This window comes from Cuculus canorus, chromosome 3 (assembly GCF_017976375.1).
Source record: "Cuculus canorus isolate bCucCan1 chromosome 3, bCucCan1.pri, whole genome shotgun sequence".
Taxonomy (NCBI): Eukaryota; Metazoa; Chordata; class Aves; order Cuculiformes; family Cuculidae; genus Cuculus; species Cuculus canorus.
The window spans coordinates 111,425,291-111,569,469 of record NC_071403.1 but is presented as its reverse complement, the minus strand read 5'-3'; the positions used below and the strand labels follow the sequence as shown (position 1 = coordinate 111,569,469).

The window sequence follows — 144,179 nt, the reverse complement described above, 5'->3', positions numbered from 1 at the left end:
TTCAGCTCAGCCAGCTGTGGTGTCTTGGCTTTGGGCTTTGGCCATCGAAGTCGATTTGTGCAACATGAGAGAGGTGCTCTCTCCTGCTGCACAGGTCCTCCAAGAGCACGGAGGGCCAGCATGCCCTAACTGACCCTCCACATCACCTTTTGCTGAGGACAGTGTGCTCTGGTCCCTTTGGAGGGGATGTGCAGAGCAGAGGGCTTCTGTTTCCACTCTGGGTACCACAACTCAGGCAGCCTGGCCGTGTCCAAGGAACATCAACAGCTGAGAATGATTTTTAAGGTTGGGCTCCTGTGAATCTGCTGGGAAAAAGACTCTAAAATGAGCTGTTTAACCTTTCCACACACTCCTTTGTAGTCTTACATCTGTGGAAATAAATTCTGGGGACACAAGTATGATACACAAACAGCCTCTGAGCTCCAGTAAGTCTATTCTTCTGCTGCAGTGCAGCACTGTGAAGTCAGAATACATTTCTTATCCTCAAAGCAGTGCCTTTAGTGCTGAAGCACCTTCTACTTCCCAGCAGTTTCTCCTCTTTCTTTGCTTTTGTTTTTAATTGACTGTATTTGGACAGTCAGAAACAAACTGAAGCCATTTAAGTTAAAAAAATAAAACACCCTTAACTCCCACCCCCTGCTTAATCTGAGGTGAGATACATGCCACCTACAAAGAGCGCTTTCTGTTTTTCCTGAGACTTTGATATAAAACACAGTCTGAAGTTGTCGTCTAGATATTTTAGATATTTTTTTAGCTTAAAATGTCTTGAGGAGATTAACCAGAAGAATATCTGAAAATGAAAAATCCAGTGTCAGTCACAGATAGAAAAATATGATTTGTCTCCTATTAATCCCCTTAATCCTTGGCAGGTTCATTCCCGCAGGTAAGTTTTTCTCATTTCCATTTAGAATGCTGAAACAGAAGCTGATATTATCTTAGCATGTAAAACCTAAAGCCTGAATCTTTCTGTATCTCCGTCATAGTGCACCTTTAATCTAAAAATATGAAAAAGTGCAGGACAATGAATGAAAGGGGGCAAACTGGTATCCGTGGAAGTCAGTGGAGAGGTTCCTAGTGATGGTTTTGGGCAGGACTACAGTGCTCTGTGGCTCATCCTTGTTCCCCAGCTGAGAGTGTGGCTGTGCCAGGCTGTGTAGGGGGAGTCAGAGCGATGTGAGCATGGCTGTGGGTACAAGGGGGTGAAAGGGGCTGCAGCCACCAATTTTCCCCCCAAAGGTTGGCAACCGGTACCTGCTCTGAATTCAGAAAGGGGGCAGCTTGAAAAGGAATTTAATTCATTCCCTTTTCTAGGTAATGATGGTGTTTCATTTTCTCTTCTTATCTTCTCTTTTTGAAATCACGTTCATCTTTTTCTGTTTTCTCTTTCACTACCTTTTTCCTACCTGGTTGTGGTTTTCCAACTATTCTTACATTCTCCTTTTCATTTTACTCCCTCCTAACCATCTCAAGATTCCCTCTAACTCCTTCTGTACTTCCTACATCAATCTTTCCATATTCCCTCCTCTACTTTCCTTGCTATTCTCTTGCCCAAGCTCTCTTCCCTCTGTATCCTGATCTCTGCCTCCTTACTGAAGGCTGAGTATGGTGCTCCTTGCATGCATGATTGCTACGACAGCATTGAGCAGCCTCCGCCTCCTTTTCTTTCTCCTCAGTTCTTCCTGTTAGTGACAGTTTGGACAGATGAAGGACTATATAGTCTATCACACAGGTTACCTTTTTAAACCAACCTTAGCCTCTATAAGGCGAGAAAAGAAGAAATAAATTGAGCTGCACAATAGAAGCTGCAGAACTTCCCTGAATTAAATGCTCATTTCTCTGACAGTGCCCTAAAGCAGACCTGTAGGGACAAAAAAAGGTATAGAACAAGCACGTTTTATATTTCCTCTGAGAATTTCCAGCCTCAATCCTGCATTGTCAGAAACTTTTTGAGCCCCTATTGCCTTTATGTATTTCTCTTCAATGTGTAGTATATGCCAAGGTCTGTAAGGCTGAGGAGGAAATGTTATCTCTTAAATGAATCCCTGCGCAGCTTAGCTCAGGCATTATTTCCTCTTCTATCTTTCTACAGCAGCTCATGGAGAGCAGCAAGGGCAGCGATCAACCCTCCCAGCCATTTCCCAAGTGAGGAGAGAGAGTATGATTCAAGTCATTTGCACAATGCTTCTGTTTCTGTAAAGTTAATGTAAGCCTTTCAGTGCCAACTGTGGAAGGTAAATTGTTGCTACCTCTAATCTCTGATATTGCTTGAGTTGCCATTGTGAGAATCGGATGACCTTTTCTTTTAACAACACAGTTGTGAATGCTTAGCCAGTCTTCACAGCCCCTAATGCATCCGATTTCCTCTTTGGCATCAATTTAACTTCAGCCTTTGTTGACGTTTTACCAGTGGTAGCAGAAAAGTGTTACAGTCTAGGTTTTAAGTGATTTCTTTTAAACTCCATGTGTTTTTTTTTCACTGAACTTTTCATTTGCTAAGAGGAAATAGAGATTTGTTCACCTCCAGACTGTGCATGGATTTAATGAATTGTTTTGCTTGGAAAAAAAATTTTTAGCAATGACATTGAACCCTTGTGTTTCTTACTTTGGTTCTACCCATGTGTTTTCCCCTGTAGTCACTAGAGATGGAATGACTAGTGTCACCTAAAATATACCAGATGTGGACCTCTTTTCTTTGCCTCAGAGGATGCCTTCCTAGAGAGTGGCAAGCATTGGCTCTGTCTCAAAGACTGTTTCTGATACAGTCAGTGAATCAGAGATATTGGTTCATAGGTGACGGGGTATATCCCTGGATCCCTACCTCTTCCTAGATGAAGCATTTAGATCACCTGCATGGCCCCACACTCCAAAGCCTGGATATATTAGTTAGACCAGTTTGCTTCTTGGGCACTTCGTCCTCTGCAGTTGTTGGTGCAGCAAACAGACCACCGTTCAACCTACTGTCTGTGATGACTTTGTCCTTGATAAGCCTAAGGGATCTTTTCTTTCCAGAATCTAGCTCTTCCGATGGTGGCAAAGTCTCCTAACAGTCACACTGCATACACGATCTATATGTGCTCAGCCTCTGCACCTGTATGTGCACCTATTTTCTATTAGGTCTTCTCTATTAATCCTCCAGCTATGCTTATGCAGTATCTTGTTCCAGCTTGGCTAAACAAGCCAAAATGTGAAGTTTCATATATTAAAAAAGCTCCTCTTTATTCATCTCCAAAACAACCCTCTTCATTCCTATTCATCTCAATTATTCTTTGTTCACCTCTTTGAATACCCATGACTGGAATACTACATGGCCTTCAAGGTAAGGTTCCATCATTGAATGAATCATTTCGCATTGTTTGACCCCAAACAAAAAAACTTTGCTTTTAATTCACTTAGAAAAACTTCTGCTGTTGTTTGTGGTGTTTTTATTTTTGCATTTGTTTTTGGTTTTATTTTTTTTAATTGGTCCTTTCCAGAAACTGCTTCTGAATGTTTTGTTTTGGCACCTGAAATGATAAACTTCGCATCCTGCCAGGTGGTTTCTGGTGCTGTTTGCTTGGTCAGTGCATTTACAAGTATTTTAAAAACCTTTAGTCACATCTAGCCTTCCTAGGGTGCTTTTATGCCAAATAGGCTAGAATCCATCTCTTACCAGTCTAGATGGCAGAGACATCTCAATGCCTATTGACATTAAGGCCCTCATCATGATGACAGTTTTTTAGACTCCTTGGAGTGTGTCTAAATGCAGCCAGCCCCGAAACTTTTCTTACATTGTGCTGGCAGATACCATTTCAATTCTGTCCTCAAACCATTCTGCTGCAGCTTTTAAAGACAGCAGTGGTGAGGAAGAGCTCTGTCTTGCTGCACACTGGATTCAAAAGCTCTCTGGCTTTCACGTGCCAGCAGCTGCTGCAGCTGTCAAAGCCACAGATCCGAGAGCTATCATCATCACCTCTGTAGATGTAATTGGGGATAATGCAGCTAAGCAGGAAACACCATTAGGAAAGAGAGTATTCAAACACGTTCTTTTAAAACTCTAGAATTCATTAAGCTTTTGGTCACAGTATTTCTGACATTGATTGTGCTTGCAGATTTGTACACAGGAATTCTCCCTCTTTCACCCTCCTCTCTCTCTCTGCGAGCGCCAGTAATGTGAATGCAAACAATCATTTTCATGGACACTGAAAAACAAGCAATTATGGAATAAAAGCCCTTCTGCTGGCAACGGATGGAGTGACAGGAACCTTAATTATGCTCGAATTCACAGTAATATAATATTCAGGAAGTGAGAAAAATCATCAGGGCATGAAAAAAATGGGCTTTTTTGCTACTTTATGATATTGTGAATTTGTTCTGGGCAGAGGCCAAATCCACTTCTCAGTGATGCTGATGCAAATTAACAGGAACTATGTTTACTTGCAGAGGAACCTTAGCCGGCATGAGTGTAACAGGAAGCTGAGTTTGCCACACATCCCAATGGGAAGGTAATTTTGACCAGCTGTCTAATTGCATGTAAAGCAATCGGACAAATTGTCCTCTGTATCTTTGAAATTTGAATTCAGGGTCAGAGCTGAACCGTGTTCTTAACTTACTGCGAAGAGGCTGCACGATGCCATAGAGGGATGCAGGCCCTGAATATCTTTGAATCGCAGGGGCTGAAGTCCATAATCAAATATCGTGACTTGAATCTCTTTTGACGGGAGAGAGAGGGAACTCTGCAATCCAACTAGAAAAACAGCATGAAACTAAAATACAGCCAAGTGGCCAATAACTATATCAAAGAGAGTTAGAGAGATGCTGATCAGAGAGCTCTATTTAAAAAAGCATACTTCAAACAGCTACTCATTTTGTCTGATCTACATACCTCCAGTCACTTTCTAAATCATCATGGTTTATAAAAAAAGATTGGACACTTCTTTTTGAAGCGTGAATTGAAATGTACAGGGTGACATTTACACCACTGAGTGATCTGCAAAGCTTGCAATTGTATCTGTCACCGTGTTTTTTACCGGGTGGCTTTTAAAAGTGCAGATAATTGACCTCTGAATTGAAAAGGGGAAATGAAATAAAGCAAAAATGAGATGTGGTGGAATAGTCGTAGCCTGGGTTGGTTCCTTGACGACATGAGCAAGTCACTTCAGTCTGGTGCAAGAGCTGGAGTTTTTGTGGGTGGTAAGCGCATGACATCAGTTAGCTAGAAATTATATATTATTACATAATATTATGTTATATACTATGGTTATAAAAGTTTTTAAGTGAAATAGCCTATAGAAAGCTAATCTATATAAAATGTTCCTTACAATATTATTTAATTAGAGCTTTACATTGAATTCCTGAACTTGTCACCTGAATGTGTCACTGAAACATTTTGGAATTACTAAATAACCAGTTGTTTCAGCAATCAACCGATGCTGGAAAAATATAGATTTTCAGTGCTGGTTTTTAATAGTCAACATTTTAATCAGAACTGATTTCCTACGTCACAAACTGGGATCCCGAAGCCAGCTGGAGAAATATAAGTTATTGCTGAAAGAAAAAGACCAGACTTTTAAAATAAATTGTGAAAAATCTCGTCTCATGAATTTCAAGCAATATTTTTCTACTCCATTTTGTCTTGGTCTTATCTTTTTTTTTTTTTTTTTCCTTTGGTATTATAATTGGACTGAAAATGAAAGTAATTGGAACTGTTTGTGCAAGACGCTAGGAGTGCCTAGCTGACTGATCCACCCACTTATTTATAAATGAAAACAAAAGGAACACGAGATATTTATTATTTAAAAGGGTTAGCAGTCTTTAAATATTAAATGTTTTCTCTATACAATGAGATTTCTTCGGTTTTCGAGCACTTTTCTGGAAAAGCCCGTTTAAAATCTCTGTATTCTATGAGACCACAATAATGCAAGCCTTTAGTAACAGGGCTGTTGATTCTGGCTGGGCAAAACAACGCTTTAAAAAGGTTTGTAAAAATGGTTTTATCAAATGACCTTTGGAGAAGAGACAAAGATAAACAAAATGATATAAACAATGAAAAGGGATAGTTGAAGATGACAAAGGAAGCCAAAAAATCACTTGCTTGTCACAGTGTCTTTCCTGACATGTTTAAGTGATCTGTTAATAATAGAAAACATTTTTTTATTTTTTCCCCCAAGATGTACATTTAAGTAAAATAATGCAGAAATACTGAATGGTATAGAGCTGAGCCTGTACTTGGGTACCAGTCAAGATGAAAAGACCTGAATATGCTTTCTGATTGCCTTTTTTTTTACATTATTTATTATGCGGAATAACCGCTTAAAACCTTGAATGAGGCAATGTTTCAATCACACACAAGCTTGTCTATCAAAAGGTCAGTCTCTCTAAATGTCAGTCCACTCTTCCTTTTGAATTTATATTGAATTCTGTGATTTATCCGGTGTGTCTCCCGGCACATCTGTCGTTAGACAGTCGAGTTTAAAAAAAGGCAGTGAGCTGAGGAGAAGCTTAGCAAACAATAGATGTGGGTAGAAGACAATTTGGGAAAACAGTGGAATTTTCTCAGCACTAGCAGGTTGAAATTATGTATTTTAGGTACTTGATTACTGCAGTCTCTGGTTACCTCAGGTCACTAAGTCCCAAGAGAGCTATGTCAAATAGGGAGATGCTGCTTCCTCCAACTAATATATGGTTGATGAGTCATAGGCAGAGACCACCAAACCCACCAAAATCAGAAAAGTCTTAAGGTGGGAGTTGTTCCCTTGAGATGAATCTGCCTTTAGAAGACATCTCCATCTGAGATTGTCACCTGTGGCTCCCTTTGCAGTCAGAGAGAGGAAGCAGGCACTTTTGGGGCATGAGTCCTTATGTCTGCATAAATGTCTACCTTAAGATGAGAGGAACTGGGTCTCGGAAGCATCCTGTTCTTCTAAAAACAACAATAAAAGGAAGGTAGGTCACTTACTGAGGTGTAGAAGTTTACATTGGAGACCTCAGGAGGATGCGCATCATGTCAGAAGTGACAGGTCTGGACTCAGGAAGGACCTGACACCCTGGGTTCTCAAGTCCTGACTCACGCTCTGCTTGAAGGACTGTCCTTCCTTTCCTATCTGACAAAAAAAAACCAACCCAAAAAGCCCCCAGAACAGGTGGGGCACTTAGGGGTCAAGGTAGCACTACAATTTTGGAACACAACTGCAATCCTGAGTATCCAGCATACAGAGATCTGGTGATGGTCAAATGCTCAGCAATGCTGAAGATACAGTGAGAACTGAGCTGCAAAACTTTATTATCCATACCAGGGATACGACTAAGGATTGGGTTTTTTTAGAAATACCAGGATCACGTGAAGTATTGAGTCATGGTAAAAAAATAAGTGCATGAATTAACATGGTGTTCATTTAGGTAAATGAATTATGATCAGTTCTTGGCATCTCATGGAGCGTCCTTCCAAAAGTGGGTGTCAAAACTGACTTTGTAACTAAAATGGAAAAGTGTCTTTGAGGACCTGCAAAGGGAAATCCAATCTGCTGGTATCTAAAGGTATCTAAATTAGATGTCTAGTTACCAACCTGTGTAAGTAGCTGCTATATCTCTTCAGTGTAGTAATATATCAAGCAGATTGTAAAGGGCAAAGACATCGGATCAATTCAGTTGTCTCCACATATACATACAGTTCAACTATACTATAGACACTGTAGGGTGTCCTATCTGGTCTTCAGTTGCTGGTAGAGAAAAGCATGGGTCTCCCAAAATCTTACTACACTATCAGATTGGATATCTCCAGTACCATCTCCAATGGCACTGCATATCTCTGTGCGGGTAATTGAGTCACGCCCTAAGAATCATTTGTCTTGACTAAACTGAGCTTTCTCCACTGTACAGGTCTGCATCAGCACTAGTTATGCTCATCTGTCTTTAAAGACTCTGAGAGAAACTGCACTTTGAGAGTGCAATTCTTCAACCTAGTTCAGAGGTCTATGCAGGAGTACAATAAATGGAACTCTATGAGCATCCTTTCTGTCCACTGAATATAAAAGGAGTATAAAGTTATCAGATGAAATGTATGTAATTTGAGTAAATTAATCCTATGCTAAGTTACTGATGGAAAAGTAAATCAGTAATATAAAAAAACCTCCTGAATTTCTTATCATTAATATGCTGGGTTAATCTGTCTGGATATTTTTCTCTTTAATTTTATATTAAAAATGCAACAAAATATGAGTGTGCTTTAAATAATCTCATGCCATTCTGGAGTCAATTTGCCCTGCTTTGTGATAAAAAAATAGTTACAAATATATTTCCATACTCCTACTTATTCCTTTTATGTGCAATTGAAGTTTATTATTCTATTTTTTTCTCCCTTTTATCTCTCAGCATATATTTTCTTCATAAGTATTAGAAATTCTAGGGTGGTGGGAGGGAATGAATTTAAATGGCTGATCTGCAAGTTTAACCAGTTTCTCTTTGTTGTTCCAAATACTTTTTTTGTTTGTTTGGTTTTAATAATTTCTATTAAATGATTTTAAATCTCTTTTGATTTTAGTTTTGAGAAGTGTCTTGTTGAATACTTATTTTACCTCATCAAATACATGATTACAGAACAGTTTTGTTCCCAGTCCTAACCAAGTCATCCCATAAGTCATTAAGATAAAGTCTGAAGGATGTTGTAATTAGGTTTAAACTGAGAAAGAATTAGTAGTTTGGAGGTAAGTTTAACGTCACAGCTACGTATTTGGTCAAAGGAGAATGCCTGTTTGACTCCTGCAACATAGCACACAAGGGTACTTGTGTGCAGTCCTTCACTGTCAGAATTTACAGGCTGCAGTCAACTATTTCAGCGAATTAAAGATTGCTCTGCATCTGTATGGCTCTTGTGTTGCCACTAATTCTTTAACAGGTTTATTCATTCAGCTCAGAAAACACAGTTTAGCTACACATAAATTTTCCTTGAAATAAGATGAGAAGGTTTGACACACACTCAGTTCAACCTCAAAACAGTTTTCTTCCCCTCTCCCCCTCCCCACTATCCCCATGGGACGATTGTTCCACTGTCTTACTGCTTTAGGGAGTAGGAAGTCTCTTCTGATATCCACCTTCAGTTTACTAAAAGACAATTGAACCCGGGCATTGGATGCTTTAATACCTGCTGAATGAAATTAGTGCCCTGTCAGTTATGGTTTTATCCATTTTACTTGTGCTAATCTCAGTCAGCAGCTGTGGCTGTCCCAAGATTTTTTCCCGTCTGATACTTTATATCAGTGCTTCTTCAAATTAAAACAAAAAAACCCCCTCAATTTGTAAGAATTCTCTTTTGTAAATGCATTTGTTGCATACGTAATGAAATTTCAAAACATTGTGGTTTCTTAAGGAAAGATTAATGTTCAATCTATTGTTCCCACAAACTATCTGTCCTCCTCCTCCACTACAAAAAAAATCGGAACCTAATTCCTTAGTTTTGTTTAAATATTTCTTTAACTTAAATGGATTTTAAGTTTATTGCTAAACTTAAACAAAGAAGACCTTAATGAAAACCTGGATTGGGAGAGAAATGTAATTATTCCCTGTATACTGTTAATAAATGGATGATAGTTATCTGAGGGTTTTAACAGTTTTAGAACCCAAATGTCTGTGTTTCTTCTGCAAAACAGTGAAGCTATTGTTTATATCCATCCTGACAGAGAGTCCAGAAGAAAGGGAGTGAGAAAATCCCAAGGTACGAGATCTGCCATTCACAAGAAGATGCTTCTCTTATTTAGGAAAGAAATATGTTTTTAAAAGACATGTTTTCTGTGCCGTGCTTCACAAGCTGTCTCAAAAAGCCTATCTAATTTTCTCACCTGGGAAATGCTCTGTGCAAGCCTCAAAGTCCACAAAATGCAGGAGCTAATCCATCTTCTGGCTGGCATCTGTCTGTATGCTCCCTCCTCAGCCAAGCTCCTCCGCCACCAAAATGCCCTCCACCTTTCTTGTAAGTTTAATGACATTCTTTCCAGCTTCCAAAAATATTTTAATGGCTATGTACATGGTTGTCAATAGCCCAGCTCTGTACTTTTTGTCTCCATGCTAGATCATAAAGCTGTTCATCCTTAGTTCTTTCTGCAACAATCACACCCTTAACTCTTTCTCCATTACCTATTGCACACAAGAAAACACCAGACCAGGTTTTTCCCCTTAATGAAGCTGTCTTCTGTGTCCTGGTGAAGGTAAATTAGGATAATGCTGACTGAGATCAGCACTGATAGATCAGTGAAACCAGTACTGTGAAGACAAATTCAAAGGAGAGAAAAACAATGGGAATTTAACCAAAACAGACTTTGAACATTGCTGAGTGCTCAATACCAGTGTTTCATAAATGTCTCCTTTTTGTAAAAGGCTGGATTGTAGGGCTGGGGAAAGCGGGGCTGGAAGGAAAATTTGCTAATGAGGCATACAACACTGTGCTAATAAGACAGACAAGGAGCCTGTTCTCCTGCAATGAGAAACAGTGGCACGAAACTCACCTCCGTAAAAATAAACTCCCTCCTGTCTCAAATATGACCTCATCTAAACTGCCTAAAGGGATATTTATGTCTCATATTATCCAGAAGTGGGATCTAGGAGTGGATCAATGGACAACATGGGCAGTCTTTTAAATGTGCAGATTCTTAGACCCTTGTTCGGACGCTCTTTAGTATACAAGCCCAGCTACAACATCATAAAGCCCTCCAGCCAACCCCCTGCCCCTGGACTGGATCAGCTCTAGCGCCTAAGATATTCCTGAAACACTGCTGTTTAACCTTTTCTTTAAAAGAAGCTTATGTTGAAAACTGTACTCCTGGTCTAGCTAACCAAGTCTAATGCTCCAGACACACATCCATGGAATTTTTTTCTTAGAGTTCTACCTAAGCCACTGACTCCCTCAGTTTGTGCTTGTTATTACTCATCCTGTCCACTGAAAGTGCAGATCCAAATATAGACAATTTGCAGCACATATATGTCATGATTCTGGCCTATCACTTGCTTACATTTAAGTGTGGGAATATGATGAAGTAATTCAAATGCCATCATGAACACACATCCTCTTACATGCCAAAGGAAATGAGCAAGTACTATGCCATCTAATAAATGTCATCATTTAAATGTATGATCATTTAAACAAATATCACTTAAACAATTCATCATAAGATAAATAAACTGTGAATGAAAACTCTCCACAGTTTCACGTAGAAAAAATGATCCAGCGCTAGAGTGCAGGAATGGTCTTTACTTCTGTGCAGCTCAAATGAAACTAGGAATGTTTCTTTTTGTGACTTTGCTCATTTATAAAGTGCCTGTTGCTATAGCAGTTAAATGCTAGCAACAAACACGGATAAACAGAAATTCTTGTTATCAAAAGTGTGTTGTAAGTTAATAGTTGATTTCATTTGTATTTTCCAACTAAATACGTGTGCCATGATCTGACACATATGAAACCATTGGCCGCTGGGATTGCAAAGGCCATATATAGGGACATTTTCATTTTATTCCTGTCATTCGCCTGAATTAATATATATAATCCTGTGGAAGCTTCCACTGACATTTAGCACTTTAATAGAATAAGTATCTGTAAGAATGTTTTGGAAATTTGTTATCTGGATGTATAAAACACACAGCTCCTGGGATGAAGAACTACATACACAATCGGTACCGAAAGACTACAGTCACGGCCTAATTTAGAAGTGGCACGTTAAGGAATATAAAAGCATACGCAAATGATCTAGAAGGTCTTCAGGCCAGCATGAGCTTAGGCAAGCAAAACTCCCCAGAAATATGTCCCCTATCAAGAGTCCTCAGGATGTCAGTCTTCTGAAACTGTACCAGAATTCACAGTGGGCAGAAGCCATCGCAGGGAGGGTGTCCTTTGCCTTCTGTCCTTGCAGTGGGCCACCCTCTGAACTCCTTCCTTTCTGCCAGACCCCGACCTGCCCTGCTGCAGTGGTGGGAGCACAACCCTGCACTGAAATGTCTTTCCAGATGAGTAGATCATCAGTACAGACAATTCTAGAAAGAGAAGCAAACAACTTTTGGCAACAAGAAATGGTAAGAGCAATGTCATTAAGACATTGAGGTTGCTGTATACCTGACTGACCTCTTTTTTGATCTTGTTTTTCAACAAAATGTTATTTAGGACACGTTTGTCCAGAGCAAAGGCCTTGTGAATCTTCTATAGCAGCTTTTTCAAGGAGCCAATATAACCTTCTGACAAAATCAATGTGGAAAAATATTCCATCTGTTCAGATACCAGTTGAATAGCTGGAATTAAGCACAGAGCAGAAAGGTGATGCACAGAAAGAGAGGATTGCAGCAAGGCAGCAGAGCCCAGACACTCAGCTGAGTGTCTGATGGCACTTTCTCTGTGAAATAGGTGGTAAAAAGATTTCTGTCTTTTTCCAGCTGTAATGGAAATGTAACACTCAGGGCAGCCTGGTTTGGCCAGGTTTCTTGCACAGCTGAGGAACAGCAGTTCATGACAGTTCTTACACAAGGCTTACCTTAGTCCTATAGCATGACATGGTACTCACATGGGTACCTGTGGACACAAACTGAAGCAAAACCTAAACTCCAAGCCTGTACTCTCAGCTGTGCCTCACAACCAAGGAGAAGAGCACCCTGCAAGGTGCTCTGCTGCTGGGGTTAAGAGCCCATCTGTGGGTGGCAAAGGGCTTACAGCTGGACACGGAATTGGCCTGTGGTGACAACACCTAGATTTGCTTATCAGTGGGATTACAAGGCAACTGGAGTGTCTCCTGCTGAGCCTGATGGCACAGCTGTGCCTAAGAGGGATTCAGCTGTTCAGCAGTGTAGCTGCAACCTTGCTGGGGGACTCCGCCAAGGAAATGCTCCTGGTATGGCAAGAAGTCTCCCACTAGCCCTGACACCACTGTTCTGGCTGCCACTTCCCACGTCACAAATTTGCTTAAGCCACCTCAAATGGGATAGTCAGCGTGTGTTGATTTTTACATTATTATGCATTATTTCACATTATGAGGTTCCAGGGAGGCTGCACCACAAGGACATGCAACCTTCTCCTGAAAGTGCTCTGAGAAGCCACTAAAGAACGTAACTGGGTATGGTAGATCCTGGATTAGCATATATATCCTTACAGACTATGGCTGGTCGACCCCAGCTGTCAGCTAAGTGCTCATCCACCTGCTCACTTACTTCTTCCTGTTGGGATGAGGGAAAGAACTGGAAGAGTAAAAGCTGAAAACTTGAGGATTGAGATACCAGGTGAGAGTTTTTAGTTTAATAGGTAAAATAAATCTGCATGCAGAAGTAAAGCAAAGTGTAAAGCGCTTTTAAGTGTAAGCACTGCTCAGCTATAACTAAATACCTCTGTATTATCAACAGTTTTAGTCACAAATCCAGAACACAGCACCATAGGGGCTGCTGTGGAGAAAATTCACTGCCACCCAGCCAGAACCAGTACATATCCTCGTATATCTTGCTAACAGAAGAGCGTAAGTTCTTTTTCTTAGTCCCTCTCACTGCTTCTTAGGGATTTATTTATTTATTTTTTAACACAGTGGTGGTGTTAGTAATGTTGCTGATGATAGGTTGCTAATTCAGCACTTAATATAGAATGGCTAATGCTTTTTCATCAAAAATGCAGAGCTTTTTTCTTACAGAGAGCTAACCCACAGGAGGCTGTCATTCTTTCCAATATCCCAGCTGAAGGCTTATCCACTTATGGCATTTTCATTTAGCAGCTGGAATTACATCCTATAGAAACATGTGTGTAGGAATGGTTTTGGTTAGGAAGGGCAACATCTGCAATAGCATCACGTATCAGCTCGGAGAATTGGAGTAAGGCGCACATTGTAACAATTAGAGAATCACCACCTAATTTGTCCAGGTGCACATTGTTTATTTCAAATGGAAGCACAAATGAATTAGGTTTGACTCTCATCACTCTGATGGTTGTTTAGCAGAGGAATGTTTGCTGATTCAAGAAAAAACAACAACGTCATTCAGTCTGAATGATTCCCAGGTATCAGTAACGTCTTTCAAGAATAAGAAGTTTATAACAACTAAATGCAGGAACCAGTCTTGGAAGCAGACAGGAATGGGTAAATCTGATAGGTACATAGTCTTTGTATATATAAAAAGGAGAACTTAATTTATTCTTTTGCTGTCTCAGTAGTGATCCCAAATTCTTTTAACAGGACTTTGGCACATACACAGTTGCATTTCAAGAAGTGAAATGCCTGCTGATGAGGAATGCTAACTCATGAAGTGCTGAAGAAGAATGGTGGTGACAACAGTGCCAAACTTCTCTGCTGCAAGAGGGGAAAAAACAGTGAAAGGAACAAACATTACTCAAAGACCACATTACACAGGAGACATTTTATTTGCTAGTTTTGTAGTCATAGCAAAGTTTCCTTTATGGGAAAATATCCAAGCATTTTGTGGACCTTGGGAAGATGTTATCAGTGGCATTTGCTGGGATAATCAAATGCATTTCATTGTGATAAGTTTAGTTCCTCAGCTGGAGGCTACATCTGTTTATAAAGCAGGATCCCAGCACAGACCTGATCTCCCAAAGTGGCTCACCACAGGGATCAGCCCTGCTGCGTGGTTTGGATGGCTGCTCTGTTGAGAAGACATTGGTCAGCCAGTGTATGTCAGCTGGCCAAAGGGCCAAAGCATTTTGTTTCCAAGTCAAGCGATAGCCAGAGAGAAGAACCCAGAATGGAGCTTCCCTACTCTGCTATGGAGTTCATCTCCCTTCTCCACTGGTGACTGCCTGACCAAGACTCCTCTGTACCCAAGCTGGTAAACCTCAGGAGTTACCAAATTAGTCTGGATGTCAAAATGGGAGAGCAGAGGAAGGAGCTCAAGGAGTAGATTGTGATCTGTGGAGTTTTACCCAGGAGTTTTACAAGGCCACAGGTTGTGACTCTTAAGACTGAGCCCAGAAGGGGCGGTTTAGCCTGTAATTCATAGATGCTGCTTCTGTGTCAGTATGTTTAAAATGTCTGAGAAAATACACAACATATTCAGAGAGGAGTTCATTTCATAGCCCACAGGGGGGTGGGGAAAGAACTGTTCAAACCCACAACAGGTAAGATTAAAGTGGCAGTTTCTGGAGAGGAAAGAAAAACACTATGAGCGAACAATGCTAGAAAAAAGGATGCAACACACCATTTGAAAATTCGCAGTGCTGAAAAACCTCTTCTTTCCAGTAATTAATTAGAGGTACAGCTTCAATCTTTTCTTTTAGTTGGATGCTTGCCCTTTTTTTTTTTTTTTTTTGCCTCACATGAACACCTACAAAGAGGTCTGAAGGGCTTTGAATAAGTCACATTTGTCTTCTTTTCTCCTTTCTTTGCATTTGTGCACATCCCCTTTATTTCTTTTAGGTACCAGAAATACAAACCCTAGCTGTTCCTGGGGCTGCTCATGGTAGTCTGAAATAGTTATTGCAAATTTCACACTTTGGGGAGCTAAGGATGCTGAATTCGTAGCACAGGATTCTTTTGCTCTTCATTAATTACTAACAACCAAGTAGGCAAAACCAAATATTTCAGTTGATCAGGACCCTACTTTCCCTCTTACTTTCAATGATTTTTCATGTGCCAGTTACTAAAATGTTTCACTTCTGATATGAAAAGCAAGTTTTTAAATATGAAGTCAGGGTTGAGTTGGCCAAACCTGTTTGCCATTGGCAGCTTGGAAATACAGAACTATATTGGTGCTCCAAGAACATAACTTGCACATGCAAGAATTTTATATAATTTTGTAATTCAAGTAGAATACAGATTTGTGGGAACTGTTTTTTTATTTTTGGGAATTCGTATAATTTCTTCCTGTTCTACATTTTTCATCCTACTGAAAGAATCCAAGTTACTACATCTTGTGAATTTCATTATTAGAAGCCTGGTAATAATTTATTTGTTCTTTGCTAATGTAGTTATGTGAAACTACCTCGATTTCCTTATGGGGTCATTTTCCATACTTTCTTGTTGCTGATGTAGTGCCTACCACATGCACTGGCACACTGTCCCTGAGTCCTTGTAAGTAAAGCTATACAACAAATAAAGTGGTAAAGCTTTTTCAACACCCTGTCCTTCCATGTGGCTGGCAGGTTGGAACACTTCGAAGGAGTAGTTCCCAGTTACACTCAGAACAAGCAGATGTTTGCACTGTTAAATCCCGTTGTATTGTTTAATTACAATGTCCAGCATTTCCTATGACTAGTGAAGGTGTGAGACTTTTCATTGTGCATCTACAAGCTGGCAGAAGGGAAGATGTTCACTGCACATGAGAAGTACTAGAAACAGTCCATAATGAAGAAAAATGGAAAACTTATTTTGATAGCAGAGCACCACATAAAGATGAGCGAAGACAAGACTGTGCTGGTAATCCATACACCGCACTTGCAGCAAAGCCAGCTTGGCCTCTTGGTTTGGGTTATTTGCCCGAGTGCTTCCTCCAGTTCTGATCCTTTTCGGTCTCGTTACTTCTGATGTAGATATAGCCAGATCAATCTAATGACATGAGATCAAATAATTTTAATTACTATCTGAACAGAATGAAGTTCCCTATGCACACATAGAGTAACTATGCATACGCCTACTGTACGTTTTAAGAATATATTTAAGTACTCTGAATTGCTTTTCATAGAATCATAGAATGCTTTGGGTTGGAAGGGACCTTAAAGATCACCTGATTCCCTTCCTGCCCCTCCCCACATTCCACTGGATCAGATTGCTCATAACCTCATCCAACCAGGTCTTGAACACCTCCAGATACGGGGCATCCACGACTTCTCTGGGAAACCTGTTCCAGGGCTTCACCACTATTACAGTATTTCTTCCTAATATAAATCTCCCTCTCTCAGCTTAAAGTCATTACCCCTTGTTTTATCCCTGCACTCCTGGATGAAGAGTCCCTCCTCAGCTTTCCTATAGGTCTCCTTTAAGTACTGGAAGGCTCTTATAAGGTCTTGTTTATGAGGTTTTGTTAGAGTAAACTGTGATGGTATTTAGGAGTCTCACCTGCTCCCTGGATAGCTCTGGTGCTGTCAGGTGTTGGTCAGTGAGCTGCAGATGGGGGGGATCCACCTGCCCAGGGCAGATTTACATATTCTGCTTCAAAAGGAGTCATTGCTGTCAGCTTGAGACATCGCTGCAGAGCCATCACTATTGCCATAGAAGGTGTCTAGCTGATCTGGGACAAATGAAAGCTCCCAGACTGCTTCAGGGTATGAGTACAATACAGGATAACAGAAACCTCACCTTACCTGGACATGTTTGAATTACACCACAAAACCTTCTAAGCCTCCTTGCAGGGTACTTAGCGCACTGCAGACTCAGCCAAGACAAGGAAAGGCAGTATTGCATTTATCTTCTTGTCAGGTATCAAATGCCGGCCAGTCACCTCAGGAAAGAAAATTTCCACTTTATCCTTTCCTTTGGCTGCAGCAATCAGAGCCCAAACAAAAAGGATATTTGTTCATTTACAGACTGTCACAGACAACAGGTTTGATAATAAAGCTCATTGATAACTTGTCAGGGAAGTACTTTGCAGCTGCTGTCCTGCTACATTTCAGCGCAAGTATTGACAAGGCTGCTGAAGCAAGAAAACAACAAAATTACTCCTCCCGATAGGGCTTTCCCAGTCAATTTCTGGTCCACCTTGTTTAAGTGAGTCACCTCAGATGTGATTTTCCTTATTCAAGCTGAAGACATTGTAACCTGCCACCGTGCCCCATGGGTCCCAGGCAGCTGGATGTCTCCGTAAGACTGACTCTCCCAGAGCCAGTTAGGGCTGACGGTTGTTGCATTTCTTGCGGATTTAGGTAACTCTTCCTATGATTACTTCTTTCTTTTACTTCTGGCTGGATGACAAACTCCAGTCTACCCTTGAGAGTAAGATAAGCAGTTGCTTCTTTGCTTGGATAATACGTCTTAGCTGGATGGCAGCGAAAACAGAATCAAGCACGAAGCGTGCGGCGCCTTGGCACCTCAGGCAGAAATTGGTATTTGTGAGTGCCTACACTCGTGTTTTTGCAGAGCTTCAAAAGAGAGTGGAAAGGTGCTTTAACAAGTTTTAAATCCCAATAAATAGTCCTGAGCTATAACAGATTATAAAATGCTCTCAGCTGCCTTGGAATACTGAGCTGGAAGGGCTTCAGCGAGCTTTAAAGAGAGAGGCTGTCACAGCCTGTGATCCTCACCAGGGACGACTGACAGAGAAGATGGATACTCTTTTATTGTCTGGCTGTTTTCTTACACTGGTGCCTACTCATGTATCATGTGAATAAATATTTTTTTCAATTTAAATGCATTACTTATAAAAGAAAACTTCATCAAGTATGCCTGGAGGAGAAAGATACCAGATTTCCCCTTGCTGCTTCTAACATTCTTCAGGAGAGGATCAAAAGTTCCTCACAGAAGATGTCTCTGAGCAGCCAACCAACAGACTGGTCTGTTAACCCCAACAGACTGTCTTAGGTCACCCCAAGTTTGCTCCTGAGGGATGCTGAGCACCTCTTGATTTCTAAAAGAAAAAAACTCTTGTAACCTCTGAAGTAATTTGTTCCATAGTCAGTCAGAGTCTCACAGTGCAGAAATAAGGAATGTCAAGGGCACAGCTGTATCTTTACGTGACTGAAAATATGATGCCTTTCCCGCATGATGCTGACATTGCTGATTCACTCTCTGCATCCTCCCTCATACCACCCACCAGACCCTTACCCTGGCCTGCTGTGTCCACTGAAGATAAATATCATCCTTGATGGTTTTCAGCAGCCAGAGATTCAAAATAACCAGTGGGTTAAAAAAGCAGAGTGTATCCAGCCAGATAGTTAATGCTAGATGAATTAACAGTGCAAAATCTGCTGCTGCTATGAGATGTAGACTTATCTGGTGTGGAATATGTTCCCCCACAAACTGTCAATGTGTGTCTTGGGGAAACCTCAAGGAAACAGCTACTCAGGAATCAGTGGTCATCTGTTCTGCAAAGTAAAACAAAGAAGTGCAGAGAACTCTGAATAAAAAGCATAGAGTTAACAGTGCTTTTGTTTAGGTCTCTTTGTTTGTTTGGTTTTAACCTTAAAAACATCAGTGTGAAAGCAAACAAATTGTGCAAAGCCTCTTCCTGGCTGATTCACCAGTGAGGGTGTTTATAACAGTACAGTTGCATGTAAATCCAAGAACAACTAGAAAGGCAGCCAGGCCCCAAGCTGAGAGCTGGTTTATAGGCACTTTTGGTGTTTAATGACTGTTGTTATTGCAGCATTTAAACCATTTATGAGATAAATGGTGGAGATAAAATCCAGATATCTCTGTTTCTTGGAGCTGTGGGGATACTTACATGCTTAGACAGTGACTTCTTAGAGATAGCTCGGTGAGGATGTTTGCTTTTGCTAACTCACTTAGGGTATCAGATCCTCCATCTCTGATCCCATTCACCCAACAAGAGGCAACCTGAATAACATCCTACGCCTAATTCACACCTTCTCTTTCATGAAAGAGCTGGGTTTTAGGGTACCATGGAGAATACAATCAACCTTTTCCTTCCACCATACCCCCCCCAGTAAAGATGCAGCAATGGAAACTTTTAATGATGTTTCTTTGGAAGAAATGGTACAACGCTATAAAAGCAGGATTTGCCTCTTGCAGTCTCTGTCTAAGATCAGTGCTATCTTTGAAGATTGGCTTGGAGAGATGCCACAGCATTGAAAGAGGCAGCTGCTGTCGTGCTGTTTGCTTTCAACTTGATGAGATACAAACAGGGGAAAAAATCCTGTATGACTTTTATCAATGAATTTTATCAATGGCTTTTCTACAGGAGAAAAAACAAGTTCAGGGTCTATGAATCTCATAGGATTTTACCTGATGGCATTTGCTCAGGGATGATATGCGAGATGTGAAGGACTATAACTGGGGCTAAGGGCTGATATGTGCTGCTTAATTAAACTACACTTTGCCATCTAACTCCCTCCCAAAAATTTCCCAGTCGTTATCTCCGAAATAAAAAATATTTCCCATGTACTAGGCAAATGGAGAGGATGACAAGACTTGGGCTATGAGCCCGTGTAAATTATTGTTCAGCTTTTTGCCTGGTGCTGAGGGGGAGGCCGGACTGAGGGTTCATCTTCTTCACAGGAAACTGTTTATCAAAAAGTTGTTAATGTCTGTCATGTTTGGTTTTTTTCAGGTTTCTGCTTCTAGCTGTCCAGCTGGGTATCACAGGAAAGATTAAAATGGTTTCTAAGGAACAATTTAAGAGGGATAGCTCTGTTTAAGGAAAATGCAATGACAGCAAAGGGTACTTCTGAGAATAAGTCTGATGCAGGGCTAGTTAGTGAGGCAGACGTAGGCTGAAAGAGAAGGTGCAGAGCAGCCATGAAAAATATGCTTTAAAATCCCAGGGGTACTCTTCTCCTAAGTGTATGGCAGCAGAGCATGGTTATATTGCAGAGTGATGGCAATTTCTGCACAATGGCCAGGGTGTTCGTAGCAATAATGTGCACTTAATGGGGAAATATCTTCCATCAACCTAAAAGATGGATAGGTGGTTTTAAGAAAGAAAGAAAGAAAGAGATTCATGGTGATATAGCGAAGCTATAAAAGGTTATTGAGCGGTACAAGTTACAGGCTTTGGTCTGTGTCACTGAAAACTGCTCTCTAGAGAGTTTTCTCAAACAACGTACAGCAACATGAATGCTGATGACAGCAGCTGAGGGCAGAGAACAGTGCTTTCAAAAGTAGCTGTCTTACTTCAATGAGACACATGCCTGTAAGTGGCTTGGACACTTCTGGAAATAGTATCCACTTAAATGCAGGCAGGCTAACACACAGTATTCGCTAACACACAGTATTCGGGATGAGCTAATAGCCTGCAGTGTTTAAAATGTGATGCAGCTGGGGCTGTGCCGCTTTGTTCCTTGAAAGGTAATCTTCTTCCCTAAGGTACTCTTGGAGTGTGCCCAGGAGCTCAGCAACTTGGGATGAGTTTGGACTGGTGGTGGTAGAACTAATTTTTTAATTAATACTATTTTTTCCAGCTTCTTTCAAAATACCTTGCTAGAAGCCCCATCTAGCTATGACAAAATGTGTGGAGTTTCTCCAGTAGCTGCAGCTGTAACAGGATTACCTCTCCTAGGCTGTACTGTACTGAAGAGCTGTTAGTTAAAAATGGAAACAGTTCATGTTCTCTGGATCTGAAGTTGCATTTGATAAGGATCAAGAGGCTGTGGCGATGAAACTAAATAGGCCAGTTATTTAGAGGCAACTTTCCTGAAATAAACTGTGCAAACACTTTCATGTACAACCGGTGCATTTCAAATGCTGCTTGTACAAGGGAGGAGTATTAGTGTCAGACCCAAATTCTTGTCAGGAGGATGACGAGGATGGGACTCTTCAAAGACTGCTGGTGCCCTGGAACGAGTGGAGTTTAAAATTCTTACAAACTCTTTTCTTACATTCCTTACCTTTGAGTAAGTTTTCCTTCAGATCATAGGCAAACAATAAGAATTTTTATAAGCAGCTTCTGGCTACAATAAATGATCTGTTTCTGGGGGGGTTACGAGTGCTGCAAATTACCTATGGAAAATTCAGACTGGAAGGAAAATTAGTGAGCATGCAATAACTGTTTATGAAGTTGTTTCAAATAACCATCACTCCTGTGTAGTATCTTTCAACCAAGGTTTTAAAGCATGTTGTAGACATTAATTACATCCACCTACTATGTGGCAGGACAAGAAGACAGATGAGGAAGCAAAGAAAGTACGAACAGTACGAGACAGTCTGCATGACTGTTAGAAGATATCCTGGCCACACCGAGATCTGTCCTTCATGCTTTGTGGCCTCCAATGAAATGATGCCAACTTCCAATTATTTTCAACCTGATTCCTCAAATGATATAGTGTCTTCAATGGCACTATATACGTGAATGAGACAAGTACAGGATTTAGGGAGTTCAGAAGAAATGTAATTAATAGTAGTTCTTTTCTCTTGGAAAATATATGAATTCTAGGTCCACTTACAGCCAGTTATTTAGCAAATGTTAATGTGCTTTGACTATATGAGAACTGTAGGTCTGAGTAGCCCCAATTACACTGTCATTGCCTCTGCTGCTGGGTATATAATTACCCTTTAAGTGTCATTTATCTACTAGAGTGTCTTCTCACTTTTAAAAGACCCATGTATTAATGAGTGAAGGCAGAGAAGGGACTATCCCCCTTTACAAAGTAACCGTGGCCAGAGTTCCAGTACCAAAGGTCTGCAAGCCAAAATGATGTCAAATAAGGCTGTCAACTGTAGGAGAAGCTACTTTATTTTCCTGCACAGAGGCAGGGTAATGCCATGTGCCAAGAGCATTGTCCTTACCCAGTTAACCTCCAGTAACAGGTACTGCAGAGGTCCCCCTGTGCAGTCTGCTCCCATCCTACTCTAATTTCTCACTCCAGAAAGTACTTTTTTAAGTAGATAAAAACCATTAAAATATTTTTTTCTACACTGAGCACAGAGGATAACTTATTCCCTCATGTATGGGATATTGATATCTCTCCCCTCAGGCTGCAAAGCAACAGTAGGTTTCCTTTGGTAGCTAAGATGGCTAAGAGCATTTCTGCTCTCCTTGCTGTAGAGTAGTCCCCTCTTCCTTTGCTCGTGCCAGTCTTTTTCTGTCTGAGGCTTTGCTGGGAGTTCAGCATAGTGACTATGAGCTTCTCTGCTTCTCTTACTGGGAGTTATTTAAACATAACTTCAGACCTGGAACACACCACAGCCCTTGAATTATTGAGGTCAAACCACCGTGGACAGGGCACTTCCAGAGGGTTTACACCTGGAGAAAACACCACACTGATCATACTCTTTCTTATTGAGCTTTAACAGCCCAGATACTGACTCCTTGCTACTGCATATTCCTTGAAGCACAGACCCCAAAGTATACAGTTCGTCAGCCCCTGTAACTCCTCACTGGAGTGGAGATTTTTTCCACGTGTATTAAAACATAGCACACCTCTTCGTATATCCTAGCATGTACCTAGATATATCTTTGTCTTCTATAAAAGTGGCATAGGCCGATTCACATTCATCTTGTGACCTGGTGTGTTTAAAAATATGTATCTTGACTATGTCATGTTCCTTGAGCATACAAAGCATAGTTGTTTTTCTCATGTCTTCTGTACAATGGATTTATTTCCGCTTGAAATGAAACCTGTATACAATATCCCATTATAGGGAAAGAAATGTCCTGAAGAAAGCCTGTTTGAAAATGCCCTGCTGGAAACTGAATCGTTGTGGGATTTTTATTTTTTTTTCAATATTTGTGACTTTTTTTTTAGTATTGGGCAGAGTTTGACTTGGCTCGTTGGGTTGCTTAATTATCGGGCACATAATCTTTCAACTTCACTCTGTGAAGTAAGGGCAATCCTGTAGACCCCACTCTTGGAGCAGTGTCAAGCTACATGGAGACAAGCTTGAAGCCTCTGGCACAGATATTCCCTTCCTCTGTCCCCCTGGGTGAGCACAAGCAATGATGTGGTTGTCAATGGCAGGTGGTGCTGCTGCCCTGGAGTGGGCAGTGCTGTACAAAACCTGTCCCTCCGAAACCCTGCTGGCCTGTGGCTTACTGAGATCTTGTGAAATAGCAAAGCTTGAGAAGGGATGCTAGTGTGCTTGAAGAAAAGGAATGCAGCTGCTGCACTAATGTCACTCTTACAGTTTGGGGATGTGGTATTAAAGAGTAAAAAAATAATCAAAAGCTCTTCTTGCCGATCTATCAGCCTGTGTTTCTTTTTCCTAGCAAGAGTTTTAGGAGATCTAAGAGCTTCCTGTGATATTGATGGTGACTTTATGCCCCCCTCCCCCCTAAAAAAAAATATTTGGCAGCAGCAGAACAATGATAAATACCACTTTTTACAGAAATTGAAAGACACTACTCTATTTCTTGTAACAGACCTACTTGGTGCTTGTCAAGACAAAAATACTCCTAGGAATCATGAGTTCCCTATCAGGCAAAACACAAGGCATGGAAGTACCTCTGATAATCTGCCTTATAAAATAAAGTAGAATCTCAAAACGGGGCTTGCTCATATTCTTTGCTGTTGCCAATGCTCAAATCACTTCAAACAAAATTAAGACGTACTTCACTTGGGCTTATATTGTTAGCAAAGTGTTTGTGTGTGCAGACGGGAATATGGGCAAACTTGAGCTTTTGATTCAGCCCTTGCTTTAAATAACAGATATATAAAACCCACTTGCTATGACGTACCTGGAATCTGATACTTCTTTCCCTTGCCTTACGCGTGTATGAAGGTAAATAAAAGCCATCTTTTCAGTGGAAAGGATGCTTTGCTTGTAAGCCTAGGTCTCACTTCAAATGGTCTGTATGCTTAGTGGTCTCTTGTACTGTTGTTTTATGCAAAGGAATAAAGTCTTAAATAGTTTTGAAATAGCTTAATATTCTCCCTAAGTCACTTAAAAGACTGTGACAAAGATATTTATAAACATTTAAATTATTTTCCTTCTGAAACTTATGATCTTAGAGTCTTCATAAGATACTTTGAAACTCTAAGGTACTGGTACCGTACCCTGGCCATGAAGACCTAATTCTTTGCAACAGTAGCGAAGGTATGTGCTCCTCCATATGTATTTATATCTGTATCACACTGCAGGTTTGATGTTTTAAGGGCTGGAGTGAGAAGCTTTTATTTAAATGTACTGGCTCACATAAAGCTTGTGTGGATTCCAGTATATCAACATTATTAAAGAAGGGCTGAACCGCAATTTTTTAAGCAAGTCAAGCGTGCATATTTGGACCTGGAGATCTAGTTTATTGTTTTAATTTTAATAACATAGATATGAATATAACAATTCATGCGGCCTGTTCAATTCACACTATAAAATTGGCCAAGTATTTAACTAGGTCTACTGTCCTTCATAATCTTGTGTATAGAACCGTCTTCAATTCTTGGAAGACTAGCAATGAAACAAAGGACCTAATTTCACAGCTGGATACAGCAGTGTTCTCTCTCTGAGCTCATTCAGTAATTTCTAATCTTTCACAGCTGACCTACAACAGTTTTCCCTTTGTAAGTCCATTAAACAATTTCTGATATACATTGTCATGAGACCAGAACTGAGCTGGGCATATTCAGCATTCTGTCAAAGAGCTGAGAGCAGACAAGGCTCCAACAGAAAATATGGTGTCATTCATTTATGGGAAACAATCTGAATGAGCCTGACATCTTAAATCATTATAATTGTGTACTTCTTCAGTGAGACACCTCAGATTTTGAAGGCTAGTAACATCAAAATAGAGGCCCATAAAGAATTGTTGTGACAAACATCAAAGTGCGTGTGAAACAAAGCAGAGGAAATGTATGTTTTCCCCTTTGAGGAATAGCAATCTGATGGAAGATGCTGGCATAAACAATGTTTTGTCTTCAGTATAGAATATTTTATATAGTATAAACCAGAATATTTAATTATATTCATTCAGGAAAGGTCTCAAATATGTCACTTAGTATACTACTTTATAACCACCTCAAGTTAAAAAACATGGAGAAAGTAATAGATCACATTTGATACCCATTCAAAGGCATAAACCAATGAAGAAATGACGGGACCTGTGGGAAGGATCAGTGCTTAGAATAATAAGCACTACTTACTAATAACAGGGTGAAGTCATGCGCTCTTGACTTGGGGTAAGATAAAAAGTTGTGAGGTCCTCATCAGTTACAGCTTGGCAAAATCTCCTTGGATCAGTAGAAGAAGGTGAGTGCAGCCACCACTGGCTGTTCAGCAGTTTACGTCTTTCCCCACCCGCACCTTCCCTTGCCCAACAAAAGTAATTCTGGGAGATAAAATATCCTGGATTTCCCAGCATCATGTGTAGTTGACATTGGTTATATATTTAGACTAGGTCAGTTGTTGAAAAAGTTGCCTTGATAGCGGAGAATGGCAAAATGCAGGTTTACACCTACACTCTTGCCCTCACCCATCCTTTCTAAAAGATCTTTCTCCAGGAAATCCTAGTTAGTTTGAGAGTAGTTCTTCCATTTCTTTTTTTTCCTAAGCTCCATCAATAAAAGCAACAAAACTAAAAGGTTTGTATGAGTAAAAGCTGAGAGATTCATCGAGGCTTCCCTGGTCACTAATATCACGGGTAGCAATTAGGAAGGCCAATGACTGAGTTCGAGTCTGTGCTTTGAATTAGGTATAGGATCCAGGAGTAATTCCTGTGCTGACAGCCCAGCTATTCAGCACCCCTCATGACCAGCCGTGCCTGCTCTAAGCGTTAGCTTTCTTTGGGAAGAAAAGATCATCTTGAGCCTCACCGAAGCAGGAGAGCAAAAGCCATGTCTGGTGTGAGATTTGCAGCATTGTAGTATTGGAGGGCTGAGATTCTCCAATGTGCTGCATCCCTCAACTATTCTTACAGCGGTGCTGTGTGTGCCAAGTTCCTGTTTCCCCTGCTGAGCGGTCAAGTGGGTTTTTTAATGAGACTGATGTTTAAAATACCCTCAAGTCCTATGGATGTTACAAGAAATGGGCTGAGAAGGAAACCTGCTTCTCCCTTTTGAAAAGAGGTGGAGTGTTGTTTACATCTGAGTGGGGTCAGGAATGGCAGGTGCTTAGTATGTGGAACAATTCAGCCCATTAGTGAAATCTGACTCCAATAAGGGGGCAAAAAAAAATTGTTTGAGATTTGGTCAAAGTGGCTGAATGTGCAGTGCAAGCCCTTAACATCCTATCTCATCTCCTGTATTTTTCTTACATTTCTCAGGCAGCTTTGAATAATGCTTGATGTGGAAGTACAGTTGATTTTTGGAGACCAAGCAGAAAATTCCCAGGTATTTACAAGACTGAAGTTGAATTCTGAACTGTAGTACTTGGTATTCTTCTCTGGATCTACTCAATTTCTATGAAACAGCCATATCAAAAGTTTTTAGACCAGAAAGTAATAAATGTATACAGAATATTTTTACAGCATATACAGAATTGCTATAAAAAAACAGGGAAATTCCTATTTTTCTGCAGAAATCTACCCTTTCAAATTACTTTTCTTTTTTTTTTTTTTTGAGAAAAATACTGATAGGGTTTCTCAGATCTGTTTAGTCAGGATCTTTAATTTACTTTTTTTTATTTAAACTTTGTCCTACTACACTCATACCTGGGTGCCCTCAAAGCTTCCATGTGCTCCATACAACGTACCAATAGACTGGAAAGGTAAACAGAGTCTGAGTTTTCTGTGTGTTGTGGTAAATGAGAAGGGATCATAACATTTTCCTTTAGGAACAGGGATAATTTCCTCATTTAATGGATAATTTGCATTTGTGTTGTTTTATGTGGGTTGCTTGTTTAGTGCAATGGTATGGCGAAATGTGATTGTATTTACTGAAATTACAGTGCTGGCCTCCAGCTCTATCTGTAAACCCTGGTGCAAGGAGACTTCCAATTACTGTTTCTTGCCAAGAAGTAATGAAATTAGTTCATAATGTGATGCTCTAAAGCAATTGGCTCCACAAAGCTATCTGGCAAATCGCTCTAATACAATAAAAAAAGAAAGCTTTTCTGTATTTAAAAGTGAATTTGGAAAGCTGTACCCCTTGAGGTAATTGCCCCATGATTAGAGGTGGGCTGAAGCAGAGAACCGGGGGACAGGACGTTCCTGAGCCATGAGAGGACTTTCCCTGCACCCTAAAGGGCAAAGAGGTTTCAATAGCATTTAAAGGTCAGCGTAATATCCAGCCCTACTCCCAGCTTCATTGTGAAGGGCACAGCTCAGACTGGAGGAACACATCGAGTGACTGATGAGATGAAAGTTGAAAAGGTTAATTTTCTACAGTCTTTATTTCATAAGTGAGAGCACAGTACCTGGTGAAAGTTTGCCTCTTAAAACCCACAGCTTAAAGTCCACGGCCAATACACGAGTTTACCTGTAGCCCACAGACTGAGAGACTGAGTAGTTCAAACATCCCTGTGGATGACTTCTCTTCCTTGTTTTCACCTCGTGCTCTCCTCATTTGTATGGTTGTATTTCCTGCAGTGTTATGGACTGCTGCATGGACCTTCTGCCCAGGCAAGAGTTTCTATGGGTAGTACATAATGTCTAGGAAAGACTAGAGGTTGGAAAGGACCTAATCACAGTTCAGAAGAACTGGAATCCTCCCTTAACAGTGTATGCAAATAAAAGGCAAATCAATTTGGACTCTGAGAACCTCGCTGTCCTTTTGTTATCTCCAAAATTTGGATACCCCTGAAAGGGCTGCCCCTTCCTTCTAGGCTTGTCTAATTTCTGTGCAGTTAGCACCTCTGCAATTAAATTAAATCAGTTTCTCAGGAGTGCAAAGGCTGATCAAGAGTCCAACACAAAACTCAACTCCAGAAGCAGGGGCTTGAGACATGAGTACATGCTCTTTCTGTAAATATTGCATGGAATGGCTGAAAATGAAATTACTGACTTGCTGATCCCACATTAATCCACTAGAGAGAGAACTTTCTCGGAGATGAGGAAAAAGTATATTAGATCATTATTCCTGCCATCATTGGAAGACTGAACTATGCCCTGAGTTACTGCTTAAAGGAGGTATCCGCCAACAACTTTCACTTTATTGAAAGGGTTTGCATAATTCATTTTTATGTTTTCTTTGAAGCAGTGGTCTTTACATGCCTCATGTTAGGAATAAGACAGAATTTAGGACAAGATAATTGTCTCTGCATCCTGTCATAGCTGCTTGTTGAGACTGCCTATTGCTTAAATGCTGCATAAGCAATTACCTTGTACTAAACATGATATCCAAGGTTGACTCACATATGGCAACATCTCATTATCAGTTGTTTCATGGCATTCAAACTCCAGGTAGAGACAATGCTTGACTCCTTGATAGAACTATCATTAGGCCAGTGCCCAAATGGTTATATGAAACCCAGCCATCAGAAAAGCCAGTAGCTATTCTCCTCCAAATACCTTGGTCATCTTTTTCTGCTGAGCCATGCTTTGTTCTTGCCTTTTCTTCTGCAAATGCAGAAGCAAATGGCTCTCTAACTGTAGCAACTTTCAAGAAGAATATGCATTCCGTATGTGTAACTCCTTTGAAGTTCATGTTCACAGGAGACCATGACTCTGCAAGTCATTTTAGGCTCTTAGTTACTCCAAGGATGCTTTTGAAATGAGCTAGAAGTTGCCTGAGACAATGGATAGAGCTCATATGACCTGGATTAGTAATTAGGGGTTTATTGGGTAGACCCCTATCAGTTCTGATGGGAGATGAGATCTAGTTTAAGTCTCCTAAATACAAGCAACTACATATATAATGTCTAAGCTCCCATTACCGTTAATGAAGATCTAGTAAAGGCAATCAATGAACGACTCAGCTGACTAGCCACTAGATCCTTACTTTATGTTGAGCTGAATTGCTCTTCAAGCTCCAGTGACTGTAATGGGAGCTTAGAAACCTAATGTACCCCAAAGTACCTACATTTAAGATTTTGTATCAAACTAATTCCTGTACCCAACGTTCCCTAGTCAATGAAGAGCAACAGGTAATTTTAGAGGGTACTTTGTTTGATCCGTTTATAGAAGCCTGTCTTAGGGAATACATTAATTTCCTCTCATCTACCAGGAAAGTAAGGCTACACATTTAAGATAGATATAATGCTAAGCAATATTAAAACTCTCCAGGTAGTTCAATCCCCATACTGTTATCATCAGAACATAAACTAAGATATAATTCCTGACCTATGTCACTTATTTCTTAAAAAAAGACCCAGGGACCACCCCCAAATATATGTATGTATACCTTCAGGCTCAGTCAAAGGCAGAAAAAGCTATTGGTTTTTCTCCTATATCATTGTTTAAAATGGATTTTTTTCATAAAATACATAATCAATGTTGTGTTTATTCCTGTAAATTGTTGTCCAAGCTAAAAGTTTAGTAGAACACAAATGGTCGGGTTTCCATGTGTCCTGTACATGTAGAGTTGAAAGTATATGTCTTGTTTCTGTATTATTAATTGGAACTGCCATGTTTAGTTGTAATATCTGTTTCATTCCTTGTAAGAAGGCAAGTCATTGCGTAGATTAAAGATGTGAGACTTGCATAGTACTCTGAATGGCAGTTGCTAGAAGATGAAGGACTAACAAGTTCTGTGGCTCTCGCCCAATAAGACTTGAGAAACAAGAATTGAGAAATCTCTTACATATGGACATGGAACATTCTCCATTTTCTGTAGAAATTAATTTAGCATCCCTTTCGTTATTGTTTTTGGTACAAGTAGTCTCCAAGATACTATACAGTGGCAGAATACTGGCCTCTCTTCTAACTCCAAACCAATCTTCAATGATTCTGAAATTATGAATGCTTGAGCAAAAAGTGTGTGATCAATAAGACTCCTGCAAGACAGACTTTTTCAAGAGAAATAGTTTTGCATTTAACAGAAAACCTCGGTCTATGTTAAATGATGCAATGGAAATCAAATATCTTACAGAAGTAAAAACTCTTCACAGTGCATCTCTGGTGTTCACTTACAGGGCTTCAGTCACTAATGAAATGATGCTGAAGAATCCATTTAAGCTGTAATTATTGACATTCACTTGACATTAATTCCTCCTTATTATCTAGTAGATGCACGATTGATTTTACTCTTAAGCATTTGCTTGTCCTTAGAGTTAACTGTTGCTTCTGGAATGTACATCAAAAAGAATCCGCCGGTGCTGGAAAACACACTAATGAGCTTTACTTGAGCCTAGATTTAGAGAAGCCTAAGTTGGATCCTCTGGTAACTGTTTCCCAGTGAGAGTGCAGAGTAAAATAGATAACTTGGACAGAGTAAAATAGATAACCGAGCTAGAGGTGCTCAATTCTTTCTTTAAAGAAAGTTCAGTGACCTGGCAGAGATCCCAAAACTGATCAGCTGCAGAAACACTGCTGTCCAATCTCTGCTGAAGACTGCCAAGGAAACAACCAAGCTGTATTCAAGAAGTTACGTTCAAAAAACATTGAGTTTTACTTTATGTTCTTTTGTATAGCAACTTGTGATTCATGACATGATGTGGACATGTAACACTTGAAGGTTTCAAGCACTCACCAAGAGCTGTAGTGGTACCACTTGTTCTATTTTAATCTATCTTCTTCATTTTCATCTCCATCTCCGCTAACACCCTCCTGAATATAAATGCTGAAATTTTAAAATGACACTCTATCTCAGTCCTGACTTACACATCTTTTAGGATCTCTTAAAAAAAAATTATTTGGACTTCACTCCAGGAAAGGCACACTGTTCTTAGATAAATACCTCAACAATTCCAACTATCCCTTTTTATCCTAATAAAAAGAAAGTGTTGGCAAGAGAGCATAGTTACAGTGCTTGGGATTTTTTCTCTGTTAATTCAGTTTATCAAGACTTGCATATTTGTATGTTATGCACGCACACATGCACACACGCATATGCACACAGAAATCTATTTTGGTATCAAAACAAGCACCTGGTAAATACTTTAAAATGCTTGTTTTTAGTTAAGATTCTTTTTATACCATAATGAAAATGTGAAGATAAGCCTCAAAGACAAAACGAGACTTCCATCAGAATAATTAAGTTGCTTGGAACAGCAGGCAAACAACTGAGTAAGAGATTGTAAAAGGATTGTAAAATATAGGCCTGCAAAATAAAGCAAAATACTCTTCTCCTGGCTAAACTGACGACGCAACACATTCCAGTTCCACTTGTAATTTGAGTGACTCATCGGGGCTTTGCAGCAACACTATGTATTTGTCTACAATTACTGTATAGCCCTTCAATTATGCAGAACCTCTTGGGTTGCAAAACCTGCTTTAGGAGGGATGTGACTGCAGGATACTATAGACCTGGGTCTGCAGTGAGCAGTCTGAGTAATCAGATGGAGACCTTCTGAGTGCCTGTGCTTTTCAGGTGGGCGATGTCACCAGCGCTGAGCTGCACCGTAGCACATTTTCAGAAGAGAATGATCCTACCACACAAGATTCATATGATTTGGGATTGGCAAAGTATGGGGAGTTCTGTGAGCATGTGTGTGTGCTTAATTTGGTTGAAAAAATTCAGAATTGGTAAATATGTAAAGAATAAGTCTTTGTCTGCGTTTAGCCATGATAACACTTCGTGATGGTGTTGTACACATAAGTTAACTCCATTGCTCATAGCGATTTTTCATTTGAGGCTAAGACTGGAAAACAGGATGAAAGAACTCAGTTCTGTGCTTTGGTATCATTGCTTGTACATTTCTGTCAGTGATTACACAGATAATTGCTCAAGTGCAGCAAAATATTTTGGAATAACTCTGCTCTAATTGTTAATAATGATATTTTGTTTCAGCAAATATGCCAAAGATCAGTGCCAAGATTTTAAATGTTAGCTTACAGTCAGTGAACAAGCACTAATTAAAGAAATCTTTTTATGTACTTCGTAAAAAGAATGCATGGATTTTTACAATGTAGAAAGGCTAATATTTTTATTTCACTAATTGTAATCTTACACCTACCCTAACTTCTGGTTTAAAGGCTGGATTTAACAAATCAGCTTTTGCTCATGAATAAAATTCGCTTCTCACCAAAGGCCAGCTGCCCCAGAATGGGACGCGATGCCTGGTCTCCTTCACACAGCATCTTAACAGTCACACATGAAGCAGGAGAACTGATGGCTGTGTTCCTTTATGTCTGACAGGAGAAGTGAGTTTGCTTGGTGTCACAGTGCTTCGGATACAGAGTGGTTGGAAGGAATTCTTATTAATGAAACTGCCAAGAGCTCTGCAGCCAAACCTTGCCGTGAGCATTATATCAACAACTTCATTTCAGGAATAAAAGGGCATTTCCTTTGCAGAATGACCTTTTTCTTGCTGCAGGGAGCTGTATGTCTAGTAATTATTCAGTCTTTTCATTTCTGAGGTGTCCTACTACGTGCACACGAACCCCTGTGCATTGAAGCCTAAGCTGAATTCAGTTTTGCATATGTATAACTTGGAGAAAGCAGCGTGGAGAAAACCGTCTGCAAATCCTAGTCACACCAATAATTGAATTTAATTAAAAACCACCTGCCTGCTAAGCTCAGGGAGAACAGGAACCTAAATACCAGCCAGCTGTAACTTTACTTGGCTACTGCTCTTTCTGGGTTATTTCCCAGGGGCCCTGGACAGAGCAGAGCAGATGTCCCCATGTGCCACCTCCAAGGGTATGTGGCTGTGCCTTGAGATAAGGTGGGAGATGGCCTGTCCCCCTGGCACAGTATCCCATTTCAGCACCCTGCTTCGGTTTGGCATCCAGTGCTAAACTTTTGCCAGTTCAAGGCACCGAGGGAAGCTGGGCAGAAAGGGCCTGGGGAGATGGGGGTCACCAGCTGCTTTAGGGATGGCAGCAGTTCATGTTGGCTTAAAGCAAGTTTCTGAACATCAGCCCGAGGCCATGCCTCCGAGAACAGTATTTTCCCCTCTCTGGCTCTGTGGAGGCCACAATGCAAACAGGGGTAGCAAGCAGGGGGGGCATGAGGTGTGTTTACATGTCTGCAGGGATCTAGAGCGCAACTTGGCCTACACAACTTGTGCATCACCTGGGGATGGGAACAGATGGGACAACAGCTCCGTGTGCTGATGCTGCTGCAGGAAAAAATGAAACGTGGGGATAAACCCGAAGATTTGGAAATGCATACTCAAGGTCTGTGTCCCTGGCTGAGCGGGAGCTGCCGTAGGCAAGGATAAATCATAACTGTTGGCAACTTCTGCTCCATTCTGTGGGTTGTGCAGAGACGACAGGCTCAGGGAAGTAGCACCATGGTGACCCCTGCCTGAGAGACAGCACCCAAGGAGCAGCACCTTGACTGTGAACTTCAGGTTTCTACCAAGTTTTCCCTGCTTTGCAGGATAGCTGTGCATCCAAAGCACTGGAACTACTTTCTGACTTTGATTTTGGGACCTGCCAGCAGAGTATGGTGAAGAGGTGCGTATGTGAGAACTGGTAGAGCTGTCCTCTGTCTTTGATGGGGTTTTTCTCCTTCTTCCTCAGACCATACTCAGTCACAAACATGTCACTGCACCGGGCCATTGGTGCTGGCGTTGCCTACAGTCCAGAGGATGAGGTGGTGTGGAGCTGCTGCAGGCAGCACATACTTTGATAGATGACATCCTCTTGCCATAGGGCAGAGGCAAGAGCCAATGAATTATAGTGAGCAGGACATCACCGCAGCTTGTTTGGGATGGATCCAAAGCCCATTAAAGGCAATGGAAACACTCCTTTTTTTTCCACTGTCTTTTAGAAACTATTATCCTTTATATCCATCAGGAGTCTTGTTTCACAGTAGAAGACACACACTGTCACAAATCATTCAGAAGAAGCAGAAAAAACTTACTTAATATAAGGTACCTAAAGGTGAGTATTAAAATATGTCTTATCTGGCCAAAGCACATGGTCTATAAAGGCTATTTCTGGACAAAGTTTTCTGCAGAGTACTGCTCTGTGTTTCTCTCAACAGTTTACAGCCTTTCCTTCTGAAGTCAAAATCTTGGACTTAGGGCTTACCAATACTCCAAAATATGTGTGTTATGAGACATATATCTTCTAACAAAGTAATGACCAGTGTGCTAGAAAATAACTTTCTTTTAAAGGTATTTCAAGCAAGTCACAAGTTAATCAAACAAGTTGTAACTCTCAAGTGTGTGAGTTATTGCTGTTAGTTACCTCTCAGCTAAGGAACAGCTCAGCTGTGTGGGTTTTTAAGTTGAATAAAGCTGCCTGCTGCAATATGTCTAATCCTCAAAGAGGAGGATGAGCTCATACTAACCAACTCCCTTTCAGCTGCCCATTAAAATGGTCTCTACTTATAAAGGTGCTAGTACTAACCATAATGGTGCTTGTCCTATCGTGTCTCTCAAGTCACATTGTACAGGTAATAAAAAACTCCAGTTACCTTAAGTATCAATTATTTTGGAACGGAATGCTAGTACTGATCAGTAACCCAACAGATGCTACTTTTACCTAGGAGAGAGTATATAAAGCACGACCGATAGGATATGAAGCTATCCCCACTGCACTGAGCTGTGTGGTATCCAGGGGGCCATTTTGCCATGTGAGCAGAGGCAATGCCCTTGTATATTGGTGTAAATCCCCCAAGTTTTCTATTTGCCCAGTCCTCCATCTGAGTGTTAATATTCCCTCTGGCCAATTGCTCCCTTGAAAGTCAACAAGAGAGGCCTGTTCTTCAAGAGGGCAGTGCCACTGGCACTTAATCAGGGTTCTATTTCTTTCTAAGATTCTGTTACTGATCTTCTCAGAGAAAACAACTTTGTTAACTGATAATCCTGCTGGCTTTGTTAGAAGAGAAGGAAGGACAGCTCTTCTCCACAAGACTTCACTTTACTTCCAGTCAGGATGAAGATTAGTCCAGAGGGACAGCTGAGTATTCTCTGCCAATAGCAGAGTTAAAAATGTACCTGCTATTTCAGCCAGTGAGACCAGTTTCTGGACTGGGATCCCTTCAAGACCAAAATTAACTTGCTCTCTGGGCTTCAAGTGCTGGCATCAGCTGCTAGGTACCAACCTCCTCTCTGGAGATGCAGTCTTTTCTCACTTCTGATGAGGGAAAAAATATTGACACAAAATTAGGTAAAGGAAAGGAGAATAAGAAAACAGAAAAGTTTTGAGGGAAAGAAGGACCACCTGGGGTTGGCCAAAATCTTGCAAAGCTAGTGCCCTTCCTGCTGTTCTTTGACAGTGGGCATGAAAGAGACGTAAAGACCCAACTTGCTTCTTAGGTCCATGCTATGTCCTTTGTATAAAGGAAGATGCTGTTGCTCAAGTGAAAGAGTATGTCAGACTGCAGGATCAGACCTGAGACTGACATGGAGTGTTGGTCACCCAGGCCCAATAAAGTGAATGAAGTCTTTTGAGCATCTTTCTCTAAGCCTGTAACATGCTCGTGGGGTGTTCCTCCCCGTTGAACGCAGGGGAGACACAAAGCCTTACATTACAAACTCATGTAATATAGAAAGAAAGTTCTGAATAACTTATTTTTCTGCCTTAGACTAACAATTTAATTTTTGGATTGCCACAATACCATTCCTTTCTTATAAGCAGATGCTGAGTGACCTTGGTCTGTTTAGCTTGAGAAAGAGAAGACAAAGGGGATCTTATCAATGCTTATAAATATCTGAAAGATGGGTGTCAAGAGGATGAGTCCCCAGCAGCAGGTCAAGGGGTAGCAGGCACAAACTGGAACACCGGAAGTTCTGCATGAACACAAGGAAAATCTTCTTTACTGTGAGGGAGGTGGAACATTGGAACAGGCTGCCCAGGAAGGCTGTGGACTCTCCTTCTCTGGAGACACTCAAAATCAGCCTGGATTTGTTCCTGTGAGACATGCTGTAGATGAACCTGCTTTAGTGGGAGAATTGGACCAGATGATTTCCAGAGGTCCCTTCAAACCTTTACCATTCTGTTTTTCTTGAATCTGTGAAATGCAGAGAAGAGAGAAGATCTTTGTAACAATGGTTGTAATAAATACAAGTTTTACACTTCCCTCATTAAACAATACATTTTGAGCTTCAGTTTTCTTCACAGTCCCTCTGGCTTTCTTGCATGCACTAAGAATCCCTCCTCCTTCCCATTCAGACATGAAACCAGAAGGTCTGCATAAGGTCAAGTAGATTAGCAGAATAAATCAAGTTAGGGAATGAAGAATCATCACTCTTCAAAGCAGTCTCATGACAGAAGAAAAGCATTTTTCTTTATTATTTGATTGCTATAACTAAATTTACTCAAAAAGCCAACCTTGAAAAAGCATCAATCACCTAGAAGTCAAGCTAAGTTTCTGCTGCTATTTTGTTAAATGTACTTGCAATGGCAGGATACACGTGGCTTGAGTCTTTATTTAACTGTATCAGGTGCAGTAGTGGTTAGAGGCTGTAGAGACTCACTGTGATGCTCAGCAGGTCTCCAGAGGACGGAAAGCTGACACAGGTACTTTTGATACCTTCTGAAAGTGTGATGCACTGGCACAAAGTTCTCTGCTTGAACGGGAAGCTGTGTCCACATATCTCCATTCCTTCGAAGCACTTAGCTGATACCTTTCACAATCCCTGGACGTGAAACATAAATAAGTGATCGCCTCTGGGATTCAGGCTGTTTCCTATGCAGAAGTGAGGGAAGAGGCAGTAGCTCCAGCCATTCTGATGGAGGACCATGTGATTTACCCAGTTTGGCTATTGTTTTTCTGTTTAACAGACAACTGTCTTGACCCAAATATTTACAGTTTTAAATTGACAAAGCAAGATTGTCAGGAAACAGATTACAAAATGTTAGAAAATTCATTTTCATTCATACCCTGGGCAAAGGTTTGCTTTCACCCATCTCAGATGTGTGACTGGTTATAGAACTTTAATTATTTGATAAGTCAGAGACACTTCTTGCAATAAGAAGCTTACAATTTAAATTGACAGAACAGAAAATAATTAGAAACTAAGGCCCAGAGAGATTCACTGGTAAAGACCAACAGGTCTTTATTTAGCTGAAACGTGATGACAAGAAGTTCTGTTCACTGCCTTAAACTCAGCTTCTGTGTGCAGAATGGAGCTCTGAGGAGGCTACTGGTGTAAAGAACTGGACTTCTGCTTGCACAGATGTTCTATGTGCAGACATTTTGCAAATATGAGTAAAATGCCTCTGCTGTTGGATTATATGTCATTTCCTCATCTGCTAAAACCTTTAGGGATGGAAACTAATAGTCTTACTGTTTGGCAATGTGGGAGCTTGTGTGCTTTATCATCATGCTACCAGAGCACAAACCTGCTTCTGTGCCGAGAAACCCAGCAAGCCTTAAGGTTAGTATTTTTGCATTTTGTATTTTTCACATTTACAAAATGTGATGGGTAAAATTCTCTGCTGGAAGGTCACTGAAATGCAAGCGTTTTCCTCATTTAAGTGATGAATTTTTTTCATGCTTTCCATACATGACATGAAGATAATAGAAGAATTGACTAAGTCTAGTTCTGCACTTTCACTGTGAGCTGAGGTGGGACAAGTAACCCAAAAGTTCCTACTTATTTCTTTCACTGCAGCATGTGCAGTGACAAAGTGACAGACCACAATGAGCTAGTAAAAATCCATGAGATTAAATCTCCTGTTTGGTAAGTAGATTGTTATATGATACTTGGGTAGATGGCCTCAAACTGCCATCCACAATCTGGAATAAGAGTGATTTCCTTCCACCCACCCTCCCCTCAAAGCATCAACACTTTGGAAACATTAAGTGTAATTCCCAGTGACTTCAGGTTCAGGACAATATACACAGAAGGCATTTCATCCAAATATCCTCTTCCTTGGCACTGACGGCCTCTAATTTATAACCTCAAGGAAACTTTCCTACCTCTTAGAAGTAGACAAGAGTTTCTGTGCCATTGATTAAAACTTCTTGCTCCTGTGGCCATTGGTAAGCAGTTCACAGTGGTTTCTAAAGAGCAGAAATGTAATTTGGTGGTACAGCCGATTCTGTTTGACATGCTAATAGGTATTATTTAGACAAGTGTTGTTAAATATTCTTCGTTGTGCCAATTGTATTAGCAGTAATTATACCATCTGTCCTTGTAGTCCTCACAGTTTCCTTCGGATATATTGCTAAATTATGGGAGTTGGGGCATTTAATACAGATTTGGCACTTTGTTGTTATCAAATCAATGATCTGTTCAAGTTCAATTGTACAACTTTTTAATATGCGAGTCCACTTCTTAAACCAAGCAAGCAAGGTGGAGACCATGAGCCCTCCTTGGTTCCATCACTACTATGGCATATTATCTTTTTCCAGGACACCACCCTTTTGGAGGAATGTGCATTTCACCTGGGGGCTCCAACATGAGGTTCACCAGCACATCAGGAACTCACCTAAAAGGGTAATTTTTTTTAATATTAGGAATTAATTTGGCAGTTGGACTAGATGATGGTTGTATGTACCTTCCAACTGAACTATTTTCTATCCTACAATTCAAAATTTTCCCTAGGCTGGATTGAAGTCAAAGTTTTTCATGAGTTTTATTGGTTTACTGCTAAAAGTTGATCCTGGGCCTCTGATTTCATCTTCTTTATTCTCATTTTATTCTGAGTAATTGAATTTCAGGTAAAAGTTTTCCCTTTCTCAAGTCCTCTGTGCCAACTCTCATAGGTGATTTGGTGCCAGTAGTATGAAGCTGCCAAATCACACAGAAAAGCTGTATCCTCTGAGCACTCTCAAGCAGTGAAGCTTTGGTCTCAGTGATGACAAGTGACATATTGCTTATTAAAGATAATATCTTGCCAGCTTCCATCCTTCATTCCTCTTTTGTTTCTGCAGTTGCAGAGCTAATAAAACTAAGCTGGTCTGTCAGCTAGTTAGCCTTCCCTTCTTTTGAACCTGCTTAGCTGCACATCGGAAAGTCTCAGCACGCAGTTACTGTGCATTAGGGGAGAAGAACAGTCAGTCCTGTAGGCTGTGGCCATTCTGGTGAAAACTGTACAAAGACACGGATGCAGACGCTAGACCACAAATGCCCTTGTGGTTAAACTGCTGGAGCCATGCTTGGCACTTGGGACTGTTCCCAAAAGGCAGTTTGGATGCAGCCATCCTACTTTGAAGGCTACGTATGTTTGGTTGAGGTAGCCAGACCACGGCACCTGACCACAGGAAAGTGTAGAACTAATGTCTGAGTAGGCAGTGATGATCAATCTCTTACTTAGCTTTTGGTAGCTCCTTAGGGCTGGGCACAAGGTTATTCCAGCGTGTGGGACCCTCTCAGAGGTGAGGACTGCAGCTGAAAGTAAGTCATTCAATATAGAGGCTGCCCAGCAATAACACCTGCTTTCTCATAACTGGCATCAGGAAGTTGAGGACCTAGGTTTAGTTTTTACCTTTTCCTGAACAGGAGAAGATCCATATCCCCTTCCACACCTCCAGCTGAGTGCCCTGTGCACCAGGCATGTACACCAGCAGACACCTTGGTTGCTTTTGAAGCCAAGTGCCTATGCAGAGATCACAGCAGGAGAACCTGATGAGATGGAGGAGAAACCGCACCACAGTGCTTCAGAGCAGTAGGTTGATGGTGTGCAGAGCAGGGAGAGCTGAAACCTGCTCCCCAGGCCTTCCTTCTAGGAATGAAAACACCCATAAAAGGCTGTGTTTTATTTGGGCTGAAGCTCAGGGTGTCAGCAAGCAGTCTCTGCGGGTCAGGCAAAGTTTAGCAAATCTGCATTATTCCCAGACCACAACTATTTCCTGATGAGAGCTGACTTCTGGCTCCTTAAGTCATATGTGCTGGGATGCAAATACTGACGTTTAAGCTAGGTGGTCACTTCATTTTCCACATTACACTGAGAATTGCACCCAAGTTCTGTCTTCTAGCATTGAAATGGATAGAAGTGCCCAGAGGTAGAAGGGAATTGTATGTGACTTGCTCAAAAAAACCTCCAAACCCCCCCAAACTGTCAGAATCACCGCGCACAGAGAAGACCAAATAAGATATTAGGACATTAGATGCCAGCAAAGTAAAAAGTCCTGGAACTCACCAAACTTTGTTCTTATCCATGCAGGTCTCTCCTACTTATAACATGAATATATTTGCAGTGAAATGTTGGGTTGCTGTTATGATATGTTTTCTTTTTTTTTTTAAACTTAGCTTTGGGAGAGATTTATTGGCAGCTACTTCTACTTCATGTTATTGACATTTTGAAATACTGGAATGTAGTATTAATTTGGGTCATTTTTATTAGTTAAGCAGCTTACTTATGGAAAACACTACTGAGACTATAAAACTGAGCTGCTCAAAAGCCATTTGGGAATTGTGTTAGTACACTAAAATAGATTTTAACAAAACAAATTGAATAATACTGAAATATTTGTCATAGCAAAAAGTTAAGCCTAGATATTGCATGCTGCCAAAACTACTGTATATGTTTATGCAGTTGATTCATTGAGAATTACGGGGGAAGGATTGAAAAGACAATCACAAATAAATCTTGAAGGTTTTTCCCCAAATCATCAAAACTCAAAGAGGTGGAATATGTAGGATTTAAGTCAGATGGTTATTAATTTTCCGTTAATATACGGACCTGAGTCACGATAAACACTCAGAGACTTGATTATCAGATGAAAATCTTTTGATGACAATCTCCAGTGAAACACAACAGCTCTTTTTTCCCTGTATGCCTCCTGACCTAGGTGGGAGTGCACCAGCACAATGTACAGTTCCTTGTCAAAGACTTCAGGGTACTTAACCACTGTTTCAGTGTCAGGAAAATGACATTTGGGGGCTGTGGTATCAAAACACTGTGGACAAAGGCAGTGATAAACACATGATTTGTTACTGAAGCTACTTATAACATACAAATCACTGAACATATCAAATGCTTTGTTTAACAACTCAACGTCTTTTGCAACTTTTAAAATATTACTTTTTCTTCGTTTTTACAGCAGAGGATATCTGACCTCATGTTTGTAACATTTTAACCAAGATAACCAAGGGACTCTGTATCAGAGAACGCAGTGATAGGATGAAGGGTAATGGTTTGAAGCTCCAAAAGGCTGAGTTTAGATTAGACATTCGGAAGAAATGTTTTACTGTGAGGGTGGTGAGACACTGGCAAAGGTTGCCCAATGAAGTCGTGGCTGCCCCGCCACTGGAAGTGTTCAAGGCCAGGTTGGATGAGGCTTTGAGCAACCTGACCTTGTGGAAGGTCTCCCCGCCCATGGCAGGGGTGTTAGAACGAGATGATCTTTCAGTTCCTTCCAAACCAAGCCATGCTGTGTTTCTATGATTCTATAAACAAACCATTCATTACCAAAAGGAAGAGCTAGTGAGGGTTGGAGAAGGAGAGCTGGCACTGTGGCAAGGATGATACCATATGTCAGCTCTGCACTGCCCACTCCTGGGGGTCTTGGGGACATTTAAGAGCTCCTTGGGCTCTTTAGTCCAGGAAGTTGCTCCAAGGTGCAATAGACACACCAGGATTTGTGTGTGGCCGTTTTTCTTCTTCCCACACCTTTCTTAAGACAAGCTTGGATGGCTTTTTAAAAGGCTGATAATTAAGAAAAATAGCTTCATGCTTGTACTCTGGAGACTGGGAAAACAAACAACTGAGATGTTAAGTGCCCTCCTTCCTAACGACTTTGTCAGCATGAAGGTGGTTCTGTAGATGGTTTGCAGGTGAGGAAGCTGGGATGTCTTTTGTCTTTTCTACTGTGTGATCATTCCTCCATTTGCAAGGCCATTCACTGCTATGACTCTACAGAGTTAAATTCAGTTATAATCATACTTTTTTTACCAAGATGGGACCATTGCTCACATAAGGAAACAGAGAGACTTCCAAGGACTCCAGTGGGTGTTAGACTGGTCTTGTCACTGATTACAGTATGAAAAATTTCCTTTAACCGGTTTGAACGGAAGTGAAAATACAACTCAAAGCCAACTATAGTCTTAACTAACTGTTGGCAAAGTTTACTGGATATTGGCAATGACATTTTCATTATTTCAGTGAACACATTGTTTACCTCACATCACTTGCAATGATAATTACAAAATTACAAGGTAAATGTAAAAATAATTTCAACTAATTGAGTTTTCATATGGCTAATGGGTCAACCGGGAAACAAGGAAAAATAGATCATTGCCTCATGGGAAAAGGAAGGAACTCTACCACATGCTAAGTAGAGGAAATAATAAAACAGAGAAAAGGGCATTTGCAGGCTAGCAGGATTAGCAGCAAACCCTTGAGGTTGTTGTAGAGGATTGCTGGTTCACATCTAGCTAGGATGGTCCCTAAGATGTGATCTGAGGTCTTTCTGTGGGCTGAAGGAGTAAGAAGGTAATGGCTTTGTGGCTGTCCTACTGAACAAGTTGCAACAACAAGGGGTTGTGTTGGAAAGTAAGACCTGTGCTACCTTGGGCTCTGTAGGAAGTTCAGAACTAGCCATTTGCTGATGATGCACCATTTTACGGCCACCTTGAAACCTCACTGTGCTATGTGCACACATTGTGGGCTGGTGCTTGCCCCTGTGCAATTATTGGCCCTTGTATTGTTTTCATTTAAGATACTTATGTCCTGGAAAAAGGGGGGCAGTTTGCAATACCAAATCGCAGAATCATAGAATAGTTTGGGTTGAAAGGGACCTTAAAGCCCATCCAGTTCCAACCCCTCTGCCATTCACAGGGACGTCTCCATCTAGATCAGGCTGCCCAAGGCCCCATCCAACCTGGCCTTGAACACCTCCAGGGATGGGGCAACACCTGCAGGGGTGGGGCAGTAAGGGAACACTGAAATCCTCTTGAGAACAGAGCAATAAGGCAGGAGCTGGCATCTTCACTGCAAGAAGTGCATCCAGAACAAAACTTGTGAAATCTGCTCTGTTTTCCACTCTGATATAGTGATCCATTACAGTCACAGTCCACAGAAACTCAAGCCAAGATTGTCTGTTTGTGTCTGTAGTGCTAGGATGTGGCCACTAATGGTGTGATGATGCTAGGATGTGGGTGGTAGTTAAACTAAATTGAAAAGATAGGGGAATAACGAAAAGGAAACAAAATTATTATTGACTGAAGACTGAGTTGTGGTTCTGTAGTGTGAAGCAGATGGATCAGGGTTATGGGAAAATGAAGACAACCTGATGAGAAACTGCAGCAATGGAAAGTGATGGTTTGTGTAGGATGACATTAGAGTAGGGAAAGTTTTGAGGAATATTCCCCAGAAGAGTAGATGAGAATCTCATTATCTGTCAGAAAAACTAGAGTCAACAAAGGGCTTCAAAATATTTCTGAGGGAAAAAAGCTGTCCAGATGGAAAGGAGTACCTGGAGACATGACATTTTTCTTCTGTTTCTAGATATGGCAACTATAATCTTCACAGCTGCAGAGACACATATGGCACATCAAGTTCTTGCCTTTTGGAAATGAAATAATGTAAGTTATAATGAAAGGATATCAGGATAGTTTCGACAATTACATATTTAGGGCTTGATTAAATAACTGTTGTACAAAACCTGGTGAAAGCTGGTTAGAAAGGAGCTTGTAATCATGCAAAAGGTTAAAAAAAGTTTATTCACATGTTTTTTATATGTGAATGTGAAAAGTAAATCATAACATGATTCACTTGTGCAATCCGCATGTGCTAATTTACTGCAAACATAACCGTAGGTGTGATTAGGACTGGTGGCCTACAAGGTATTTTTTCAGACTGGTAAAGCAATTGATTACAACTGAATTGAAAGAAAACTTTGAACAAAGCTGTGGAAGATGCTGCTTGGGTAGTACATGTAGGGGTATTTAAGCTGCACAGACAGAGGTACTGCACTGTCAACTCCTCTGGTCTGAATAAATTTAATATTACGAAAGACAATAGAGAATTAGGAATTGCAACATGATATACTACCCATTATTAATGTCAAAGATCCCTGAAAGAAGATTAAGTGGCCATAAATGATTGTATATGTAGGATCAAGGCCAGCAAGTCATGCCTTTCTAATGTAGCGTACTTGAGACACCCACGTGAGCTTCACAGGTATGATGACAGAAAATGTAAGGAGCTTGTGGGAAATCACCTGAATCATAACCTGGATCTATATTGACTCTAGTGGAAATTTGGAAGCACATACAAGCACCTACACACTGCCTCCTCAGTTTAGGTGTCTCAAACTGTAACCTGTTCATCACATTTCTCTATCCCTTTTCAAAAGGCAAGAATATTCACTGTTATGCACTTATATGAACCATCCACTACGCTGCTTCTCCTGTGCCTGTCACTATGATATTGACCTCCTTGCATGGACATTTTCCTTTGAGTGATACCCCAAAGCTCTGAGACAGTGTGGAGCACACATCCATTTTGGTCCGGAACATTAAATACCTTTTGATGGGTGAGCCCACAAGGCGTAACCTGCCAGAAAATCTCCTTCTTCAGAGGGAGAGAAAGAATTGCACAGGGAAGAAGCAAATATTTGAAATGTTGAGGTTTGAGCTGGTTCCAAGTCTCGATAAAGGTTTGGACCATTTCCCAGCATGGCCAGCCTGGTTTACACAGTACTTGCTACCTGCCTCAGGGAAGCTGATAGAAGTTCCCTGCTAACAGAGGACGTCTTAAATTTAATTCAGCTTCATTATTAACTAGTAGCAGCATAAGTGATATTTATCTAAGATAACAGAGAAGCTGGAAGATATGAGTACAGAGGCCAATTTATGTCTTAGCTATCATATTACTGTAGAATTTTAAAAGGCAAAAATTAATAATGATTCTAACGCACTTTCCCTGACAAAAAGAGATGAAAAATCAGTTTATCTAAAGAAGTATACAGGACAGACAAGAAAATACATTCAGGGCAAGTCCCAGGAGATATTTAATTACTCCTTTTATTAAAACCGGGTATTGCAGGCTGCCTGGCAAATTACTGAGACAGTTACTGTGTGATGAGGTGTCCCAAAAGTGCTTTCTTAATTATGCCGGAAAAACGTGTTTAAATCATCAGCATATTAACATGTCTGGTGGATATTGGGAGCACTTATTTGACTTTCTCTGGCAAACGCATACAGCCAATCCATCTGTTATCCCTAAAGACTCTCATACCCAAATTCAGCCCTGCTCCATTTGAAGGGATGTCTCTGGTACTCCGTTCCATTTATGTGGTGCTCCAGGAAGAGTACAGAGCCAAACATTACATTTAAAAAGCTCTGCAAAGTCAGGGATTTTAGTGTTTATTGTCATCAGTCCTCATTCACTTGAAATAGGGTTGTAGAAGCACTGGGCAAAGGAAATAATTTGTGTGGGATGAAGTCAAAAGATAAAATTAACCAAGGTGATACTTTGTTTCCTTGGCTTCCTAAGTTCTAAAATTTGTAAGGCACTTGGAAAACAATAGGATATGCAATGTGGAAAAAAACCTCTCATCATTCTGATAGTAAAAAGAGGCTTCTCCTTTCACAAGGGATTTGAATAGTTTGTTTTCTCGCTCACTTAGCTTTTTTATGGTTTGCTTAGCAAAAATGTTGAAAGAACTGAGCATCTTTCTGTGTTTTGCATTTACACAAGCAAAATACCCTGGAGAAACAAAGACAAATTGTCAAAATCGTATTAGAAAAGAGTGCAAGCTGACTGAAGACAGGATTTTGGATAATGGTTAGGAGATCTTTTTGAGCAGTTGTATTCACTCCTTTGTAACTGATTTTAACTTATTGATTTTAAGTGCAAATCTTTCAAAAATAGAACTGCAGGTGATATGATATCTTTTCCTTTGATGAAAGTAGGAAAACTGCTCAAATCTTTTGCTGTGGAGGTGGTATAGATTAGTCAGGGCCCTGTATCATGTTCAGCATCATGCTCTGACTGAGCTTTCCCCAAGGCACATTCTTATTTCCTAAAACTTGAATTTAGAGAATGAGTTCTTTCTAAGGAGCTTAGGAGAGTGTCTCCTCACTGAATTTCATTGTGCAGTCAAGCATCTGTGTGTGTCAGTGTGCTCCAAGTGCAGAACTAGTGCACATCATCATGTGTTTTGTTTTTATTTCCTTGTGCAATATTACAGTCTCTTATGTAAATTCGAAGGCTGTCTCAGACTGCTCTTGTTTTTTTTTCTTTTTTACAAATCCAGTGGAAGAAATCAAAACCAGACAGACTTCCCTTGCGCTGATGGCTGATCAGTTACTATTTTGGTCCAATGCATAGCTAATACCAGCCCTGCCGGAGCCCAAAACCTACTGACTTCACACTCGTGTGGATTAGGGAGCACTCAGGAACTCAGGTTCTGCAGTTCCAAGATCGTCTCACTGCTTTGAGGATGGTCACTCACTGAATTGTTACAGCTCAAAGAAATTTAACTTCACCTCAAAACTTGCTAGGCAGGGAAAAAAAACTTGAGTTACATGAAGAAAAATAGGTGTTTTGTAGAATCTATGGCACTGAAAACCTGAAAGCTGTGTTAAATTACAGTTCACTATCAGTCTGGTGTAGTGGAGAGCATTGCTTCTTGTAGGAGATGAACTTTCTCAAACAATTCTTTTTCTCTCTGCTCTTCAAATGCCCAACTTGGCAGCATCCAAACAAATCACTTTGTCAGGCAAACTGCTAAAAGTGCTTCTGGCATGGGGTTCATGAACACAAGACCCCAGCTGGATTAGGAGAGACTTTGCTGTTCAGGCTGGAATTAAGCATCCTGCTAGTGTGTAAGCAGTGTCCTCACGTGAGCTGCCCAGGGCTGCTGCTGTGTGGGGATAAACAGGATGATGTGTCTGCCCTCGCACTCTGACAGGGAGAAGGAGGGAGAGTGTCAGAGAACAAGAGAAATGGTTCACGATGGTGCTACCACCTCAGGTTGCTCACCACCAAGATTAGTGCATGCGTTGAGAAAAACATCGTTCTTCAATTTAGGATAACTGTATCATTTGACAATAAGCAGGTTCAGTGAAGGATTTCCCTGCAGATTTTGATAACACTGTTTTCCAGTGGATGATGGGCAATTTGGGATTTTCCAGTTCACCCTTCTGTAGAGCAGAACCAGGCCTGAGGGAGAGGCCAGCCTTGTTAAACTGCATTGGTTTCCACAGACATGGAAGGATTGCTATAGGATATTTAAAGATAAAAGGGAAAGTCAATGGAAAAACTTACAAGACAGTAGTGTTTTGTCTTTATGGTATTCTTCTCAGTTGCAAAAAGAGAAGCCCACAAGAAACCATTAAAAATCTCCTCCAGCATCAAAGCCAGCTTGTGTGAAAGGATAATTGACTTTTCTATCTAATTTGCTTCAAACTGGAGATCTTTTAGAGTTGTGTATTATCTGGTTTGTTTGCAAAGATTCCTGAAGCAACCTGTCCTGTTTCCACCCGATAATGGAATAACGCAGCTTGCTCTCATTCCTTTTTTTAACAGGTTTCATTCTTTTGTTTGTGCATGAATCTATCACCTGGTCCAACGACTCTCCTCCTTGCTGTAAATCTATTGGATAATATTTCTGTCCCACACCATAATTAAAACATCTAGCTTCAGGCAACTTGTTTTTTTTTTCAGCCACCTGAAAGCACAGTTGTGTGACTTTTAGACACAGTGCATTGAGAAAAATTGTAGTAATGGATTATATAATGTCATTTGCCCTGAAGATTGAAATAAATTGCAAATAACTTTAAAAACATAATATAACGAAGGTGGCAAAGAGCTGGAAACCCCATCTACCTTGTTGAACTTAGAACCTGATGGCGGATCATAGCCCGTTCTACCTGGGAAAAAAGAAGATGGTCTGAAAATTGTGTATCAGCAAAAAAACTCCTTGGGCAGTGCAGTTAAAATGTGTAAACCATCATGAAAGCGTATATAGAGACACAGTTTAATGTTTGGAAAAGGTGAATAATATTTTTTTTATTATTTTGTGTGCTATCAGAGAAAACCTGGTTTGTCCTCTACTCTATAGAGCAGGTCATACATCCAACCCATATATGCAACAGATATCCTGAACTCACATTGATATACTAAACACAATAAAGCCAGTAAGTATATTTTTTACTTCCCTGCCCCCCTATTTGGCCATTCCGTAGTATAATGGCAAAGAGCCTCAGCTGAGCAGCTCATGGGACAGGTCGTTAACCTTGTCTTGTTGGTAACATTTGCTCATGTCGTCTCACTGTCACCTTCTGGCTTTAATTTACTCTTTAATGTGAAAATGTTTCTGAGAGAGAGAAAGTGAGATGCTAAGGTCTGCCAAAACTAATAGCTCAATTAGGCTGCTATCAATTGGCACTTGGTACCCTTATGCTGAAAGTGTCTCATCTGCCTCTCCGGTCACACCATCTCTCTGATGATGCTGTTTCTCCCCAAAAGGCTGGACTGAGGCGCTGGGAAAGCAAAGCAGCAATGAGGACATTGTCCAAAGGACAAATCACAGCATTTTGTGTTCTAGTTAAATAATGGTAGACAAATTCATTTGAAAGGCTTATGTCATTTTGTCTGAGCGGTTGTGGGATTTCTTCTCTCTTTCTAAAGATTCTCCACTGAGATTTTCACATCTGAGATTGCAGGACAAAGTTATTTTTTCAGCATGAACCTTTGGTACAAAAGCATGAGTTAGGGATTTGCAGGAGCTGATTTGCAGTCGGAGGATGTGAAAATTATTGTAAGCTAAGTGGAAAGAGCTGGACATAGAAAAGAAAGCAGCTGAATGATTTCTGATCAGATAAAGGCTGCTAAAGTAGTGGACAGTGTGGATGACGTGGATGCACAGGAGATCCTGATTCCTGAATCAATGTAGACATAGAAAGAAATCCCGTTGTCTATAATAGAAAACTATGGAATTATGACAAAAGTGTTTGGCAAAGAGAAAAGACCGAAATAGCTTGATTTGTCATGGAGAAAGTTAACCTGGATTTGCAGATGTGGATGCAAAATGTCAGCAACTCTTAAAAAATAATTTTGGTTATGGTTTTAGGAAAATTCAAAAAGAGGAATTATTTACAATCTCTTGAACTCTGCAGGATCATTTTTCACTTTTTCCACCTTTGCCAGGTCCTGCTTTGCTCAACATGGTGGAATATTTTGGAAATGGGTTTTTGATTTGAAGAAGAGACAGCAGTAAAAATACTAGGGAAAGGCAAAGTCAGATAAAATGAGTTTCTATTTTTTACTCTGCTGTTGACATTGAAACTTTTGACAGTTCTTTAATCTGTCTTTTCTGTGTCACTTATAGGTAGTACTGGAAAAGTAGAGCTTTTCTCAGGAATACTTTCCATCTGAAAATATATTTTTTTTTCTTAAGCAAAGGATGAATGCATGAAAAAAAGGCTCTTTCTTTTCCCACACTCACAAACTTTCACTTTCTTCCAGCTTTTGTAGAGCTGAGAAATAATAAGACTGTGAAGAAGAGCAGGAGAAAAATGTATTTCATTTTTAAAAGTAACACCTTCCCTCTTAAACGCCTGACAATTATTTCCAAAGACAACACTTCCTCTTGAAAAGTAGCACTTCTAATCCTTTCCTATCATTTCACAGATGGTAAGGCGGCAGGTGAAACCCGCGTGGAAAGTGCACACACTTCTCAGCTCTGCAACAGAAAACTTTGGCAGACATCTTTCTGACACTTTTCAATGTTTTTTTTTCCCCCGTTTTTATAAGCTATACCTCTGTCTGACAAATACTTCTGCTTTAAAACAGGGTTTCGGTCCAGTTATACTTGCAGATGAAAAGTATGTCAGAAAAATGCTGGCTGTGTCTCATTGTGGTTGTGATAATGTTCTCTGATAGCTCCTATAAAAGGCTTACTGCTTATAAACAATTCCTTTACATCACAGGAGAAAAATTAACCTCAGAGGCCAAATAGAGACAGGAACAGAGAGTCAAACTATTGAACCAATAGAAAGCACTGAACAGCAAAAGCTAAAACCATTCGACCATGATACATTCGCTTCAATGAGGAAACTTAAATTAGATACACTTATTATTACCATGGATCAGCCCCATGGATTTGTGCACTTTCAGGTTCCTTAAGTGGTTGTAAATCACAGAAAAATACCTATACAGATAATGCAAAGTTGGAAAGTTAATATCATTCTTCTAGACTGGGTTTTACATAATCATTTGACTACTCAGTTTTAATATGCCCATGTATCTATGGATGATTCTTGATTGTTCTCAAGCGAAATATTGTGAATCAAATCATGATGACAGAATCTTGACTGTATAATTAATGTGTTAGCATGTATCTAATGCTTGATTCCTACAAACGGCAAAATTAACAACTTCATTTCACTCTGTTGTTCTCAGTGGAAAAGAGCACACTTAAATGCTCCATGGTGCTATTTACACCTGCTTAATTACTTGTATTTACAAATTGCCTAAATTACTTTGCCATAGAGGACGATGGGGACCACAGTCCATGAATAAAATTAGGATTTCAGACTTCAAACACCAATTTGCTATGCTGCCTTTCTCAGAGGTGATTTGGAGTCTGCTGGGAGGAGGAATAATCTATAGGTATTTATACATCTTCCTGTCTTGGACCCACATAAACCTCAATTTGGATCAAATCTATCATTTTATGTCGATAGAGAAAATGGCAGTGCCATTATTTATTGTGGGAGTGAGCTAGAGGCATTGGAATTGTGGGATCTTCATCATCTCTGGACTTGGCATAGTCCCATGGTAAAATCATTCATGCCCATACAATTCCAAAACCAATGCTGGACTTGTAACCCATTCTACTTGTCAGGGCACGTGGTCTTATTTAGATAAGAGCTTAATCTGTATATATTTTGGACCTGGATTTTAAGTTCCTGAGTCACTCTGGCACATTTAATGGGCCAAAACAAACTGTAGCTCTATACTATTGAACATCACGCTAAGATCCAAACCTCACAGCTGGGTTTGTGACCTGGTAGCTCTGCAGGGTACTGTTGATCCCCTTTATGCACCAAGGACCAGAGCAAGGTCCTATTTATTGCCTATGACAGTGAGGACTTAAAGACTCATGGCCTTTTAAAGCCAGTAAGTTTCTTTTTGTTTCAGAGAGGGTAGCAGTTTTAAATGAGGTGTTTTGCATAATTCATATTTGAAGTTCATAGACAGTTTTATAAAAGGCTGAATTCTCCAAGGACAGTAAGAAGGAGAAATAGCACCTGGAAAATAATTTCAGTGGGAAAAATGAAAAGTATATGTCAATAATGAATGGATATTTTAATGTGATATACTGGTTTTGTTATTGGGCTAGATGAATGTAAGAGATTGACAGAATACAATTCAGGCTAAAAATAAAACTTTGACACATAGAAAGTAAAAATATACTAAAAAAATTCTAGACAATCTGTTAATTGTCCCATTAAGCACCACAAATCATTCCTTTCTTCTTGTTTCTTTTGGTAATTCTCAGCTGTTTCTTCACAGCCTCTTTATAAAAGAGCAGAGAACGTTGAACAAACACGGTTCGGTTGTCTTGATGGCAACCAGAGAAGATATTTCATAGGATCATATTTAAAATCAGAAGTAGAATATCTGCTCCTCTATGCCTTCTCATTAGAAATTATGTAGTGAAAAGTACAGCTCTTCTTCATGGTTCATTAAGAGCAAGTATCTTCTGTAAGTGTACTCCAAGATAAAATTGAAGATCAAATATATATTAAAAATTTTAAAATCATAGAAGAGTTAGGGTTGGGATGGGTCTTAAAGATCATTTAGTTCCAATCCCTCCTGCCATGGGCAGGGACACCTGCCACTGGATCAGGCTGCCCAAGGATCCATCCAACCTGGCCTTGGACGCCTCCAGGGATGGGGCAGCCACAACTTCCCTGGGCAACCTGTGCCAGTGTCTCACCACTCTCACCATGAAGAAATTCCTCCTTATTTCTAGTCTAAATCTGCCCTTCTCCAGTTTATACGCATTGCCCCCTGTCCTGTCACTACAAGCCTTTGTGAAATGTCCCTCTCAAGCTTTCCTGTAACCCCTTCAGGTACTGGAATACCTGAATTTTATTGAGCCCTAGATTACAATACTATTTTGTTGATTGAAATCCTCACAAACATAGAAATCATCATTAGTCTGATTTAAAACACAAATTATATTCTAAAAATATTTTCTATTTATCGAAACAGAACGCATATAAATGTAATGAAATCACATATAGAATGAAATTTGGAAGCTGCAATAAAAACCTTGGGCTTTATTATATATTTTTTCTAGAAGTACACAGATATGTTTGGTATAGGCTTCACAGTGTTCTCTTTACTTCCACTCCCCTGAACAGTCACAACTCTAGCGTTTTCTGTAAAAATGGAAAAGTAGAATAAACAATTCTGAAATGAATAAGTGAAATATCTTCAGATGAAACAAATATGAAAAGAACAAATTTATTCTCTGAGAATAGGTAATCAACAGATGATAAGTTTATAAAATAGTGAAGATGATTAAAACTGGTGTGTTAGCCTGCAATCTCCACTGCTGGAGGAGGCTCCTCCTCTGCTGTACTCCTCCATCCAGGACTGTTATTTGCAAGAGGCAGAAAATTCCTTGCTCAGTGTAAGCTTCTGGGTGCGTGTTATAGAGATAATAACAGCATTAGCAATTCTTGGAGCTCATGTAAGATGATGAAGCATTTAGAGCCTTTCTGTCTCTTCATTCATCTTTGCCTCATCCCTTGCAGGAGTCAGGAAAGTGCTACTATCCTTATTTTTTCAGCCATGAAAATGAATAACTGGGGTATTGAGGTGTAAGTGTAGGCAGCCCTGAGGGAGGTAGGAGGTGCCAGCCTGGTGCCCGGTGGTCCCTCTGAGCAATCTTTGCACCCAGCGTGAAGCTGCCCTGCAAACACTTAGCACTCAGTCAGTTTTGGCAGCTGGTGTTAGGCAGGCAAAGCCAAATTTCCATGAATATCTCTATCAATTCTTCCTCCTTTCTTATCTAGATCCTAAGTAGAACTTCCCTATGTGAAATGTTATTTAGGATTTATTTTTTAGGCTGAGTATCAAGTGTAAAAATTAGTAATAAACCTCTCTAAGGTAAGAGAGTCTGTTTTATGTGTATAATTTCAGTGTTTTTATTCCACATTTCTTCCTTGTACAAACAAGGTTGTAGATGCTTGTGAAAAGAATGTGAAAATTTATACTCCTGCATTGAGGATTATGGCATCTGGGTTAGGATGTCCGACAGCAGATCATTTTGTTTCCACACTTACAGTTCATTGTATGATGCTTTTAAAATATTACAGCCCAGAACAAACATTTTATTGACATGAGCCTCATCGCAGACCCCAGAAACTACCTGCTTTCAAATGGAAGTATTTTTAAGGCCTCAATTTAGACAACAGATCAGTTGCTTGGAAGAGCAGGGAGCACCCACCAAGGACAAGGAAGGTCGTAGCAGAGGAGGTGATTGGCAGCTGGAAAGAGAAGGAGGCCTGATTTCACCTCCAAGTCTGGTACAGTTTCTGCCCGGTTTCACTGACAAGCCTCTAAAACTAATAAGCGTGTGAGGATTAAACTAATGCTAAAAGAATATAAACAGTAGGTGCCCTGCCTTGGCACAGAAGGTAATCCCTGGGGGTTTTGTGTTCAAGAAAGTACACAACGTGGTAAGATGCAGCCTGGCAACACTAAGAACAAGCCTGTGCTGCTTCAGAAAGTCACGTCAAAAAAAGAGAAAAGACTAGCAGCAGAATAAACTACCACTGATGCGGAAAACAATCATGAAATTACATTATATTAGAGCCCCAGCTATGCCCTCAAGCAAGCTTTCATGCTTGTGCTTCACTGTTTTCTCACTGAAAGCCAAACTGTGATCTATAAGGATGCTCTGAGAAGGATTAAAGCAAACAGCTTACCGCCAGTCCCATTTACTTTCCTGACCCTTTAGGAGGAGAGTAGTCTTTGCAGATAGCTCTCTTTTGAGATATATGTTGGATTTCCAACAATAGCAGATGGATTGCAGCAACCACTGAAATAATTGGTGTTTTTCTTACACATAGAGAAGACCTGACATCTAGGTATTAGCTAAAATAATTCCAAATTCTGTACAGAGGTAGTAAGAGAGAGAAAAACATTTCTGATAAACATATGCAAATCCTGCAATATATCTTACGTGCGGCTGTCTTGAATATCTTTAATTTTCCAGTAGGAACACAGTGTTGGCATTACTGAATATGTAAGTGTACATGAAATGAAAAACTGGAGAAAATAGTTTGTGGAAAGAACTAAAGTTTTGTATTGGCTGCCTAGGGATGCTTGGGTTTGAGGTTTGCACAAACAGAAGATGACAAGTAGGGGTTCATGCCCTGAGTTGGGGGAAAAAGGGAAAGTCATTCATTTTCTCATCTCAATCAGTAAAAATTGTCAGCTGAGGACCACAAAATATAAATTCAGTCTGTGAAATTTCTCTGTACAGAATAATATGGGGAAAGCTACATCCAAGCAAACTATATTATTTCCTTGGTTGCCTCCTACATAAATACTATAATTACAAAAGTGGACATCCCCATGTTTCAAATTCACAGTATGTTTTTTCCTGACAAAGTTACTTTCTTTATGTAATTAATTAAAACTCTCTTCTGCTATGCAAACAAGGGCATTAGCTGTGTTTAAAAGCAGGCATTTAAGTACATATTTTTAAAGTGCTAATTTGTATTTGGGTATTAAACCTTGCTGTTAGATGAGGCATCCTTACGTAAATCAAAAGCTTCCTAAGACACTCTGCAGTTCTTCAAGGCCTGGTCTGATGATCTTTTCCACTCAAACAGAGGGCCTTGCCGGCTAATAAGATTTGCTGTTTCATGACCGGGCTTCCCTTTTCATTATGAACACTCATAACTGACCTTCCATCTCTACTATTACTATCTTATATTGGGATTTTTATTTTTTCTGAGACATATTTCTGGAAGTCCATATCACTTTGAATGGACATTCTTTCTTCCCACCCTTTGATACTGCACAGAAAATGTACATGTGGAGTGTGTTTCTCCGTTTATCATATGATAACAGCAGCAGCAGCAGTCAGGCTAAATCCTTTCTTTGCCCTGAAAGCCATACAAATTACTCCTTTTGAATTCTTTAATGCGAAGCCCAGCTATTTTCCCTCATGTGCTCCAGCTTTTGGATAACTAAGCAGGTTGTATTGTGGATTTAAAGACTTGAGCCAGGCTTGAAATGAAGATGATTGGAGGAAGAATTGGGAAAAGGGAAAGAAAGGGAAAAGGGAAGGAATACAGAAAATATTCATCTCAAGTGCTTGTACAAAGAGTAGGAATGAATAAAAAAGGGACCATATGTAGATGGGGAACTTATTTTCAGGCCAGTTTTGACAACCCTGAAGGTCCAGGTCCCATTCCCACGCTCCTTTGAGCCTGGCCTAACTGTTGCTTTCATAATAAGCACTTCAAAAGTGCCCCTTTGCCAGACCCTGAAATTACATATAGTAATATATAGCTCTGCCCTGTCTCACACGAGCTTGTGGTCTCGGTAGAGAAGACAGGTGAAGGAAGTACAATGTCCCTGATTTTGCTCTTTGAAGGCAGTCGGGAAGTTAAAGAAAGCCTTCTATATTAAAATCAATTACTATGCATCTTGCTTCCTTGTGTGTACCTAAGCTCCCCAATTCTATTCCTTTCCTTTTAATAAAGAAAGACTTTCCCTGTGGAAGAGCATATGAAGCAGTAATTAGCTTTTGAGATTGGTTAAGTGCCAAGCTTCTGTCAAAAATAATCACACGTCTCTTCTTAAAAAGAGTTTAACAATGATGAAACTACTTTAGTCCAGCCATTAAGCACATTTTAAACAGCTTTTTAGAAGTTATAAATAAGTTAAAGCCAGCCAAGTAAATGCAGAAAATGGGAGCAGAAATCAGAATAAGGCCATTGTCTTTCACATATCACTGTGGAAGTGTTAAGCTGCAACTGTTTAAATTGACATCCTAAATTCATCCATCTTAGCTTCACTGCTTTCTAGTAACTTTAAACAAAATTAATTATTTTGGTTGAATATATTTAAAATAGCCATTTAATTTTACTTCTTACCATGTATATTTCTTTAAAATACAGAAATTAGAGAAAGACCAAGCTAATAAATAAAAACTTTAAAAATTCTGTTAGCAAGTGCCATTCAACAGAAAGATGCTGTTAGCCTCATTCACCTGATATAAAATGCTACCTGTATTGCTATTTGCATCCACATGCGATTAAAAACTGGTATTGCTGTTACTACTCTCACAGTGTTGTGTTTATACCAATATACCTATATTTCCTATATAGGAGATACACATTCTGTTTGCACCATGACATAGAAACAGCGTGCTTGCAGGAATAAACTATGGGTCTAGACCAGCCCTGCAGTCCTTCGACAAACGTAGAGTCATCATTTTTCAGTGTCAGTCTCTAACTTACAATTTTTTTGAAATATTCTATGCTTCTGACCCCTTGACACTAACATGGTATTTTTGCAATGGTACCATTTCCTTAGTCGTTGTTGTAATTAGCTCCTCTGAGGTTATCTGAAGACACAGAGTAAGCCTTGCAACGGAGCTAGCTAGCTTGAGTGAGAGAATCATAGAAAGCTGGGGATTGGAAGGGACTTTTAAGGGTCATCTAGTCCACCTCCCCGGCAGTGAGCAGGGAGATCTTCAAATAAATCAGGTTGCTCAGAGCCCCATCCAACGTGACCTTGAAAGTTTCCAGGGGTGGGATATCTAACACCTCTCTGGGCAACCCAACAACTCTGGGTTCCAGTATTTTGCCACACTCATTTTAAAAGATGTCTTCCTGATACCTAGTCTAAATCTACCCTGGTTTAGTTTAAAATCATCACCCCTTGTCCTATCACAACAGGCCCTGCTATAACGTTTATCCCCATCTTTCCTATAAGCCCCCTTTAAGCACTGAAAGGCTGTAACAAGGTCTCCCTGGAACCTTCTCCACACTGAACAACAACTCTCTCAGCCTTTCTCCATAGCAGAGATGTTCCACCCCTCTGATGGTTTTTGTGGCCCTCTGGATCTGCTCCAACAGGTCTTTCCTGTGTTGAGGGCTTCAGAGCTGAATGCAGGACTCCCTGTGAGGTCTCACCAAAGCAGGATAGAGGGGCTAAATTACTTCCCTCAACCTGCTGGCCATGATTCTTCTGATGCAGTCCAGGATATAGTTGGCTGCAAGCACACATTGCCGGCTCACATCCAGCTTTTCATGCACCAGTGCCCCCAAGTCCTTCTCTTCAGGACTTCTCTCAATACTTTCATCCTCCAGCCTGTATTCATATGACCTGAATCAAGTGTAGGACCTTGCACTTCGCCTTATTAACCTCATGAGGTTCACAAAGGCCCACTTCTTGAGCTTGTAAAACATGAACTATTTCTTGCATTTGCAGAAAGGATGCTTAGAGAAGATGGAAATGGAGGCAGCTTGATGATCTCTGTGTTTGAGGGACATGGGCTCAGCAGGGCAGCTACTAACTAATCCTGATGAAGAACGTGGCTTGGCAAAATGCTGATCCCTTTTGCTAGTGGCAGTAAAACTAATTCACAGCAGTGAGACCAAGGTTAAATGATCAAAGCCACAGGGTTTTCCGGGCTACTATGCTCCTGCAGGCTGGCATACATGGATTTAATGGAGCCATACCAATTTACATCGAAACAATGGATAATAAGTTCAAAAGCAAACAAAAGATATTTTACAGAAGACACAGCTTGATGCACTGTTATATTATGATTTGATTCTTCCTTTTCTTAAACCGTTCCGTTGACAGATTTTTATATACCCTTTGCTTTGCTCTGTTGTTAAATTTCCTATTTCCAAAACTAACCAATTTCTCTAGTTTCTGCTCTATAAAATAAAAAAAGAGGAAGTTTTCCTCCTGTAAATGTTATTCTAAAAAAAAAAAAATTTCTCAGGGAAGCTTCCAATGCATTCTTCTGCCTTGTAATTATCAGAATTATAGAGCAGTGACATGAATCAGCAATACCAAACCCTACTCATTGTAAAGACGAAATGAAATAGAACTGAGTTGTTCTCCTGATTTGAAGTTATAACACAATTAAAATGACCAGCAATTGTTACGTTGCAATAGAGAAGACAGGTAAAATAAATGCGGGACTCCTGTGCCAAGAGGTCACTACAGTCCCTGGGACATGGCAGAAATGGGTTTGTCACAGAGACTGCCATACCTCCTTCCTTGTCGCTTGGAGGGAAGCGACACCACCCTAAACTTTATAAACTCAAGTCTGTATAAGCAGTGATTCTGTGTGTTCCCAGATGCCCCCAAGTCGTCCATGTTCTGGTGCTGGAGGTTCAACACGCCCTCTCAGTCGTGGCAAGAATCAGTTCCTCCGTCAGCTCACAGCTTACTCTGTTGGGCATTAGCACACAGGCACACAAACACCACACTAATAACTCCATTAAGAGCGCTTTTATTGAAATGCACTTCTGTTCACAATGTCATTGACATAATAACAGCTATGGAACCTTGTGTGAACATTGGAAGAACCTAGCAACGATTCACTTTCTTCTATTCTTTCTCCTTCTTCTTTTTTTTCCCTAGAAAAGGCTAGATTGTCAACCACCCATTGAGCATCAGTTGGGTTTATTTTAGTGACCAAATAGCTTTTAACTAAAGCCTAAACCCCACCGTGCTGTGAATTTTTGTGGCTGTTTATAAAGTCTTTGGATTTTGCAGCTAAAACAGAGGATCCTGCATCCGGGCCTCACCTGGATGTCACCGATGCCTCTGGGACATCACTTGATGGTTTTACAAAAAGTAGAATATGTCCCTGGAGAAAAAGGGTGGGAATTATCCAGGTGGGCTCTGTTCCCTGCCAAGTCATGCAGCCAGCCTACTTCCTGGCATATTGTTAAATAATTTATTGTGGTGAGTAAAGGCAAGTACAGGGACATTTTAATTCTGTTGTAGAACCAGAGTTGTGTTACTGTTTCATCAGGGAGGGGAAAATGATTTTTATTCACACCCTGGGCATGGACTATTGAAAAAAATTGGTCAAAATCAGACTCATTTGAGAAACATTAGTTTCCAAATTCTAGACTGCTGGCTCAGGTTTGACAGAGCCATTGGCAATGCTCAGCTCTGCTCCGACCCTGCCGTGACTCCCTCTAAGCTATCTGCTACCTTCTTGTGTTGCACACAGGCAAGTGGGCTGAGCACCAGCGATGCTTGGTGATTAGAGCAGGAAGGCTTCGGTACTCTGCCAAAGGCAGATGCTTGGGACCCGAATTTTCACCACACAAGGAGACTGTGCCTCCTTCAAATGTCCAGGCTCTTTAAACATTTGCTGGCTGCTTGCAGCACACCTGCTTGAGGTTATACTCACAGATCGCTTCTTATTCCCTTTACCAACCACATGGGCAGCAATATGGCCATTCTTAGCCAAGCAAGTCCTTCCTTTTTCCATGTTCACATGATACTTTCTGCATTGAAAAAATATGTAGTTCATATTCTGTTCTGAGTATATTAGAATGTGAAATCATGAAATATTTGTGTGTTTCTTGAAGGTGCTGATGCACTGCACTGATTTAGACTTGTCTGATCCTACTGAGGTCTCTGGAAAGAGACTAATTTTTGTTGTTAGGGCTTCACCTTCTTATCAAGGTGTTATTTTGCTGCTTTATGATCTGCTAGCTGAGCAAAGAGAAATACTGGGTTGACAGTCCTTGCCAAATAAGTTAGCTTCCCATCTTACTGATCGATCCTGACCCTTGACTGTCTACACTGTGTGAGTGGCATTTCAGTCTGGGGCTCTCCTCTCTCTAATACCATGTGAGTCAAAACCAGGGATGGTTTGGGGGCAGTTGACAATGACTAGAGCCCACATGTGATATCCTATTCTGTAGATTCATGCACCCCAAATCTTTATCAGGCTGTGCCTTAGTCCATATACCCCCAGCAGCGTGGCATGAAGCACTCCAGTTTCTCAGCTATGACAGCAGCCTCATCTTTTTGCAAGTTTACGTAATGAAAATAAGTCACTGGAAGTGGTAAGACACTGACACAGGTTGCCCAGGGAATTTGTGGATACCCCATCCCCGGAGATGTACAAGATCAGGCTGGATGGGTCCTTGGGCAGCCTGATCCAGTGGGATGTCCCTGCCCATGGCAGGGGGGGTGGAATTGGATGAACATTTAGGTCCCTTTCAACCCCAACTATTCTATGATTCTATGAAAATCACAAAAATATTTTAAGACCCTCTGTCCAGAGGAGACCCAGGGCGGATGTTATACTATGTGGATAGGGCCATGTGCTGTGTAAAGGGTTAACCCTGAAGGCCGAAGATTGCTTCTTGAGCTGTTGCAGATAATAAATGTTCAATGGCTTTTGATCCAGCTGCATTCATCATAACAATGAGAAATAATAAATGCTGAAAGGATGACCTAGCCAGAGCTCGAGGAATTAAATATTGTTATTGACACTGTAAGGCTATTGATGGGTCAGGACCTGTGTGAGATCTTTTTAATAATTTTAATATTAAATTATGTTTGACTTCATGCTACAACTGAAATAAATGATATATAGAAAGTCACATATTTCCGACCAAGCAGATACTTAATTTTGATGTGCAATGTAAACAGTTGTTTAATAACAGCTTTCTCCATGGCTTTTTAAAACATTGAATCATTATCCAGGATACACTGATAAGTGTGAGAACCAGTTCACTCTGCAGCCACTTAAAGTAGGATGTTTTTTAAAAGAAGTATATTCTGTGGCTTGGTGACAACAAGAAGACAGAGGCTCAGTGCCAAGTAATTTCAAATGGCCTGCAAGAGCTCTCACACTCAGTGGAAAATTGTGTAAAATACAGCTTGAAAGCTTATTCTCAGTTAATTTTATTCATAAGCATAAGAAGGGGAAAAGAAACCTAGGAGGAGAGAATAATAGGAGCTCAAACCAAAAACACGATATAGGGCAAACCAAAAATACTTAATTTTAACTCAAAATTATTCTATATAGTTTAAAATTACAGTATATATAGCATTGTTCTTTATAAAAAAGGGACATGGGGAAACAAGCATTTGCTGAATTATGCTGTCTTTGTCTGCTGCTTGTAAATCCAGTTGGTTGCTGAACTCTATGAGGAGCTTTCCAGATACCTCAGAAGTGTAAAGGTCGATTGTTGCTCTGTTATTGCACAGAACAAGCAAAACATAACATCAAAGAATCTTTGGGTCTCTAGAGACTTTAGCATCATCATCTGCAGTTCCAGAACCTGGAGTCAGAAACTTTATGAGGTGATTAATCCTGAGCCTGAAACTAACTGAGTTGTGTCACATATGCTTGCACAGTTCTCATTCTTTCTTCTCTATTTTCTTACGGATAATTCTCTGTATAGAACATTGCAGTAGAATTGTGTATGGATGTTATTGTGTCAGATTGCATTGTATATAGAAAATATATTTCTAATGTCCACTGTTACACAGAGTAGAGCATGAAACGGTGGCTCCTTCACTTTTAAAACCCAGGTGAATACAGGAAGAACTCCATTACCTTTAAATCTTACAGATAAGTTAGTCTCATGGAGTTTAAAGCCTGGTGCCTGTGTTTCATGCTTGAGGTAGTCAGTTCTTGATTTCTTAGGCTAGTTCCAGGCAATTCAGATCTTAAACTTATTTTTTAAGATATATTTGTTCTGGAAATTGCATTAAATGTGTGGTGTGTATGTCACTCCCATTCCTTTTTTATGTTGTAAGACCTGGCAAGCCTTAAGACCAGCTCTGCACAGAGGAAGACTCACTCCACAGGTGATGGTCCTCTTAGTTTTCCTTTTCTACAGAAGTAAGGCAGTGTTCACAACTTTATTTTTAACCTGCACTGTGATGTGCTTGTGCTTTTTGGCCCATTACACAGAATTGGCCAAGCATTCAGAAAAGAATAGCAGAAAAGAGTAGGTCCTAATATAGGGGTGTGATATTAAGAAGTTTGTAACCCTGAAACAATAACCTTTCGTTGTAGTCTTCTAACTCAGACATTTGGGACTCTGTTTAGGACTACAGTGAACAAGCAGGATGACAACTCCAAGCAGCTTACACTGAGGTATTGACATTGTTATGGTCCTGGGTCTTCTCAGTGGTAGTAATTACTGGGAATAATAATTAATTTCCTGTTGATTTTTGTGTTCATAAATCATGTAATGTAAAATGTCGTAGATCTTGTAATGCCTACACTGTGGCTCACTTGAGTGGCATTTGCATTGCAAGAAATTCAGGTGCAGAGTTGCACATCCTGCAATGTGCTATCATGGCACACGTTCTGCAAAGCACATACAGGTGGTGCTGGAGGACTTTGGGGCAGGGAGGTCTGGTTCCTACCTTGTTAGAGGGACTGGGCTTCCCCAGGGGACGACTGCAAGCAAGGAGGCTGGCACAGATCAGTACTGGGCTAGAGACTGGGTAGCTCTGGGGCAGCAGAAGTTACCCATGGGGGCCTATGTTATTCCTTGGGCCAATTTACACGAAGGCTAATGTACTCTTATACAGCCTTTTGATGTAGACTGTAACTCATCACCGTTATCACCTCCTCCATTTTCTGCCTCTAGGGAGTTCCACTTCTCAGTCGTCAACTGATGTCTGGAAGTATTGCCCAAGCTGGCTCTCATCTGAGCAGCAGGAAGCAGGAGGCTGGCAGAGCTCGCCAGGAGCTATGGTTGCATCTCTGCCAGAGAACCCAGCAGGACACGAGCTTGGGTTGGAACACTAGCATGGGACTATTTGTGCCAGTGTGCAGTTAGCATGTCTGCAGCATGACCTGTGGTCCTTAACTTGGTTCAGTTGTGGGCATGTTCTGTGCCAATGAAACACTGATGAAGATTAATGAAACCCAAACTCTGCCAGACAGCCTCAGGGCCAGACAATTGGCTCTGACCCAATGTGTTTACAGGTTCAGGCTACCTTTGAAGGCTTGGACTTTCTACTCTATACAAGACCCCTTGTGTTGTAGTTGATGAGCCTGCTGAGATAACAGGCAGGAGTCAAGCTGCTGATGCAAATATCTGTTTCCACAGCTATTCTCATCACTATTTATGAAGCATCAAGTCAAGTTAGATCAGTTAAATTACACATACACTATTTTTTGGCCTATACCTTCCTCTAGCTATCCAAGCTTGTCATTACTCACTGGCAACTGTCTCAGTGTTTCAGCTTTGCACACAAGAGCTATCGAGTTGCCTCTACAGCCCTCTTCTTCCTATTAATTCAACTGATATATACATATACTGTTGAAAATAAAGCAACTTCATGGAAGCTTTTTTCCCCACATCCAGCTGTCATCCAAGTGTATCTCTATAATTCATGATGTCAAATCCCCACTGATGTCCTGTCACTCCCTCATCTGAAGGTGGCAGAGGCAGAGATCACCAGCTTAGTTCCAAACTCTCTTCTTCCTAATATGACTTCTCAAAGAAATCCCCACAATGTATTGCCTCTGCTATGTACTTATTATCACTATAGATTTGTGGCCGTATAGTGCCATTTGCAAATGCAACAACCATCTTGTTGACTTTACGGTGTGGCTCCTCACTATGAATATATAGCGATCACTTAATTTGTTAGCAGACTGCACCCATTTCTGGGACAGAGTATAGGGGCCCACATTATGGCCTATAAAGCAATTTGAGATAGGAAATAGACTGTACCCAATTGAAATTATAAAGATAATCAGTCAGCAGGAATACAATTATCTAAGATGGAATCTGGCCAGGAGATGAAAGCTAATTTTATTCTTCCCAGTGGCTACTTCAGCTTACGTCTTCATATAAAGATCTATAAAGAAAGACAAAATATTAATGAAAAAATAGAATATTATCCCCCCTGCCTTGCATGCAAATGCACACATACACACACGTGTACACAATTTATGCTTTGATATAATGTATTTGCCTTTTTTTAATTTACTTTGCAGAGTTGGGGGTTTTTTTTATAAGGTAAGATCAGGAAACCTGCAAATATAGACTGTTATATCCACTGTAGTGGATATATCATCAAAGACTGCAGAGGCTGAAGAAAAGCAAAAGGCATGAGACAGTGTAGAACTGTGCTGCAGTCTGGTGAAGCTCTCAATTGCTTAATGCTTTGCTAGGAAAAAAAAGCTACAGCTTTTCACCCTTTCTTCATTTCCAAAAGCATCCATCTGCACCTGCTCACCCCTTGTATTTTCACAGAGACTTTTCCAAGATAGTTGAAATTACCAGCTTCCAAATATTGGGGGGCTGGAACTAGATGATCTTTAAGATCCCTTCCAACCCAAACTATTCTATGACTCTATGGTTCCATGACACTCACCTACAAGTTACCACTCAACAGCAAACAGGACTCCTCTCACCATGAACATGGACATAATTCTGTTAAGGCAGCTGGGGCACTAGTCCAGCTTTTCTCTCACCAAAAGCTTCTTGCGCTTTTTTGTACAATTAAAACCCTGCTCTTCACAACAACTTCCCAAATTATTTAGGACTTATTTGAAATTTTGCTCCCCTCTGCAGGACTGAGTCCCTCATCTTCCTCACAGATTGGGACAACACGTACCTTGTTGTTAACACGCATTTTTAGCTGCTACTCTTTCATTCTTAAACTTTTGCTACAACACAACTCCAACTGACTTTTCAAAAAAAGAAGTCCTATTGTAATTGTTAGTAATTTTGAATGGGAAAAATCTTATTTATATAAGCAACCTTATTTATTTCATCTTTCCTGACTTCACAGCAGCCAAATCAGGGTGAAGAAAAGGACCATTTCCAGCTAAGGCTAATACTAGCTGTCCTCTACCTTTGCATGGAAGAGCAATACTGAGAGGTACAGAGAGATGCCAAAATTCGAATAACAAATTATTTTTTCCTTATACTTCTGGTTACAATAAGCAATAGTGAAAGAAAGCGTTTTACAGCTTTACCTAAGGCGACTGAGTGACTAAGATGCTTATTGTTAGTTTAAGTAATCAAAAGTAGCTGCAGTCTTAAAAGAGTGGCAGATCAACCCTATCTAGACGTACTTTTTAAAATGGGTGCTCATCAGCTGTGTTTTTGTAGGAGGAATCAATTAGTAGAACCAAATTGTAGCACTGAAGAGTACATCAGCAAAAATAGACGAAGCAATCACAGCATCAGCAATTGTCATTTTCCCCCTGGAGAAACAAAAGCAGTTTTTAGCATGTTCATGGGCTGCAGGGGACAACGAGGAAAGAAATGATAAATGCATTTCTCTGTATGTCTTTTAGACTTTTGCTGGTAGCAGAGCAGAACTGAAAGCTGATGGTAAGTTTTACATGCACCACTGGTTTTCTTGCTAATTACTGAGTGCTGCTTTTTAAAAGTTTTCTGCGGTGTGGTCAGAGAATTGTCAAAAAGCTTTGATTAGACAGCAATATATAGACTTATAATGTCAGTAATATAATCCTGGTTAATTAAGGTGAATTTCTGAGGGACACAAACTCTTTCAGTCAGAGACATGAATTTATGAAGATTGAAGCAATCTGTCAGAGCATCTTACTGTTGGTTTCAGTCTGGCGGTAGAAGCCTGCTCCGGTTCCATGATTATCTCCTCTTTGTCAGCAGGACATGAACAAGGTGAGTTTCCAAATGTTCGTCTCCATAGTAATGCAAGGTCAGGTTCAAAAAGCGATCAGGAAAAACTAATCCAGAGCATCCCACTCCCAGGAGAGAATCAAATGCTCTGTTATTCTTCTCTAGCCCTTTGTGCAATGTGGTTCAAAATCCTGCAGGTAATACAATTCCTTCACTTCACCTCTTTGATTATACTTTAAAGTGCAATTTTCCATAGTCTCAAACCCAGCCTAAAATCTCACTCCTGATGCCCCCTCCCCTCCTGACTTCCTAACAGTCCCTCAGAGCCTTCACAGGTTTGAGCAGAGCACTGCTGTAAGTCCTTTGTTTTCTTGTACTACTACTACTTCTGGATGATATGGAGACCTTCACAAAGGAGGAAGAGTATGGCACCCCAGGAGCAATCTCACACTGTCTGCTGTCGTGGGGATCGGAGCACACAGTGACATCAGAAATTCCTCTTCACCTCTGACAAGCTTTGTGGGAAGACTACACCTAAAATGCCAGTTACTGAATATGGAAAAAGAACTGCAAAAGCATAAGATAACATGCCCTCATACCGGCTTGATGTTTGTTTTAACCTAGGCAGTTTTACTGTATTATATTCAGCCAGAGGTGAGGAGTAAAGCAATGGCAGGACAGCCCGTGTCCTCCAGGCATCTTACTGAACATGGCAAATGCAGTCAGGGTGAGGTTTTCTCTGTTATGACCACTCAATCTTATTGAAGACTTACTGGCAATAGGTGAATCAGTGAATATGAAATGTAAAATTGAAGTTGTTAATTAATCAAAGAGTCACCTAGTGATTTCCCATGTTGTGTGTTAAGACATCAGTCTTTGATATGCAAATGTGCTGTTGAACTGCAAGTCAATGGCTGAGTAGCTTTAGAAAGGCTTAACTCTTGCTAATAGTAATTAGTCTAATGTGAACTGGTGTCTTTTTGCTGAAAAGGTTTTAGCACTACAAGTTCACAAGAGCTACAACTTCTTCAAACAACTTCTGTGATATCCAGTTTGGAAACCTTTATTATATAACTATTTGTGCTTTAACAAGGGACAGGCAGATTGTTATTAGCTCTTACTGGACACTGAGACACAATGGGTAATGAGGCAGATTGGAGAACAACGATATACCTGATAAAAACATACTCTCTTCATAGATCTCTGGATTTAGGACAACACTCTGTAGATGATGATAAGGGGAATTGCTGGGATGGGCACAGCAGAAAGTTATCAGAAGCTAAGCTTGATGTACATGTACCCAACGTTACCTGTTTGGCAACTTGGAAGTGTATGGACTCTTCCACATGGCAATGCAAACTAGATCAATTTTGGTTTATTGAAGGTTAAATTATCTCCCATTTATTGTGAGATAAGAATATTACAAGGGCAGCTACTGAAAAAATTGACTTGTCTGCCTGATTGTGTAGGTCCACTGTATTCCCACTGGTGGGCAGTAATCTGTCTTATTAAAAGCTGATGATAAAAAGCTAATGTAAAGATCCACTTTTATAAATGTTTATCTTTGTACTGAAAATGCTATGATGCTAGTACAGACAGCAAGAGATAATGGAATGTTTGTAATGTGCTTATTTATCTAGCTCAAAGAAAATTGATAAAGCAAACTTGCATTAGGACAATGGCTTTATTTTGATAAATTATCCACAGAAGCCTTGTTCTCTAAAGGTTAGCTGAATAATCAAGGCTCTTTGAGTTATTTTTAACGTCTGCTCTGCATAGATATATGCAGTCATATACGAGCTACCCTGATAGCCAAAGCATACTTGCTCTTTCACATTACTGCTTTCCTCACTCTTTCCCCAAATACTCCAAATACTCAAAACCAATTCAGAACAATAGCTGCTCTAACATAAGTCTTCTTAATTACCAGCTTTGCATTTTGTAATTAATTTACTATCAGTTCACATCAATACAAATAAGGGCCAGCTCTTCTGCCCAAGCGCTGCTCAAAGAAAAAGCCTACAGTTTTTGAGAATCATTGTTCCTCCTCGCAGGGGAACTCCAGGTGCAGGGACCTCTGCTGGGCTTTGTGGAGGTCTGGGTTGTGTAACTGCTTGAAAGACAAAGTCAGAGCTGGCAATGAAGTGTAGAGGGGCATATTCGTAACATGTTATGAGTTCCTAAGTTAAGCGGTACAACTAGCATGGCATCAAAGTTGAAGTGGACATTCAGAAACTGGAAAGAGTCTGCTCTGTGGCTCCAGCTCTCAGCTGCCTGCGGATGCAATGGCAAGAAAGGATTTTGATCCTTAAATCAAGTGTTGCAGGCTCTGTGACAAACCCAGCCATCTGTGCTCTCTTGAGCTCAGACCCTGTAGCGGTCACGGTGCCTGAGAGAGCCACCTGCAGATGGAAATGTCTGCATTCAGGGTGAAGACTCCAAGAAGAGCTCTGAATTCTTTTTTTCTGTATGGTTAAATCCTATTTGTGAACCAGGAGCCTGTGTTCTGCTGGCAAGAATGGGCTGCACTGTTGTATTTATAGCTCAAGGAAGAAAGTTTGAGTTGTCTATGCCTGGAAGCTTCCATTCAGGTAACCCTCCAAAATCTTCGAAGGTGATAAACAAATAACAGCCTGAACCATCTTAAATTCTTGAAAAAGGAGACGGCTATCAGGAGAAAAATCTGATGCCTTGGGGACTGCAAATGACAAGCAGATGCAGTGCTTCATTAATTGTCAACTGGTTCAACCTTTTCTGCTAATCTCCTAAGTGCTCCTAATATCTTTGTAACCCAGAAACTGTAAGAAATACATTTCTGCATAACAAACAATTAGGAAAATTAGTCCAAATTTAATTATGGGCATCCAGCTGAGCTCTTGTTTTTGACTGTTTCTTTATTGTGCACAACACAGTGGGTATGTTACTAAGGATATGGTAAAACGCTATATTCTTTTGGGGCCTTCACCATTCAGGTTTGAGTACTTTATCCTATTGACTCGATTCTATGCCGTGATTCATATTCGCAAGGCTGGCCCAGAAATATCTGAGTCATAGTATGTAAAGCATAGTCTGCTTTACAGCTACTCTGGGGTTACATTCCTTACAAGAATCTCTAAAAAGAAGAAATGAAATGTATACTCTCAATAAAATTGGTAACTGTATGTACAAAATCTGGAAATATAAATGCGGGTAAAGTACATGAAAGGTAGAAAGGCTGAAAAATAACTATTGATAGTGTAAACCCTTTTGTGGATTCCCAATTCCTTTAAATTATCTCCCCATGACTCTATTATTTATAGTCATCTTCATATCTTCCCCTCCTACAAGCAGACTCTTTGTAACAAGGAATGGTTACAAAGTCAGAGGAAAAGTAAAAAACCTACTAACTTTGTGACTTTAGTTGTTTGAAAAACATTAAAACAAATAAGCTGAGTGTGCTATCAATATTATGTTCTGGATGTCACTATTGCTTCTCCTGTAGTAAATGTTCTACAGGAATGGCAAAGATTTTTCAAAAGAAACATTGTGGTTTTGAGCAGGTGAGAGATTTTCAGAAGACTGAATTTTCCGTAAACGAGTCAGACTATTTGCTGTTTCAGCTGAGCTGGAAAGCTCACAGCATGGGTGACATGCCTGTTTTTTTCAGTCACCCATGCATTTGCTGTATAAAATCCCTTTACAGGGTACTCAAGAGTCAGCCAGTGCCCCATCCTCATCCAAGCCCTGCCAGTCACAGATATTTGCACGTGACAGGCGAACTTGCTACACTTACAAAGTATTTCTTACACTTCTCTTGGAATAAGCATTAAAATTATAGACGTGGTTAAGAGTAAAAATATTTTCCCCACTTCAAGAAGCTAATTTCTCACCAATAAATACTTTTCAGACTTTGTTTACTGTAAAAGGCTGTTTTAAGGCACATGGCACCAATCTCGAATGCTGCCACTGTATCCAGTGGAAATATCTCAGACTTCCTCTGGGTTAGTTAGGATCAGAATCTCACCTCTGATAGCTCAAATTTCTTTGAGCCTCTATTAGTTTTCCAGAAATGTTTTGAATTTCTGAAATAACTATTTGCAACCTGTGCATCCTTTTGTTTCCCCTGAGAAGATGCTGCAATGTGTTCATGTGGAAACTTAGCTGTGTTTCATACAAGCTGCGGATTTTGTACAAGCAGTACTGGCATTTATGTTCCCCGTGTAAGCCAAAGAAGTATTGCCACACTCCAATTTGCAGACTGGTTCCTTAAACTGCTTTCTTTTCCATACTTGTCATCTAGAGAAAAACAGTACTGCTAACAACCTTAGATTTTCCTGAGCTTTCTAGACCAAATCCAGCAAAGAGAAAGATATTAAAATATGTTACTGATGGTATTTTTTTTTATAATTAGACATTAATTTCTTTTTTTTTTTTTTCAAAGCCGAAGGTATGTTTGTTACAGATCTATAACACTGGCAATTTATGTTTACTAGCATTCAGGGAAAAAAAGAAAGAGGAAGACAAAATAGACCTGCAATATGTTCAAGTACTGGAAATCAGGTAGCTGCCTTCTCAAATATGAAGCTGGACTGCCCTGAATATCTCTGCATTTGAACAGCTCGGCTGCAGGGACGACTCATCTCAGCACATCCATTGGCTTTGAAGGAAGTTTGGGAAACTCTGCTTTCAACACCAATGCATGGGGACAAACCTTGGACTTGGAATGTTTAGCTGCCCGCTTACTGCTCTGCCAATTTATGGAGAGCTCTCTGGCTGCTGGAGAAGGGCAGAGGGGAAGAAGGTCAGATTTTGGGTACTATTCCCAGGCTGTTCCTGTCACCAACACATCCAACAGAAGGCACTTAGGTGTTTAACCTGCTTTACATCAGAAACATCAGCTGGAAGGATCATGCTTCTTTGTATCCACTTCATTATAACCTGGGGCTGTGTTTTGCCAAATTTCCCTATGGGCTGTGCAGGTTTTTCAATAAGCCAGAGAACTCGTATGCTTATGAAGGGATAAATACAGGAAACAATTAAGCACCTCTGTCAGCACTCAGAGGCACTCAGCTCTCAGCAGGAGGATGTTCGTGAAACCTCTAGACTTTGACACTGCTACTTATGCCTTTAACATCTGAAATACCTTGATACTGTGGGTTTTGACACGACTATTTACACCATTAACATTTGAAATACCTTGAGATTGTGGTTGGTTGGTTGGTTTTTTTAAACTGGTCCCTCAAGGGAGAAATTGTCAAATAAGTTGGTGGCTCCTTCCCCAGGCCACGGTGTGAGGGTCCTAAGGCTCAGTCTGGGCTCCAGGGATCAAAGGCAGCCCAGACCGAATCTTGGACCTCTTGACCTACCATGGCAATGAGGTACCAGATTTAATGTTAACATTAAAAGCACTCATTCTGCATATACACTCAGGTTCTTCCAGCCTTATGTGTATGTCTCAGGGGGAATTAAGATAACAAAATCAATATGTTGAATGAAAGTCTAAAATGGCTAAAAGGCTATTCAAAATAAAAGACAGCCAAAACTTTCATAAACAAATCAATGAAAACCCAGCTTAAAAGCCACTGTACAGAACCTGTCTTTCTCCTTTTCCTCCTCTACAAGAACAGGTTGGAGAGAACTTCCTCACACCTGTGGTAGAGACTTGTAACGATTTAGTTCCATCAATCACATGATTGAAACTCATTCCTTATTTATCTTCACCAGTTTTCCTACAGATTTTAGTTGACATTGGTTCACATCTCTCATGAACCTGTGCTCGTCCAAAGCAACAGATTATTTGCTTTTTTTTTATCTTTGTACCTGAGGCTGTATTTGCAAAACATCTTGAAGTTTTGTGGTAAAAATGGCTCTTTTGGGTGTAATTTCAAATAGCAAGCATGAAGGATAGGTGGAATTCTAATATAAAAGTAAATGGTTGAGAAAGAACTGCTGGCATTGATGATTATTTAAAACCGTATATTTAGTCAGATTAATTAGTCAGGATTAGTTTCTACTGCAAATTTATGCATCGCCTTGATCATTGAACTTCACTGCTAATTGCTTGCTTGCATCGTCATAAAAAGAAGAGATTAATGGTAGCTGATGAAAGGCTCCAATGTATTGTCCCTGCAGAAATAAAAACAAACTTGTTGCTGTTATACAGAATGGTCACACAGAGAATTTCAAGTTCCTTACTTTGAAAACAGGACTTTTATTAACTGAAAAGGACTGTTTAATAAAAAATAAGAGGTAAAATGTTCTTTCATACTGGGATCAAGCTATTCACTATTGCTTTGATATACATTTTTAATAAAATGAAAAGGACTTGTTCTCTTTAGGATGACGTTAAAGCATGCTTTACAGAACTGCTAGAAGGGAAATTCTGATAAGTCCGTCCTTCCTTCCTTCCTTCCTTCCTTCCTTCCTTCCTTCCTTCCTTCCTTCCTTCCTTCCTTTGTTCTCTTTTCTTCTTTCTTTCAAGTTTGAAAGCCTACTGTAGTTAATACCTTATTGACTTCCATCAATTTAGGACTATGTCCTACATCATCTGCAAAGAAACAAGAGGCATTGAAGGGCCTGATTTTAGACTCTCAGCCTCCACCTTGACTCAGTTGTCTCTGTGCCCGTCTTCCTAAGAGTTTCCTTGTGCATTGTAAGCTTTCTGGCTTGGGAAATATTGTTTGTTTAAAGGTACAGTAGTTAATGAAATAGATGTTCAATTCCGCTGGTCTCCAGACATTTCCATGTTTTGTCTGTTATTTAATAGTACAGCTGGACAGCCGTGCAGATTTAATGACCACAAGATGGAATGACTCCCTTAGTTTTCTTTTCTATACAAGTCCATAGGAAAACAAGCTTCATGATTTCTGTTAACGGCAGAATAAATGTTTTAAATTGACAATTTCCCCTTCTTAATTCTCTGTACAAATCAGGGTAAACAAGTTGTAGATACATTTCCAGCTACTTTTTACAATATGTATTAACCAGCTTCAGTACATATGATGGGTTACACAGCGCAATCTGTTTTAAAACTTCTTTCCGAATTCACAGAGCAGTTGCTGCTACTGCAAGAACTGGGCATTTTTAGCCTCAGCTAAGATTCACCTATCTGGAAAGCAAGTTTAGAGGTTTTGTACTCGCATAGCTCTAAGGGAGCATTGTAAGTGCATATTCATTAAGTTACAAGGTGTAAGCTGGAAAATACAGTTTAACTAAGACCTTAGTTAAATTCAATATTAATGGACCATGTATACAGGGAAATAACTGATACCTAAGAAACTCTTTCTACTGAAGTTAATCAAACTTCCACACTAACAAAGCAATTCTGTTCTCACGCTGTTTGCAGCACACATACATAGAATAGCACGGCTCGGTCTAACTGGATTCTTTTGATTTCAGAGGAGAGTAATATTTAGCTTTGCTTCTTGTTTAAGTCTTTACCTCTGGCCATTTTAAGGGTAATTTAAATCTACCTAGCTATTTGCACATACTCCTTTTTATTTTCAATACAGAGGGAAAGACATCTCGGTTCTCTCCGGTCATAGGATGGCTGATGTGGCTGGAGGTGCACGTTAAGGACTAGCCTACAGCTTTTAAAATAGCTGAAGGGAAGCAGAGGAAATTCATTTTTACTGCACGTTTCCCTGATGCCCTCCACCTTCAGAGCCTGCTGAATGTTGATCATAAATCTCTAAGAAGTCATAAACTCAATGCACATTTTGGGTAATGGGAAAAGATTTTCTGCTTGTTTCTTTAGAAAGAGATTTACCATTTGCAACGCAGCAGAGCCCTGGAGATGTGACTGACTGTGTCCCTGGTGCAAGGCATTTCACAGATGCATGGTAAAAAAACCAAAGCTTTTAGTCTTTCCACCAGAGAATTACATTTCATGTTAAACAGCACCAGTGGAACAAAACAAACAAAGCAGGAGGTGAGAAAGGCAACTCCTACAGGCATTTTTTCATAGCATACAGTATATAAATGTAATGAGCACATTAGAAGTGGTAACTGCATGTGCTTCCAGCCTACTCGTTAATTTTTGCTACAGCCTATGCTTCTGTGAAGCAAAACTAATCTTTAAATCTTAATAGTGAGACATTTATTTAGTCAGATTTTCTTTTGTTTTCCTTTATTATTTGTGCATTTCTGCTGTTGGACCTTTTAAACAAAAATCACGGTGTGTCTTTTCCCTCCTGTTCCAGATAAAAGGGAGAAAAAGTCCATTTTGAAATATTTTTGATGGCTGAATTGAGCACAGCACCTTTTCAGCAAACACTCCTTCCCCTGCAACCTCCCAGTTTAAATTTTCAGTCATGTATTACTGTTGTTTGTATGCGAAACCTCTAATTATGTTGCCCCAAATAACCACCTCCAAATGGAGAGGGTGACAAAAAAATTGCCGTGCTGCCAACGATTTTGTAGACCTTGAATCCTCCTGAGAGGGAGGCAGAATACACAGCCAGAAAAAAAAGGCTTCAAGTAATTTTTGGTAATAGATTTTGTCATTTTCAATTAATTTTTTTTAACAATAATCCTCTTAATATAGTGGAGAATTGAAACATCTTGTTTATCAATTAATGTAGAGTTCTTTACAGAAGATGTTATGACATTTGCCTCACTCTGTCTACATCAATATTGCAATCTGAGTAATAGGTCAATAGTTTTTTTCCTTCGTGTCCATAAGGACAGGAAAAAGTCACCATTCTTTCCACGGAATATAGTTACCTTCTCCCCATGCAATATTTGCCTTGCCACTTGTGATTTATTTCAAAACATTACTTTAGATTTCTGTTTGCTGCAGAGAGCCATAAATATGGATTTGTGTAACCTGGTGTTTATTTAATGAATGCAGTGCTCATTACATTGGAAGTGAAATGCTAACTGGCTTTTCTGAATGTCTGTTTAAAATAAGAGCCTTAGTTAGCAGCGGGCTTTAAGTCTCTCATTTTTGGGGTAACTGGGAATGAACTGAAAAGAGATAGATATTAGCCAATATGTTCTGCACATCATACCAACATACTCGCAAATTTGAATATTCAACATAATTATGAATTCTTAGGTAATGATGAGTAGAAAAATTGCCCTTGTTGTGATCTTCCTTGCTGCAGAAGAGCTTTCATGGAGGAGGAGACAAACATCAGCAGAACTCGTTTTTCTCCTTCTGTGAGAGGCTGTGTGAGACAAATACCTCAAACAGCAGGAGATACATGTGTGCACATCCATCCTCATGGGAAATGGAAATGCTGTGCATTGCAGAGGAGACAGCTCTTTGCTTAAGAAGTTTAGAAAATAAATTACTAGGGTGATTTGATTAGATAAACATGGTAGGAATAACCACTAAGTAGTAGTAGTAGTAGTAATAACAATAAGAGGAGGAGGAGGAGGAGATTCCTAGACACTAGAATGGGAAAAAAATTGGATGCTCTTAGGTTTATTCTTGGACAAGATTGCTTATATGTTCTCTTGAACAGACCTCACATCCTTTTTAGTACAATAAAACTGATGCAATAATTCTGCAAAACGGTGAGAGGCAGATTTAAGTCCATGGTTACTGTTCTGTAACAGATTGGAAGACAATTCTTTGGGTAGGAAGAACGAGAATTTATTTGCACAGAAAAAGTTTTATCTCAGATAAAAAGTTTTATCTGATATAAAACTAGGACAAGATGAAATCTTCAAACCATACTCAGGGATGAAATTACAGTGCTAGGATTTAGAACACGTAAAACCTCTTTCACTAATATTTCTTCAACCTGCAAGATTTGCATTTGACAGTTGAATACAGTAACTATTTCTGTGAGGCTCACAAGGTTGTTCTATTTTCCTCTTTTCATAAAAATCTCTGCCCTCTGATCCCATCCATGAGGAATTTTAGGGTTGTTACAACGCTGTGATATTCATTGCAAGCTGTGCCTTCAAATCCTGTCTCCCTGAGACAGTCCCAAACTGGGCAGTGAACTAAGCCATCCCCAGATCCTCCTGCTGCTAAAGAAGTTGATCTGATAAAGACTTTCCTCTCTGTTTAGCCCGTGTGGAACCTAGCGTGTGGATTGCAAAGGATATGTGAGAGTGTGTGAGCTCCAGTCAACAGGAGTTTCTCCTTACTACTGCCCAAAGAGGGAATTTTGCCAGTGTCAGATTTACCAGGGAACATAAAGGGACTGTTACAGGGTGCCATTCCTTCCAGTTTGTACAAAGTGGCAATGAAGACAGATCCATGACACTCTCCAAGCCCTGCCTGCAGGGAGGCAGAGGCTCTGAGCAACTGTGAGCACCCTACAATTGCTCTTTAGTCCCCTCATTGGCATCACTCTAACTAAGGTGGGCAGGAGAACACCACCAGAAAAAAACAGAAAGCGTACATACTCTTTTTTTTCACCATGCCTTCTCTGTCTTAAAAATACAAACATGAATGAAAAAGGTTTGGCCACTGCAGAAGGAGCAAGAAGAAAATATTCTGCCAATGTTTACTTGAGCTTGGAGAAATTGCCAAGAGATAATGTGGTGCCTGCAAAGAGTCTGTGAGTAATGCAGATAAACAAAATGCACACTTTCAACCAGAAAACTAGGGATGGTTAAAATCAAAATCCACTCCAATAGGAAATACCCAGACATTCCTTAATAACAGATATGGGTGGGTACCTTGAATCTGATGCTTCCATCTCGGGTGGTATGAATTGAACTCTGGCTTTTCTGACCCATACGGGCACTTGCTTGCAGTTTGCTTAAATGAGAACAGAGCCATATAAAATCCTTGGGATTTACATAACTAAGTGGATGATCAAGGAAAGGTCTGGATTCAGAATTCACTAACTCAGAGCTATGCTGATGGAGCTAAAGGCAGGCCAGTGATTTTAAGCTGGTTTAGAGAGGCAGAAGCTCCCTATGGGGTTGCTTTCCTCACCTGTTGAGGTCTCCCTGTATGGTTCATCACCATTTCACTCTCTGGGAGGAGGTAACATCCTGCTCGTCCTCAAGACGCCCTGAAAACTGCAGCCCTGGGCGCTCCTAGCTGGCTCAATCACAGTTCTCTAAGCACAGTGATAATCAGCAGTATTGCTTAAAGGCTGAAATGGTCCCAGCCTGGTACTTTTTTTCCACACTAAAAGCATATTCAAATTAATGTTATTTAGCACAAACACTGACTAAATTAATTTCAATCTCTCTCACAGCTTTCTTCAGGGCATAGCAGAGCACTTCATGTTATCTGCTGTGATGGTCTCCTCCTCAGACTGCTCAGTGGAAAAGAAAATAATGCTAAAATCAAAGTCACCCTCATAGAAATGGCAACATTGTTGAGTCCCCTTCTGCAAGGAGAAGCCAATTTTTTCAGGCATTTGTGTATCTCTTTCCCACATGAAGCCTTGAGACTGCAAGGGTTATAAAGGAGAAAACTGAATTTTTCCTTCTACAGCTTAATGTTTGAGAAGGACCCAACTATGCAACATTGAAATTGCCTCAGGAGATATGCTACAATTTTTATATAAAATATTAAATTATAATTAGAGGTTAATGATCTTTCCTGTCTGAAGGGACTATTTAGCCTGAGCTCTCTGTAGGAGGGCTGGTAAAGTCAGTTCAGATTGGCTCATACCAAGTCTTCTTGAAGTCAATTTCATCCACTTTTTCCTTCACCAACTGTAATTCACCAACACTCAGCAGGTCACCTGGACCACCTCTTAAGATTCTGCGGTCTATAATGTTTTAAGATTTGAATGTACCTCATATTCCTTGGCAGTTATCCTTTTCAGAGGGACAGGACAAAGAAATCCATATCCAGAAGTATGATGGCAGGTTCATTCCATAAGTTAGGTACAAATAAGACTCTGAAACATTTCTCCATAACCCAGTAAAACAGCAAGAAAGCAGAAAAGACTTGTGTTGGTTCTCCAGGTGTTAGAATTGTGAAGTTTAATACTTGACTGTGAGGCTACATTTAAGGGTGTTTCTGCTTTGAGTTGAATCTTTAACTTACATCTAAAGGCAGGCAATTTTAAATAAAATCTTCATTATATCCAGTTCCAGAGTATGGATTTCTTGTTTGATAGATGTGGTAGAAGTAATTTTCTTTTACCCCTGTCTGTTGGTAGACTCTATAAGTACGCTTTGCTATGTGCTATCCCACAGCATCCTTTGCCTTTCCACATTCATAGCATAGCTTCAGCAAGCTTGGCTTGTTTTCAAAACCATTCTTTGCGACAATTAAAAGAAGGAATTCAGAACTCCATATAATAAAAGCAAACAAAACACAGCGGAAATAATTTCTGATCTCAGGCAAGAGCTGAGAATGAAAATAAATCAAGATTAAATGCTGCTTACTGAACTTCCTTTGCAGTGTGCACAGATCAGGAAATAAAATATTTTGTTGGTTCTATTATCATTCTTTCAAGCACAACACAAAGCATTGCTGATATGGTACAGGTCCATCTACCAGATGGGGGAGAAAAAAAGGAAAAGCAATTAAGAACATTATAAATTAGGTTTGTTGCTGTGGGCTGGAAAGATGCAGTTAAGCATGCTGTGGTTCCAAACAGACAACAGGAGATGAGCCAGGGGAGAATTTCTCTTCATATTATCGCCTCACGTCTTTCCCCTGCCTCCTCCCATTCCCCCAGCCAAGGATACACCTGTAGCCAAACCAACTCTGGTTTATTAAATTTAAAGTCAGGTACTCTTCATATAAATCCACATTCCTGAGGATGTGTGGGCTAAATACCAGCCTGGACATCTTACTCTTCCAGTCTGACCCTGCGATAGAAGAACATCCATCTGCACACCTCAGTGAGGATGTCCAGCCCTGATTTCCACAGTAAGGAACTAGGTGGCTGCTTTGACTTGCTCTCCTCCTGTTCTCATCACCTTCCTAACCAGAATGTTTTTGATGTGTGAAACTGAAGCAGTAAAAGAAATTCTTACTGTCTACAAGCAGTGAGAAATTTGTACCTCCAGCAAAAGGGTGCAGAATTAACTCTCCCGTTGGTGACCTTGTGAATTTTGTATGTTTGTCACAGTTCATTTAATCAGCCTTGCCTTTGCATTTGGAGATACTATCAGCAAAGAACTGCTTCTGCTGTGCTTCTTGCACATTTTTTGAGACAGTCTCAGTATCCTTTCTTGATGATTTTGCACAGATCTCCTCTGGTATGCATGTAAAGCAGTACTGGGAAATGAGTCTGAGAAATGAATCTAGACCTTGACCAAGCACATAAGGCGGCTGGTACAGGTCCGGCCAGAAGCAGTTCCCAGGAAACAAGCCTTACCTTTATGTTTCACTCTAATCTGAAGGAAATGAACACAGAGTTCTAATGCTATGTCTGCTTTACAGCATCTGTCCTTACAAACTGAGAACATAGAATAGTTCATTTCTCTGTTTTTTTCTGGTTCCTTTGTTCCCAGACCTACCATCACCCTGTGGGCATCTGTAAAGCATGCAGTCATAAACTTCCTTTAAAATCATCGCTGTGCCATGGGCTGCTCAACCCTAAGCCTGCACTAGACTTCCTAACGTCCCAGTTATTTTTACAGGCAGCATCATTTGTTTTTCCATCTTCTTCATATCTCACACCTGCTTGATGTGCAGCCAAGATGCCTCCTGCCAGCAGCTTGCATGTGGTCAATTGTCCTGTGCCAGGGAAGTAAAATTGGCTGGATCCGCCAGACTATCAGCAGGCACAATTTTCCTGCTGATGGGTCATAGTTTTAGAAGCGGCAAAGTGGTGTTGTTCATGTTTAAATAGCTCTGTTCTCTGGAATAATGTCATGCCACTGTTGGCTTGCTGGTGGCTTCACAGTTGGACTCTGGGATCTACCATGGGTTGGCTGCTAAATCTTTCTTGTTTACACGTGTACCTACAATGCAAACAGGCCAGCAGAAAGTTTACATAAGCCAACAGCAGTGACCTCGTTGCAGCATGGAGGTGAAGTAGCCTGGAGACCACCCCATTACTTGTCAGCCACCCAAATCCATGACTGATTGGAGAACACCATGGGCTGGCGGCTGAGAATACATCTGCCAGCAACCAACTGAGCAGCCACAGGCTGGGCACAGCCTTCGGGATGGATATTGCTGCAATCTGAAGGGAAATTTGTGCCAGACTATCTCTGTTCAGCAAAAGTAGCCATTTTGATAAGGACAGAATTAAACTTGAATACAGAAAAAATGATGCAATTAAATTTATTTTAAATTAAATGAGTTAATTCAGTGTAAGCTGAATTAATTTTTTATAACTTTCACAGTGATTTCTAAATTATCGCCTGCTGGTTCATGTTTGAGTGGAACCTTTTCAAGGAAAGCTGATCTTACCTTACTTCAAGCATTTTCCTCCAGTTATGCGGAAAAATGTTTGCTTCAGTTTTTAGAAAGAGTATAGAAATACAATATTCTTGAGAAATGGTGAGATTCTTGAGACAGATTGGGAATAAACAAACCACAGAGAGATAAGGTAGGAAAAGTGCTATTAGCTCATCAGTTTACTCTGTTTGGAATGCAAAAGGAATTCATCCTCTTCTTTGTATGGCCCTGGGGAAATCAGGCTTGTTTTTTAAGCATAATGATATAAATTGGAAATAAGTTTTAAACATAAAATTAGAGTAGGCTATTTCAAGAATAATGTTGCTCTTTTGTACTGAGGAGTTCAACTGAAAGGCAGGCAGACACATGAGCATGGTAAAGGAGCAAAGCCTTTCATAATGCCTCTCAATTTTGGTTTATTCCTGGCTTTAGAAATGGGTGAACCTCTCTCATAAGAGACTTGATCCTACTCTAGGTTTTACCAATCTGCCTGTTTTCTGGGAGCTTGGGGAAACCTATTCAAATTGCTGAACTAAAACATTTTAAATAATTCAAACAGAATTTTGGTAGGATTTTATTTCCTGGTCTGTTTCGTAATTTTCCCTGTTCTTCCATCTTGAAATTTAAAATCTGTTTAAATGCACCATTAAACATCCTCAGTTTATTTACGGGATAGATGCCACTATTTCTTTTTTATCATGTTAGTGAACTGAGACACAGAAATTGGATCAAATCACCGCTGGCATGAATTTTACTTTGTGTATTCTATGACTGAGTTCAGCCCACCAATATCGTGTAGCTGAGACAGGTGATGCATTCCCTAAGCATGGAATAACCTGTCTATGGTTGATCTTGTCTTCAAAGGTTAATAACGGGTCACCAGAGGACATGTGAATGATCTCAGGAGTTTTTGTACTGGGTTAAGGGTTTTAACTGAAGATAATTCAAGAGAATGCAAATATTCCACTGGCCTGAGTGGGTTGCTTGAGATCCTCATAATTTCAGCCATTCCAGCAGTTCATAATTGAATAGTTTCTATTGGAGTTATCTGAATGGAAGTAAAAGGCATCTCTTCCAGCACAAAACCCTGAAATAATAAGTTTTACAAATTAATGCTTCAGCTCGTTCAGCATCCAGTCTTGGTAAATATTTTGCTTGGAAACGAATGAGACAATATTTCTGTAAGATTATTTGTGTGGAAAAAAAACAGAGACTATTTAGGACAATATGAGTATAAGAAATCTGTACTAATTGAATTGAAGACACAACTTTGACTTGAGATTGAAAATATACTTATTCTTCTGTTATTTTAGAAAATCTCATTAGATATAGGACTAAAATGAGGTGCTTGAGAATGAAAAGGCAACAAAAAGTTCATTTTTTGAGTTTGTTTTTTGAACAGGTTTTTGCATTGCATCACTTCAGCTATCTTAATTTTATCATTTTGCTGTGAATCACATTCCAAGAATGCTCCTACTTTGTCTAAAAACCTGAGTGTATTTATGGTATTTGTATGTAACAAATTCAATTGTTTTACCATCACTGTGAATATTGTTGAGTAGCTACAGAATTTTTTTTTCTGTTTTTCATCATCTCAAATGATAATTTCAAACAACAGCTTCCTGTGTCCTTAAGCCTTTTCCAAAAATTCAGTAACTGAAGTAAAAATATGCTTTAAAATGCTAGCCGGTTATCAATGGCCAGTGATAATAGTGGATGCTTATTGACATAGATGGAGCATTTTCATATTGGTCCAGATGCTTGACTGTCAGTTTTAGGCATTTAACAGGTGGTTTTGAAAGCTCCAGTGGTCCAGAAGCATTTGGTTTTGGCAGGCTCTGGAGTGACCATAGATCCATGAGGTTATTTATCTCCTATAGCTGCAGGTCTACCGTCTGGTGCATATTTCTACCCTGCACAAAATCTCACCCCTAGCTGTCATCTGAAAATGGTCCTTTGTTCTAATGGGTTATTTGAGGCCTTATTAGGGATTTCTATGGACTTACAGGAATCCAGAAGTCCAGTGACCTGTTTCCTAGATATTCAGATTTTCTGAAGGAAGAAGAAAGGAAACATTTATAACTTTGTTGTTCTATTCATATATGACTTAATATCACAGATTGACTGTATACAAACTTATTTTAAGTTCTGACTGATGCTTTCCATGGCTGGTAAATCACTCTTGGTCAGAGCTGAGTGTATGAAAGTGTGCGGTTGATTTAGGATGTAGAGGTAAATGCCAAAGCTCAGTTTATGAGCTTCATTATTTCTGGAGTGAGGCTTCCCATACAGTTCATTAATCTACCTGATTTTTATTATCTCTTTCTCAACAACAGCCACTTTCTTAATAGGTATTTTGACACTGAGGTTTAATGGCATTTAAAAAGATGACAGACCCATGCAGAGAAGTTACGAGTCACATATATTAAATTATTCAGTCATGAGATGATCATTCCATCCCATAAATTGAATGTCTGCTGTTCTTTTTGCATTTAGGTTTTAGTTTTTTCTCTGATAGTTTGAACATAATATTCTGTATAAAGTAATTTCCTTTTGCTTTCAGGAAAGATTTTTTTTCTCCTTGTCCTCAAACTAAAGAACAAGAAAACCAGAGGATTTCATTTTTTGAGGACTTCCGAAATCAGTGTAAATCAATATGTTAAAACAAAGTATTCCAGAACTAATGCACCTAATTTTACATTACTCTATGCATGGCTATTCCTTTATTTGTACAAGCCATACTGTCTTCAGGAATAATTGCTTCTCCGTAGCTCTATAACATGCAAGTGGGTGGTCTTCCAATTCTGAGGCAAAACCAGGTCAAACTACTTATTGACAAGATTCTACTGGCTTCTGTGGTTCTTTGTCTCTGCAGCATGAGTGAGTAATTCAGATAATACTTTCTTCTATGGATTTGTATCAGAATATTTTAACTTGAATCTCCTTTTCAATACACTTCTCATTTGCAAAACAACTCTCTACATTTTAACTGTATGCATACACTTAAGCTGACATTAGTTTTCAAAACAAACATGAAAATACAATATACATAGTGAGCTCAAGCTCATTACCATGCTATTCTAATAACTTTCACAACCACATAAGTGTTAAAATAAATAAGCCTTTTTTCTTAACAACTTGCATTACTTGCAGAGAGCAATATACTCTTACTGTAGGCAGAGGAAGCATCCTCCATAGATATCGTTGCAAAAGGATTAGGGTTGTAGTCCTACAAAGAACACAGATTTTCCACCACGTATGAAGCAGTTTTAACTTCATGCATGTATTCTCTTCTTGGAAATGTCTGTCTGGTTCAGCACATGGTTCTTAGCTCTGAAATTCAGGGCTTCTGCAATATGTTCTCAATGTAACTCTGGACTACTGCCTGTGTAAATTAAGGCACTCACAGTGAAAGAGTAATGCGAACTTTGGAATAGATTAGTATGAATGGGAGCACTTCGACAACAGAGATCAGACAGACTTGTGGGATATTTCATCCCACTTGTGTTATTACTTGTAGTCGGTAATCCTTTTCCAGGTTGTTGCACCTCTTAATGTAAAACCCTGTCTTTATGATAGGGTACAGGCTGTGACCACCCTGATGATCTCTGTTGGACTTCCCCAAATCTGTCAATATCTTAAAGTATCAGGGCCAGGCTTCTGCAGAAATGATTGTAGAAACAAAGTCTTAAATCAATGATTCTCTCTAGTACATTTTTATACCATTAATCCCTTTTGTTATTCACTGGGCTAACCTCTCAGCACTCTATAGAGAACAAAATCTATTATCACTCCCTAAGAAACATTGCTCAGATTCACTTTCTTCCTGGAGTTCCATTAAGATTATGCATGGTTTTCCTACAATATCTTCTTTTCAATTTCTTTGCTGAACTCCATGGTTGGCAGACCTTTTTCAGGACTAATGAATTCTGTAGACATAACATCATTAGTCACTATCTGAAGATCCAATAAACCTTTAAAGGAGTGATGTGAAAATCAATAGGCACATGAAAAAAGGCTTTGAAATTATTTCCTGTTTCTAGCAAATCAACAAAGGCCCTCAGTGAGAGGCTGAACATCTCAGTATCCCAGCGTAACTGCAGCTGGAGGATTCTCAGGACATAACACAAGCATGCATGCAAGGTAGGAATGTTTAAAGCTGCTTTGAGGCTCATTTGCAAAGGTATCTTTCTAAGAACCTCAGGGTGGCAAGATACATGAAAAGGACATTGCCTTCTCTGTCTATATTTCTAAATGATATCGGAATCACAGAATCAGAATCACAGAATCACAGAATCACAAGGTTGGAAAGGACCCATTGGATCATCGAGTCCAACCGTTCCTAACACTCCCTAAACCATGTCCCTAAGTACTTCATCCACCCGTTCCTTAAACACCTCCAGGGAAGGCGACTCGACCACCTCCCTGGGCAGCCTGTTCCAGTACCCAATGACTCTTACTGTGAAGAATTTTTTTCTGATATCCAACCTGAACCTCCCCTGACGGAGCTTCAGGCCATTCCCTCTAGTCCTGTCCCCTGTCACTTGGGAGAAGAGGCCAGCTCCCTCCTCTCCACAACCTCCTTTCAGGTAGTTGTAGAGAGTAATAAGGTCTCCCCTCAGCCTCCTCTTCTCAAGGCTAAACAACCCCAGCTCTCTCAGCCGCTCCTCATAAGACTTGTTCTCCAGCCCCCTCACCAGCTTCGTTGCTCTTCTCTGGACACGCTCCAGAGCCTCAACATCCTTCTTGTGGTGAGGGGCCCAGAACTGAACACAGTACTCAAGATGCGGTCTCACCAGTGCCGAGTACAGAGGGAGAATAACCTCCCTGGACCTGCTGGTGACCCCATTTCTGATACAAGCCAAGATGCCATTGGCCTTCTTGGCCACCTGGGCACACTGCTGGCTCATGTTCAGTCGGCTGTCAACCAGCACCCCCAGGTCCTTCTCTTCCGTGCAGCTCTCCAGCCATTCTTCCCCCAGTCTGTAGCGCTGCATAGGGTTGTTGTGCCCCAAGTGCAGGACCCGGCATTTGGTCTTGTTAAACCTCATCCCATTGGTCTCGGCCCAGCAGTCCAGCCTGTTCAGATCCCTTTGCAGAGCCTCCCTACCCTCCAGCAGGTCGACACTTCCTCCCAGCTTAGTGTCATCTGCAAACTTGCTGAGGGTGCACTCAATGCCTTCATCCAGGTCATTGATAAAGACATTGAACAGAGCTGGACCCAGTACTGAGCCCTGAGGAACTCCACTTGTGACCGGCCTCCAGCTGGAGTTAACTCCATTGACCACCACTCTCTGGGCCCGGCCATCCAACCAGTTTTCAACCCAGGAGAGTGTGCGCCTGTCCAGGCCAGAGGCTGACAGTTTCTGCAGCAGAATGCTGTGAGAAACTGTGTCAAAGGCTTTACTGAAGTCCAAGAAGACTACATCCACAGCCTTTCCCCCATCCAGTAGTTGAGTGATTTTGTCATAGAAGGTGATCAGGTTAGTTTGGCAAGATCTGCCTTTTGTAAACCCATGTTGACTGGGCCTGATCACCCGGTTCTCTTGCGTGTGCTTCATGATAGCACTCAAGATTACCTGTTCCATGACTTTCCCTGGCACTGAGGTGAGACTGACAGGCAATGTTTCTCTCTGAGCTCTACTTCACCCTCACCTTTGAAGGAGGCATTGCAAACAACATCAGGCTGGGAGGAGCAGTCACTGCACTGAAGGACAGGTCTGCTGTCCAGAGAGACCTTGACCAGCTGGAGAAATGAGCTGGCTCCCCTCATGGAGGCCAGCCAACACCTTTTGAAACTCACAATTCCTTCTTCAGATCCTTCAAAAATTAGGTGAATGAGATTCACCACTGTGGGAAGAAGGGGACAATGGAAGTACGAGATGAAGAGCTGTTCTAGTATGAGGCAAAATATTCCCCTCATTCAGTATGAATCACCATCTTTCATTCTGATGCTATAAATGTTATATTAGATATGTTATAAATGATACATTAATTAGGACTAAAACATTAGGGAAAAAAATAAGCTACCCTGAGTAGCTTATTGAGGAGTGAAAAAATATTTCTGCTTATTTAGAGGGAAGGAATGTTTCTCACATGTACCCCTCCCTCCAGGGTCTACCTTTCACCATTCAAAGCAGAGAAGGTCCATTACCCCATACCGCTGACGGTGTCCCTATGTCACACGCAGGGCTCCCTTCTTGCAGGAAAAGCTGCCTTTTAATTTCTGTCTGTGTCTAAAGTGAGTAAAGTTCATTCATGACAATCTTTTTTTCATAGATGACTTCAAATACCACAGTTAGCATCAATATTTTTTTTGGAACTGATTAAATAAATGAACAGAGGTTCCCCTACATTTATTTCTCAGATCTTTAAAAACAAACTATTAGCTCTTTTCTCAGCTGCATAACTGCAAGTTCAGAACCCAGAGGTCAGTTGTTATCTCAAAGATGTTTTAAAGTGGAGATATTTACTGTAGTGATTTATAATGCCAGTCCTGACCTTGAATAACTTGATAGCAACTAAACCAAATGTTTAAACTCCCGGAGAATTAGGAAATATGTTAGAATGGCAGAGAAATTTTTATTATGTCCTGTACAAAAAGCTTCTTTTCATTCATAACCCGCAATCTTGCTGTTGAGTATCTATCAGAAGCAATGAATTTTTTAATTTCATTAAAAATTATTCATGTGTTCAGTTTCATTGAGATTTTTCCTGTAGGACTCACTAGAAAACTGTCAACCGCAAAGTAAAGGGATGAGATATATAGCCCTTAATTTTCAGAAACATTCAGTATCTTTTTTGCTGGATTTTTTCCAGTTAAGTGAGTCAGTTCTGTACTGGTTGTAGAAAAACTAAAGTAATAACAAGATAGTTCTGAGGGAAATGGGAATAGACTGAAGGTTGTTACTGCGTTACATTTATAGCTTCCTAATTGTCAGCCTCTGGATTGGAAAAGGGTGGAACCATGTGGAAGGACCTTTTCAGCACCATACAGAAAGTAACTAGTAATAGAAAAATTATTTTGCTTTATGTACATAAGCACAAAGGAGAGAGAGGTAAATATATGTTAATTTATATATATACCCAATAGTAAATTTGTTTATTAAAAGATTCTTCAGTTACAGCTGCAGCAAACTTTTCTGAAAGTACTTACAAATATCTTTTACTAATTATGCAAGGCTGCCTGTATTTATACATACACATATGTATATACAGACAGACTCGAGCACTCACACACGTATGCAGCATTGCTGTTCCAAACAGAGCTGTCTTTAACAAATGACTGGCAATGCTAAAAGTACTAAAGGGACTTTGATCATATTGAATTAAAGTCACTCAAAGAAAAGTGGAAAATGGAGCTTTGTGTAAAGACAGAATAGTATAAAAACGGAAAAGGTCTCTCATCCCCTTCCCTGTTGCCTCTCTCTTCTTTAGTGTTTCTCTCTGTACTGCTTTTCATTCTCTGCTCTCTATTATCCATCTAAACCCCGTGATACTCCCACCTATTCTGTTCCTTTGCTTTCTTACTAACTAGCAATATGTCCTTTCACGTTCATCGAGCCTGGCCAAGTGGCAATTGTTGCGTTTTCATGCACAATGACTTTTCTCATTGTCCTTAGCTGAAAAGGTGCAACTGTGCTGGCTCTTTTAGATGGGATTTTTCAGGGTGATGAATCAAGTTCATTTTGTTCTTCAGTCACTGCACGGCAGCTTTGCTGTTCCTTCTCTTCCTAGTAACATGTCAATGACGGTATCTTTTCTGCAATATAACACCATACCAGGCAGTCTGACAGAGGGATAAGTTCACGGCATTTTAGTACCCAACTACTCCCGAGTGTTAATGCTGTTTTGACAGTAGTAAAATCTGTGTCTGTCACTCCATCTATAAAAAATGGGAGATGAAGTCACACCATTTTTATGCAGGGGCACAGCAAGGACTAGGGAATGTGATGCTAAACATATGTGTGGTACTCAACATCATGGAACTGCACCATTACTTGAGTTTCATCTGATTCATCTTGTGATAAAAAATGAGCATGCAATAATGGAATAAGTGTTTGCAAATATTTTGCCACTGAATTTAAATCACAGATTTATTTAAATAATAAACATATGAGTGCATCTTGATAGGCTGTTAGCTGAGTTGTGTGGGTGGTTAGTCTTTCGTTTTAATTCCAATGATTCAGTGAAATCACATGATTTAGTTATTTTGTCTGTAGTCAGAACATTGAACTCAGTCATCAGCTATACCAAGCGATCTTCACTCCTATTGAAATCATAGGACAATAACATCAGAATTATTATGCAGAGTTTTGTTTGCTTAGTTTGAATATGCATGAGAAACTGTCCAGAGAATGCTAGGCAAGATAACACTTCTGTTAAGAAGGTAAAAACGGGACTATGCAGAGTCAGAAGGAATCTAACCCTATTAGTAACTGTAGCATCACAGCAGCTATCACACACAACATTGTCCTGCTTCAATTGTCCTGGCTGGTAACCCATCTCAACGCTAACTGCCTTTCACCATTCAGACTCTCATTCTATAAGCACAAACTGCCTGCATGCAAACCTTGCATTCAAATGTGATGATGGTTAAATGAGATCAACTTAGCATACATCTGTTTCTTGCTCTGTCTTTACCAGTTTTCACCAGAAAATAATTTACTTTGATTCATGTTCGCATTTGTGTTTTGGTCTCTGCCAGCAACAGTGGGGGGTGCTTTCCAGCTCATTGGTGAACAATGATTAGCAAAACAGGGCAGTGAAGGTCTTACACAGTTTTAGTAGCATTTTGTGACCGTAAAAAGAACCCCAATCCTGAACGAGTTTAAGTTGCTTTTCATTCATCTTTGAGTTACACTAAGAGATGCTCCATTAAATATTAAAGATTTGGAAGATCCCTCTCATGCCAGTAGACATGGACTACTGGGATGGTGTGTGCCTTTTGTTACCTGGATCAGAACAAGTCTGGTGAGCTGGCAATTGAATGCTAGTGATCTTTCACTGAAGTAACTACTGTTTACCATTAAATTTGACCAGTGCTGCTGCCTGAGCAGGAGAGAAAGTAGTAGAATCAAATGAAGGATGAAAAGAGCTGGTTTTGTTTTAACCTCTATGTAACAAAGAAGCTGTACCCAGAGACACTCATCCCAAATATCCATCACCTTCCCTATTTGGCTGTTCAGTGGAAATCAGTCTCATTTTCTTGTGCAAAACATTTTCTCACATAACCATATTGCAGCACAGGAAATTCCCCTATATGTTCCCTGAGTAGGAGAGAAGTTGCAGCACTGGGACACAGGTGAGTTCCTCATGTAAAATCCCGTTGTAAGGCACATTTTCAGTGCCACAGACTAATCCCAAGGTCCTTTCTTTCCCACTGCAAATAGAAGTAGCCTCTTCCCACCACAGGGCTGATGTACAGTCAGATCCTTCACTTTTCGTTGCAGCTGCCCTTATCACACAGCATCATGTGTCTTGGATTGATATAACAGAGAAATACGTTGAAATCTGGGATATTAGCTTACTTTGTTGAACTCCACTTCTAACTGCAGACTGCCAAAGAATCAGTTGTGTTGGACTGCTCCATAATCTCTTTTGCCTTGATGCTCAAAATCCAATTCTTTAGTCTACAAAATGTACCAATCTGGATGAGCAAGTTAAGCTAGTAAACATCACAAGGGAGCATACCAGCAAATTATCTCCCTCTCCCCCACCTCCCTGTCATTGCTATAATCTCATTTACCCTGGAAGAGTATAAGTGTAGAGGAATACAGTTAGCTTGCTTTATTTCCCTTGGGTATGTGACAGGGCTGCTTGCGACCTATTGAGCTGCTTTGTCCTCCATGGGGATTACAGTAAACAGCCAGTTTACTTACAAAGAGTTGCAATTTCTTTAGTCATATTGAATAAGATTATCATTTTCTCTCTAAAAATTCTGAAAACAGAGAACCATGAGCTTTTCAGGGTGGCACATGTTACTATACAACAGGTTTAGGCAGTGCAGCCAAGTGTTACTCTTACATGCAAGTCTCTGTCATGGACACAAACATCGTCACAACAGGGCTATTTATAACCCTATGACAAAATAAGGTATTCCTCTCAAAAAGATCTTTTGGCATCTCCTGTTTTTTGCTGATGGAAGGTGGTTGTCTCCTAGGCTGTTCTATTCACCTCTTAGAATGCCTCTTGTAATTGGAGCCTTGTGGTATTTCGGCAATGATGGTTTCCTCTATAGGGAGTAGGAAGGGACAGACCTCTTTTGGGGGAATGTGAGACACCATAACCCTTTTCCAACCACCTGCTCACCAAAAACTAATGCTTAGACAGCAACCAGATGACTGGAGGTAAGAGAAGAGGCTTGGGTGCTTCACCTGGCTGCCCTTGGTTGTGTGGCTGGGCCAAGAACTGCTCCAACAACCTGCATACACTCCACCCAGCCAGCTCCTAGCTGCTCAGTGAGGACCTTTATACTCACATTACACTTACTTTCCAACTCAGAAACATGTTACAGTCACTTTGTGCAGACAAATCACATCAGATATGGGAGCAGTTTAATGCATCTTTGAGTTGTTCGTGTCTCACACAAATGGTCTTGATGGTGATAAAGAGCCCCAACATGAGGCACACAACAACAGCTCCAGTGTGCAAGGATGAAGCCCAGCTGGCAACTAACGTTCACTCCTCCAGCCAAAGGAGTACAAATGTGCCCTACATGAGTCACAGCAGGGATGATGTCATACAGAAGTAATTAATACGCTCCTATGGCAAAAGAGTCCAAATAGTAAAGGCTTTTGCAAATGGAATTTACTGTTCCAATGCAAATAACTAACTGGCAAACAATAACCACTCCAGCCTGAAAGCCTGGCCAGCAATTGGTTGACATTTGTGCTGCAGAGAGTTTACAGATTCCCCATGAGTTGAATAGGAGCTGTGTTTTGCAGCAGCAATTGATTTATTACTGTGACAACCAGTAGAAACAGAAAGACCTCCTGGCAGGCAAGCGTGTGATTTGCTCCTCCGCAAACAAGCAAAAGATGTCCAACTGGCCAGTGGCCATTCTCAGACAAAAGCCCAGGAGAGGATGCAGGTTTTATCTCCTCTCTGCCTGAGGTCTTGCCTGCTAAATAGTGAAGGAATTATGTTTTTTCAATCTTGTATCCAAACACATTTGTATTTAGTAATGTTCCTACAAAGTAAGTCAGGGGATACAAAGGTCAGGCTGTCTTCTAGTTATTTCATTTCTCAAGCAATAGGACGACATTTTATCTGTTATTCATGGACAGAAAATCATTGTCATTTATATTGCAGCAATCCCTGTAGGGACCAATCAGGGTCCCATTGTGCTGATGTGTGATTGGTGGCCATGAGCAGAAAATTGCTGATGCATGCTTGGAGGCAGTTCAGAAGCATCCTTTTTTTTTGCCATGTAAGGTTCAGCATAAGTACATTCTGATCAGCAAAGCACATAAGCATATGTTTAAAGCAATGTCTCTCCAGTAAAATACTTCAGAGTGTTTCAGTACCCTCAAAGAGACGGGAATTTAAACATGCAAAAAAGCTCAGCTATTAGACAGGGTCACTGCACAAGGACATCATGTCTTTTGAGCTTTCCACATATAACAGAGAATTTTCTTTTGATGCACAGTCGAGTTTTGGGGGGTTGTTGGATAGCATGTCCAAATCAAGTCTTAAGCCAGTGTGTTTTCTCTCCTAGGCAGGTTCTAAGCCTGCCCCAGTGAACTGACACAGTATAGAGAGCTGTGACTAGTGGGAGTGCACTAGTCATCTCCAAGTGTATCAGGGATGCAGGCAGCAAGAGAGATGAATCACTTCAATTTTCTGAAACAAAGTAATGAAGTGTAATAGACTGAAACTAAGCTGTGAAAAAAAATTAGTCCGAATAAAAAGAAAAATGTGCCAGCGACTAAAGCTTTCTGATTACGGAGTAATCTTGATGGAACAAGGAACGAAGCCAAAATGGCATGTAATATTTCCTGGTGGTTAATCTGGTATAGACTAACTGGACTAACTAGACTACTTCTGGTATAGAAGGGTTAATTCTTCACTTGTTGAAATTGGACATGCTGAGACTTCATGGACATGATAAGTTAAAATCAGTGAATGGTAATTAATACATCATTCATGTGAATGTGGTGAAGAATATTTATGGTGTATGAATTTTCCTGTAAAAATAATACCGAAATAATCAACATCGACCAACAGCTAGCTACAGCTACTTCATATTCTGAGTACTGTGTAAAATTGCCATACCTTACTACACTAGTAAGGCTGGAAAACATGACTTTGTAAAGCCGATAACGGTAGTGCAGTACAAACGTTGTTTGGGATCAGTGGAGTACATTGTACTGATAAAGAATTTCCTCGCAATGCTGTTATAGTAATTGAAGCTGCAGTTTATCTCCTGCACAGAAAAGCAGGCTGAGGCTGCCAGAAGGTTTTCTAAAACTTCTCTTTGCAGTGCTGACCAATTTGCTGCCTTCATCCAGTGATGGCTCGTCTTGAGTTTCCGCCACTTTGTGAGCTCTCACACAGACTTTCATGAATAGAGATAATTTTCATCTTTTAAGATGTTTAATTGCTGCGGACTGTGCAGATTAGTTTCTTACAGAATAAGGAATCACAACGTTTTGTGTTTAAACTGAAACCAAAGCACCAAGGTCAGCCTTTATGTGCCTCCTTTTCATTGAAATCAATTGAGTGATGCGTTGAAAATAACGGTATCTTTTTTTAGATATATACAATATAGCGTTCAGTCTTCCTATCCATTTTGAGATTTTATTTTTAAAGAGAGCCTTCTACTTAGATTCTTTTTAAGATTTCCTTTCCTTTCTGCTTCTATTGTATATCTTTAAGTGACCAAGATGATTTAGCAGTACTTGACTCTCAGCATGTCAAAAATATGTTCAAGGATCCCCTTATATGGGAAGACAAAAAGCAGCTTTAAGACGCTGGCAGCTTTCTCATCTACATATGAAAGCAGCAAGAAAAGAAACAATTAAATGGCACAGCTTCTCCTGGAGCTCTCAGACCTTGCTATCATATTCATTTTTCTCTTGGCGATTACGTGACTATGCCTTTCGCATTAGCCTGGCTCGCTGGGCTGCATCATTCCCCCCAACACTCCTGAGGCAGGCAAAGCTCCCACTGAATTCAAGCTGAATATGGTTTATTGCAAGAAGAGAAACTGATTTCATTGCAGGATATCTGCATCTGAAGCAAGTGCATTTAGTGTATTATACATTGTCCTGAGTCAGTTTTCATACTAGTGTTATATCGCTTCAAACTTTAGTGAAGTTTGATTTACACCACGCAACGAAGAACTTATTCCTAGCACCACTAAAGACCACCTGTCTCAAAGGGAAAAGAGTTTCATGAAAGCTGGCATTGAAGGAAATGCTGATATTGATGAATGAAGAGTCTGGGCACAATGCAGTTATATTTGAATGAACAATAACCCAGATCCTCAGAAACCTGGATGAGCAGCAAGTGTGTTCTCCTGTGCAGGTGTCCAGTAAATGTCACAAGAAATATGGAGGTTTCTCAGTGCCTAAAGGACTGATGGCTGTATAGCATAATTCACAGGGAAAGCTGCTCTATTTGTTTTAGTACATCTGGCAATGCAGACGTGGCTGGAAGAGGATTGTGGAGGGGTTTGTGTCTTTCAATATTGTTAATTGTTCATTAACATCTCTTAGCCCTTATTTTTATGGATATTTGAATGTTAAGTTTCAACACGCTCTAGTTTGCCACTCTTTCATCCCACTTCAGATATTTGGGGCAGTTATTTGAAGAGTCAGTATTAAAAGAATACTGACTCTGAAAACAACACGGTCTTGGTTTTGCCTGTTAAGCATTTTTATCAGGTAGATCCAAATAGCACACTAGCCAAAAAGAAAACCGCCTAAAGGGTTACTGATGCAGCATCACCGTCAGCTTCATCTGCAAAAAGGACCTTAGCAATGAGTGCCCTTGGCACAGACAGGGACAGACGGTCTGTGTTGCACGGTCCTCAGCCCTCCTTCTGTTTGATAGAAACTGGCTTTGCCTCCACATGTTCACATTCCCCCTTGACCCATGCACAGAGCAGAGAGGACAGTTCAATTAACCCTGCGTGGCACGTGACATACCTGCAGCAAGGGGCAGCTCTCCTACGTGTGTTTACAGCAGACGATAATGATATTCTAGCATTTCCCACAATTTCTATGATTTTTTTTAAGTGTCTTCAAATCCTACATATGTGGCAGCTCAGCAATAAAAGCCTACCTGTAGATGGCTGTTTCTGCCTGAACCTGAAGCTGTCTCCAAAGCCAAGGGGGTTGTGACATGCCAGCCAGAGCGTGGCATCGGTTGATATGTTACATGCCTATCACTTTCCTGAGACCAGTGTGGTGTGTCACTAACCACTGCAGCTGTCTCCCACACTTCTAAAAGCAATTTCCACTCTATTAATAAAGTTCTGCCCTTTATGGTGTCCCAGAAGCTAGAAACAGGCTTTATTTTACCTACAGTCTTAGCAATTGCCACCAATCTACCCTTGAGTGTGTTATTAAACACTATTGAATCAGATTCTGCTGGCAGCTATTTGATGTCAAAAATGGACTAATCCCAAATGTACGGCTGAAGTAGATGTTAGGAACTAAAAGTGGGTCCCTTCAAGTTTTAACTCTGTACGTTTCAGGCTGTATTAAAGATTGACATTTTTCTAGAAGCAGCCGGGGCTGGCTGCATAGAGCAGGTGTCCTAAGGGACGGCTTTTCAAGAGGACAGTTTGACCTGCTCACCGTGCTCTGGAATTTCCTGCACAGTGAACCAATGTGCTCCTTTATGAGGAGAGGACTGATACTAACCAAAATTACAGTAGCCGTGTTTTGTCTCTATAAATTTACTCAGTGTTTTGTCTTGAGTCCTAGGTTTTCTTCCCAAGGCTCCGAGTTTCTTATGGGAAGGGTGAACCATTTCTTTCATATACCTGGGTTTCTAAAGAGAACCATTTGAGTAGCCAGGGTAGAAGGAGAGATCCAGGGAGTTTATGCAATTTTCTGCACTGGGATGTTTTCAGACTGTTCCAGTCCTGGTTCCCAAGTGAAAAGTATTAAACACGAGGGGCAGGGTTCCCCCGAGAGACAGTTTTGTCACAGGGCTTCTCACACACTGTGGGCATTGTGGAAGCTCAGTTCAGTGTCTGACACTGTTTCTGTGGGTCTGGAGATAGGCTCACTGGGAATGCCTTGCATTCATTAACTTAATTGTGCAGACTCAACCAAAGCGTCCAAAAAAGTCCTTGGGAAGAGCCAGATGTGGGAAAGCTGCTTGTGGGTTGGGTGGGTGCAGCCTGTGCCACCTCACCTGGAGCACAGCAATGAGACCTGCACCAAGCACAGTGCAATTACCTCCTTGAAAAGACTTCAGGGCTGGTGCCAACTTTGTGCTTGAGAACATCCTGTATATAAGAGTGGGGGAACACAACTCAGCAAAAGCCTCTGCATAGTGTCCCTTCCTCTCTGCGAAGGGACTGCACTACTGCTCCCCCTCACACCCAAGTCTTCCAGCCTCTTAAGTTCTATGTTTTCAGATTAACTTGTAATAAAGGAAAATACACTGTGCCTGGTAATGCAGGTTATTTAAAAAATTGAAAACAATTGTCCCCTAACTCACTCCCTGGCTCACCCCACCTTTTAAGGTGTAGAGCCTTCCCTCCAGCTCTGACTTCCAAGCCAGTGATTTATGGTAATTTCTTGGTCTATAAGAGGTTTCTGCCCTTGGGTTCCAGAAAGCCTCTTGCTTTCTAGCATCAGGGTTGTGTAAGACACCCATGCTCCCCTCCAGCCCTGCTGCGTGCTTCAGCCTACCAGCCTGCCCTGCCCTTCCATCGCTGCCTACGTCTCCCCTTGCTCCTGTAGGGTTCTCACAGCATGGGCAGGGCAAACAGAAAGGAATCTGCCACCCACAGCCTTTTAAGAATATATAAATTACAGCAATGAGTGCAACAAACTCACTCTCTAGTGTAGCTAACTGCATGTTTGGGACCAGTCCAGACTAGAGCGGCACCAAGGTTGTCTCAAAGCTCTTTCCACACTGACACAGCATAGGCAGATCCCTGCTTTCAAAGGCATAACCTACTGGAGAAATTAGTATTTTATTTCTGATAAAAGAGGTTTATTTTTCATTTTATGTCACATTAAATAAATTGCAGAGTGCAGCAGTGAGGATTTAGTACTTGCAGTGCTAACCGTATTACATAGCATTTATACAGTGTTTTCCTTGTTCAAGAAAGCACCTTTGCTGACTTAATTCATCCCCAGCCACACTCTGCATGTCATGAGGGAAATCAGGAACATTTAATATCCCTGATGGTCAATAAGGCATACAGCTGAGACTGACATAGCTCTGTTATTTTTCCCCTTCTCCCACCCACAGCATTCCATCCAAGTCGATTTTTTGTGGCCGCAGCCCACACTCGTGTCCTGGAAGTCCCCAGCAGAGCAAGAGAATGGATCCTGCCCCTTCTGAACTGGTGGAAGCCCAGTTGAGACTTGTGGCAGGCAAGGTGCCTCAGCAGATGAGAAGGATTTAAAGAACAAGTCTGGAGGCTAGGAGCTGGGATGTGGAAGATGGGGATGAAGGGATATGGAAGGGATGCTTAGGCTGAGGAGGACCCTGGATGGGATCTTGGCCTTAGGCAGAAGAGAATTTTGGACAAAAGCTGGTGAAAGGATTTTAGCATAGAAAGGTTAAGAGGTTGCTTTGAATTATCTTACTTGAAATGTTTAAGGCAGGACGTGGTAATGGACTTGGGGAAGAGCACAGTAGGTTTGGCATGGGGCTGGGGTAGGAGGATACAGAGTAGGTGTTCCTGGAGGTCAGCTTCTCGGGGGATGTGAGAGATGGTGCTGGGAAAGGGCTTCAGCCTAGGGGAGCCAGAGGTTGACTTCCATGTCAGGAAACCTGCAGAGCAAGCAGTGTTTCCGGGGAGCCGCTGCTCGTCTCCACACACACTTGCCCAGCCCCTACACACCACCACTGCTGCTCCCTGCTCCCAGCAGGATGGGACTTTTCCCACCAGCAGAGACGTAACCCTTTGCTAGGAACCAAACAAGGCACCAAGAGAGAGCACAGAGCCCAACCCGCTGCTCAGTGCCCTCCTGCTCCTGTCCCTCTGGGGTGGATACCACAGCCTCATCACTTGCCCACATCCCACAAAGAGTCTTGAGGATCTGCATGGGGATCTCAGGGCCTGGGGACGGGCTGCAGCTCATGCTGCTATGTTTCATCTGGGTGAGGCACTGCTTGTCACTAAAGGGATCAGATAAGGACAGCTACCCTTTAATCATTTGGGATGCTGCTTTTAACGCATGTAAATACATTTGTGTGCCAGTTCTCCCCTCCTCCTTGAGCTGGCATAACTCCTAGTTTCAATGGATTTCTCTGGTAGAGACCAGACCCATATATTGCGGTGATTATGTGAGCCAAATTAATGCTCACATAGATGTCACTCACTTTTGGAAAGGATTGTAGCTATACACTGGTGTTGATTAGTATGCTGATTAATGCATAAAATACCGATTAGTGCCTACTATCTCTGTAAATGAACATTTACAAACCCACACAGTTATTGTAGGGGTGGGATGTGTTTTGTTTGGCTTTTTTTTAAAACAGCCTAGCAACGTATTCATTCAGATATTTTTACCAAAAATCAATTGGAGTGATACTATTTTTATTGAACCTTTCTCCACACTTATTTTCAAAGAGTTAGTCTCTTATTTAGAAGTACTCAGTTTAACTCCTCTATAAACTTCTCTTGCTTTAAGAGTGAATTAAACATACTATGAGTTAACTTAAAGTTTTAAAAATTACTAGATTATAGATCCTTCTTGAAAGACTCTTACATATATAAAATATTATATTGTGATTAAAAGCTAGAGCAAGAATTTATTTCATTTGTTGCTTAATATACATTGATTCTGTCCTACCTCTCTGCCTAAAAGACAGCTTCAGATCCCTGTGAAAAATATACTTTTTTTCTGGAAAAAAGGAAAAAATACCTATCCAAAAAGTTGATCTCTAATTAAATTTTACAAAACCAAACCCATTCATTGACTACAATATTATGCACACTTTATATGCTCATACTTTCAGGATCTTTAAGTTGAAACTGCTCATCACACGTTACTGTAAACCGGAATCTAATATGAGTGAGAGGCTGCTTTAATTTTTTTAAGGAGCAGTTCTGCTACTCGCAAAGGCATTGAAGACATCCTGGAAGACACAGTCTGTGCGATGCTGCTCTTTATTGTCACAAGTACAGAGTTCTGATGTGGCAATGCTGCACATTCAGGTCATTGAACATTTACGAATCAAGAAGGACTTTTCAGTCTCTAAAATGGTTACAAATGGTGCTTGTTGGACCTCACTCATGAGCAGTCTGATCTCAATGGAGTCCTACTATTTTATTTTGGGTAATAATGGCAAAGTCTTACCAACTGTTGATGGAGATACCGTGGGTTAATTTATATTCACATTGGAAAAGCAAAGCAGTGCTCCCTCCCAACTCTGATGTTTCCCGCATATCTTTTCAATAGTTGATTGTCAGGTTGTCTCGATCTACAGCTTAGCACTGACAACAGCTCACAGTTTATTTGCAGCTTTGAAGCCTGGTCCTATAGTGTTTGTCTTCTGACAGGAGATGAATAAATGTGTCACTGTGGGAGACTTTTAGCCGGCTGCTATAAAAAGGACCCTTCTTGCCTTCACTTGCAAGATCCTCTAGTTCACTTTTGGAGCTTGTGGCTTTCCCCTCAGCTGAGTTTAGCTCCATCAGCTCCAATTCGTGCTTGGCAGCTGTTTCTAAAACTCTCTGTTTGTTGTAATACCTGACAAAGTTGTTAATGATGGGATGGATGGGAAGAGCAATCGCTATCACCCCACAAAGAAAACTGATAGCAGCGTTCAGTTTTCCTAGTGTTGTTTTAGGGTAAATGTCTCCATATCCAACTGTGGTCATGGTAATGATTGCCCACCAAAATGACTGAGGGATGCTTTTAAATAAAGTCTCCGGGTGACTTTGCTCCATGGTATAACCCAGGGCAGAAAAGACAAAGATTCCAACAGCTAAGTACATGAGAAGCAGTCCAAGCTCCTTAAAGCTGCGTTTCAGGGCGTACGTTAGGGTCTGGAGCCCTGAGGAGTGTCGTGCAAGCTTGAAAATCCTTGCAATCCTCATAATGCGGAGTGCTTGGACAGCCTGCTGGACGTTGCTCAGCTCCATGAGCTTGGCTCCCAGGTGGGTCAAGAGCAGGCTGACATAGAAAGGAAGTATTGCTAGAACATCAACAATGTTCATGAAAGACAAGGCAAAATGGAGTTTGTTGGGAGAGGAGATAAGCCTCAGCACATACTCCATGGTAAACCAGCCTATACAGGCTGTCTCTATGGTGTCTAAGGTCGGGTGTTCCATACGGTTCCCCTCTGCATCTACAACCTGCAGATCTGGGATAGTCCCCACACACATCACAACAGAGGAGGTCAAAATAAACAGAAAAGACAGAACAGCAATCACTCGAGCTGGGTAGGATGATTCGGGCTTCTCCAGAAATTTCCATATGTATTTTTGGCACCTTTTCCAGCGACTTTCTGAGGCATCTACTCCCAAGTCATCCAGAATCAGTTGCACCCTTCGGGCTATTTCTTCCAGTTCCTCTTTTTTTTCACTTAGATGAGTTTTGCAGCAGTCATCCAAAAATTTCAGATCCACTTTCCAAAATTCCATTTCATTCTTGAAACATATGGGGCATATTCCTTTCTTCATGTGAATTTCTCCAAAGTAGTACACATCAATAATGCACTTGAAAGCATCAGGATCTCTGTCAAAGTAAAACTCTCTCTTTCCAGGATCATAGTCATCACAGAGGGAGAATATGCTGTCGTATCCCCCTGATAAGCAGTTGATCAGCTCTGCCAGCCGTGTTTCTGGATATTGATTCAGGTTATCTCCGCAGAACACCTGCCTTACCCCACCGACATTGACTACAATTTCCATTTCTTCATTTTTTTCTGATCCATCAGTGTCCACATCTGGAAATCTAGAGTCACCTGCCATTTCAATTGTATTGGATTTAATTTAATTTTTAGCCTGTTGTTTGATTTCAAAGCTTTGTGGTTCTAATTTCTCATGAAAGCAAATCAGCACCGAGTCAGCTCTATTATAAATATTACCAAACTGACCCGAAGTTGTGGTGGGAAAGGTTACAGAAATAACTCTGCAGTCGGGAAAGCCTTGTGAGGTGTGCAACAAGCTGCAGGGAAAAGACAAGTCATTGGGCTGCCGTGCCTGCAAGCAGGATGTTAGAAAGCTCCCGCAGATTTGAAAGAGAAGAAACCATTTAATAAAACTCACCCCTCTGCTCAGTGCTCGAGAGTCTTTTCAGGTCCCATTCTGTCTCTAAAAGTGATATTTATTCACAGGTTGGAAGTCACGGCATAAATCCTGAGCTCTGGTTAATGCAACGTGCAGTGAGTGACAGTTCTCAGAGAGATAATCAGGAAGGTGAGCCCACAGAAAAGTGTTGCAGTTTCTTTCTTCGATTCCACAGATTTCCCTAGAAAGCTGCTCTTGAATTTAGTCTCTCTTTCTGTTTTCTCTTTACTTTAAGATCTTCCAGAGTTTATTTGCTGACTCTTGCACATAGTCACTCGGTGCAAGCATCCAGAGGAGAAACTTGTGCTTGTTTTCCCTTCGCTGTTTCCCAACACAATAAGGAGCCCAGGCTGCTAGGAGTCCTTTCCAAACTCTACCCTCTTCTGGTGAAACCCAGCAAAGCATCAGCTTCACAGAAAACCGCTCAGCTATTTATACACCCGCCTAGCTGTAACATAATGTGTTTTTGTACAGCCACACACTTTAATGATTTTTAAAAAAAATTTTTTAAAATCAAATAGAAAACATAATCGTGAATAAAGTCATTCAGAGCTGCAGAAAGACAATTTTTTTTTCTGATAGCAGAAGCCAGAGGAGAAAATATTGTGTTTTGGAATAAGGGCACAACATAAATCTTGCTTTCCATGGGACTCAAGCAAGTCTAGAGTAATTATCTGTCAGGACATTGAGTTGCTGTAGATTTGTACTGTTGTCATTAAGAACCAAGCAGAGACCATAAAGCTTTTGTTCTGGCTGTAGAGCAAAACTTTCTCTGCACTCTGCACACATTTACCAGTGTTCCGTGTCCTCAGTTTTAGCGGTGTTTTCTCAGCCTGCAGTCAACTGACCCTGACTAGGGCTCGAGTAATTTACTTCTATGGAGATTTCTCAGTCAGTGCTGTTTACTGGCGGCAGTGCTTTGTACTTTATTCAGCACTTAGCAAGTAGGAGTAGAATAACAAACATCTCTTTTTAACTTTATTCTCTCCAGATTCCAGAATTTGGTGGACATTTTTTCCCTGGACCCTTACATGCAGGAAGATCTATCACTGTGTTCTTAAATGCTTAAATCTGACTATTTTAGTGGGTCCTGAGGGCTCTGATCCTGCAGAATCCACAGTTAATTAGTTAACCGTTTCTGGCCAAAGCAGAATGATCTATACCAGCAGGTTTTGTCTTTTCCAATTTACTGGTTTCTGGAAAGTTTCTAAGTAGAAGGGAATGGAGAGGGGCAAATCTGACTGGCAGTTTGCTTCTGTAGGCTTGTGTCCATCCTGGGAGAAAGGTGAGAGCTGCAGTGTGCACAATGTCCTGGTGCCTGTGTTACCCAGTGAGGAGGGGTCCTGGTGAGTGTGCTGTGCCTCATTTCCAATCCCTTAGTAGATACTTCCAGCGGATGCTTAGTGGATAATTATAGGGGATTAAGAAGAGGTTGTGCACCAGACTTCATTGACATGGTGTATGCACATAGCCTTAAGTACCTTTTGGATACTCCTTGGAGGTAGTTTATGACACTTGGAGTTGCACAAGCCACAAATTAAAATCACTGATCCAGCCCATTCCCGGACCTTCCAGTGACCTTCCTTGTCCCTGAGTTCTTGCAGGAGTGGAAGAGTGAAAATATGAGAGGGAAGAGATGACTTCATATCAGAGGAAGACTTGCAAGAAGCCTGTAAAACAGAGGAATACAACCCTTTTTGTTTGTCACATACACCGGTGCAGAAGGGGAAGTGGGTTACAGTCACCCAGTAAAGGCAATACCCTGTCACTCAGTCTCATGTGGAGGAATAAGTCATGTATGAACCACAGCTCCTTAAACTTCTTCAGACACCTGGGTTGTATCACTCACATCCTTGCTGCAGAGCAGTACGAAGGGCAAGGAACAATAGTTGGAGTGGCCGGTCATCTTATTCAAGTGACAATCATGGGAAAAGGGCAAGGTGTGTTAGTGAACACCTGAGTCACACTGTTGATCTCTGGCGGTCAGTGCCACCTTCGTGTGTTCCTGAGGGTACTGCAGAGTGTGGGTGCTATATAAGATGTCTCTTGAATTTGTTTCCAGGCACACATAAGCTTACTGACACTTGCAGTCTTCTTGGGACAAGAGAAATACCTCAGAGAACTGGGAAAAAAATAGATTCTGTATATATTTACCCACCTGAGATGGACTTCCTTGCCCACTAAAGTGAATGGTTTGGCTTGATCGTAGCACAATAAATGTTAATATGCGAATAGAAGTGACATGCTTACAGAGGGAAAAAATGTGGATAGAATTACTGACTACTAGTTCCTGAGATCTGGAAATGTTAGCTTAAAAGTGTCATCAGGCTGCATCAGCATAAAGAAACAGACTCTTTGTGTTTAAATCCTCAGATTTAACCATCTCAGGCATCTGATCTCTTTGATCAATGGTTCATTACAGTGACTTTTGACTTTTCTCCAGGTAATGATAAAAAATCAATATATAGTCCACCGTGAGGGACACAGAAAGCACCACTTTTGTTTCCAAAAAGGTTCTTCTCCCCCACCGCAATTTTACAGAACAAACACCTATAGAATAGGCACACAGGATTAGTACTTACATTGTTCAGTTTGAAAGGTGAAATCAGTTCCCCTCAAAAGATGAATCTGAGCACATTCTGGAAAGGTTGGGAAGAAACTATTTTTGAAATGCCAGATCAGTCCTTATAAAGACTTTACTTAGTGCGGCTGCTAAAATCCTTGTGCTTTATTCTCCTTCGTCTTGCACCTTTTCAGAGTTCTTTACACCTTTCAGTGTGCCTGTCAAACGGTAGCGATCTGGTAGCATTTTAAATCCACTTTGACAAATGTAAATGATCCAAAGACGGGTCAGGGAAAATCATAATGAATTAAACACATAGTTTTGTAGCTGTAAAGAGTGAGACAGGCTCAGTTGATGAATGTTTTTTTTTATGAAACATATTGCAGAGCCGCAAACAACAGTAGCAAAATTAATAATTTGCAGCAAATAATTTATTTCACTTATTTAATTCATTTTTCATCCACGAAATGTAATTCATTTATGAGTAGCTTATTGCAGTTATTAAGGCTTTTAAATTCAACTTCTGTTGATTTATCTGGCCACAGCAAAGAGGTCAAGCTGTGCTTCGTGTTTGCTGAGAGTGATGGGTACTGGCGACTGAATTCCTACAGACTGAAAAGGAAACAGAGAAGGGGTTTCTTTCTGTGTCGGTGCTCTGGCTCAGAGAACAATATGTGGATTTGAGCTGACAGATGTGTTAAGTTTTGGCTGCCACCTCCTTCAGGGAGGAGGAGGAGGCTCAGCTGGATCTCAAGACCTGCAGTTCAAGGGAAGGAACTCCAGATATCAGTAGCTCAGAGCAGCCACAGCACAGTGCCTGGGGACCTGCAGCAAAGGCAGTGCTCAGAGAATGCTGGATCTAACGGTTTGGGTCCCTTGTTTGCCACTATTTGGGAGAGGACTTTTAGCATTGAATGGCTTTGTGCTACTCTGGGAAGTGAGATTGCTCCTCTTGAGCTGTAGTCTGGCCCCTACGACACTCCTGAAGCCCAGCCAGCACCTCTCCCCTCCTGACTGGTACACCCAGGTGCTCCCCACAGAGCTACAGGCTGTAGAGGTGCATGAAGGTGAGTGAATGAGTTAGGAGCCAACCCTGAGCAGATAAGTTAGGACTCCATGCTGTGGGGAGGGGTTTTGAATTTTTAACGCAAAGGCAGGCAGCAGGCAGGCTCTCTGCAAGCAGGCCGTGGGACAGCCAACCTCCTGCACTGAACACAGCCCTCGTTTCAGCGCCTGGGACGGTGACCGCACCTTTGGCTTCTCTCTCCTCCTGGGCTCTGCAAAGTGTTTATTGCTATGTCTGCACATAGGAGCTCAAGAAATTTTATGGACCTGACTATGACTGTCCAAGCAAGAAACAGAATGTGTCTGGCATGGATATGGCCCACGCCGACCAATTGATGTGGACATTTCCCAGCCACTACGTGGCCATCTGGGACCTTTCCCAACAGGCAATTTGCATGCAGCCACCTATGCTGGAAACTAAAACAACTTCCTACTCTAGATGGAGACCAGCTGCAGGCTGGCCTCAGTGCCCGGAAACATCCTTGGGCACATGTAAAACTGATCCAGGCTACACAGAGTTGTGCTAAGTCACCTGCTGCCTCTGGGCACCTGCTTTCTAGGTACCACGATTTCTATGTTGGACACTGTTGTGTGGCCTTCAGAGGCCACAGAACTGACAGCAGGTTTGAAGGGATGGTGATTCCTACTCAGTATAACCCCCTCACACACTTCTTCTGCTACATCATATTTGGTTTTCATAAGACACTCTCAAGACTGGAACTGTGATGGATCCAGCAAGACGTCTTAGCATCTAACAACTTAATTTCAGCTATATGCAGACTATGGAAAGTCACTGAAAATAAGAATGTCTCATGAAAATGTACTATAGAAAAGTCAATTAAAGACCTAAAGGAGAACAGAGAATGCAAATATTTCATTCTTCCTCCTTTCCTTGGTGTATTCTCGGATAAAATTTTCAGCCAGCTGCACGGGGACTGTTTAGGCAACAGTATATATAATAGCCCAAGGTCCCGCATGGAGGAAATGCTGTATAATAACTTTGTGCCAATCACAAGAAATGGGAGGCAGATAATCTGGAAGAAAGATAACCAATGAATGATGTTGTGGGCTTCAGAAGGAGCAGGTCATCCACAGCAGCTACTCAGATTACTTCACTGCACCCAGTTTTAGTAAGAGAAGCAGGAAAGACTTTGCTGTAAGAATACTTCAGGATTTCCAAATCTAAGGTGGCTTCAAGTGCTTTGTGAGACAACCTCACAACCCTACAGGAAGACCCAGCACACTCTCTTTGGGGAATTAATCCAGATGCTGCAATATGCTGTTTTATTGTTTGTAGTTCCTCTTCTTTTATCCTTGTAAGTTGCTCTGCAATAAAGTCAGCTGTTTCGGTGCTCTGCAAGAAAACATGGGACTGTGTTCCTATGGGCACTGTGGTTCACAGCATGGGTGTGGAGCCACTCCTGTAGCACCAGTCCCAGTCACATCTAATTCCCCCACGCATCTGAAGGGCAACAGTGCATGACATGTTCTCATAGACTGCATCACTGCAGTATGTGAGGAAGAGGTGTGTTGTAGGCACTCAGTATCAACAGGAGACTTCCTGATGCACGTGCCAGCAGCTCATGGTCTCAGCACAGATGTACATCTTGTGCATGTAGCCATGAGCTGATGGAGGGAGTCTGAGTGTAAAACATGTTCATTGTCCACAGCTGTTATTTCCGGCAGTGGTCAGTCTTTTCAGTCTTTTGATGAAGAATCCTTCAAATGCAAAGTAAATGAAACAAACAAACAAACAAAAATCTATATTTTTAATACATCTGAATGTTTTCTATGACACTTTCTCAATGCATTAGGCTCCTTCAGGTTGAAGCATCAGAGCAAGAGTTTATGCAATGTCTGAGCTGAGGTAGGTATCTGGACTGCATCAGATATCTTCACCTTGTAAATGTGGTTTTAAGTGTCTGTCTTCACCATCTTTGTGTATTATTTCCCCATGACTTATTTCCAATAAAAAAAAGTCCTTTCGCAGTTTATTTTCTCCCCTCTTAGTTACTTCAGTTCCTTCAAATTCAAAATTTATACATGCTCAGTCAATTTATTTTAGCAGATATTTTAATTAATTCCTTATTAAGAGACTGGTAATAGCTTGCTGTAAATTTTGATTTGCCTTGCTTTCCATTTGACATTAATGATTCTGTTTTCCCATACAATTAAACCTGCCTTAAATGACCACTTGGGACACCAGCCAAATCTCTGGCATAATGTAAATGGCTTTAAATAAACAAGATGCAGCCTCCACAGCAAAGAGCTGACAGCTGGGTTCAAATTAAGCATATCAGTGAGTTATGAATAGGATGGGAGTTGGAGATGTTATAGAAGTTTTAAGGACCTTGTCTTGTTTTCAGAGTCACTGTGTTTTGAGGAATGGCTAGAAAACTGCCTCCTGCTCTTAAGCATTGTTTCAAAACGCTTAAGATCCAAAGCTTTCATTTATTATTATTATTTCTCCCTTTGAATATTGTTCCATATACATAGAAAAGAGAAAAGAAAAAAAGTGACAGGACTTCTTACAGTTGCAGAGACAATGACTTAAAAGTTAAGAATTTCACAGCTAAGATTTTCCTGGCATCTAGTATGGCAGCAGTCAAGAATTTGCATGTGCATAGTTGGAGGCTGTATCATAATAAATATGCACAACATGGTTGAATGCAGTTTGCACAGACGACCTCAGCTCTGGCGTTTCCCAGCTTCTTAGTGCCTGGCTCTGCAAACCCACCAGTGACTTTTATCATCACTTGCCGTATAAGTTCTCATGGGACCACTGTTGTGCTGGTGTTATAGCATCCCTGGAGCAGCCTCACCAAGTTCAGTGTGGGACTCCCAGATACCAGCCAAGAAGTGTGCTTGGTACTAGGGCGAGTGCAAGAGGATTCTTGGTGGTGGCACTAGTGCAATGACTGGGTTTGTCTTCCTTAAGGTCAACATTCCCTTTTCTACTGAATCATTCCCAATAATTGACTTGAAGGAAAGACCAAGACCAGGGAGATGGACCATGGAAAGACCAAGAGATGGAGGTGGCAATGGGTGAAGTGTTGGCTAAGTTTCAGCAGCCAAGACATGGAGCCAATTTCTAAGCCTGCTAGAAAACACATTGGTAATGTGTTTTAATGTGTTTTCTTTTGAAAAAAAAATCCAGCATTGCAGCCCTCTACTTGTTGCAGTCCTCTATTGAGCTGCAACAGCCATTAATAATACACTATCGTCCATAATTCTTTGAAAGAAGAGCATGTGTAGCGATTTAGTAAGTATCATTTCATAACAGAAGACCTTTTAATATGAGGTAGCATTTTTACTGTGGGCAATCAAAATAAAGAATATAATCAAATCATTCACAGTAAATATGGTCAAAAGCACTCCTGTATGTGTGCTCGGAGAAGAGGAAAAAATATGAAATATTTTCTAGTGTGAAAAAGCCTTAAGGAAAGGAAATCAGTTGGGAAAAAACACAGAAAATATTTCATCAGTGTGCTGAAACAGTAATAAAAAATAAAATATTTCCATTGATCCTAGAAAACATTGCAACATTGAAGAAAATATAAGCTTCAGTGGAGTCTGTAATTCTCACAGGCTCTTGTAAGAATAGTTATAATTTTCCTTCTTTCAATGAGTAGTACAGGACAAAGGAGAGAAAGGTGTGTAGGCAGTAGCAGAGGCTGATTTCATAGCTTCATAAATATGAAATTACTCATGCTGTATCCACAGAGGAGCCCTGTGGGCATCTGACTTTATTAAACCCTACAGGACTGAGGGTTGTGGCACGATGCCATGGAGCATCCCACTGATGCCTGCCTCCCACAACCTGCAGGCTCTTTGGGCTTTTTCCCTCCATCTCCTGAGGAAGGGTGATGGTCACAGTCCTGCCTGTGGCCAGGAAGGCAGCTGGGGACTGGAGGATATGAGGCTGCCTGGTCAGCTTCTTGCTTGCACAGCCAGTATTGAGTGGGATGATTAAAGCATGCAATTTTAGGGTGATGAAAGTAATTTTTTGTCACAAAACCTTTGCACTATGTATTAGGCAAAGAAGAAAATCCAACTTGGTTTCCTTTTCCTTTAGTGCCCTAATCACTGTTTTGAAAAGTGATGGGGATCATGTTCTTAATCTTGCTACCTTTGAAAAAGTAGTCCAAACCTCTGTATGACCTTTCCTTGGAAAATGGATTACAGCATCTCCATTTTTTCCTGTGTTCTTTAGCTTAGCTTAGCAAAACCATTTGCTGAATTCAAGTGGAATTTACGAAGACTTTTAAGTCAATCAAAATTACATTTTCTGAAGGACAAATGATGGACCAGAAAGAGTTTCCTGGCCCTACTCTGGGTCTGTTGTCTGCCATTGGGCAAGTTGTTTACCTTCTTGCTACTTTTCTTAAGCTATCTGGCAACACATCATATTTCTTAATAGCTTACAAATGAGTCAATTAGAAAACATTTTTAATTTGGCAAACAGATTACAAATAAGCTTTTACATTATCTGAATGGCTCTAAAGGCAACCCACATGTTTCTAAGTGATTTGTCTAGACAATGAGTGAGTCAAGCCTTTTATCCATTCTGTTTTATACAATAATCGGTTCTGCTCAGTTAAGATTCCATTTTACTTTACTAAATTGAATGCCTTTCATTACTATGTGCTGTTTAACATTGTATTGACAGTTTGCATACTAATTCACTTTGCTCAGGTAGAGTCATAAGCCCATTGAAACAACGTGACACGTACAACATGGATTGTATGTGTTAGTAGTGTCCTCAAAGAAAAGATTACAGAGCCCAAAATATCCCATGCAGCAAAAAAATAAAAAGGTTAAGAAGATGAAAGAAAGTTCGGTGATGAATGGGAAACTACACTGCCGAGACCTTTCTTTATCACCATTCTGTGTCATTTTCAATTGTTCTGTCCTGGTGAGTAACGAGGATTTCATCACTTTTGCTAAGCAAATGGCTGCTGCAATTAACACAGATCAATCATGGGGGAGGTGGGGGCTCCCTGGTTCTGGCACTTCAGTCCTCCTCTGTAGTTACAGGGGTGTCTCTTGGGTGACCTTGAGAAAGACATCCCTGCCTATTTATGTTATAAATTCCCTTAATGGAAAACACTTCCCGCGTGCTCTAGCCTCGGTTTTAATTCCTCAGTCCTCTCTAATCTTCTCTTTAGATTTCTACGCACGGTTAGTGAGTCTACGCAGGAACAGAGTGTACAGTGGGAAGACTAACCACCACCTGGCTGGGATATCCCCAATTACATTTTCTCACAAATCACTGGGACGCGTGCCATGAATGAACATAAAAATTCCTATTCTGACAGAAAGTTTGTGATTACACTAAAGATCAGGGTTGAAACCACAGTCTTCAAATCTAAAGTCTTGTCCATCACGCTAAGTACTCTAGTATTTAGACAGTCTTATGAAAAAACGCTCAACTCTTTAATCAGTTTCTCCAGATTTCCTTTAGCTTGCAGCAAGCATGGATACCTCATACATTTGGAGTCAATAACTCTTTCAAACATCCCCATAAATGTGACCAGAATACATAATTATCAGTTCTTATCTATCCAAATGGTAGGGGAGTTAATTACCTATATTTAGAAATGGGATTTGAAGCTTATGGATGAAGTTTTTCAACCAGTTGGCAATGTCTCATCATAGGGGTTTTACCTTTGGCTAAGTTGAGAGCAGAGCTGGACACAGTAACATTAGCATGACAAATATTCTAAATAATCTATTAATAATGAAAAAATGGTTAGATTCTTCTCTCATATTGGTCTTAAACTGGTAGTGTACTGGAAACAAAATGAGGTAGTATGTGTTTTATACATTTTGCAATAAATTCCTAATGTATATACACAAAGAACTAAATCAATATGCCACATAGCTGGGGAGCTACAATCCTGCTCCCCAACTTCATGGTCTGCTGGAGATTTCTGTTTCAGATCTTGTGGCAAACCATTTACTAACTGACCATTTACTGTTCTTCACTCATTGCTTGAAGTCTACATTTTCTTTGACAGCATTGATTAACAGTAATTAATTTTAACTACACTTTTAGAGGATACAGAATATTTTCTAGGAATTTGGGATATTCTAACATTTCATTGAGGAACAAGGAAAAAAGTATCCCATTGAGGAAGAAAAAAGTATCCCATGTTTTAAAATTTTCCTTGCAACAGTATGTCAAACAAACTTAAATAGAGGACAACCAAATCTTTGGTTTAGCGGCACTGAAGTTTTACATTGCAAAAAAGTTTATATCCTGCATACTAAATGTAAAATTCCAATATTGTGTTATAAATACAATGCTGTTAAGTGCAATACAGGGTCAGAATAAAAAGAATTCAAATGACAAACTGCAATTAAACATTTTAGCTGCAGAAATAAATATATTTTGACACTATGAAAACAGTATTTTCAAAATGAGAATATAACTCACTTGAGTGTTCTTATTGCAAATTTTGGCAGCTTTCAATTTATCTGAACAGCATTTACCTGATATCAGTCTCTTCTGTCAAAAAAATTATTGGTTCTATTTCCAATGTACAACACCAGCAATTCTAACACTCGCGAGATTCTTCAGGTTTCTTTGCCAGACCCTTTCTTAGAAATTAGAAATGACAGATGGGATTTGTGAGAGAAAAGGATACTTTCTGTACATACAACCCAAGGGCAAGAGAAAAAGTCAGCATCTTCCGCATGGATCTTCACTAGCTATCGCCTTTGTTTTCTCTGTAGACCTCTTATTAAGCCTGAATCCTCTTCATGTGCTCTCGATGTGTACATTTTTCAGAAAGAAAGACTATCCTTAATAAAACCTTTGGGAAGCCCAGGGGTGTAATGAAAGAGCTTTTTACATTAATCAAACAGTAACAAAGCTGATCCATCCACCATGCATGGGCTCAGATCTCCAAAGCAGACAAAAATCTGCAAATCACCAATGCAAACAATTTATTTTGTGCCAGTATATGCATATAATGAAAAATATAATTAGAATCTCAGAAAAAAATATTTTCCAGTTCAACCTAACTGCAGCACTGCAATATTAATATTGAATAGTTATGCAAATGGTACAACTGTAAGCCCAGAATAAAACTTGAGATACCTCACACATGACACATCTCTATATGTTGAACCATGTTGTACATTGATTTATTCTTTACAGGAACATCTGAATTTCATCTCCTGGAAACTGATTTCTTCTGCAGCACCACAGCAGAATGGTCCACTACCCCTCTATAACAGTTTAATAATGTGTATGAAGCTCGGAGTGTATTTAAAACTCCCTCTGCTTTCATTTCTTAGTTGCACTTTGACTGTTAGCAGTTTGAACACTGCTGTTAATTTTTATTTTCTAAATTTAACTGTGAAGATGTTGGCACTTGCTGATTTTTGGACTAAAATCTAACATTCCATCAAAATAGGTGATTTTTGACAAAGTATAAAATACACAACTTTTGCGCACACATACAGCAGAAAAAACTCTTTAACTGAGTTATTATTGAAGTTAAAAACAGTCCTACTGCAATCCACAAGAATTCTGCATAAAGGTACTCGCTGATGATAATAAACTGATTTTAGATAATACTAGAGCTTCCAAATTAGCATTTCAAAAAACAGGTAAGCATTCTGCAGACAGTAAGTGCAGAATATAGACACAAATAGGTCCTGACAGCAATTCACTTTGACTTGCTCTGTATTTCAGACAACTAAGAGGGTGACATTCTTTTGTCTGTTTTCCATAAACTTGTTACAAAGACTTCTCTCAACTTAAACACAGGAAATTATTGCAGTCATTACGCTCTTTTTCCTGCTCACAAATTGCTTGCAAGCTGATCCTGGTTTTCTTCAAATGTATTCACTATTACTACTTATTATCTACTTGTATTGGTATTATGCACACAGGCAGCATTGACTTTTTTTTTTATGGAGTTGGAAATTATTCCAGAAATAAGCAAGAAGCAGACAAGAATGAATAGCAATCAAGAGCAGAGACAGGATGTTCATAAGCTAATAGCTTTTATCCACATAGTTACCTGTAATATTTTTTGCATGAATAACAACCATTTCTTCAGCTTGCAAACAAAACCCACGTGACTGCGTGACTGCAAATAGTGAAGCAAAGGGAATATGTATGGATAATTCCAGTGGCTCTTTAGAATCAAACAAGTGTGGATGAATAAATATTCCTAAGCCCAGCACTGACACTATGCGCTGTGGAGCTGTTAAGTCCATTAGAAAGTCCAGGTCTTGAGGATGAATGCGAAAGTACCCATCTGAAGTTGTCCCTGGGACAGCACAGTACTCCTGAGGTTGGAGCCTGCCTACAATCCCTGCTGACGTTGTGATCCAGTTCTGCAGGGTTCTACTCTGCGAAGACTTAAAATCATAGGATCATAGAACCATTAAGGTTGGAAAAGACCTCTAAGATCGAGTCCAACTGTGAGTCCACAACCACCACGCCTACTAAACCATGTCCTAAAGCACCATCTATATGGTTTTTTTAACACTCCCAGGGATAGTGATTCCACCACTTCCCTGGGCAGCTCGTTCCAGTGCTTCACCACTCTTTCAGTAAAGGTCTTTTCCTAATATCCAATCTAAGCCTTCCCTGATGCAATTTGAGGCCACAAAGTATATGTTTTATCTTTCTCAAAAGATGTATATTTCTTACCAAGAACAACTTTATTCTATCTGAAATTAGTGGTGCATTTCCTATTGCATGAGTGGTCTCTGAGTTAGAAAAACAGAAAATAAAATTTAGCTAGAATAAAAGAGTCTTATTTTTTCCAGATTAAGCTTGAAAGGTTTTTATCCCCTAAGGTTTTTTCCATTTATTTGGTAATTGCTTTATTAATTTTTCTTGGGTTATATGTTCTAATCTTAGCAGTATTTCGGAAGGAAGCTGGTGGTGCACATACATTACCATAATAGCAATGCTTTATTTTCTAAATCCTCTCTGAAAATTCAGGTGTTATAGTCTCAGCAGTTCTACTGTACTATAAATTCCCACACACACCACAGGATTTCATACACCAACTCCTGGCTAAAAAAGGACATTGAGTACTCAGTGTTATAGGACATCAGATGGACATGGTTAGGTGAGACACAGAATGATAAGGATCTTTTAGGGAAAAAAAAAAAAACCACATTAATATTTGTTAAATAAAGCCATTGCTGTCATGGCCAGTGCATCTCTCATTCATTTAGTTTCTTTATCAGATCATGAAAGCTGATTGTATTTCTTTTATCTTGCCTTGGACTGTGGGGCATGTTGTAAGAGGGAAAATGTTGACTGCCCTTTACTCATGGAACAGCAGCTTTGAGTGTCCTGCCACTGCTAACACATACATCTATCCCTCTGCAGGGAATGCCTTTCAAAGTAGGAATTGAGAAGTGAAAATATTTCCCTTTTCCTGTTTCGTGTTCTCTGGTTTTGGCTCCCTCAACCTCCTTTCCCTGGTCAAATAAACTCACATTGATTTAAAGCTGAGAGGATGCACTGAAGGGGAATCCAATTACCATTCCGGACTACACTACATATTTTCAACAATATTTCTTCCAGATAGGAATTCTTTAGCCACATCGATGTAATACCACCACTCCAAGTTTGAGCAAAGATCATACAATATAAAGCCACTTATTATCGGGATGACTTGACCTTCTCATACAGAAAATGTTCTTTTATACCGATACAATTACAGCAGGGGAGCAGCGGTGTCATTGGTAGTACGAAGTTTTAATCTTGGAAAATGCAGCTTGATGACCAGTTATTAAATCCACCTGTAATAAAGAAAAACTAATGTGTTTGCACCTTAGTTTTTGACATGAATTGGAATTTTCTCCGATGTATAGCTACTTTGATCTCAAACTTGGCACTTGGATTGAGCATCAGCCAGGTCACGATCCCCACCACATCACTTGCTCAGCGTCAAGCACAGTAACAGCTACTTAAAGGAGCACATGGGTCAAACACACTGCGTTTTTCCAGGTCACTCATGGGAGAATCTCCTTTCGGTATTTTTATAGCCCTCATTCCGAGTGACCCACATAGTAATGGATGAACCATTTCTGCTCTATATCTTGCTCTCACTTCTCTCCTGCATACCAAGGACATTGATTATCTGCACACATCTTCACCTCTGGCTTCTGCACCTTGTTCCATTTTGCATGAAGGTGTCAAATTTTCACGCACTGGCTTGAGGACCAAGCACTGAAAGTGAAAGCAAAGTCTCCAAAGACACTCGCTCAGGCTCACGTCGGGGGTGAAAGATGGGAGGAACAAGAACAGTGAGGAGCTATCTGCACTTCACCATTTGTTTTGTCTTGTCTGCCAGCCGCAGCATTACAGTCTTCGGAGACCAGAGGAATGGATCAATTGAAATTTGCTGACAACCGAGATTCTGTTTTAATCCACCAACCAATGTCAATGTTTTGGCACCAGAAAGTCTCTATAATAGAGATCTGTAATCATAAAGTAAGAGAAGGCCAACTAGACCTTTACAGGACCCATGGTTTAAATAGCAGAAATACTGCTTGCTGCACAGCAGACTTCCAGTTTCCACTGGCAAAGTCCATGCTGGTGACCCAGACACAACTGTCCTGTTAAGTCTAAAAGGAATGTTCTCTGCCAGTAGGCTTGTAAATAGAGACAATATCATTTATTAGCACTAATGACATGCCTGAAGAAAACAAATAAGCTTTCAAGCACATAAACTGCCTTCTGTACAGTAGCCAATGCATGATGAAATATGTGTAAATACAACTTGGAGCCTGGCTGTTTAAATTACTGTACAGAAATACCAGCTAATTTTTGTAAATTTATGGTTAAACAACATCCAGAAGCCAGTGGCTTAGCATGAATTCATGTCTATGCTTTGTCCACTTGGTTCTCTTTAGCAGCAGGTAAAGAGCAAATTTCCATCAATCCAATATCAGTAGGAAACTGCTAATAACTAAAAGAAAACCTTAGTCTGAGGGAACTGTTGGTTACTTGTGTCTGGCTTCTGGCTATATTCATGATAAAGTGATGAGTTTCCAAACAACAAAAAAGAAAAACTAACTCAAGTCTTCGAACCAGTCCCTTAATGAATGTATGTCACCTCTTCCATACTCTAAAAACTTTGATTCTAGCCAAAATGGCAAGCAAACAGTCAATCCAAATTCACAGTCAAGCTATAGACAAGAAAGTTTGATGAAATCTTTGAGATGCTTACCCAAACTGCTTGACATGTTTCATTCAGGTATCCCTTACAGTTGTGTTTTGAGCCTCTGTGTTTGTGGGGCACCAGTCACTGTGATACTGTGGGCTGGCTGAAAATCAAAGACAAGGAGTGTTTGAAAGAGGTATTCCCATTAAATTGAAAAGTTGTTTTGTTTGTCTTCCCTGCTGACTCTGAAAATCTTAGCAGACTGCCCTAGCTATAATACCTGTGCTTCACCTCCTGGGAGCCAGTTACATTATAGATTCATTCTTTTTTTCCTGGACTTTTCGAGTTCCCAGGCATATTGCCATTTTCTGTTACTTACACATAAATGCCTCTGTAAAAACCTTATTCACCAACTCGAACTCCTTCAGGCTGTATGAGAACAGTCATTCCAAATTTCTAATTTCACTAAAGGTACCGTACAAAACCTGTTCAATTATTCAGAACTGTATGTAGCTGGTGTAAATTCTCTAGGCTCTCCCTAGTTTAATTAAAGGTAAATCCCAGCAGACATAATTGTAAAAAGAGAGTAAATAGGAAGAGTTAAACAACCTGTAAATGGAAGATAAATAAAAGAACCTCCCAACCTTCTCTAGATAACTATTCTCTTACATTTATATCAAAGCATTCACTGTAGGGTTGCCTAAATTATTGCTGTTAACTTAGAACAACCTATGATAGTATATATGCAGGACTGATTTTATGACGAGATAGCAGGAGTAGATGTTTTACTCCTGGCGAGCTCGACAGAGTAAGGTATTCAGTGGGTTATTGTTTTTCTGGTGCCTGATTTCCCTGTGGCAAAAATAAAAAAAAAATAATAATAAAAATAAAAGGTGGAAGTGGCTGCTCTGGGAAGTATTCTCAATTTGGCTGTGCTGCAGCTTGGAAAGATAAACTGGCTCTGGCATAATACTGATGACCCTGACAGTTCCAAGACATGGGTAGATATCTGAATTCAGGATTGTCTGTCTCAGATTGATTCCCACCGCCTTTGTCAGAGTCAAGAGGGACTGCCGGAGTTTACTATGCAATTGGCCAGGCACTGGCTGGGTGCAGTGGGGGGAATATTTGCATCCCAAAGCACCGAAACCAGAGGACTCTGTGAGGCACAGTTGATTATGAAGAACGGCTGCATGCTACCATCAGAAAACTCATTGACCAAACGAAACTTCTAACAGCTGCTCCAAGCCGGTGTTAGAAGTAAGATCTCTTAAAAAATGTAAAGCAAACTTTACCTACAGTCAGCAGATTGAAATGAAATACCCATTCATGAGAGGTTCTGATCCCATTTCCTGGGATGCCTGCACGGGCAATGGCTTATACATTCAGCTCCTGTGCAAACTTAGACCAATAAAAAGAGTTGCCTTCTTCCAGTGTCAATAAGATGACAGAACTGAAAGAGCCCCCAGGACATGGGTAGAAGAGGCAGGACAAGATGGAATTAATTTTCAGCTATGCAATGCCTTCTCTTATTGCTCAAGAAGATGGCAGATAGGCCTGATGATCCCAAAGTACACTGGGAAAGCAATATTCGTGCCCTGTTCCTCTGCTGGGGAGATGAGTGGAGGAGTTCTCTATGGATATACAGCCATAATAAATCACGTGACCTTCTTTTCTAGTTCAGCTGCCATACTGGAAGGTTAAGTTGGGTGAAGTTCTGCCAACTCTTGACTGACCATCTCTCACTTGTATTGAGTTTCAGGAAGAAGAACTTGCTCACACTTGCTCACACACCTAGATCCATTTTAGATGCTCTGTTGTATCCTGCTTGATTTCTAGGTGCCAGCAAGACTCAGATCTCCCAATGGTCCTGTGTCATCTTAGTCAACATCATGCCAATACCTCAGATGTCCTTGGGTTCCCCTGTTCCGGCAGCAGAAGCAGCTCCCTGTTTAGAAATGTTACATACTTCCCTAAGAGGACACAACCCTACTAATTAGCTTAAGCGATCTTTCATAAAGCTGCAATTGCAAATGCTTTACGTTAGAAATGTTAAACAACACTAAGGCTGAACCATTGTTGAAAGTTAAGGAACTAAAACACAAATGAATTTGTGCAAAATATTTATTAGATAGTCTCAAATTCATAAAACATCTATGAAATGAACATATTTATGAACAGAATGAGGCATTCATTTCCTGATGCCTTGGAAAGAGGAGGACTCAGAAAGACGAGTGTAGAAAAGGAAGAGAAATGCTAGTCATGTCTCAGTGCTTTGTGAAAATAAAAATTGGGTGGTGTGTTTCCTTCCTGTTTTTTTTCCCTACGAAGTGCAAAATTTCATATGGTCTGGTAGAACACTACTGATAAGATCTAGACTCGTAATGAAGGACAGAATTCTCCCTGCACTGGAATATTAGATATGTGCTTGTGATAACTAAGTGATAATGGATATAAGTAAGATTTGGAATGCACTGAATAACTGAAATAAATGCAGAATGGATTGTTGCTGCCTACTGCCAATTCCATTAGGATTTAAGTGACCAGGTAGGGATGAAGGTCAGGACTGGAACTCAAGACCCTTCTCTCCTTGTAGGGAAAATATAGCCATTGTTTTGGAGCAATATTTTACAATAAAAAATACATTTTTCATAAACTTCTTTTTCTCCACATGAAGAATTAAGTGAATGACATTTCTTTTATCTCAGCTGATAGCTTGGGATATATCAGAGACAGGGTAAAATTGTTGAGGTTATTTATTACAGACTGATTTTACTCATTTCCAGTTAGTAAAAGCTAAAAAGGTATACTTTCTGAAGCGTGGGGGGGGGTGTTTTTGCACAGTGTTTTCTTTTGAAAGTGTGTAATTCTGCACTAGTAGCTACTTTTATCTGAAATAACACTACTAGTCAGTCCTATTGGACAGAGATATGAATATACTGCTAACATCAAAATCCTGGCTATCTATTATCACTCATACCAGTACTAGAACAGCACATGTAATCACATCCATTTGCATAGTAGCAACCCTGAACTGTATAAAGTTGCACTATTGTGTTGAACACAAACCAGTGTTTTAAATATGGTGTTTAAATAAATGCTTTTAAATACATGTCCCTAAAGCTTGGTATCTAAAATAATTATCTAGACAGATAGAGCAATGATCCAGTCCCAAGTGGTCTGCCATCAACAGTCCCTAAGCTAATTAGGAGATCAGACTGCTTTTACCAGACTGCGAAATACAAGGATAAATGTTCAGTTTCACATACTTGGGTATCAAGACTTTGGCTTGTGAGAATCTGATTCCTTTCTGCACAAATAAAGAGCTTTACCTCTTTCAGTAACTTTATATATGTTAGGACGTGCAAGGAAAACGAAGGTGCAAAGCTCATGTTTAAAAAGAGACATCACTAGCATGTCTATCCCAATAGCTTTTTAAAATAAACACTTCCTCAAACAATTTTCCTATCTACATTAGTATATTTATGTTTAAACATTAAGTATCTGCATTTGTAAATACATGAGTTCACTCATTTTGTAGAAGTGCTGGGATTGCACCCATACAGTGCAGAGGAACACAGCATGTGGGAGGCAATTTCCTCCAAACATTTTATCCCGCAATTTTCAGACAGCTTGGATTACGGATTTTCTTACTTAGATGAAGAAGAACAACGATAGTGCTATTAAAGTTATTAAAAGCTAAAAGCTGATACTGAGGGCTGGGAAGGTGGAAAAAAAGGGTTCTGGTTTAGGCAACTGAGCCTAATCCTGTAATGCACTGAGCTACCACAGCTCTTCTTTCAGGAGTGGAAAGAGCTCGGTGCTTTGCTGCCCAGACTGGCTGTGGTAAATGAGCATAAATTCCAGTTATTGGTACCTGATGATTAAGACAAGGCTGGCTGCAACAAGTCTAGGGAATTGCCCTGGGTTAACAGACTCAGCAACCTGGATTTTATCTCTACAAGGAAAGTAAGGGAAATATGTTGGGTGCAAACGGTTTGGAGATGTCCCTTCCCGCAGATCCATGTCGCTAGAAGGATGGGTATGAAGCAACTCAGCTGGCTGAGATCTGGCTGACTACATTAACTTCAGCACTAGGCAGCTTTTGCATGATCTGGAACATCTCTGTGGACCAACACAGCATGGACTTCTGTTTGTAGTTCTCATGACATTCTCCTCTCATACTGATCTACTGCCATTAACTGAAATACAGATAGAAGTGGTTCATCCATGATCACAAAGCAAAGCTGGCACTATCATATAATGAGAAGAACTAGAACTCAGTCTCCCAGGCCTCTGGCTTAACCAAAATGTGGCCCTGTTTCTAAGATGCTCTTGTTATTATTCATTAATATAGATATATAAGATACAGAGGTATTAGACATATTAGAGACAAATGAAGAAATGGCAAATTTGCCAGTAAGGTTGGCAAATGAAAGAAACTGCTTTTGTTGGTCTTTTACGATAAACAAATTATCAAACAAGTTTATTATAATAATTAAAATGAAAGGTCTGAGAAAGTGGGGACAGGGAGGGAAAACATTGATTGTGAATAGAACTTGATCAGGAGATAAAGGAAAATGCCCTGCTGTGGTTTTCAGCTAATAAAGCCATTCTATACTTCGACCCAGAAAGATCATATCTTCCCAAATTCTGCGGTTAAAACTAAGAGCTTAATGCAGTTTCCTGCATAGGGGCAGCTACTGTTCTTTGAGGTGGCCAAGGGCGCTTCTCTTGGCTCCGTCCAGAAGGACCTAGGTCTTGGGTTTCTATCACACCTACAGCCCACACAGGTCACAGACATCCTCAGGCACTAGATGCTAATGTCCAGCAACTGAGTTTAGCCCTAAGAATAGACCTGGCAGATCTTTCTTCCAGCTTTGCTACAGATTTCCTCTGGGACTTGGTTAAACTCTTGAGCTAATTCCTACAAAACCACTCAATTTCCGTTTGCTTCTGTGTGAACATTGATTCTTAAAGATGAAGAGGTGCCTATGATGGGATTCAGCCAGCCTAATTTAGATACCTTTTCTGTGTCTGCATTTTAGATGCCTACTGAATCAGTCCTCCAGAAATCCAGGCAGACAGGATCTTCCTTTGAAGACATCTCACCGCTGACTATATAGGAAATATCAGATCTTTTTTTAGGTTGACTGGTTTGCTTTGGTATTTAAAATGCAGCACATTAGATGTCTGCAGTTAGATAGACTGGATTTCATAATTTAGGTATGTGAATGTGAACTGTATCATTTAATTTTTAAAAAACAATATGCACATACTTGGTGCTTGTTCTTGCATTGCCAAACAGGCTGTACATGACTCTGGAAGATATATGTCCAGATATCTGTTTGGGCAAATGCAGCCTTTTGGCTGTGCAGATTACAGGACAAAAAGGCAGTGAGTAGAATTTATAGCAGACTATTGAAGGCATTGGCATTAAGTTACATGATCTGTTTAACTGACATGATAATATTCACAGGATCTAATTGTAAGATAAACCAGTGTTTAGGAAATACACACATCTTGATGCAAAGCCAGCTATTAACTGCAAACTATTATTGTAATTTAAAAGCACCATCTGTATTCATCCAAGTAATTTTTTTCAGTTCTATCATCCTAATTCAGAAAAATTAAATATGCTCCCATGTCTGATGGAAACAATAAGAAATATGAAATATTCAGTGTGCAAAATGATCTGTTCATGAGCAAACAGAACACTAAGAGAGTGCAGCAGAAATGATTCAGTGAGCTAGACCTAATGGCAAATAGATCTGAGAGAACCATGACCTTCTTCCTGGAATGTACAGAAGCAAGATGAAATTCAACAAATAAATTTTCCAGTGTGAGCTGGTTTCCTAGCTGCACTTGAAAGTTAAAAAAAGAATAAAGTCTAAGCAATACTACCTCACCAAAAGGTTCTCCAACACTGCAGTAAACAAAGATGAAAGATTTGGACATTTTATTGTCCATTCTCCTATTAAAAGTGGTTGTTCAGCCTATGCAAATATGCCACTCTTCAAAATCTGTGAGTGGGATTCATCTCATCCAGCTTTAGGCTTTTCCAAGCTCAACAGCCAAGTCTGAGCCCATTGCCTTTGGCTCACTGTACTCAAAGGAGAGCAATAGGTAATGTAGGGTGCAATTCAGCGTCCTAGTTAGAAGGCCTAATTTTAGGTTAAGATGAATCACATTCCAGAAGCGTCTACGTCTCTCCATCAACTAGAAAGTGAGCTCAGATGTGAAATTTCTGCATCTTATTCAAACATCGCTTTAGAGATTCTGAATCTTAATGCTCACTTTTCTCCTTATGCTGTGCAAAAAGGAGAAAAATAAAGTGGGGACAAAAAAAAAAAAAAAAGAAACAAATCTTGAGGAAGCTGCAACAACTTCAGAAGACTGAAGGCAACTTTGAACCTGTCTAGATCAGAAGGTAAGGTGGCATTTAGCAGCATACTGACAGAAGAAGGAAGTCCACCTTAAGAGCCCTTGGAGGGGAATAGTCTGTGCAAAGGCTTCTCAGTGATCAGGGAAGCTCCTCCCTTCATCACACTATTGCTCTCTGAGCTACCAGGACCCCTGGGAGCAATTTTGGCTTTTTTCTGCATCAGCGTTAGACAGGCGTATTTCAGATGAGGCATCAGCTGAACAGGAGAACAAAGGGCATAAACAATCAAAGCCCTTCAGCAGCTTGCTTTACCAGTTTCTCATAAATCTTTTTAAATTCTTCAGTCTAATTGCATTGGCCCAATTTTTGCCCCCAAGTTGCTCCTACCTAAAACAGATGTACATATGAGGACAACTGAGCCTGTTCTGCTTAAGATCGTTCATGGATACATTTTGCAATGCAAATGGCAAAAAAACACCCCAACTCTCCACCTCTGCCTTTTTCCTTTCTTCAGGCACATACTACAGAGGAAAACTCTCAGTGGAATAAAAGGGCTGACCATGCTCCTACAGCTGCTGCACTCTGCACCCACCTCTGTGCTCAGAAGATGGGTGAGACAGATGTTGTCTCACAGCTGGGACTGAGGGAGAACTGAGCACAGCTGTTGGAACGGGTCCAGAGGATGCTACAAAGATGACTGGAGAGCTGGAGCACCTTCCCTATGAGGACAGGCTGAGAGGGTTGGACTTGTTCAGTCTGGAGAAGAGAAAGCTCAGAGAAAGCTCAACTTATAGTGACCTTCCAGTACCTGAAGGGGCTACAAGAAAGCTGGAGAGGGACTGTTTACAAAGGCTTGTAATGATAGGATTAGGGGGAATGGGTATAAACTGGAGAGGGGCAAATTTAGACTGGACATTAGGAAGAATTTCTTCACCATGAGAGTGGTGGGATACTAGAACAGGTTTCCCAGGGAGGTTGTGGCTGCCCCATCCCTGGAGGTGTTCAAGGCCAGGTTGGATGGGCCTTGTGCAGCCTGATTTAGTGGGATGTCCCTGCCCATGGCAGAGGGGTGGAACCAGATGATCTTTAAGGTCCCTTCCAAGCCAAACTATTCTATGATACTATGATACTATGAAATAGACAACCACTTCAACAAGGAAAAAGTTGTTCTTGTGCTTTTCATTCTTCAGCTAAAACACTTAAAACTTAGATCTTCTGACACATAAAATACAACAGTGATAAATGCCATTCCACTTATCTTCTTTCCATCTTGCCTTCTAAATACTCTATTCTGTTTTATGGCCCTCAATTACAAGTTCCTGTTATTCTTTGAATTGCTGTAAAATTGACAGTGTCCTTATGTTCAGAGCAGCTTGCGATTAGCATACCTCCAGCTTAGAAACTACAGCCTATTAAAAATATGGACATATTAAAGCATAGCATCTGGAAACTTGCATATATTCATCTTGCACACTGAGATTCAGATGCTGGGGTCAAACAGAACCTATCCTAGAAAAGACCTTCTATGTTTCACCACTTAGCTGCAGAACTTCAGAGAATTTTTATACTTTCTTGGAAAGTGTTATATTACTTAATACTTATCTTTTATGTCATTTTCATAAGAAATAAAGATAAAGAAAAGATAAACATAATAAGAAAAAAAAAGCTAAAGTCTGCTACATTATAACCACTCAGTTGGATTTCTTAACCAGGCCTATTGCCACAGCACCAAAAAAACTACAAAGATGTGAAAGTTTTAATCCAAACTCAGGTGTATTTTGCTATGCCAATTGTCTCATTTGGTGAAGTTTCCACCAAACCCAGAGTCTGCTGGAGAGATATTTTTGCTTAAAAGTGTTTCTGTTCTATCCCATAGAAGTATAAGCAGCAATGCTTTCAAAGGAATATGAAGTAGAGATGAAGATTTAGCTTACATCTCTTCCAAAAAAAGAAAAGCACTGAAATGGATCACATAATTTTCCCTTTATATAGCTGTCAAGGCAAAAACAGGTCTCTGTTTTATCCAGATTCCCATCTGAACAAATATGCTGCTCTAGCTGAGGGCTGTTTTCCATTTTAATCACAAATATCCGATAACCAACTTGTACATGCAGTAGAATCTTTTAAATACATGTTATATTAATCAAAGTAATGGAAGCACAAAAATTACTGCCAACCAGTAGACACAGGGCAACAGATCCTAGCCAATCTGAAGTGCTTTGTCGAAGTGGTACTACTGAGGTAAAATAACCCCAAAATTGTTCATATTGCTGCATACATTGCTTAAAAGTGATACAGGTAACAATAACAGTGCTTTCGCTTGACTATATGAGGAATGAATTTGGCCCAAAGACTGGGGTCTGGCTCCACATTTATAATCCCATAATATAAGGTGTTCATAGGTAGGACAGGTGGCTAAACACTATAGTCAGTAGAGTAGAGAGTTAGGATAGCTTCACTATGCCCATGGCCCAAGCAGGTACAAAATAGGTAAGAAAGGCCAAGAGAGTGTCTCAGAGTATCTCAAACAGGTCTTGAAACATATATTTAAGCAAAGAAAAATATTTTCCTACTCAGAAGAATCATAGCATCATAGAATGGTTTGGGTTGAAAGGGACCTTAAAAGGTCATCTAGTTCCAACTCCCCTACCACAGGTCATCCACAGCATCTCTGGAAAACCTGTGTCAGTGCCCTACCACCCTCATAATGTAGAATTTCTTCCTTATATCTAATCTAAGCCTATTCTCTTTTAGTTTAAAGCTAATACGCCTCGTCCTATGACTACATGCCTTCATAAAAAGTTACTCTCCATTAATATATATGTTAGTAGTAAGTTGATTTTCTAGATGTTGTTCTAGAATAATCATAGTTCCATTGTATTAGACAAAATAAATGTGTAATCAAACTCTCTTTTTATCATGATATAGCTTTCACTAAACCTTTTGTTATTATTAATTACCTCCAGAAGACTAGTCTGCTTCATGTGATTTTCACCACTGAAGATAATCAGGAAACCCTGGAAGAACTGTTATCTCACATCTTAACTTGAATTACTCTCCATTTACTGCATTTGCTCTCTCATAGTCCCGACTGACTAAGGCTATTTTTATCTGAATGTTAAAAACTTAAAGGAGTGCTGGAGAAGGTTTGTTTTCTCAGAGAGTTTGGCAGCTGAAATTAGTTGGACTTCAATGACTTTGCAATCTGCTGTTTACAAACAAGCAGTCTGAGTGGCAAAAAAAAAAGTGTTCTCCATATCTTGATAAAAGCATTCTAGCCTTTCTTCACAATCTTCAGCAAGACTTCTCTGATGTTTCAGCTGCACTCTTTCCATGTCATAAATATTTTGACAACATACTTCAGAATATCTCAATCTCAAATCTTAGTCAGATTCGTCTGTCATTTACAGGAATGTTTGACTCATTTACTTATAATGGGCAGATTATATGTTTTCACTAACAGGAGTAATTAGAAAATACCAATATGACCAGAAAGGAGAGAGAAAACAAAGGATTATGAAAGACTGGAGGGAAGTAAATCATATAAATGTAGCTATGGAGATCTCTTCACCCTTTCTTAGAAAAATGAAATAGGAATGACAATAGCTCCAGGCCACATATCTGACGCTTTGCCCTTTCCCTGTGCTACACCTAAAGTCTGAACCTAGATCATGTGATAGTTTTGCCATTGCCAATTAAGCTGAACACGCAGTGTCTCTATCTTCTGCCCACTTTTAGGAGCCCTGTTTAAATAAAAACAAAATTAAGAAGAAAAACTTTATCCAAATAAATTGTAAATGTGACACCTCGAGACATGATTTAGTTGGCATGCTGGTGTTGGACTAAAAGTTGGACTTAATTATCTTAGAAGTATTTCCCAACCTTAATGATTCTATGATTTGATGACAAAAAAAACCCTAAACCAAACATAAAGAAAATTCGCAGCTATGGCGTGAGAAATTCAGTTTGTCCCTCCTTGTTTTGAATAAAGAGGGCTATGGCTGGATGTAGACATAACTTCTTCTCTCTTGGAGTTTACTGATATCTTACTTGAAATACCTTAAACACCTGTTTGTTGGTTTATGTTTTTTATTTCTTTACTGCAGCCCTAAAGCTGTTGGACTCTATGATCTTAAAGGTCTTTTCCAACCTAAACAGTTCTGTGATCCTCTGCTTCAGTAAATTTATGTACATATAAATTGGTGATGCTGAGGGTCTTGTGCTGTCAGTAACATTTTATCTCAATCGGAAAATCATTGATTGCACTACGCAAGTTGTGGAATTGCATTAATCCCCTCAAGAAAAAAAAAACATAGATATATTCAGGAAATCATAACCATAAGACTTTCAAAACTGGAATAAATGAAACTAAGGGAATTCACAAAACTGCTGAGACAAGTCTATGAGTTGACCTGAGCTACTTAGGTGTTAGACATGCATTTACATTCACATATAGATACAAAGGTAAAGCGAACTAACTGTGAGTATAAAATGCTTTCCTATCTCCAGTATGATGATGGGACAGATAATGATAGATTCATTCTCATGAGGTGGGAAGGCAAAAAGGGGCGATAAACTGAGCACATAGAGTAAATATATTTGATTTACAATACTTAAATATGGAGTCGTATTTTATATTGCATTCTGAATGAAAACAACGTTGATTGACAGCAAAGAAAACCCCAACCGTTGGTTTGCTAAAAGACACAAACACGGCATCCTGAAAACATCAGTAAGAAACAAAACAAAATGTTTAAAAAATGCCTTGCCTTGTTTTCGTTTCCTTATTCTGTGTGATTAAACTAGTTACAAATAAGCATTAACTCACTGCTAACATAGATCAGAGCCAACAACTAGCAGGTATTGGATGCATCATACATACTTGTTACATAGAATGTGACAACCTAATGCACACTGTAACACAACCTAGAGAAAAAGCTGTCTTCTTTAGCAATGACGCTAGGAAAGGCTTCTTTAAGAAAACTAAGACTTATCAAAATTATCTGTCTCATGACAGTCACTAGTTCTACGTGTAGATCTCAGAATCAATTTAATTTGTGAGTTTGTTTGGCAAATTAATACAGAGAATTCTATAGTTTGAATCATAACATAAAATTTAGCACTACAGACAGTAGCCTAACCTTTAGGATAAAAAAAAAAATCTCTGCTCTACCAAAAACATGAATGAAATACATGAAACTAATGTTCTATGAACCTGAACTCTTCTCTTTTTAATTGAGTCAAACAGCAACAGTGCAGCTTCCAATAGTAACCATATTATTATTATTTGTTTTGCTATCGCTGAGGATGGGTTTCAGCTGCACAAGCTACAACAAACAGATAGTTCTGCTCCAGAAAGCTTGCAATGTCTAATGCAAAGACACTAAGACGAGGGGAAGATGTGATTCCCTGGAATTAATAAAAGAGGAAGACAGCTTGACATTTATTACATCATTTATTGGATGAAACAATAATTCACTGATCAGATCCCGCCTGATCTCAGCCTTGGGACCACCAGAGCATGGGTCTCCGTAGTAGTTTTCTCTACTGTCGTGCCAATATCAGCCTGTTGGAAAAAGGAGGGAGCTGGTGAGGGAGCTTCAGTGAAAGGGCTTTATAGAGATAGGGTTAAAATTAGTGACCACTCATCCCAATCCAAAGGGAAGCTCTCACATCCCTTTTCCTTTTGTGAGCTGCTGTGGATCCTCACCCAAAAGCACTGCACGGTCCTGTCCTCTGCTCCTCAGTGCTCTCCTGACTCATCCATGCACCGTGGGGAAAGAGGATATCCCACAACGGAGTATTGGTTAAAGCCATCTTGATGGGAATGATCCCTCCAAAGACAAGAAGGAAAGTTTTACTGCTGAAATTATGACATATAGTCAGGCACTGTAGTGGAATGTATCAAAAACTACTATGGAAACTAATTTAAGGATGAGGGATATTTTTAGGTGTTCTCCAGTATTTTGGCCATTAAGATTCATATTTTGAACTCTTCTCTGAAATCATCTTCTCCTCCCCTGCCTCTTTATTTCATGTAAAAGCAAACATCCCTCACAATCCTTTAGCTCCTGAAAACAGGACTGAAAAAATGCCATTTCCGAAGGTCATGTGAAAAAGAGATGACCATATCAAAGCAGCTCTGGAGGGCTATTGATCCATCCTAAAATAACTGTCCCAGGTAGATTGATGCGATCTTCACCTAAAAGTATGTCCAAAGAGCTCGGTAGATGCCTGAGCTAGACCTCTATCTTTTAGAAGGGCAAAGCTGAGTTGGAGGAATCCAGCTTCTGATTTCACTTCAAAATACAAAGCATTCTCAGGATTTACACAAACAGCAAGACCAGGTAAATGCTGCACCTTTGTGCAATATTAACACATGATTTTTTCGACTTTTGCTTAAAACCAAAAATATTGCTTAAACCTTTGCACCCACCCACCACACACAGAGAAACACTCGGTCTTGAGTGCCATTGCCACCACTGTTGTTTTTAATGGAAGTGCGCGCCAGGTCGGGAGGAACAAAGCGCACAATGGTGGTTATTCAGCCTTCTCTTTTTCTAAACATGTGTGAAACAAAGACATTCTTTTCACAAGCCTGTGCTGTGCTTTAATAAATACTACGCTATTTGGAATTTTATCGCTTATGCATGTGAAGGTTGGTTGAAGGAGATAGTCACATGTGGGGCTTGATTATAGTGTTTCATCACTCAGCCGAAGATCTAATGTTTAGCACAGCAGTTGGAATGCTTCTTTTCATGCCGTAACAAAGGTTGCCCTCAGATAGTAATTACACCCTTCCTAATACAAATAAAGGAGTTTTGGAAGTGCCTGAAAAGTTCAGAAGCTAGAGATGACGTTCAGAGAAAGAGTTTGCCATCTCTTTGCATGTGGCAGTTGGTTTGCTGTCTGAGTTGCTGTGCCACAAAGTGGTTGATTTGTCTTGAAAATATCTCCTTAGAGCTGGAGACATTTAAAAAAAAAACTGGTTTGGGAAAAAGAAAGTCTTCAGAATTATAAAAGTCACAGCTAAGTTAATGCCTCCATAAAAAAATGTACAAACTCAGGTTGAAAAATCATGATATGATCTTTCAAAAGTACAGAAAAGCGTGGTGAAGTGGAGATGCAGAGCAGAGCATATTCGCTGGAGTATATTCAAAGAAAAGCTGCCCCTACTGAGTTCAGTGGTTAAGCATTCATGGCTTTGCCCAGGAGCTGTATGTGCCAATAGGGATTATATTTTCTAGTAACCTTTCTGAATGCATTTTATTGGGGCTCTCATGGTGTATGTTGTTGCTTTTGTACTTACAGCGTAGCAATCAGTTCAATCAAAACAATTTGTGGGGCTTTTTAATGCAGTTTAGGACACTAAATCACAGACCAGCACCTCTCTCTTCTGTCTTTGAAAATTCCAGGTTAATTTTATTTCTGATCTTTTGGATTTCTCTTTTTCTGTTCTGACTTTCAAAACTATTTATCAGTGGTTAGCAACCTCATTAGCAAATGTCTTATAAATTGCAACGTAAGGATCTTTGTTTTACCTATGTAATTTCCAGGTATTCTCTTTCACTTTTAAACTGACAGTGGAATTAACAATTTTAAGGCCTCAAATTTTATCACCTTCTTGACAGTTAGAGAGGGCTGTCCATATATGTTCTTTATTTACAGTACACTTTTAAGTACAACTTTTCCTATTTCCCTTAACTGGGTAATAACTTATTCTACTTTTTGCTACCCACCTCCTTTCCCTATACATATTAAATGTCTAAATATGCTTTTCCAGCCTCTGGGTACTGTCTCCTTTCTACTCTCCATGCGTTTACATCCACCCTTTTATTGATTGCAGCTGCTTCTTCAAATTAGGGTGTCAGATTTTGACATATTTCTACATGAATAAACAGGATTTTCATTTTCTGTGGTGTCTCAGCAGTAACAACATGCCATGGCAGGTACTATTTGATCATAAAATTGGATCTTCCCACCCTTTTTAAAAAACATGCTTTCCCTCCCGCACAGCCTCCACGACTCTTGCTAAATAAAGCTGTGTGGTTCTGCACTAAACCGGTTAACCCTTACAATTTGATGCTGCATTTCATGCTTAAATAACCGTTACTTTATGAATATGTGAAACAGATATTTTGACACCCTTCAGGAAATCTGCTGATTGTTTGCTCTTTGCTAAAGAGGCTGAAATATTCACCTGTTAGTGTTTAGGTAGCAGATGAAACGTACTTCCAGATGCTTTGAACCAGTCAAGAATGTACCATAGGAGGAATATAGACTGCCCCATCAAAAATGGCATAAAACAAGGCCTGTGAGTGAGCAATGCCCAACATTTTTTCTTGTACATCCATGAGCCAATGACAGCTCGTGTGTCTTTTCTTATCCATGCTGAAGGCAGCTGCCAGACTGCAAGGGAGGGAGAGGAGAATAGCCAATATATCAAATCTGTGCCATCTGGGAGAATAGAGATAAGCCATTAAAGCAGAGCATTCCTCCCCATTTTGCAGCACTGTGGCTTCAAGTGATATCACTGTCGCGGCTTGGGAAGCTCTGGTGTCAGATGTGCACACGCTCATATGTGTAAAGTCCTGGATATAGACAGCTCAGCTGGTGATTGCTGCGCAGTTTCAAGCTAGTGCAGAAATCAACCCCACCATCACCACCGAGTTCTTTCAGTCTCCAGATGTGGGGTGGTAAGTTTATAGGGAAGAAAATGAGAACAGACTATGCAGCTGGTTGCCGTTTGCAGCCTGGTAATGTTACAGATGTGTAGCCTGGCAGAGGCACAGTGTTTTGCTGCACTGCGGTGAAAGTTGTTCATGCTTTTGCACAATTGCTTGCCTTTAATTGTTCGCACAGATCACTTCTGAGCTTTAAGTCACTCACTGCAGCAGTACCCTCTGCACTTTGATCTGTGTCTGATGCCAGTAGTTGCCCTTGCCAGCATCTCACTGGCTGAAAAGCATCTGTCTGCTTGGTAGAGGTGGCCCATACCAGCCCAGGTGACAGACAGGCTGACGCTACAGCCACAGCCCGCTGTGCACTCCCCACCTCACTGCAGGCATCGTCTGAAGTACTGCTCTGCATCCAAGTCATTTTTACGAAGATTTTGTTTTATATTATCCCATGTGCTTCCTAGTAATAAGTTACCTTTCTGGACAATTTGGAAATACATTTATATCTATGCATAGACATATATGTTTGCATATACCAGACCTTGAGATGCTGCTGGGGGGTTTCTTCAGATACTTCTCTACCACCTCAGCAGATCTTCTGCCCCACAGCTGGGGTTCCTGATGAAGGCACATGGTATGACAAGGTACTTGCATTCCTGCTGCTGGGATGTCTTTTCTTGCATCAATTCCCAGCGGGCTCCAAGGCCTCAGGCAATGCAGTGTTGTTCCTGCTGGAAGTGGCATCTTGTAGCATCGTGCACATCTTGAGTGCTTCTACCCATCTTATGTCAAGGTGGGAGCATGCTCGTTTTATGTAGAGATGGGCTGACATGATCCAGTGTCTGCAATTGTTGGTGATGTGATCTGGTGACTTGAGAAAAACTCTCTACTTATGTATTTCCGTGTTCATATGGAATCTGGCTAATCTAGAAGCATTTACTGGCTCTAGCCTGACCATCTCATGACCATCTCTCTGACCATCACATGAGGGACCGGACATCAGAAACCTAGCTAGTTTAGGAGCATCTTCACAGTAATTAAATAATCCACCTCTAACACCATTTCTGAGCAATAATTTGGGGGTTTTTTTGGACAGAAGAGACAGATCTGAGAAGATAGAAGAGGATTCAATTTTTTGCTGCTGCTCTTGTGCCTGGTGAAATATCTCATGCGCAAGAGGTTATTCAAAAGCACTGTATATTTAGTCCTACCTGGAATGACAGTCATCCAAACAGGATCATAAATAAACCCGCTGTTTCTTTAGCAAGGTCACATTGGTTGGTCTTTGCCATCTCCAACAAATTCAGCAGCTGTTGCAAGGGCTTTGCTGGGAAGCCCTTCCAGCCTGCCTTGGGCAGTGGGTGGCAAACTCCACTCTACAGAAAAGAGGAGCATGAGAGATTCAGGACTTGCTGTGTTTTTGTCCCACATGTTTTGTTCAGTCTCATGGACTGCTTCTTATATGCTCAGGCTCAGATTCGTCCTCTCTGGATGTAGGTGCTAAGCCTCTGGTGCTTCTGTGGTCAGCTGAAGGAGGTCGGTGTCCTGGAAACAGCACTGATTTCAGCAACTTGGGCCACCTTCTGGTGCTGCTGGTCCCTCTCTACCCACTGCGAGGAAGCCCCTCCAGGGAGAGTTAGCTCAGGAAGGGGAGAGGAACACGGGACAAGCCCTCAGTGCTGATAATACTGCTTGTCTGTTCATACCAGAGATCACTTCATCACCATACTGAAATAGCTTTTGAAATAAATCCAAGTTCATCATGGGTAAGGGTGTTACGAAAAGGAGCATTACAAAAGCACTTTTCTATGAGCCAAAGCTTGTGTTTGGTACTCCTTAGGCACTACACAATTCAAGTCTGGAGTAACAGTTGTGCTTAGAGCAAGAAGTTATTAACACAAGGCTTAGTTTGTCCAGGTATGGGTTGTGCCAGTCAGCCTGGCACTTCCCAGCTCTGAGCCACTGGGGACGCGGCATTAGTGCCCCCCATTACCAGAGACAAACTGAAAGCTGCAGGGAGCATCTGGCCCCTGCCTTTCTTTCACAGCCAGTTTTCTCAGCACTTGTTCCTTTGCCATATCTTCTGATATAGTAATACAACAATGGCACAGAAAACATATTTTCTAATGCTTGAAAAAGTGTATGGGAATGTTTCTTTTACAGCCTGCAGGCTCCAGGGCACCCTATTGCTGTTAACATTTCCTGCTGTCTTTGCCCAGAGCTATTTCTGAAGCATGTAGCACAGCAGATACACGGCACACGTGTGACAGGGAGATGTGTGAAATACTTGACAGAGACAAGGTGAGTCAGGTTTGTTTTATAGATCATGAAAGAAGAGCTGAACTCATGCTGAGCTGTCAATCTTGTCTATTTGCTGTTGGGGAATCATTTCTGGAGGCTGTTCAAGCTCAAGCAGAAGCTCTCAGGAAGGACAGAAAATTGGCAAGTGCCAGATAATAAATATTTTAAGCTCCTATGGCCTGGCCCAGTGACAGCGCAATGTTCCCCTGTAAGAACTGTTGGAGTTTGGGACTGGGGAGAAGTGTCACACTGCCACATCCCATCCAAAGGGGTAGTTACGAAGTGAAAACCTGGAAAGCATGAAGAGCCACAAACCAGGCTTTTGTTGCAATGATGTCCTAAAAGCATCATGGTAAAATTCAGGACCTTTTCCATCTGGGAAGAGAATCTGTGAATGCTTAAAGTTCTGAGTGCTGGTTACTGGCTGCAGAAGGGAAGCATCTCCAAGGAAGAGCCACAGGGAGGCAGTTCTTCAGGAAAACAGGGGCTGACACTCACCACCAAAATTGTTTCCTACCAGCAGGTCCTCCCTTTTAAGACAAGAAGTTGGTCAAACATTTGTGGCCATTAGGAGATGAAACATCTAACAAAGTCTAGTGTTTCTTTGCCTCCTGCTTGGATTTAGTGAACGTGTGAGCTCCTCCTTCCTGGACCACAAACAGTGGCTGTTTGCTCCTCTTTTTATGCACCCTTCAGCCAGTGCTCAGTCTGAAAAGCACTCTTTAGAAATCTAGGATTTTTCTCAAGGGCCCTCTCCCTGACATCTTGTTCCCAGAGCTGGAGTGGCTTTGCCGTCTCCTCTGGTCTGTTCTGCCTCTCCCACCCTAGAATGCACACATCACAAACCCAGAGCCCCACCTGCCCGTGCCTTTGTGCCAGCAGTGCCGGATCCCCGGGGTTGCAGCAGGAGCTATCGGAGTTTAACTGTTCTTTGCAACCACTAAAACCCAGGCTCGTGGGCGCACAATTTACAGTGGCTTATAAACAGCGCATACTGTGTCAGGAGAGGACCAGCAGGTTGCTGTACCCATAATATAAACTGCAAAGCTTTAGTAAGTGGAAGAAAGAGATCCCTTTGAGACTTCATTTATCTTCTCTCCTCCAGGCTGTGCTGTACATGTACAATTGCTGCCACTGACAAGCCTTGGGTTTTGCATTCAGGTGTGTGCTACCAGCAACGTATTTTACAATTAAAATAATGGGTTCAGACACACCATGTGAGTCTGTTACAAAACAGGAAATGATTTATATAAACCTTGTTTTGTTCAGGCAATAAATTCTGTGTTTCTTCCATCTTGTCTTACCCTAAATATTTCTCTCATTCCTGTGGAATTGGTATTGACTAGCACACAAACTATAATGTCATCCTATGCTTCCCACTTCTCACAAAGCTGTCTTTATAGATGTCTAAGCCAATGATCTTGGGAAATTTCAGTGTTCCTTGAAAAATATTGAATCTACAGATGAGAAAAGGTTTTTCTCAGAGATTAGACCAGTATCTGTGGTCTACTGCAATTATGCCTGGGTTTTTTTTAACAATTAACTTGGAATTTTTTTTTCCAGCCAGTGTGAGGATCACTCACTTTCATCAAACTGACATTTCTGCATGACAGAGTGGAGGGTGGGGAAACCCACCGTGCTTTGGCACCATAAACAGCCCACGTACAGCTGCTGCAGGGAAACAGCCCTGGAAGCGGAGTGCCCCAAAGCCAGAGAGAACCTTTTCCCACACAGTTTCATGTTTCTGCACATTACACAGATGTAGGTGTCATTATGCATTCAGGGCTGCATGATAAACATAGTAAACATTAAATTGTACCTTTTAGAAGGCGATTTAAAATCTTGGTATAAAATACTTTTTAAATATCATTGTCTGCTCAGTGTTTGTCTAAATTCCAACATACTTCCAGTTTCCAAAAGCAGCTTTCCTACGTTTATTGATAATAACTATCACTTTCTATGTCTTCTATCAGACTGGCAGAATCAATCTGAAAGCTTCATTATAAGTCGCATAACCATTTGCATAACTTTATCCATCACGATGCCTTTTTAAAGCAGATATACCACTTTAAAAGCTGAGTATTTTCCACTATGTCCCATAGACATGCTATAAAACAATGGAAACATTTAATACAAATTTACTGGAACAGAGAACCAGCAGTGGTTTGGAAAGTGCATTTGCACTGTTTAGCAGAGTTTCAAAGAAAGCCGGTGTCACTTGTTTTAATCTTTACATTGGTTCTGTCCCCACTCCCTGACATCCTCGCTCCCATCATTAGAATCTTTCAATCCTTCCCAACCTCCTCTGTCCTGGAGGCCATGTGCTGAGGACACAAAATCTTGGAGCAGCTCAGGCAGCTGACAACTGCACTGTCTTAGCACAGTGCTACAAAACAGAGCCGGCAGAGCTCTTGAGAGCATCAAACGCAAGTCCCCGTCCACAGGAGGAGCAGTTACCCTCAAACGCCTTCTGACAGACACCAGTGCAACACGTTTCTTCAGCTCCGGTGAGGGAACACTGTTCACCTGTTCACTACAACCCTTTGAGCTCTGCCCATCAGCCAGTTCTTCACCCAGAGCACAGTGAACCTGCTCATCCCAAAGCTGGACAACTTGTCCATAAGGATGCTGTGCTGGAAGGTATCAAAAGCTTTACGCAAATACAGGAAAACTACATCCACCACTTTCCTTCCACCTTATCACAGAAGGATATCAAACCAGTTAAACAGGGTTTGCCTTTTGTGAACCCGTGTTGACTGTGCCTAATAATTGCTTTATTATTTAAATGCCTTTCAAGAGCTCCCAGCATAATCTTCTCCGTATTTTTTCCAGGAACTGAGGTTAGACTAACAGGCCTTTACTGTATCTTTTCTGATATCCTTTTAGTAGATCAGAATAACACTGGCTAATTTCCAGCAGCATGGACTTCCTCATGCTCCCAAGCCCTTTGATGGATGATTAAGAAGGGTCCTGTCATAACACCCACTTGCTCCTTCAGAACTCTGGGATAAATCACATCAGGTTCCATGCATCTGTTCATCTTTGCCTTGGAGTAAGGGGGCTTTATCAGTACTCAAATATCCAGTTTAGTCCAAAACACCAGAAAGAAGAAATAAGTTCGTCTGTAGTGCATGATGTAGCAAATGCTTCTCAGACAGTCTCACTCACCCAGATTGTGAAAAATAGCATTAATTTTAGCTCTACCATTAGGCGGCCTTTATTGAGGATCCGAGACTTGTGGAACACTTTTTGTTCTGTTTATTCCCATTTTCTCATTAAAAATTGAAGCTGGGCTGCACACTAGAATTAAGTGTGTTGCTCTGAAAGGCCAAATCCCACTTTCTTTTCTGGCAGTGACAAAATTCCCATTAGTTTTATTGGCACAGCACTGAGCCCTAAAGCTAAAAGTAGCTCCATGAGTGACAGAACTATTGCTCTCAGAATTAAATGCTCTTCCTGATGCAGAGCTGGGTTTCTTTCTTTGCTGTCATTTGTGAAAAATAATGAACTCCTCAGATGCCATCCCTGCAGGTCTGTGCCTTTCCTCCTCTCTCTTCACGTGACCTGGATTGCTTGGCCACCACCACAGAAATGCGGATAGGCTGACAGTGGCACATCCAAGCCACAGACAGTTGGGTTATGCAGGGAAGGAGATGGTCAGTTCAAAGTCTGGATGCACAGGGAGAAGACATATAAAAGACTCCTCTTACCAGCAGTCCTCTGACACGCAGGATTTTTCTTTCAAATTGCAAGATAGGATGATACACAATGGATTTTCTGGTTGTTTCTTGCTATTTTTCTTAAGTAAATCTGTTTTGCCTACCCAGCTAAATCTTGAAAAAAGATTGGTTTTCTTGGTTTCTTTCCCACTGAACTGGTTTCAGTTCAGAAAAGAAAAAAATGTCATCACTCCATGATGACTCTTAAGAGTCTGTCATGTACCTTGTAATTTAGTGTCTCAGAAGGACCTGCCTGATGAAGTACAGAGACTACATGGTGTCAAGTTGTACTTTTAAAGAAAAAAAGTTTGGAAAAAAAAAATTTAAAAACACAACTAAAGTTTAAGCTCAAGGGTAATTAAAACAAATAGCAACACACTACCCAAAAATCTCATTTTTTTTTTTAAATAAAATCTCTTTATTTTGGAGCCCCAGGTGCAATTTTTGGTGCTTGTAAATCATGGGCATGCAAATAAAATATTCATAGTATCTGCTTGTCAGTAGTGGTGCCTCTTTGTAAAACACTCGTATATTCCTGTGCTTCCCCTCTGGCAAATACGCAGATGGGATAATGTGTGCTAAAGTAGTAATCCAAAGGTTTGTGTTACATGCTGCATTTAGCTACAGCAAGACAGCTAACTGGACAGAAAATCCTGGACAACAAAGCCTGCTCCCTATGAAGCTGAGACCTTTGTACAGCTATTTTCATCTCTCTCCTGCTAAGCTTTTTGATGGCTGTAGCTCTTGGATGAGATGAGGGAGGGAGTGGTCAGACTCCCTCCAGCACACACCATGACACTGTGGCTCTCCTCCAGGGTCCTCATGCAAAGCTGTGGCTGTAGAACACAAATCTCTCTCTCTTCCCAAGGCATTGGTTGGGCTCCAGACTAACTTGCAGGCTACAACTAGGTAGTCAAAAGCTACTGCCAGCATGTCACCCGTGTTTGCAGGCTTGTTTATGCCACGACTCTCTGCAAAGAACTGCTTGAAATCTACTGTTACGGTCTAGCCCCAGAGTAGGCTTTCAAATCATCTCATTTAAATCTCCTTCTAAATATTTTATTCCTACATTATAAAGAGGCTTAATAACAGCTTTCAGATTCATTAAGTGGCTTATATACCTGGAAGCCAGAAAAAAAAAAAAAACACAAAAATCCTGATTCATTGCCCAGCAGCACTGTCCGACACAGGGTAGAGTTCTGAGGAACTGAAGTTTTAGAGTGCAAAGTAAGGCTTACATGGAGTCAACATCTAGATTGGGAAAATAAAGAAAACTGAACCCATCTTGTGTTCTTCGTTTTCTGAAAAATCTCACAGAGCACTAATTTGGCTAAAGAGTGCAATGATGCCTTCAGCTTAAAGAGAATCTTTTTAAACTATACGAAACAGTATTTTACAAATACCTATCCAAGGTCAGAATTTAACCTGACAGCCATGTTTTGTTAACAAACAGCTCTTCTTCTGATGTGAAAATAGCATTTAGATGAGTTTGCATAGTGTTTTAAAACATAGCAGCACAAATTATTGCCATATAGGTGACTTCTAAAGCTTTTTGTTACCGCCCGTCACCCCTGCATTTTGAGACGTTCAGCGCATTTTGGATTCCTTCCTAAAGAGGCTGGTTTACATGCAGGGATCTGAGCTTTTCATATTCAAAAGCCTGACTCCAGTCAACATGCATTTGGGGCACTTGAGGAATGGAAAATGAGCAAATAATGTGCTGCCAGCCACCATTTAGTCAAAGTGACCAATCCATTTAAGAACGGGGTGACTTGCAAGAACACCCAGCATAGTAATAATGTTGAAATTTTTAAGACATTTTCTTTGACAAGAAAATGAAGATAAAAGTAGGAAGATGTCAAAATGCATGAATTGTGAATTACCATTTAATATTCCAGTGAAGCGACATATGAATAAAGACAAGGGCGCCTTGCTTCTAAAAATAACCCCTTGTTTTTAATGTTGATCTGCAGCTGTAATGAGAGTGTTCAGCATTTTTCAAGTCTCTCAGTTTTTAAATCTAGCAGGTTATGTCAACCTGAGAGAAGAAAAACTCACTCTGACTTTTGAAGAAAATGTAATATTTTTCTAACTTATTTCTGATGCTGGAAACACAGTATATCCTCCAAACCAAAGTGAAACCAAAGGCAAGAGATCACCTTAGTGTTATGCAAAGCATGAAATCACATTGCACTGAAGAAAGCCCCTGGGAGACAGAAAAGTACTGAGTGTCAGGACCACTTCAAACAATGTAGGATCGTCATCCTGCTGTACAAGTGGGCTTTCATATGTAAATCTGCTATGATTAAATTAATATCTGGGAGCTTAACACTGTCCTTTCTCCTTTGATTAATGAAGGACTAATTCTACTGAAACCAAAGAAATTACATGCATGTGGCTGTACCCAGAATTGGGTTCCCTGGACAGTTTGGATGATCTTTTGGTCTTCCGGGGCTTTTTAGAGCCTGCACTCTCAAAGCTCTCCCTTCTTCCACGGAAGCCCTTGACAACATTCAAAGTGAATTTACCGATGAGAAAACATGCATTTATACTTGGACTCCATGGGAAAAAAAGCCTATTCACTCAGGAGTAAAGGATATACCAAATGTCATATTTCTAATAGGACGTGGCCATTTCATACATTTTCAGCACAAGTTGGCAGAGTCCAAACATGTCTATCATTGATAAAGTTTCAGAAGCTGATTTTGAAAAAGGAGGATCTTAGGCAATGAAAAGAGAGTGGGAAATGCAACTCGGAATGAGGGAAAAGTGAATAGAAGTGAACTGTGCTACTTTTTTTGTATGACAAGTAAACTTTCTATGTCTTCATTGCAAGAGAGAAAAAGCAGTTCATGACTGAGAGGCATTTCAAAGGATGTGTCACAGCTCAGAATCCTAATGGAGACAAGGCACAGGTCTCTGGTATAGCTAGTCAAGGCATGCTTTATACCTTTATCTCACAAGTTACAGTGAGATTAAAACCACAGTGCTTCATTTCTGCAAAGGCTGCGTGTTAACATAGCTATCTTGATGTCAAAGAACATCTTGGTTTTCCATAAGAATCACTATGAGACCAAGAACTTTTAAGCATTCAAGTAGAATATCTAGCTATATTATTTTTATAGGCTCAGGGTTTACCAGGCAGATACTTCAGAACACAAACTACACCTGCAAGGTAGGGGTGAAGCAGGGGGTTTGTGGCAAGGTCGTAGTTGTTCAGTTCTTGTCCCATCTCCTCCGGCATGCAGCAACTGTTCACAGCCCTAAAAGAGATAAAAAATAAATTCACTGCTTGCCAGCTAACTCTCATTTATTCTTTCTGGTTTAATTTCCTTACACCCCATCACTTTTCCAGCACCCACACATGCTGCAACTCTGTAAAGAAAATGACAAAATGGTTTTTATACCCAGGCTAACAACCTTAGAAAAAGAAGTCCTCTTGTTCTCCACGTGACCAGCTCAAGATGAGCACAGCATCAAAGAATCAATGTATAGTTGAGGTTGGAAGGGACTTCTGGAGATCACCTGGTCCAACCCCCCTGCTGAAGCAGGGCCACCCAGAGACAGTTGCCAAGGACCATATCCAAATATCTTTCGATTATGTCCGAGGATGGAGACTCCACAACTTCCCTGGGCAACCTGTGACAATGCTGGGTCACCCTCACATTAATAAGGAGATAGCTCAGTTCATTCTGGAGAAGTATATATTGACCTTGTGGTCAAAGAGCCACTTAATCTTACAAAGGGCTTTTCAGACCCACCCAGACCACAATGACAGCTGTGATGAAGATTTTCATAGCTAGTGAGACTTATTCCTAGTGTTCACTGGGAATTATGGATCTACAGGGGTTAATTATGGATTTACAAGCAAATTATGGATCTACATGATGAGCAGATGCCTATATCCAGGGAAATGAGTGAATTTATCCAGCATTGTATGTCCCCAGCTATGACTGCGCAAGACTCTTAGCTGGCCTAGAGAGTTTCAAATTCCACTAAAGCCACAAATTTAGATAACTGAACCCACTCTAGATCTACTTTGACCATAAAGGATGCATAGGCACTTCAAACTCTTGTAGTTACTGATATGCAAATACATAAAAGTAGTTATGTCAGCCTTGATCTGATCCCCATGCCATCTCTGTTCACTAAGTAGATGAACGTTACTGACTACTCCACACCTGAGCAACTTACATTTGTAGCACTGACATAGAAATAAAAAGCGACTGTTGAGAGTTTTTAAAGGAAACACAAATTTAGCTTAGTTTCAGCTCTTTTACCTCTGCCGATGCAAGTTCAGAGTAGATAGGGCTGTAGCTTAGGTAGTTATTAGCTTATGTGATTCCCTGACATGTTACAACTTACTGAAGATGGAATTGGCTGAAGTCCCCAGATGCTATGCAGACCTCCTACTAATCACATTCTGGGTTCTGTATAGCATTTTCTGGGCCAGGCAATTAAATGTTAAATGCTCCTGCATCTAGTTTTGTATTTCTTCTAGATTTACCCCTCTCAAAGCAGGATTTATCTTGGCAAAACCATTTTAGACCACTGTACTAAATGCCATTACACCACATCACATGATATTGACACCACCGTCTGCTGGGAAGTAGCATGACATGCCACAGCTTAGTGGAGTACTACGCCAAGGAATCCATGACCTGCCCTGCAGGCTGTGAGACCTTCATATGAGGGACTCTTTGGTCACTGGGATGGTGGCAGTTGCTGAGCAGAAATGGAGGTACCATTTGTGTGTATGTTTTTGAGAAATGGAGGTACACAACTCTCAGCTTTCATAGCAGAAGGGCCATGATGGGGAGCCTGACAATAATATTTGATAGGTGGTTTGGGGAAATGCAAGATTTGACTCCCTAGAAATTCTCAAAGCCACTCAGCACATGATGCTGGGTCCTTGGAGGAAAGGCACCACAGCCAGCTTGCCATACAACACCTGATACTGGCACGCAAATGGTGTTAGAGAAGCTCCAGCATGTCCCATACACCCATACTACAAACAGACCCTTGCTGTGACGTGGGCCATCCCTCTTCATCTCGAGTCCTATGGATGTGGGGGTGCAAGGTGCAAACTGGGGCTAAGCGTGAGCTCTGGTTAGCACACAAGGGCAGAGGAGGTGCACTCGGTGGGCTGATAGACCCCTCATCCCTCCTTCAGAAAAAATCCTCTTAAACATTTCAGCAAAAGTTTGCCTTACTGTAATAAGCAGATGTCTTCAGTGTTTGCTCCTTGTCACTGCCAAAGATTTTTAATACCATCTTTCTGGTTTAAGTGATATAGGGAGATTATTTAATGCTAATCAAATAACTGAAGATTTCTCAGACACATAAAAGCTAAAATTTGGTGATTTCTACAAAAACATCATCAAAACCTGAATTTTTTATTATTAAAATTATTGATTTTATTTGAATGTCACTTCCCTGCATGTTAATTTTGATCTAGTTGGGAAAGTGAGCAGTTATTGAGACTATTAAGTGAACATTCCTTGAATAAAAACAGTAGGCTAATTACTTCTAGAAGTATATGGCTTTTATTATACATTAATTAATTCATAATTCACCCATCCTGCATTTTAATACTCAGCTAGCGAGCTCAGATTGGTTTTACAGAAACTTTTGTATTTTTTCAAATTAAGACCTTTACTACTTACTGAAGACTTCTTAACAATAAATAAATATTTCATGAGGTCTTGGGAAAAGTATCTAATTTACGACTTTTTAAAGAAAACTGTTTATTGAGGAGCAGAATACAATTGGGAACTGAAGCACAGTCTCCTCAAACCCAGCTTGGAGCCTAGGGAAAAAAAAAGATGTTGGTTTAATACATCGTGTAATTTGCTGGTGTCAGAAGGTGAAGGACTGCAAGTGCCTCAAGCCAGCTAACTCCAATTGCTTCCCTCTTTGGAGAACGGCACGCAATCACGGGTGACTCAGAGGGTACGTGCAAAAGAAATGAGCCGTGTCTGTAACCAGGAGGAAGAGAAGGAGGAAGAGAGGAGGCAAAGGGAAATCCTGTCTCTCTACGTCTTTGGGATGAAACCAGAGCTTTGGGGTGGCAAAAATCAAAAGGAGAAGCTGGTTCTGGTGAAGCAGAGGAGCAGATGGCTACAAGTGACAATCCCCTTTGGTTTCTATGAAGATACTCTGTTCAGTGTCAGAAAAAAGCAAGTGTAAATTTTCTTGCCATGGTCACATAACAGTGGCAAGGGGCAAGTGGCTAAGAAACGCTGGCTTGCTGCAAGGAGTCAAGCTACCCCTAAACCTCCTGCTCTACCGTCTTCACTGGAAAACACTTAATTCCAGACACAGTTCAGCAGCAATAGGAGATAATACGGTTCCTGTCTCCCGGTACCTGTAGTAAGTCTCGCCAGGAATAAAAGCCAGAAGACGGTAACACTCACCGACAGAGGAGGGCAGGGTGACAAAAGTCCCTCTCAGCACCACATGTATGGCAGCAGCCCCCAATGTGGTGACAGCAACAGTGTTTCTGAAGGGCATCCCCTTCTTCTCCAGCATGGGGACAAGGGGCATGGTCTTGTCCCAAAGCAACCCTGGGGATGGGACCTGTCCCATCTTCGGCATTGACCATCAATACATGAACGACTCTCATCTGCTCCAAAAGGGCTTTGTCTCTCTAGAGCTGCTGCACTGGGAAACTGCCGTAGATAGTTATTATGAGGGAAGAAGAAAGAGATCTAATGAACCAAATCACAGAACTTAGGATAGAGACAGCTAACAACTTAAGAAACTTGATATAATGTTTTGTACCTTTTATAGGGCCTTGAAGAACATTTGTTTCTTTATTTTTAATGTGTGTGCTTTGTACTGTGAGTTCCTTTCTCAGAGGTGATTTAAATCTTCGTAGGTGTTTCGCTTTATTGAAGTGTTATTGAAATCTCCTCAAGCCACTTCGTAAAGTTACTAGTTACAGATGTTTAAAGACTGCGAACATTATGTTCCTGTGTCTTCTCCTCAGTACAGGATGTTTGATAAATCACAGCTGCAACTTTTTCTCTTTCTATTGTTCCCTGAAGCCTAATGGGAGGTTGCAAAAGTCCCTGAAAGATCATAGGCAGCAGAGAGAAGCTCTTCCTTGGCAGAGCAGGCAGAGGTGACTCAAGCGCCCCTATTGTACCTGGATTCAAGGTGGCCTCCCACAGGGCACAGCATTCCCAGTGTCATTTCTGGTACTAGCTGTGGTCAATGCATATGTTGGGAAAGCTTTACATAGCTGAATCATGCGCTTAAAGTTGCATAGATGATTGAGTATTTGTTGTAACAGGACCTCTTCCTCGAGGGTAAAAGGTGTGTGACAAGTCCCTCAGGAAAGAGCCAGTTCAAGAAAGTCCTTCTGTCAGATGTTGCCCTCTTCGTAACACCAATCCAACATTTCTGTGATCACGCTGTAAGTCAGATCTCTGAAACTGTCTAGATTTTCAGAAGTACTTTTTGGAGTGATGTCACTTCACAGATGTGGGCTGTGCAAAAGACAGGCATCCCTTAATAGAGCTGCCCAAAAGCCAGGGATTTTGTGTACGCTGAAACTCCAGGCCCTTCTCTCTAGTCAATGGAGAGAAACAGCCCCTCCAAGGGGAGATCCAGCCCTGTGCCTTGGGGTGAGTCAACTTCTGGAGATGCCTGCTTCTCTCTACCAACATAAC

General features: G+C 40.5%; 1 protein-coding gene across 1 annotated transcript; it reads right to left on the bottom strand.

The window, feature by feature from the left end:
• Window positions 1–97,991: 97,991 nt before the first annotated feature.
• KCNF1 (potassium voltage-gated channel modifier subfamily F member 1) lies at window positions 97,992–101,023 on the bottom strand. Its single transcript, XM_054062821.1, has one exon. The coding sequence runs from the start codon at window positions 100,322–100,324 to the stop codon at window positions 98,861–98,863; it is 1,464 nt and encodes a 487-aa protein (XP_053918796.1). The 5' UTR covers window positions 100,325–101,023; the 3' UTR covers window positions 97,992–98,860.
• Window positions 101,024–144,179: the final 43,156 nt, after the last annotated feature.

Bases quoted from the DNA above. Each gene is read 5' to 3' on its own strand.
- KCNF1 (XM_054062821.1), bottom strand. From the start codon at position 100,324: ATGGCAGGTGACTCTAGATTTCCAGATGTGGACACTGATGGATCAGAA.